This window comes from Chelonia mydas, chromosome 13, assembly GCF_015237465.2.
Source record: "Chelonia mydas isolate rCheMyd1 chromosome 13, rCheMyd1.pri.v2, whole genome shotgun sequence".
Classification (NCBI taxonomy): Eukaryota; Metazoa; Chordata; order Testudines; family Cheloniidae; genus Chelonia; species Chelonia mydas.
In genome coordinates this window covers 7,363,862-7,508,040 of record NC_051253.2, presented here as the reverse complement: position 1 = coordinate 7,508,040, position 144,179 = coordinate 7,363,862, and the positions used below count along the sequence as shown (strand labels likewise).

At 42.8% G+C, this 144,179-nt stretch overlaps 1 protein-coding gene across 1 annotated transcript; it reads left to right on the top strand.

Moving 5' to 3' along the window:
• Positions 1 to 33,471: 33,471 nt before the first annotated feature.
• Positions 33,472 to 133,681, top strand: NTSR1 (neurotensin receptor 1). Its single transcript, XM_007059870.3, has 4 exons — positions 33,472 to 34,460; positions 105,007 to 105,208; positions 125,577 to 125,667; positions 132,465 to 133,681. Exons 1-4 carry the CDS (start codon positions 33,783 to 33,785, stop codon positions 132,712 to 132,714), a joined length of 1,221 nt encoding a protein of 406 aa, XP_007059932.2. The 5' UTR covers positions 33,472 to 33,782; the 3' UTR covers positions 132,715 to 133,681.
• Positions 133,682 to 144,179: the final 10,498 nt, after the last annotated feature.

Genomic DNA, 144,179 nt, shown 5'->3' with positions numbered 1-144,179 from the left:
ATTGTGAAATAGCAATGGAAAAAAAAAACCTAACAGCACCTGATGAAGAATGCCCCTGCAACAAATTACCAGAGGCTTTGTGAAGTGCATCTTGATTTACTCCCTGTGTTTTTAAGAAGATTTTATTAATAATTTGCCACACTTCTTTGCACTTTCATTCTGCCTGTTTTTTTCCAAGCTAGTCAGACACAACAGGTGCTGCTATCCTTCGTGTCCTCAGACTGTCATTTCAAATGTTCTTTGATCATTGGATGGCCCCAGACTTCCCTACCCAGGATTACAAGCTGAGTAAAATGTGGGACCTTAATGAACATCCAGTTCTGAGGCTGAAGAACTTATTGAACACATCAGGTCATGCTCCAATATCAAACCACCTCACCTGGTGTTTACAGATTTTCTGCCTATATTAAGTGTATATTTATCTGAAACTATGGGGGCCGCAAACATTGTTACACAGAGTGGCGTGGAAGAAGAACATTTCATCCCCCTTCTCTCATGGATCCTGCTGCTAGCAGAAAAATTGTGACATGAGCATATGTGTTTCAAAGTGGATGGCAGTTGGAGAGACTGGATGGCTCAGGGAGTGTGAACACAATGCTAAGCTTTTCACCTCCAGGTCACTGGTTCAAATCTACCTCTGGTGACTAGCAATCAAGAGTGGCTACCATCTCATGTTTGTTGAATGCTGAATCCATTTAATATTCTCAGTGCAGTTCATAAATTACAATCATTAGCTGCGTTGACAGCCTCAGCAAAGAGGACAAACACTAAGGCCTCCTCAACACTTGAAAAGATTTGCCAGTAAAGCTATAGTACTGTAGATGCAGCTTATACCAGTTCTCTAAACAAAATAAACTCTCCCAACAGAAGCACTTCTTTGCCAGTACAACGACATCTACTTCTAGGGCTTTTGCCAGTCTAAAAAGGTTAAAAATCACGTCCCTAACCAATATTACTATGCCAGCAAATGTCCGAAGTACACTCCTGGAGTCTCTCTCTTCACAGGGTTTGGGGGAAGCTAGCTCTGCCCATGCCTGCTCTATGGATAAAAAGAGGGATCTCTGTTTCTAGGCTGACACTCCAGCATCTTTCATTAGCACAATCATCTTTATTTAGATTTATTTAGATTTGAAATAATTTTAAAAGATGCCTTTTCAAGACTCTGGGTATGCGAACATTGTTAATACAATAAAATCCCAGCAGCATTAAAGCAGGAATTCAGCTAGTCCTTCATCTCCTACAGAAACGTCTTTCTACCACTTAGTTGCTCTGGGAAGCACAGCCTCAGCCCCCTCCAAAAATCTGTTGAACAGGTATTTTTTCCAACATCCCTGGACAGCCATCAAATCTGGGCTACGTCACACCAAGGGGGGGAGCAAGATCCAGAGTCTTGGGGCTGTCGCAGAACATCCTGCCGGTGCCCTCGCTCTTTTTTTAATGAGAAGGCCCCATCTTAGGCATGCTGCTGGCCATAGCTGTGGCAATATGGCCTGGGGACAGAGCTGATCCCACAGATAGGCAGTCCTAGGCTATTTAGGGCTTGATAGGCCATAACGAACACCTTTAACTTCACCAGTGGGTAGCCAGTGCAGGTCCCAGAGACCTGGTGTCATATGCGCCCAGCAAGCTGCCCTATTCAGGAAGCAAGCTATGGCATTCTGCACCAGTTACAATACCTGAATGATTTTAAGCTATAGACCCCTGAAGAGTGCAGTGAAATAGTCTCATCTTGAGATAACGGTGGCAAGGTCCACATCCAACAGCGAGGGTCACAATCTCAGCTAATCCTGTATTTTATTTTATTTTAAAGAGATCTCTGGGAATTCATTGCGTGAGAATTACATATTCACGAAGGTCTGGATTTCCCATCTTTCTCCTTATAGCGTTTTGCTTTTCTGCGTTGTCTGCTCAAGTTTTCAGCCTCTTAACCATGTGGTTTCCTTGCCTGGGCAATATTATTATTGTGCTTAAGATTCAGCCCTTTGATTTCCCTGAATTTTTCTTTCAACCCACAGCAGCTGAGCCTGGGTGAATGCAAAGGGTGTTTTAAAATGAAATGATGATTTCTTATCATAGCTCAGATGCTGAATTCCCCAGTCTAAAGTTCATGGATAATTTGTTCTGTGATCATAGTAAAGTGGAGCATTGGGCTCTGCATGCTTGTCATTCGGTTGTGTCCTTTTTAATTCAAAATTAGAGGTAAATCTCAAGACACCAAAAGAGGATCTTGCAGCCAGGAGCTACAGAGGGAAGGGACCACATTAAAGTGTGGATGGAGAGGGTGGTCACTGCAGACCTATAGAGAGAATTTGCACAGGATTGGCAGAAAGGGGATCTTGACAAGGTTGATTGCACAGAGAGTAAAGTGATAAAGAATTTTGTGGGATCTCACAGAACCTACAAAGACCGGGGTCAGAAACTGAGTAGTTTACAACTGCCACAAAAATGAGACATCCTGAGTTAGCCTGAGCATCTTTTCATCTCCCATTGAATGCACAGCAGGTATTCAGAACCTTTGATGTCTTCAAATGGAGCTAACCTGAGTAAAAGACTGAGTCCTAAAAATGTCTTCTAACATCTTGTACAGTTAATGTGGATCAAAGCAGTAGCCTATTTCACTGGGAATGTCTGAGTCATCAGTGAATTGCAAGAGAAGCGTATATTGGTGAATGCATTTATTAGCTTGTGCCTGTTTGTTAACCTCATAGATGCCATACGCAATTTCTACAGTTTTCGTGATTCTTTAACTGAGTCTTCCATTCAGTTAAAGCTGGAGATTTTCTCTTTTAATTTGACTGATCTCCTGGGCAGACAGTAAAGCCAAATGCATTTTAATAACTCCTGATAATCTCTAGCATTTGTGCTTCTCATACCAGAAGCCCCAGGAATGAGCCTATTTCTTTTGTATCTTTTAAACGAGTCAATAAATTAATTATGCTTTGAATTCAGGGCTGGATAGCACTGGTTGGAGCAAGGTGTAGGGTGTAATGTGCATGCTGCTATCCCCACCCAGCCAGCTTTTCCAAAGCACCTTTCCAAAGTTTGACATTGAAACCCTGCCCCCGTGCACTCTTCAAACGCAGGGTCAATTCTGAACACAGCCTATCAGCTCCGTGAGATCATCGGGTAGTTTTGTGATAGAGAATAGCATGACAGCAAACTGCTTCCACTCGTGTGGCTTAAACCAGGGTATGAGGTCTGAAATGCTAATGCATTAACCTACTAGTGCCCCCAACCCCAGTAATAAGTATATAATTCCATATTCTGTTGGAATTGTGAGAGATTGGACTCAGACTGAGAGCAGAAAGCATTCACACAAGGCCATAGGAAACACTTAAGCTGCTAATGTAGGGCACCATCTTTGCATAAGGCTTTGCATGGGAATGAATTTCACACACTCAGAACAGAGCCATGCTCCTTAATGGGTAATGAATAAAAGTTAATAACTAAATCACCATTCTGCAGACAGTAAGCCATAAAATATACAGGCTGAGCCAAACCAAGAGGGTCTTATTTGTCTCCATGAACCAAGACCCAAGTTGCCTATATAACTAGCATTGGCAGAATTTGGGGTGCGGAGGAGGAGGGTAAATAATTCTGACGGATAATATCTGTTTATTTCTATTTATTTATTTATATCAGTTTAAATTTTCACAGGTGTGGGAAATTATGGGAGGGTCAGACTATAATTATTTTATGGCAGTAGATGTTGAGGTCCAAACAGCCAGCACTTTATAGCCCGTAAAACACAATGTCAACACCATGTTTCAAAATATGCAAAGTACATAGCCTTAATGTTCACTGACACTGACTGATAAAAATCTAGCCCTTCGATGCCCATATCAGCCGTACACAGAGGAATGTTCGAGGTCTCTGTGACGGTCTGGAAGTGGTGCCAGAATATTCTCACTGACTTGGCTCATCTTCATTCATCAACACAGAGCTCTTTGTAGGAGCCCATCTTGTGACTTCATTAGCTTGGCTATCTTCAACAGAAAGCCCCATTGTACTGGTGATCATCCACAGACAGCCTTCTGCTCAATTTTCTGCTAATTAACTGATAACACCTCTTTGCCAAGCACCCGGTATCGTTAGGAAAAAGGAAATAAACCCCAAAGTCTTGAACTCTACCACTTGGGATGGAATGTGACCAGCAACTTTTCCATGCATAGACCTCCCCATGGATAAATGCAGAAATTTGGAGACCCTGGGCTGAATGCAACTTGGTTTGGCATTCTGACATAGGGGGACCATTAGGTACCCAACTCCTGAGCTCATGATGACCTCTCTGCTCAGAAATAATTTGGCCAGGTCCTCAGGTGCTTACTCAAGGAAACTCCCATTGTGCCACGATCTTTATGAAGTTCATAAACTCTCTTTCCTAAAGTCTTTAGATGGGGGTGATGCCTGCCCAAGGACTTTCATCATTGCCTCAAATATTCTCACTTGTTTTACCAGCCATTAATAAGACAGAAGATGTCCTAAATCTAGGAGCTGATATGAACCGGGGCTGGGCATCTGCAGGCTCTCGCATCTTGGCAGGATTTGGGACTCTACACTTAGTCCCTGATCCAGCAAAGCACTCAAGCATAGTCCAATAGCCTTCAGTGAAATGAATGATGTGCTTACAGTTAAACATGTACTTTCCTGGGCTAGGGGCTTAGAATGTCCACACCCTACTGAGCAATCTGTGGCAATCTGTTATTGAATGAAAAAGTGATGAATGTCCATAAAACACGGAACAGAATGGAGAAATGTCACCATGTCTAATTTAATCATTTCATCCAGTTAATGCAAACTGAGTACACCACCACAACTCAATTAGAGGGCAGATTTTATGAATATTTGATCAAATCCTGGCTGATGTCAAACAAGAGAGATAATGAAGCTTAAAAATGTACTATGATGTGCTAGAGGCTATATAAAATGTGTTTTAAAAATCTGCTGGAAGACAGATTAACATGTAGTGCAGAAAGGAGAGAAGGAATTCTGAACAACAAATTGAGCCATCTGGCATGTTTCTCTGGTGGCATGTATCAGAAGACAAAGAAGAATCACCATATGGACCTAGCTACCAGATTCAATGAAAGATTATGGGTTGACCGTGATTTCACTCCCCCCCCCAGATTTACACTGGTGTAACTTCACTGACTTCATTTGGCTTAATCCTGATTTACACTGGAGAATATGAGATCACAGTCAGGTCTACTATATTCTGCATCCTGGAATGACAGAAAGTTACAGATACCCAAGTAGAACAATGGGATTGAGAAAATGTATACACACTGGAGAAATATCATAAAGATGAAACAGTTTTCCCATGGTTCCATTGTTTTTATACCACAACCCAAAGCCATGACAATATTATCAATATTATTCATCTTGTGTTCTTTGAAGATTACCTGCTTTTTCTGGAACACTGCATGGTCAACAATGGAGCCCACCAATTCCTTATGGGCCACAAGAACTTTATAATATTATGTGTAAAAGTGATCTTGCTACTTAATGCCCAATAAAACAATTCTTCTCCAATAAAGCAATTTATTCAGTGTCTAAAATGGTATTTTGTGAGTCTGTGCCAAATATTGAAGGTCATGAATCAGGAAGAATAAACCATAAAATAAGCACTTTCTTTTCCTCTATGAAAATGTTGATTATGAATTTGACTACACATAAACCATAGACAGTCCTTTACATAAAGAATTTATATGAAATCCTCTGACTTTGCTTTTGGGTGGCCAAAGAAGAGATGATTTGCTACAAACTAGACTCTTTCCACACCCTCTTCTTTTCCTTTTTGTCCAGCCTTCTGCAGTCAGTTGGATTTTATCGTGTTTATAAATATAGTTTTCAATATAATGTTCTTCCTCAGTGGCATCAACACTGAGCCTAAAACATGCTTTGTCTGATTAGTTCTTGACCCCAAATGAGTCTTGTCTGTTTTTTGTGCTTCTAAATACACATTTGCCATATGCTGCATCATATGTCACTTTCCTTTCTAATGCCCCTTGGGACTAAGTGTTATGAGGCTTTTATAATAATCTCATGGCCGTTAGAGTCAAATCTTGGAAACAAAGTTTCATCAAACTGGGAAAATCTTTTGCGAAACCCAAAATTTAACAACATCAAAAATGTCAGTGTTGTCATGAAACCCAAAGCACCATCATGTCCTCCTGCCCCTAGAACTTGTGGGTCATGTTCCAGTCCAGGCAGTAATGCATTCCCATTGAAGTCAGTAGGATATGATCCGATTTATATCAAAGCTGAATTTGGCCCTCGCTTCTAATAAAAATCATAATATATGTTTGTCACAGCTATGTAGCTCTACAACAGTGCAGCTCACCCTGCATGGGACCTTCTCAGGTTAGAGATCAGTCAGGGAGACACAGTGCAGAAAACAAAGGCCAGGGGTGACTGGGCTTTAAGGCACCCTTTTATTCTTCCTGAGTTAGTTTTCGCACAGAGCCTTCCATGTGGCCAGAACTTTGGGTAGTGGTGTCTAATGTTTCAGCTATCTTGCTCCATAGAGGAATTTAATTGCTTATTATTTAGCCAGAATGAAGGATGGCTAGCACACCAATCAGTTTCAACAGGGGCTGTGATTGCCCATCAATCAAGTCACACTTACTAGTAGCTACCAGCACCCTTCAGTATAACAATAACAATATTACAGCACCGTATGCAGTCACAGCAGCCATACCAACCCAGCACTGGATCTCTCTTGAATTTCAGTAATATCCATGCTGGTTGCTGCATGGAAAAGTTTCAAATTGCAACTATTACTGTATTAACCACTTCCATTTGAACCCTCTAATTCTCCAGTGGCTCACTGTCTCAGTTCAGTGACAAAGTGGCTTTTTAAGCTGGGAATGGTGGAGCGCTCCTTTTACTACTTTATCACACCTTCATCAGGGTATTGTTTCTTCCACCATGCACCCATGTAATTCTCATTAACTACCAGAGGAGTAATTATTTGCATCATGAGTAGAATATTTTCTTCCTTCCACTTCCAGCTGAGGAGGAATTGCTGCTGCAGTAGCTAAGAGTGGGGGACAGGGAAAAGTATTTATGATGAAACTGAAAAGCTATAAAAGCCAGAATGGAGGGAGAAGTGTGTCCAAAAGAAGCTGCATTCGCTTGGTTCTCGCTTTCAGAGCTGATTATCCAAGCTTCCTATATATTTCAAATAAGCATCAATCTTCAGACACAGCAGCGCAGCATAGAGATTTTGTGAGCCCAGGAGTACTTTTTATTTGTAATCCCAGCTCGGCCTTTGCCAGCTCCAGCACCAGACTGAGCTTCTAGGGGGCCCTTCCAAAAGGACTACAACTATGATGGCTGCCAGAGTCCTCTGACTCCATTTCCCAGCATGCTTTGAGTGAGGGGTGGGGATAGAAGGATCTAGAAAACTGTTCTGGAGCCAATAGGAAGGCTTCTACCTGGGACGAGCAGTTCATGGACTAATGACAAGACAGGGCTGCACCACCCTCAGTGAGGGGACTGGCTGACTTTAAAAGGTAAGGGTCCCTGGGCTGTAGTAGTAACTATAGCTCCTGTAAGGCTTTTGGATCCATGTAGTTCATAGACCTACGGCTATTCATGTGCCCCTCCTTCCCCCACCCATGTACCCCGCCCACATCCCTCCTTTGGCTCTGCAGGGAGAGTCAATGGGAGCTGTGCATGGGCTAACCACCCGCTATGCAAGCTAGTTGAATCCAGCGAGCACAGGGAACCATAGCACTTAAGACCCTGCCGTATGGGTGACAGTGTGAGTAGTACAAAGTGGGCATGGATTCTGGGTAAGTACTTGGCTCGCTAGCCCATGCTGCACTGTGACCACGGCTATTTTTACATGTGCTAGCTGGGTTCAGGCTTGCCCAGGAAAGTTAGCCTGTGCATAGCTTTTGCTGTGTGGACATACCCTAAGAATTCTTGAGTCCTGCACAGTCTCTGCAGTCTGGTTTCCTTGTGCTGTCTCTCCTGTGTTCAAGCCATCAGCCCCTGCTGGGGGGTGGAAGATGGCCCCTCAAGGAAAACAACTTCCCATGCCTCCCACCTTCTCTCTACAACCTCCACCACTGATCTGGTGTATATTAATCTGTCTCCTTGCTTTCCAAATCACTTTTAAAAATCCTCATGGAAGCTCATAAGCCCTAGTCAACATAGGATTGTGTAGATTCCTTTCTTTTTTATTGCTGAGTTGTTGGATTTTTTTTTTTTAAAGGAACAAAGCATGTGCCAATAATATGTCTGGTATCATATTTTGGTATTATTAGGAACTCGTGTTTTCAGACATTAAGCCTCATTTGCATGCTGAGCCTGGGATAGAAACATATTCATCACTTATTCATTAATTACCATTTTCTGTATTGCTTTAATGTCTCGAGGGCCCATTCACATTGTGCTAGGCACTGTACAAACATAGAACAAGAAGACAGTTTAACACCTCCCTCTTTACTGGTCTGAGTAGATGGCTGGCTGCCTTGCAGGGAGTTAGCTTGCTCCACTTTTATGATGCTGGAACTATTGGGTGAGGTTCCATGGCCTGTTATGTGGGTCAGATTAGATGACTGTGATAGTCTCCTCTGGCCTTGAGAAGCTATGAAACTAGGCCCATCTCCCTGCAGGTATTAGGTACCTAACTCCCATTGATTTTGATGGGAGATAGGTTCCTAAATATCTTCAAGGCTCAGGGCTTTACTCCCTACCTCGGAGCGAGAGAGAACAGGGGGAGATGTGATTCTTGTACAATCCACTCCCTGCTCGTGGGTCATGGCAGCTACACGCTGCCCTTTAGTCAGGGAAGACTGTAGAATTGCAGTCTAGACCGAAGGTTTTAGATCCTTTTTCTGCAGAATGGATACTTCAGTTGGCACAAATGGAGAGGGGAAAAAGAGGGTTATCTTCTGATGGGACTCAAATTCCAGCATGCCTGCCTCCGTATATTGTGCATGCCTTGTCTTCTATTTGCTCAGACAAGTCTCTGCTAAAATACCAGAAGTCTCCACTATACACTTTTTAAATAACAAAATAATATGCACGCAGCAAGTTCTGTGTTTGGTTTGGAGTCGGACGTAATTAGGAAGGTTGTAACTGAAGAATAGGACCAGAGACAGTTAATTATATTCTTTACTGCACTGATAAAGCTGAGCCTGACTCTAATCACAATGGCCTTGAACAGTAATAATAGGTTACATACATTTCTGTTACAATCTGCGCTGTTAGTTCATTCCCTTGCTGTGTGCCTCACAAGTGTAGGAATGCAAATGCAGATCGCTAAAACTTACTTCAGTTACCTTTCTTGGTAAGGCAACTAAATCCAAGCAGATATTACTGCCTGTTTCATGGCAATGTCTGTTTAAAAACATTAAGGCCTTCTTATCTATATATTTTATCTTTATCTGAATGCCACTCAATTCTATGTAACTTCTAAAAGGTGTAGAAGGCAGGTCATGGTAAGTGAGGTGAACTTTAGGGTTGCTTGCTAAATATGTAAAACTTCAAACCCAAAACAATACTGGGTTAGTATTAGCTGTTATTTTCTATGCCGATGAATGCACAGAATGAAACATGGGAATGGTACATGGGTAATTAACTTTATGGACAACATAGTCTGGAGCTCTCAAGTCTGCCTGCATTTTGGGATTTTAGTTTGGCCATTGCTCCACTAATTTTGATGTACAGGGTGTCACTGGAAAAGCAAAAAAAAATACAAGCTTGTATTTGTTTATTAACCCAACAGGTTAGCTGGTTACTTAGGGAGGGAATGCCCGCACAGCAACAATACTGTTATCTGTAGGGAAAATATCACAAACCCCATATCTGGTGACCTTTAAAACATAGGTGTCAATGATCAGGCAGGCAGTGTGGGTCCTGGTTCTAGTCCTGGCTCTGCCCCTGACCTGTTGCATAACCTAGGACAAGTCACTTAACCTTTTTGTGTTTCAGTTTCCCTATCTACAAAATGGAGCCAGTGATATTTACTGTCCCTTGTAAAGCCCTTTGAAATCTACAGCTGAAAAGTGCTAGATACGGGGCTAGAGGAGTTCTGCTCTGCCTGCCGCAGCCCTGGAGCTGGAGGAATTCGTTCTCCCCACCACAGCCCAGGGGAGAGGAGTGCTCTCACTGTCCCTGCCGCAGCCCAGGGGCAGGAGGAGTTCTGCGCCCCTCGCTCTCCCAGCTGCAGCCCCAGGGTGGGAGGAGTTCTGGGCCCCCCCGCCTGGGTCTGGACGAGCTCTTTGCCCCCCCCCCCTTCCTTTTTCTTCAATGGTATTTCGTCCTAACATGCAGTGCACAAACTCAGTGAGGCCATACACATATTCCCATAATGTGAGGTTATGGATGCACGTGGGCCTACTTGCTTTGCATGTGTCCCCCCCCCCCCATAAAGTTAAGGAACTTTCAAGGTGGTTCAAAGGTATAGTTCATTGAAATGGTGAATATACTGCTGTTTATTTCTTTGCATCTGATGTATGTGCGTGTGTTGATATGGTTTAATGTGTATATAATATGTGTGTGTTTAATGTGCCTTCCTCCTCAAAAGCAATAAAATTTAAATTCCTGCGAACGCCCCTAATTCTAGCTATTAAATAATGATGACTGACAAGTGGCTGTTTGGGCATGTGTGAGGGGTCGGGGAGACTTTGAGTTTGCAGGATTTCGTTTTTCCAGATGGCTTCATACAGAAGCACAAAGCCTGGCTTTGGGCTTTCTGTGTCTGTACCTCGCTGATGGGAGATCTCTCTCCTGCATTCATTAGCCTCATCTTCATAGGGCTTATCCTCTTTGCCTATTCATTTCCAGAGCAAAGCTTCCACTCCGGGCTGATCAGCTTTGTCTGTCTCTCCCTGGAAGTGGAACATCTGCTCAGCATTCATCCATTCGGGGTTTACGACTGCAGATGCAAATGCTCCCTTTGCAATTGCAGGCCCTGCTCCAATATGGAGCACCTTAGTTTCTAGGTGTCTTCTTCCACCTGTGTCATTTCTCAGCAAAGACCTTATTTTAGAGGGAATCCCATAAGACGGTGGGGGTGGAATGGCCAGGGTTCAATACAGTACACAACCCACATACTGTAATACTCCAGGGGCCCCCTGCCTGACTCTTCCAGGGAAGGCTCAGGCAGGTGGATCAATGCAGTCACACATCTACTACCTACAAATCACCCTCCGGGTTGTCAAGAAGTGAGGGTCACGAGGGGAGGGGAGTTCTCCTGGGCAGCCTGCCTGTGGGCTGTCATCCTCCACCCACTGGAACGGAGGCAATTCTGCAACACTTGACCTTCCATGAATGTGGGGGGCGGGCAAAGAAACAGCGTATCACCTTTGCAAAGCCAAATGTTCCATGTTAGCAAGGTCTCTTCTTTATATCCTCATCCTCATAGCCTTCTTGTACCATTCTATTATTTTGTGAAACGCATTACAAGAAAAGCATAACTCCTATTCTCTCTGCCCTTAGCACTGCTAAGAATAATTCTTACCATTCCTACAGAACTTTGTAAATGGCATATGAATATAAATCTCTTCTCCCACCAATGAAACGCAGCCACAGGTGGAATTAACATCACAGAGTGGTACAACACAATAGACTAGTATAGAAAGTGGACAAAAATAATGCTTTATCCAATTGAAACTCAGGTAGGTGGAATGTACACTTAACCAAATTAGACTTCAACCAAGACAGCATGGCCAAGATGTGCGCTTGTGAAGAGCATCGTGGGATATGTACTGCCCACAGAACCATCACTGGATGATTTAAATGGATAATGGATAATGTCTCACCTGAAAGTTCTGGGAAGTAAGCCCCAGACCCTCAAGGTATTTAGGAAATCAATGGAAGTTAGAAGCCTTAAGACCTTTGAGGATCTGGGGATGGGTGTTTAGAAATTATAGGAAGCTTTTCTGTTTGAAATTTGTCATTTCTTCAGCTTGTCAGCTTTTCCTCTCATCCGTGCCCCACCAGATGCATTGCTGTCCAGTGGCTGAGCTGAAAGAGAGTGAGGAAAATACAATACGGAGGAGGATATCTGTTGTACTGCCGTATACAGCAGTGCTAATATGAGGGAGGGAGACTTTACCACGGTCATCTCTCATGGCTGGGGGGAAATGGAACAAAGCAATCTCAGACCCTCCTATGATTGTTCTTTAGCACCAGCTACCAGATCAGAGGAATAAAGTATTGCAGCTCCACATCCTAAGGGGAATTATCAAATGAGAGTGTTACAGCTGAGACTGGTGGGAGGATGTGCAGGAGCTTGTCAAGGGAAAGTGATTCAACGGATAATTGTTTCACAGGAGAACTATCGGAACTAATAATCCATCTAATAGCTGAGAAGAGTTAAGTAAAGAGTGAAGGAATTTGCTTCTTGCTTTTTCCAGCTTGGATCAGTAATACCAGATGCCAGGTAGCAGTTCATCCAAATTAAGAGTTTATAGAAAATCTTTCCCTCCCCGCATTCTATTTAAATTTTACTTCATGTTAAATGAGTGCAACCCTTGAATATGTGAGCAATGCAGTACTCCATCTCCTCCAGTCCAGAGCACTACTTAGCCCTAAATCCCCTCTGAATACCCGAGAAGCGACAGAGTAAAGCAGGGTCCAGGCTAGCGCACAGACTTATTGCTTGGGCTCCCAGAATGGAACTACCTTCTGTTTTCTTTTCCTTTTCTTAATAATCTTTGAGGTTGTACGAAGCCCAAATGACGCAGTGGGGATGCTCACTGGTGTGTACGTAGCAGAGCTCTGTGTTGTTGCTTTTCTAAATTGAGACGAGCAACGTGTAGGCGTTGGACGAGAGAAAGGAACAACTGCAGTAGCATAAACGGAAGTGTTTGTGCCTTGGCTTTTGTCTAATGATTAAGGAATTAGTGGGATTTGGGCACCTAACTCCCCTAGGTGCTTTTTAAAATTTCACCATTGAGAATTCGGGCCGAATTAAATCTGATTTTCCTTGGTATGTGTCAAACTCATTCCTGGCAGAACTCCATTTAAATCATAAATGTGGCCCCAAATGTTTCTTTTTATTCCACTCAGCGAACAATATAGGATCTCTCATGTAGATTATTCGCTACCTGCAAATTCCTTTGTATACCAGTAAAAGGCTGGTGGAGCTGATATTGCAAAAGGACTTCTATTTAGTTCCTGTTAGGGTAGTCCTTTTGCAAAAATCTTCTCAAATCTCTTGTATATGGCAAATTATCCATTGCTTCTTACATTTCTGTAAGATTGTAGGATCATAGTCAACAACAGCCCCATACGAGATTTTTATAGGTTCCCTTAAGGGACTCGTAAGAAAGCAAAGAGCTCCATTAAGTTATAGATTCAAAGAGGGAAAAGTATATACTTTCAAAATGAATGAAAAAAGTCCCCATGGAGTCATTTTTATGAGCTTTTATGAGTTTAATCTACTATTATGCCAGTTATACTCAACTTTCTAAGGAACCAAAATGAATACAAAATGCACAGTTCATAAAGACCAAGTCATTGAATCATGATTTGGAAGAATATTAAGCTGATAAATAAGAGCAGGTAATTGCCGTTTTGTGACTTGTTCTTAGTGCTTGTCTTGTATGTTCCAGCAAACCAAACGTACAGGCAGATATTTCAAAAGTTTATGATTTATCCATCTATTTAGCCGTCCAGCTCATGCTCATCGCCAGGGTTTCTGAGTGCCATACTGATGCATGAAACCAGTTACATTTAGCTTTAAAGGTAAAGGGCCTGATTTGAGAAAAATTGCACCTGAAAGTTACAATGCTTCACTTTACAGACACAATTAACTATGGGCACAATTCATAGTTCTTTAGCATTTAACTACCCAATTGCACTTACCACCCAGGTAGTCTATGGGCTGTGAACTGCGTTCATAATTCATTGCAGGCACAATTGTTTGCAGCTGCAAAATTGCACCCCAAAATTGGAGGATGGGGTAATGCTCATGGACAAAGTATTAAATGCAGTGACGTCAAGGTTGTAAAGCAACAAGTGCGGGCCAAATCAGCCTTTCAGCATGTGCATTGCTCCTGTTGATTTCAGAGATTGGGAGCTGTCTATTCAGAATTCGCTCTAAGTATTTAGATTGCTATTGATTTTCCTTGTGATTGGCTCTTTCGTTCTGGCATCATTTTATCCAGGGTAGGTCAGCACACAGGCAGCATCCATTCTCTATTCCTTCCTTTGATCCAGTTGACTTACAGATTCACAACAAGCTCATGTGACTTACACAGAGGTCACGCAAAGAGTTTCCTCCAACCACCACTATCCATGCCCTTCACTCTAACCACCATAATAAGGCCTCCTAGAGTTTCACTGCTTCTTCCTGGAGATACCTATTTGTTTCTTGCTGTCAGGGACTTCAGATTACAGCATCTGTATGTGGAGATTGGAATCCTGTTTGTGATATTATAGTCATTCCCATAGCAACAGATGCTGATGTCACAGGGCACTGTATTGTGCCTTCCTCACTGGGATGCAAAGGACAAAGCTCTCATTTGTATTCAAACCATCTTCAATAATAACGCATTACTGAGATTTACTATCCAGTATAAGGCAACGGAAATCTGACTGATGCTTAAATAAAATAACTACCCTTTATCTACTCTGATTGTGATACTCTATCAAAGTGCCTCAAGTGCCTACTGCCTATCACTCCACCAAGACACTGTGCACTTTAGCCATGAATGAGACACCACCTGATAAACACTTGTTAGGCACAAGATAAAGCACTCATAAAATTATATATAAGTAACTGTTCCTAAGCGGTGACAATTTAAGATCACAAAAGTCAAATACAAGGCAATGTGAACACTGGAGAAGCAATTCTGACTCTGGGGATAATTTTAAAAATTAGACCACTTTGATGAAAAAGAGGTGGTGTGTGTGTACGTGCCTGGGCACCCGTGCATGTGTTTACATGCACTTAAAGTAATAATCCTGTACAAGCTAATCTGGGAGCACATTCTGCCGCTTAGCCTCACGTTGAGTTTTCTTTGTCTGAATTCCTTTTGTGTGTGTTCCTTGATGGCTCAGTTACACTCTGTCATACAGACATTTAAGTCTGTCTGAGTAACAGCAGGAAAAACAATGACCATAACTTTCACGAGATACTTCTGAACTACCCATCTTACCCAACACACTGTGCCTAGCAGACCGAGATCTGCAAAAGTTGCTGGACAATTGCCTGAAAAAATCAAAGCAGATGCCCAGAGAATCAAAGATTTCAAAGAAATCTTTTAGTTAATTGCATTCCATTTTGCCCTGTGCCAGTTGACCTCAGAGTCGTCTTCTTAGTATATGCACAGCGTGATTCAGGTGGCATGTGACCAGGATTCATCACCAAATTTGGTCCATTGGCTGGATCATTAGCTTCCCTGGCCCAAGCCGGGTACTGGTGGGGAGCACGACATGAACGCGGATCCATGCCCTCCCCCCGGCCCCAGCGATACCTTTGTGCCATTTATCTTCACTAATGCTTTTATATTTATCAGGCAGTAAAACATGTCTTTTTCTTGCTCTGTTGATATCATTATTTTGAAAGGGGGGTTGTATCTAGTTTTTCTAGCCTACTTTTCATCCCCTATCGTTAGTCAACTTTAGTTGACATTCAGCAATTATTTATATGAATGCATCCATCTAACCAAATCAGTTTCTAGACATTTTCCTCCAACGTTCAAGCTTGGGTGGCAGGCAGCATTTTCTATTCTGAGCACTTCAGTAACGTCATTTACTTCACTAAAGGAAAAGGATTTTGCTTTCCATACCAGTACCTGAGCTTTGTAAGCACACACCTCTATTTGCACATGGCCTCACATGAGCTAACTGGTTTGCATGGGCTCGGATATATACATGCAGTTGTGTGTGCCCATCTTTAAAAATCTATCATATTATTTACAGCACTTGGGGTACCCCTTCCTTTTCTCTTTCCCTGGAGATGTCTTGGTGCACGCTCCCATCACAGTAATTGTTTTCAGCACAGTATGGCTGGCTTGTTAAATATTTGAACATTGATTGTGGTATTTGATAGTTTATGAGACGAATACTCTTTAGAAGTGCCCAGCATGGAGGTCACTTAGCAATAGCCCAAGAATCATGTCTTAACAAAGAGACTGAAAATCATATAGAAAGATATAACATGGGCACCATTTGATTTAACAGGCCGGGTAAAGGAAAGAAATCGTGCTTCAGGCAACCATAAACCCAGAAATTAGTGCATTTGCTCAGTACAACTGTATTTTTTTGCCATATAGACAGCTAAATGAAGGGAGGATTGGATAACCCTCTAAGAGCTTTCAAGTGCCCAATAAGAAACCATATAGATTTGGCATGAGGGGAGGCTTCAGTTTTTATAAATCCATTTTCTACCCTAAAATTGCACATCCAGATTTTCATACTGTTCTACCACTCTCCCTTCTGGTCACTTCTGTTACTAAACTAGTGAGTGATGAACCTTCGAAGGCTTGGAGTCTGGGTGTAGTTCAGATGAACATCTAGACGTTTGGATGCTTCTCTGAAGCTTATTTGAACTATTGGAGCTTGCAAAACTAGGCAGGAAATTTCACATGTAGAAATCTTCCTTTTGAGGTTTCCGTTATTATCTGTCTTATGGTAGCACCCAGAATCCCCAGGCATGAACCAGAACCCCACTGTGCAGGATGGTGTACAGACACAGAAGAAAAAGACTGTCCCTGCATCAGAGTTTCCAGGACTTCTACTTTGGATTGCGGCTGGAAATACCATAATGACAACCTTTTATACAGCAGTTCTGGTTCGAGCCAGAATCTTGAAATGAAAAAAACTGTGTCCAGATGTTTCCAAAACCTCAAAACAGCATCCAATTCAAGCACTGAAATAAAGACGAGTGGAGGTCTCTCCTCTGTTGTAAACATGAAAAATTGGAGTAATATGACCTAGTGATTCAAGTAAGGGACCTGCCATCAGGACAATTGAATTCTCAATTCTGCCACAGGTTTGTGTGAATTTAGAAACGTCACTTGTGATCTGTGCCTGCTTCCACCGGAGTCAATGACAAACCTGAATTTGGTGGAAGATGAATTGGGTATTTAATTGCTTTCAGCGTTAGTTTCTCCGTTTAGAAACTGGAATACTAATACTTATGTACCTCAGGGGTGTGGCGAGGCTAAAGGCAGTTTTGCCAACCCCAGGCTTTCAAGAATCATGAGCCACCCCCCTCCCCACAAAAATCATGACATTGGTTTAAATTTTGAGAATTGGGAGGAAAAAAAAAAAAAAAAGCTGCGTTCTTTTCATCTCTTGATTGTTGGAGACTTTGGGGTTCATGTTTTCCAGCTCTTCTCTGAAACCACGAGGCCTGGAAACTCTTTTTAAAAAACAGAAGCTGAGATTCTCAAATAATAACATGATTCCACCAGTTGGGAGCTTTTAAGAAAATAACCTTTATCACAAGCGTGATGAAATCACCAGAGTCAGCAGCACAGTTCATATATTGTGCTAAAATCCCCCCCTGTGCAGAGGGCCAGCACAAGGGTCTGTACACCATGTAAGTCCCACTTAACCCCTGTTTGGAGGGATGTAAATGGTGTATGGGTCATACACTGGCTCTCTGAATGGGGTGAATTCCTTCCATCTTGGCTGAAAAGTGCTGTAAGCTTCTCAGGTGGCAGGTGCTACAGAAGCGCAGATTAGCGCTACTGCGCTTTGATCCTCCGTATCCTTATTTTGAAAGTAGCTCCTGAGTCCTGAGGTAGCTCTGTCAGCAGAAGTCCCGCATTTGCATTTTACTGGTCACTTGTGTCACAGTGACTCATCGTCACTGTGTCAGGTAAGAATAGTTTGTTAAACCACTTGGGATGCACCTCTCCCTCCTCATCCCCACTCCCAGAAAGAAGCCTCTATTATGAGTTAAATGTAACCCGTTGGCACCTGTGCGAGACATTACAATGACAGGAAAATCTTATAGATTCATAGATACTAAGGTCAGAAGGGACCATTATGATCATCTAGTCTGACCTCCTGCACAACGCAGGCCACAGAATTTCACCCACCCACTCCTGCGAAAAACCTCTCACCTCTGTCTGAGCTATTGAAGTCCTCAAATCGTGGTTTAAAGACTTCAAGGAGCAGAGAATCCTCCAGCAAGTGACCCGTGCCCCATGCCCTCTGATATATTTATAGAGAGCAATCATATCTCCCCTCAACCTTCTTTTTGTTAGGCTAAACAAGCCAAGCTCCTTGAGTCTCCTTTCATAAGACAAGTTTTCCATTCCTCGGATCATCCTAGTAGCCCTTCTCTGTACCTGTTCCAGTTTGAATTCATCCTTCTTAAACATGGGAGACCAGAACTGCACACAGTATTCCAGGTGAGGTCTCACCAGTGCCTTGTATAACGGTACTAAAACCTCCTTATCCCTACTGGAAATACCTCGCCTGATGCATCCCAAGACCACATTAGCTTTTTTCACGGCTATATCACATTGGCGGCTCATAGTCCTCCTATGATCAACCAATACTCCAAGGTCCTTCTCCTCCTCTGTTACTTCTAATTGATGTGTCCCCAGCTTATAACTAAAATTCTTGTTATTAATCCCTAAATGCATGACCTTACACTTCTCATTATTTATTAAATTTCATCCTATTACTATTACTCCAGGTCATCCAGATCCTCCTGTATGATATCCCTGTCCTTCTCTAAATTGGCAATACCTCCCAGCTTTGTATCATCCGCAAACTTTATTAGCACACTCCCACTTTTTGTGCCGAGGTCAGTAATAAAAAGATTAAATAAGATTGGTCCCAAAACCGATCCTTGAGGAACTGCACTGGTAACCTCCCTCCAGCCTGACAGTTCACCCTTCAGTAGGACCCGTTGTAGTCTCCCTGTTAACCAATTCCTTATCCACCTTTCAATTTTCATATTGATCCCCATCTTTTCCAATTTAATAATTCCCCATGTGGCACGTTATCAAACGCCTTACTGAAATCTAGGTAAATTAGATCCACTGCGTTTCCTTTTTCTAAAAAATCTGTTACTTTCTCAAAGAAGGAGATCAGGTTGGATTGGCACGATCTACCATGTTGTATTTTGTCCCATTTACCATTGACTTCAATGTCCTTAACTACTTTCTCCTTCAAAATTTTTTCCAAGACCTTGCATACTACAGATGTCAAACTAACAGGCCTTAATAAACTATTTCAGCTTTCCGATGGATACAGAATCAGACAAGGAAGTTTTTATAGACTTTACATTTTAAAGCCTGCAAACATTTCGACTTGGAAACCAATTGTTATTTTAAATGTTTTCTTAACCAGTAAAAGAATCGTGACTTTAACAAGCAAGGTAGATTTATGTTCCACCCCTCACCCGCCCCCAAACTCTCTTCAAAATAAAGTGAGAAAACCAAGAATAGAAAAATGTTAGAGAGAGAAAATTATTTGGGGCCCAAAATATAATTTGCAGGGCACTGGAAAAGCTAAAACGTTGCATTTCCCATGAGCCACCATTTTCTTTGTATTCTGTGTCAATATATGTTGGTTTCATTTGGCAGAGACATAGCATTCCTTCTTCTCACAGTAAGTTCCTTGTCTGCCTTGGGAATCAATAAGAAATTAAAATTTCTACCAACAGCATCATAAAAGAGCCATTGCTTTTGTGTTTAAATCTGCCAGGATGTTTACAATTTTGTATAAAACTACAGGCAAAAAAGAAACCCTCCTCGGAAAACAAATGGAAGAATGTATTAAAAGAAAAGACACTCTTTTCTACAGCATGAGAACAGATGTAAGATATAATTTTCTTTGCAATGGAACAGATGGAATTATTTGTCCTTCATAGTCAGGATAGCACCCTTGGTTTATTGTTATTTTTTCGCTTGAAAAAGTTTAAAAGGGAGAGACTGTTCTCTGAGATTCCCATCCTTAGTAAACAAGATCTTTCTACCAAATTAACCAAAGATTTGTTTAAGAGCCTGATTTTCCGAGTTATTCAGCACCCCTGCAGCTCCAAACCAGCTCAGCAGCCTGCACTCGATTTTTTCAAAAGCATTCAGCACATTGGAGGCACGTTGGGTGCTCAGCTCTTTTGGGAACCCAGACACAATTCTGGGTTCTGGGCTTGGAACTCGAGCCTTGAGCCCATTTGTAAATCAGGTCCCACTTGTCTAAAGTTCTGGCCCATAGCATTTAGGTGTCACAGTATGAAAGGAGATTTGACCAGATCTCTCTCTGATTCAGGCAGACATGAGTGTTATCATTTACCTTTTTGCAAATAAATAAATAAATTAAATTAGGAAACTAAAATGGAATACATATAAACCAGTCTGCACATTCCTCACCTATTTCTTTGAAATACTGAACCAGAGCCTGAGCTGCACCAGAACTCTGCTCAGCACAGCTGAGCAGGTGTATGTAGGGGAAGGAAAGAGTCATCTATTTGCTCTCCCAATCCCTGGCCCTTCCACCCTGCCCCAGTATACTTTAGAGCAGTGTCAGAGCTGCTCTAAATTAGAATTACCCGCATTGGCTCTCAAGAGGCCTTTCTGCACTGGGAATCACGGGAGTGTAGGAGCACTCCTGCAATGTCACTTTCCCCTTGGTATGCCCCCAACATCCCCACTGTGCTGTGACCTGAAGGATGGAGGCGTCCACCTTGGATTCCCCTAACCCTGGGAATTCCCATCTACTTAAGATGATTTTGGGCTATTTCACACCACTGGAGCAACACAAAGCAGCTTGTCTGGGGCCAAGATTTGGCCCAGTAGTTTCACAGAGTTGATTTTGCACTCAGATTATATTTGAATCTTCTGCTTGGAAGGTTTGTAACACTGGTGGAGTCTGCTCATGCTATTTTGCTGGAGATAAATTTTTTCTCCAACAATGGAATCTGTAGAACTGGCTTCATTAGACAGAGGTAGCTGCACTTAGTGGTATCAAGTGGTAGGATTATCATTTTGATAGGGCTCACTAGATTGTCCCCTATGCTAGAGAAAGCTGCTCAGGGGATAGGAAACTCTGATAGAACTCACTAGTGGAGTTTCTTCTGTATGGTTCCACTAGCCCTCCCTCACACCTGCCCTGGTAACTCAACGTATGTTGCTGCCATGGACCGAATGCTGGTAGCTCACCTCAAGTATGGGGGTTCTTAAAGGAAGTTGGGCAACCCATGTACGGCCATACTTCGTTATCCCCATGAGTTTCCAAGGGATGATAGATACCATGGAGAGCAGCTTTGCTTCTCCCATTTCCTTTTGGGCTCACAATTATGTAGACAGAAGGCTCTTGTGTAGGTATTATCTGACCAAATTTGCCTCTCCCAGAGCAGAGGGGAGCAATGTGGCTTTTACTCTGGGTCCTTTCAGGATGTGCAGCACTGTATCAAGCTAAGGAATTATTAAAAGGAACAGTAACAATACAATGCATGCCTTTTTCCTTGGTGATTGTAGCTAGCTAACCACCAGCCTGCTTTGGTGTGTCCTCTGTGTATCTGACTAATACAATCATTAACAAAAAGAAGAGGAGGACTTGTGGCACCTTAGAGACTAACCAGTTTATTTGAGCATAAGCTTTCGTGAGCTACAGAAGTTTTGATTAGTCTCTAAGGTGCCACAAGTCCTCCTTTTCTTTTTGCGAATAAAGACTAACACGGCTGTTACTCTGAAACAATCATTAACGTAAGTCATTTCAAGAACGGAACAATAAAAAGCCTCTAGGAGCCAACAGAGGCCGCCCCTTTATAATGTATCTTAATCCCGCTTCTCATCAGACCCCCTCCTTCCTCCAGAGACCGATCCGAGTGGTGCTACAACACACTGACATTTTCTGTGTCAGTCCCCTGCCCCGGAGACTCGCTGTGAATGTGGATTCCCCGTGGTCTCCCCAAGGGCTTGTGTTCACGGCGCAGCAATGTGCACCAGAAGGGTGGGATCTAAAGCTCACCAACTTGTTGTGCACTAACTGGCCTGTGTAGCCCCTGCCGGGCTGCATTACAAGTTTCCAAGGGTGTGTTAACGCAGAGTATTTCAAACAGTAGTGCACATTGCCAGGTTGTGTAGACAAGCCATTTCTTAATGGAATAGAATCATCATAGAATCATAGAATATCAGGGTTGGAAGGGACCCCAGAAGGTCATCTAGTCCAACCCCCTGCTCGAAGCAGGACCAATTCCCAGTTAAATCATCCCAGCCAGGGCTTTGTCAAGCCTGACCTTAAAAACCTCTAAGGAAGGAGATTCTACCACCTCCCTAGGTAACGCATTCCAGTGTTTCACCACCCTCTTAGTGAAAAAGTTTTTCCTAATATCCAATCTAAACCTCCCCCATTGCAACTTGAGACCATTACTCCTCGTTCTGTCATCTGCTACCATTGAGAACAGTCTAGAGCCATCCTCTTTGGAACCCCCTTTCAGGTAGTTGAAAGCAGCTATCAAATCCCCCCTCATTCTTCTCTTCTGCAGACTAAACATCCCCAGTTCCCTCAGCCTCTCATAAGTCATGTGCTCTAGACCCCTAATCATTTTTGTTGCCCTTCGCTGGACTCTCTCCAATTTATCCACATCCTTCTTGTAGTGTGGGGCCCAAAACTGGACACAGTACTCCAGATGAGGCCTCACCAGTGTCGAATAGAGGGGAACGATCACGTCCCTCGATCTGCTCGCTATGCCCCTACTTATACATCCCAAAATGCCATTGGCCTTCTTGGCAACAAGGGCACACTGCTGACTCATATCCAGCTTCTCGTCCACTGTCACCCCTAGGTCCTTTTCCGCAGAAAAGAATAGATTAGATCCAGTCTGACACAGTTTAGCTTCTTGAGTGCCCTGCAGTGCTTTACTATGGAAGGTTCCTCCCAACCCGCCAGTGTGACATATGACAGGCGTTCCACTCGTTATTATTGATCAGATCCTCTATTAAACTATTGATTGTATTTGCTGCTTCAAGACACCATTTGGAACCAAATTTAACAAACTTTCAATGCTTTCCATAGGAAAGTTACGTCATAATTATCCCAGCGTCTCCAACATATTGAGCACATGCTTTCTCCATGCCAACAGCAACATCAGCTTTATCTCTCTGTCAAGTCGATGGGATTTGTGCTCCTGAGTCACTAAGATGCTTTTGAAAATCCCACTCCATGTCCATACTGGAAGGATGAAGGGATATATAGACTGGGTTGAGATTTAGAGTGGGATTTTCAAAGCTGCTTAGTGACCAAAACCCATAAAGCATCTTTGGAAATCCCATCCATTTACCTTTTGGCCAATAGAACCACCACTTGTTCTCCCACCTGGATTTTCTGGATTTCAGAGGCTCACTGGCTGCACCGTTCTGTAATTTATCCACATTAGAACTTGGATTGCGCAGGTTGGAGGAAGACAAGATTTTTTTTTTAAATCACTCTCTGGGAATTTTACAGAATAATAAAAACTGAGAAATCACCAAATTAACTTAAAACAAAAGGGTAGGAAAAAAAATGCATTTTCATAATGAGTGAAGTGACCCTGATGCATCCCTTACAGGGATGTGCTGTGAACTGTGGGACCAGACTGTGAACCCTTTAATCACAGTGGTGAGCATTTACTAATCCAAGAGACTCACTGAAATGAATGTGTTACTCCTGGGAGTAAGTGCTCTTGAATAGGACTAAAATGTTGCACAATGTAGCCCATTAAATTCCGAGTTTCTAATAATTAACCTGCCTAAGGATATCTAAATAAACACATACTCTGCGTAAACACTACAGGCCAGATTATCAAAAAGAACTCATCTCCACTCCATTATTTACCCAATGGGAGACAACAAGAGCTGCTGGGAGCAGATCCCTTTGGAAAATCTGGCTCTACAAGTGTGAGGGTTTTCTTTGGTGACTGCTGTTGGGTGGAACTGGAACTCAGGCAAATTCAAGGTGACTGTGAGGTGACAAAGTGGGAGGATGTAGGCCCTTAAGTGAAAGAATACCAGGAATGAGCTGAGACGTATGCTATAAATAAGGCTAGTTTACGGCCGTTCAGACTGTGCTGTGAAAAACCAAATTCTCCATTCTGCAAACTTCACTTTAGCATTTAGCAGCACAAAGTGAATTGAAGCCGAATGGCAATTCCCTCAAATCCCTTCTGCATCTGGGGCGGAGGGGGGGATGTCCACCCAGTGTTAAGTTGGCAGAGTCAGCAAGCATAGCCACCAGCTTCCCCACCCCCTGGGCATAACTGGGAGGGAGCATGTTGCGGGCAGGAGGAGGTCTTGTGGAGCTGAGCTGCACTATACCTGATCTCCAGGTCCCCTGTACTCTAACTTCCACTGGAGCTGAGTGGCTGAGGGTCAGGGGATCATAGCTGTCTCATTGGCACAGCCACTGCATGCTGTGTCTGAACACAGCTTGGACGTAGTGGAGAACTGGGGGTCTGAGCAGGTTTCTGCAGGATTAGTGTCGAGGACACCATGTGGTACCATTAGGGTGAGGCACATGGGGAAAAAAGCTTTATTAGCCCATGACCTTTTCAGCACAGGATGTAAATTCACACAAGAAAACCATGTTAACTCTCGTGGTGTATAAACTTCCTCAAAACGGGACAATATTTCATAATGATTTCACTTAGGGACAGAGGAATCTACTGGGTCCTTGAATCCATGCCCCTGCTATCTCAGGCAGCCCTGTCATATAATTTCATTCATAAATTTATCAAGCGGCATCTTAAAACTAGAGTCATAGCGTTTAAGGCCAAAAGGGACCCCCAGATCATCTACTCTGACCTCCTGTATATCACAGGCCAACAACATCACCCAGCAATTCGGTGATGATGAAGAAACCTGTCATCTATCACACCCAGGGCCCTACCACTATTAAGAGCATTTCTTCTCCAATATATCCAGGAAGTTAAAGTCTCCCACTATGACACAATTCTCCAAAGTATTTATCTCCCTCATCATATTAGAGAGATCTCTATCCATATCCAAGTCAGACCCTGGGGGCAGGAGGTCTATAGAGACCTCACACCACCCTAATATAAATTCTTTTACAATCCTTCCCCAAAGTGAAGAACAACTAGTTAGGTTGTTTGCCCCCACTACTGCTATCGGAAGTCTGTGCTAATTGATGTACTTCATACACCTTAGAAAGTTATATGGGGCCAGATTTCAAGAGTATTCAGCACCCAGCCGCTCCCACGGTGACACTTATGGCCAGCTTCTCAAAAGAACTCCGCACATTGGGTGCTGAAATCTAACCACTTATTTTGGTGCTTAAATGGGAGCTGAGCGCTCTTGAAAATCAGGCCACAGTTGTGGGTCCTGAGCCCTGGTGAAAATTCTGGTTATACGAGAGAAAGTCACGCATGAGGAACCCAGTGCCTTCGAAATATGAATGTTTTCAGTAGATGGACCTTGATGTGTTTTGTGGAACAAGCCACTAAGTGGTGCTATTGACAGTCTTCAACAAAAACGCAGGCAGGGATCTCACAGGTAATCGCCCAAGACTGAGAATCGGAAAAGAAAAGGAAACAATTTGGAAAGGAAGGAAACACTTATGGGCATTTCCACTGAATGGCAACATGCAATAACACAATCATTAGCAGTCATACAAAACTACCACCTTAATCTCTAGCAGTGGACGCAGCCTATAGGATTGTAATCATGGGTGCAATTTGAATGCAATGAAACTCTCCCTGTCCTGTTGGAATTCTTCACTCCTCTTCATTACGTTTGTATCTATGGTAAAACTGATTATTCCAATTTTGCCAGACATAATGGTGAGCGGGGGGGTGCGCGCATGCGCACAACCATTTATATTGTGCCCTCAAGCTGCTTTGGCTGCCACAAGGAATCTGACTCTTGCCTGTTACTTGAACAATTTATGGGACCTGGAAGTCACTGTTCCGATGAAAACAAAGGCAGGTGAAACTGATGGTGTGTCCAACTTTTGAATTTGGGTGCCTACCTGTAAGTGTCTAAATCCACATTTCAGTAGCCACATGGAGATCTTGAGCCAAATACTGCAGCCTCTAGTTGACCAGTACTTCCATTCATTTTCAGAGGAGAATTGCCTGGTTGAGGTTTGGATAAGGACTAGCTGCAATTATCCTTAGGCACCTAGTCCCCCTTTCAGGTGTCGCAGTGACTAGTTTAGGTTCACACATGCATTTTACTGTGAAAGAAACCCAGCATCTCTGTGTCAGCCCGTAGTGTGACCTTCCATGTGCGTAATCACTACATATTAAGGGTTAAATCCTGTCCTTTGTACTGTGAGGGCGTGGGAGGTAGGGATGGCTGATCAGGGTTCAGGAGGAAGCTTTTAAAAATCCTTTAATATGTGAGGGAGGAAGAAACCTCACCACTCCTGAGGGAATGAAAGCTTTGCTTGAGGGTTCACTGGTCTGGTCCTTTGTGTCTGTGCAGCATCACTGCACATTCCTGCTCTCTGTTCGCTCCCAGTGTGGCTCAGGGTTTAAACGGGCAGCACTTTAGATTTTTTTTCTTGAAAATTATTCAGCTGTTCCCATCGGACCCACCCATCCACCCATGTGCAAAAATCCCAGCATGTCAGAAGACATAGGGGTGTTTTTTTAAGATGAAAATAATGGAATTCATACTCCTCCTCCCAGATCTGGGCAGGGTCCTCTCTTTGTTTCTGACCTCCCACCTTACAGCTGCAGGGGTTGGTCGCGTCCAGCCCGGAACTCCCGTGGAGCATGCGTGGAGCCAAAAAAATTTCCTGCTGCTCTTAGAGTCCCCTCGCAGTCTCAAGTGGAAGATAAAGCTGGTCCAGAGAGAGCCTTGAAGCCCACAGCAACTGAAAAGGAAGACACGTGCGTTCTAGTGTAACTGCTGCCAGCATCACTGTGTATGTTTCAGTTCTCTTTGCTTTGACTCGTTGCCTATTTTTATCAAAATCTGCATTGGCATCAGTCTAGAATCAAGTCCATATCTTCTGTCGTTTGACCGAACGCCTGGAAACATTAAATCAGCCAACCACATAACTAGTTTGACAGAAGGGGCCAAATTCATCCTTGCTGCAATGCCTCTGATTTCAACAGTGTTATACCACAGATGAATCTGGTCTAGCAAGTGCAATATTTACAAGCTTTCACCATGCATCTTACTTATCCTTCATTGAACAGCAGCATGAACATGTGGTTGCCACATGCAAATCAGGACCGAAGTTAATCATGAGCACAGAGGAGAGAAGCATTTCTCCAGAGGGAGTGTGTGTGTGTGTGTGTGTGTGTGTGTGTGTGTGTGTGTGTGTGTGTGTGTACTGGGGGATGTAGGCAGGTAGGGTATGTTTTCCTTTGAAGCATTCAGCATTGGTCACCCTGGGAGACAGGATACTGGTCAAAATGGACAGTTGTTCTGTTTTGAGATGGGAAATCCTCTTTGCTTCTTTATTCAGCAAAGTTTTGAAACTAAAAGGGTTCCAATCACACTGTTTGTCTGGTATGAAAGTCAAGTCCCATAAATATTGCCCCTGTCAGTGGTTTTCCTTTAAAATACTCTCCTTGAATCATTTCAGTCTATCTCTAGTAAATAATTTGATACAACACAACTGTACATCTTTATTCCCCATCCAGAGTGATAGATCTTATTTTATTTTTCAGTATGCTGGAGGAAGGGGCATTTTCAAGCACATACATAATGAAACATCCAATAACACCGTTAGCATTGGTCATTTCGATGTGCCAGTGTCCCCCACCCCTTCCTCTTTCACTGCCCACTCCACACATCTAGTATTCCAGCAACATACCCTGCGTGAATTCACAATCCAAGTTAGCTCACAAGCTCCTGCAATCAAGGAAGGGACGTTTGGAGAAGGGAGAGATGTCCCATTGTAAATTTATTTAAAAGCTGTAAATCAGTCCATCCTTATGAGTCAGAAATCTGCCAGGTATGTGTTTATGGCTTATAGGCTACTACTTTAATGGAAAATGATACTAGCCTTGTTCTCTTTGGGCCAATTCCCTGAACAGCTTTGCCTCTGCATCTTGTAGACTCCTTAGAGGGCACTCCTGGGGAAATCAGACTGCAGGAGGGTTAATCAGAATAAAAGTTCCTGATGGGTTCTGATATATTTTTTGTTATTGCTTCACATTAGATCAACATAAAAGGGAATTGGGAGGATTCTTTTGACAATCTGTGGGCTCTTCTCTCAGGCTCAGTGGGACCTCTGCTTAACGCCCACGTAGATTGATTAGACAAGGTCTTTGGGGTGACATTTTCTTGAATGATTTAAGTAAATGCCTTGCTGTAACATTTGAAGTTGGTCATCTATTGGTTTCATGATTCTTTTTCTTTTAAGCCCCAGACACACAGACACAAAATATACTAAAACGAGGCGAGCTTAGTGGAAAGGTCGCCTAGTTCAGAAACAAACAGTGGGGATTTAGGGTCGAGGTTTAGGTGTGCAAGGAGAGAACATTTCAAATCCTCTCAGCTTCCTTTCCATGGAGACTGCATGGTTAAAAGGACATGGGGAAAGAAGAACAGGAAAGAGCCCTTTTCCCCTTCATTTCAGAATCCCTTCACCTGAAAGAAACCTGATCAATGCCCTGCCCAGTGCATTTCTATGCCAAGTTCTTCATTTGGCTTCCTAGCAATGAAAGAACTCTGGTGCCTTTTAAGGTGTTTTCAATAGATGATATGCAGAGTGTTGCAGAGAAGGGGTTAACTTTCTTTCCCTCTGGTCAGAGAGAGGACCACAGCTGCTTGCACTGAGTGCAGGGATTTGCTGGGTCTCAGGTCTGCACCAGCTGTAGGGAATTAATTAATTCACTCAAGATGCTATAAGAGGGATGTGATGAGAGGCAGTGGAAGCTGGTGGTGAGGGTCAGGATTTCTGGGATGAGCACTCACATTCTCTATATAGTGAGGGCTTCCTGGCCTTCTTTAACTCTTGTTTTTAAATGAAGGGAGTCCACCTTAGACCTTTATTTTCATTTGGCTGAAGCAGGCCAAGTCTTATATCTTGAGTTTGGCTCAGAGAAGCTTTGTTGGGGTTTCTTGTCGGGCAGTGCAATCCTTACAAGTAGGCCTGTTTAACTATGTACTCCATCAAGGTGTCTCAACTCCATTTTGATGTTCAATATTCATTCCTACCATAGTTTGTATGGACGAATGCCTCCAGAATCGAGAGTGTCCCTTTAAAGTCTTTGTATAAACACTGGTTACAAAATGTGTTATAAAGTTCTGTTATAAAATATCAGCAAAGAAGAAAATAAATAGTAACCCCCCAAGTCAGTCTGTCAAGGGCTAATACTTCGAGCATCCATTCATCCTGGATCCCTCCTCTCTTGCTTTGGACGCCATAAGCTAAAGGCTGGGTCTGTTCCAGAGCTGCATTTGGAGCATTTTTTTAAAAAGGCAGGTATTTTTGGTATCTTAGCACAGGCTAAATCGAGGCCCCACTGCTGTACAAATACATTGTATTAAACAGTCCCTGCCCTGAAGTGCTTAGGTGGCAGGAGAATATAACTCCTTATAATTAACAAGGTCAGTTCCAGATTCCTTTCATATCAAATATTCGTTCTGATCTGTTGCCACCTACAAAGAAATCAAAAGGAAACTGTGCACTTCCATTCAAGACATTGAGGTTATTTCAAATTTCCTGACCTACTAGACAACCTCAGGACCACTCTTCCCCCTCCCCCCAACCCCAAAATAAATTGATGAGAGTTGCTGTATTTCACCCCAGCATCTGGGATAGCCCCAGCCTTGTGAAAGAGATGCAAGGGTCTGGTTGTAAAGCGGGAGCTTCTGTTTATACTAACAAAAATGCCTCAGCCATTTATGGCTGGAGCAGACTTGCTCAGTATTTAATAGTATATATTAAATCAATTAACTTAGAAACATCCTATGGAGGCATTTGCTGACTTTAAAAGAGAATGCTCTGAGTGCAACAGCTGTTAATTAAGAGACACCGATTCCTCTGATATACCTTTATGAACTGAAAGCTCTAGAAATTAAAATGAACTGTAATGGCCTGTAAGACTATTGACTTTAAATCAACAGCAATAGTGGTACCGTTGAGATGGTGCAACTGAACCACCTAGGTTGATATTTCCGTACGAGCAATTGGTTTCTGTAACCATCTCTTTCAGAATTGTCGTTGCAAGGCCGGGTGGTATTCAGAGTTGAGATAAAGCACAGGAACTGGTGCACTGAGTTCCCAGTGACAGCTGTGTGTGAGATCGATGGTATTCTTTTTGGTTGTAATCCAAAATATTTGCGATTGGCTGTGCACAGAAACTTAAAACACACTCCAAAACCGAGAATTTTATACACGCACGCAGATACTCTCAGAAATTTCAAACCATATATAGCCCAATGGATGTGTGAGTTGCAGTTGGGGGAGACACATCACTTTTTCATGGTTAACATGAAATTACAGGACTGCAAAGGAACAAAAATCCTCCACTGTGAGATGATCATAAAACAATCTGATTACTGCCTATCTGAACGAATGTGGATTAATTGGAAGATTTTGTTCTTTTGACATGGAACGCTTTTCACTGACTTTAGTGGGCTTTGAATCAGGCCCTATAATATTACACTGGTTGAAATGGTCACTTGTTAGATCATCTGAGCTGTCTGTCTGTTCTATGTCTTTAAATGCCTCAGACTGATTAGAATGACTATTTGATGTGGAGGAAGGTTGCAACTGATGAAACAAATTATAATTTGTTTCATGTTCTGCCTTCCTTAGTTCCTCTTAAACATTCCAAATGCAGCTTGAGAAGTCACCCAGGAGACTTCTCCTTGGAAGCCAGAAGAAAATGATCGGGGGCGGGGGGGGCGGGTGGTGGTTGTGGATGATGGATGCACCAGCCCATGACAGACTAACCCCAGGGAATAAAAGATATTTTCCTCTTCATGGAGATTTCATAAGAAAAGACTCCAAAATGTTAAAATTAAAGGGATATTGTCTACCCTTTTGGCCAATACGCTTCACTAGAGTTGAGTGCTACAAAACAGTTCCCACCAGTTTGCGTGAATGTTTATACACATTCAGCTGGTTCCTCCTTTTATTTTATCCTGTCAATTGACCTCAGTGGGAGGAAAGCTGGTGGAAACACTGAATTTCTAGTGAATGGTGGAGAATATCTGTGGAATGCTCCTTGGGAGTTTATGGAGGGAATTTATCCATGCTGATCCAGTCAGGTAACTGAAATGCCACCATGTGGCCTATGGGACAAGCCGATAATAGATGCAAATCAAATATTTAATATGGGCAACCAGGAGCAGCTTCCTGATGTACTGCAGCATTCTCCAATAATAACTTCCTGAAATTAGTCCAAAAAATTGTAAGCTGAGGCAAAGTTTGCTGAAAAAATGACTCGCTGCTCTTACAAAGATCAGTTTTATCATGGATCATACCCAACTTGCAAGGCCTTGGCCTTCTCCGGAATTTCTGAGTGGAAAAGGTAAGTCACCCCATTACAGAGCTATCCAGCTAGACCATTGGTCCCCAAACGTTTTGTATTGGTGACTCCTTTCATACAGCAAGCCCCTGAATGCACACCCCCCGCTTCTAAATTAAAAACGGGGGTGGGATAATTTAATTTTCATTTAACTGGGGCTCAGGACTGACATCCCCACTCCCCCCGCACATGGCCGGGCTTGGAGCTGTCAGCCCCTGACCCTCATGTAACCACCTCAGGGGGTCGTGACTCCCCAGTCTGAGAATCCCTGAGCTGGACTTTCGTACTGCTGAAATTGCTATACTAGCCCAAACTGTTGCCGACAGACATGTTTGCTGCATGAAGAAGATCATGAGAGGAGACTTTGCCTCTAGCACCTCATTCAGTCTAGTTTCTCCACAAGCCTGGAGCTGAAATGGAGCTGCTGGAGAGAGGTGGAGACTCACACTGTAAATCCTGAAACTTGGAGGATATAGAATAGGGAGAAACATGGGGAGGGGGAGAGAGAGAGAGAGAGAGTGTGTATGTGTGTAGGCTAGTTATGCTATGGCACTGGTGCTGAACTGTTACATCATAACCTTACACAACAGAGGCAACCATTTTTAGACCATATTTTTGGCTCCCTCTCCTCATAGAGTAGTTTTGCCAAACACGTGGGCAGCCTCAGACAGATTGGTTATTTACGTTCTTTCTGGGTGATGTTTGCACATACCCCAGGTACGTGAGTTGTGCTACAGTGTTTATTCCAATAAGACAAAAGCCACTGATTCTGTATCTATCTTCCCTTTTTTTCCCTCTCCCACTAGATACCGAGCAGCAGATGGTTCAGCCTTGTGTGGCCGGGAAAGTGTGGGCAGACACGCTGGCCACAAGATCCTTTGCCTGGCCCTGGCTGTTCTGTTAATAATTTTTCCATTGTAACAATGATTTTGGTTGCTGAATGTCCATCACACTGTGTGCTGTGGCCCTAGAGTCCAGGCTTCTGTTTCCAAAGGTGATCTACAGCATCAACAGTTTCTATTCCTTCTCCCCCACAATTCTCCCCCCCCCCCGCCCCCACAATTCCTTCCAGTTAATTAGCCAGCTAGGCTTTGCAATAGGTCCCAAGCCAGGATGCCTTGGGAAAAAGGCTGGCTGCAGGAACTGAACCCACATCTTTTCTCCGTGCTGGATTATTCACAGGTGGGCGAGTTTATCTAGAGAAATGTAAAAGCTGGATCGACGGGGTCCTGCTGATATTTAATTAATGAATTACCTTTTAAATTGCAGGGCTAGGGGCGGCAACACTTGATCTCTTTACCCAGTAGAATTAACAGACTTCTGGGCAAAAATGTGCCAGATCCAGGTGCCCTATAGGTGTATTTGTGTAGCTCTTGCACTAGGATGTGTTGGAGTTTGGATTTTTCTGGCCAAGTAGGAACACCAACAAGTGCCCAGTTTTGGAATCTGGGAGCAAAATAATTTTTTTTAAAAGGTAAGATCCTGCAGACCCCACTGGACTCATGTTTTTGTGGTGCTGCTCCAGTTTGCAACAGGAGCTGGGGTTTTGGGCTGCACTAGGACCCGAGATTCCCCCCTCTGTTTAGACAGTAGAATTTTGGGTTAAGATGAAAAATAGACAGGCTCCGGGTACCAACTACCGGAGCCAGGATGCACGGGGGGGGGGGGTCCAGATTTTTACAGCGAAGTTAACTGTGGCTACACATTTGCTCTTTAGATTGTAAGAGGTGGGGCTTGGGGCCAAAGATTGCAGTTAGATCCTGGGGCCGGGTCCAGGTTTTTACGGGCACTGGTGCACCCGACTGTTTAGGAATTAGCATTTGGTAGCTCGGGGTGCAAACGTGGCTGGATCCAGGAGCAATCCGCGCGCTGGGTCCGGGGTTTTTGCGGCACGTGTGCTCGGGGGGGTACATCGGGGTGTGGGTTGATAGTGGTCCAGCAAGAGTACCTAGCCCGGCTCTCCCTTGGTGCCTGTGAGCCCGGGGTGGGGGGAAAGGAGCAGGATCCGCCAGGCGCCAGCTCGATCCGGCTTTTACCTTTCCCCAGCTCGTTCACATCACCCACCACTAGCTCCCCGGCTTCGACGGGCATGTGTGCGAGAGCGATCATCGCCCAGCTGCCAGCCCATTGGTGCCGGTCGCCTCTGGGGAAGCAGACGCAGGCTGGGGGGAGAGAGAGCGGCTCGCCAGGGCCAGGCGCAGCCCCTGTGCCGCCGGAGGCTGCTCCCGCGGATTTTGTGAATCGAGCTGGGCGGGCGCTCGCTCCCCCTCCGGGCGCCGCCTTCCCCGACGCATTTAAACGAGCCAAGTTTCCACTCCGCTCCGGAGTGGCAGCGTTCCACCCTCGCAGCCGGGCGGAGCGTGGGCAGCGCCGGGTACCGCTCGGGCCGAGCATCCCTGGGCCGCGGAGCATGCACCTGAACGCAACGTCTTCGTGGCGACAGCAGGCGGGTCCGTCGCTCCCGCAGCCCATGGACTGGGCGGCGGGGAACGTCTCCAACAGCTCGGATCTGTACTCCCAAGGGCCGGACGAGGAAGATCTGGATGTGAACACCGACATCTACTCCAAAGTCATGGTCACGGTCATCTACCTGGGGCTCTTCCTGGTGGGCACCGTCGGCAACTCCATCACCGCCTACACGCTGGTGCGCAAGAAGTCCCTGCAGAACCTGCAGAGCACGGTGCACTACCACCTGGCCAGCCTGGCTTTCTCCGACCTGCTCATCTTCCTCCTGTGCATGCCCATCGAGCTGTACAACTTCATCTGGGTGCACCACCCCTGGGCCTTCGGGGGCGCCGTCTGCAAGGGCTACTACTTCCTGAGAGACGCCTGCACCTACGCCACCGCCCTCAACATCGCCAGCCTCAGCGTGGAGAGGTACATGGCCATCTGCCACCCCTTCAAAGCCAAGAGCATCATGTCCAGGAGCAGGACCAAGAAGTTCATCAGCTGCATCTGGGTTGCCTCTTTCCTGCTGGCCATCCCCATGATCTTCACCATGGGCGAGATCTACGGCAGGGACCAGCAGCCCGACTCTCTGATCTGTACCACCATTGTGGAAGCCTCTACGCTTAAGACTGTCATTCAGGTGAGTTTCCCTGCGTTCCTTTGTATTCATGCTAAGAGCTGACTGCATGTAGCCACACCAGAGATCCCATGAGGTGAGCTGGAGCTCACGAAAGCTTATGCTCAAATACATTGGTTAGTCTCTAAGGTGCCACAAGTCCTCCTTTTCTTTTTGCGAATACAGACGAACACAGCTGCTACTCTGAAACTAGAGATCAGTGATCAGTAAGGTGCTTTGATTGATTAATTAATTGATTGACTTTTTTTTTAACCTAGCAGCTGCTAGCTTTCATAGAGAACAACAGCTGACCGCTGTCACTCACTGATCTCCTGCAGACCTGGCTGTGTTGCAAGCCAGTGCTCAATCTAGCTGAGTGGTTCTCAGACTCTCCAGAATACTGTACCCCTTTCAGGAGTCTGATTTGTCTCGCCTCCCCCCAAGTTTCACCTCACTTAAAAACTACTTGCTTACAAAATCAGACCTAAAAATACAAAAGTGTCAGCGCACACTAGTACTGAACAATTGCTGACTTTCTCATTTTTACCATATAATTATAAAATAAATGGATTGGAATATAAATATTGTACTTGAGCCTGTTTTTTCACTTGTGAATCTTGTCCGAAGCATGTAACTTAGCTTCGCAGGGCCCCTTGTGGTGTGGGACCCCAGGCACTTGCCAGGCTTGACACGCCGTAATGCTGGCCCTGCACTTGTGATCCCCCTAAACCCATCCCGTGACCCCTCCGGGGGTTGCAACCCCCAGGCTGAGAAACACTGATCTAGATGAGTTGAGTACCCCCTGGAAGATCTCTGCATACCCCCAGGGGTACACATACCCTGGGCTGAGAACCACTGTTCTAGCTGACATCATAAGCCAGCAAAACTTCGTAGATGTGCTCTGTGCAAGCCTCAGCATTAGTCATCCTTTGCACTCGTATGACCGAGGGTAAGTCCCATGAAATAGTCTCTGGAGAGCAGAAGGTGGTGGTGTTCCAGGTGAACATGTGCTTACTTTTATTGCAGGCTGCCACCTGGCCAAAGAGGGGGGCAGGGTGGAAGGAGGAGAAGGATTAACATACTGATCCCTTTCCAGCTTCAACAATGTAATTTATTTAGAAGTCAGATTACTTCTGGGAACAAACACATCCATCCATCCTGTGCAATTTTTGTGCATAAAAGAAGCAAAGGTCTTTTCTGACCTGTCATGGGACTTGATTCTGATCTTGCACTGGTGTAAATGAGGAGTAACTCCACTGAAGCCGATGGAATTATACCCAGGCAAATCCAGGTGTTCGTGAGATCAGAATAAAGTCCAACATCTGCTTCAGCCAAACGAGCATCTCTCCACTGAACTTCAGCAAGTAGCAGAAACGGTTTCTAAAGTAGACACTGGTGACTTTGCTCTCTGTAAATTCAGGGGGAAACAAGGCCAGTTCCCCATTTTAATAATGTATCCAATGCTCGATGCTGTCATTTTAGTTGGGGCCAGACCCTCAGCTGGTGTAAACTGGCAAAACTCCATTGGATGAGGACTTGGACTCTTGTGTCCTGTATGTTACTGTTTTCACTTTACAGGAGCAGTTAACCACTGGAGTAAATACAATCCCACCCTTTTACTCTGACTTTTCTGCGTTCTGTATATTTCTCTTGCACCTGCTCTCAACTTGTCATGGTATCAAAGAAACATAGATTTCCTTTCTTCCAATCTTCAAATTACATTTCTCTGCTGATATCATTGTATTTCCTTCCTATGGCAACAGAATGTAATTTCACAAAGTTATGGCTCATGTCACAATACAAATAAAAATGAACGAACTTGCAAGGCAAAGAGCTGCTATTTAAGCATGAATCGTTGCTTGGAATAAATCAGAGTAGCTCCTTCAGCTACACAAACCGAAGCTCTAACACTATACAGCGGGTGGAACGGAATGCAGGATAACACCGTTTAGTCAGTGTTCTGTTTTCTTATGCACATTTTACTTTTACATTTTGATGGAATTTTTAACTTTTCAAGGATATTTATGTACTGGAGCAATAGGCTTGAAAATGTAAGAGAACTGGACAGGAACTGGAAGAAGGGAGAAATCAGCCTATGTAGTTTTTCCTGTTGATGCCAGTCTCAGATCTGAGAACTTTTCGGGGTCTTGTCTTCTCGACATGAGTTTTCAGAGGGGTGGGAGTTAATCTCTAGCCAATTAGAGTTTAAAAGAGTATATAACAGGGTGAACATGAAATCTTTTCTTCTTAAATACTCCTCAGAGTAGTTTGTAGAGAGGGAATTATATACAGTTAAACGGAAGCAAATCATCACCCTTTTTTCCGATGAAGAGGGCTGAGATATGTACGCTGAGAAGAAGATGGAGTATATTACCTAACTTTCAACTTCAGATCAAGCAGCCCCCCCCCCCTTTTTTTTGTTAGGAATCTTGTGAAATTCTGACATCAGTTACTGCCCAGTGTATTTATCCAAACTTTTCTCATCTCTGAGGAGATGCAAGCTATCCCTAATGGGAGACCAGTGCAATTGAGGTCCAGGTATCTTGTATTTCAAATCATCTTCTGTTTAGGATTAAAATGACATCCAGTGGCTGGCTGTGGGGCTAAAGAGGTGGGTTTATCTCCTAATATGCATCTTCAGAGATTACAGATGACACCAATTTCTAAGCATCTTTAATCATCATTGTTTAATATATATCTCAGTGCTGTGGAATATCAGTGTTGTATTATTCCAAACATGAAAGTGCAGGGGCATTAATTTATTACACAATAGGAAATGCATCACCTTGTGTGCTCTGACTGACCAGTGTAGAAAAACGTATATTTTGTCTCGTGGTTTTCTAATTTCACTTGTGCACTAATTGAAAAAACTCAGAGGACATAATGGTAACTTGTAATGTAAAACAGCAGCGGGTTTGGTATTCATTTATGTAGCACAGCGGCTTTTCCTAACTGGAGACCTCGACTTAAATGCTGATTTGCTCATGCGACAAGCTGGTTTAATGGCTGTTTAGTTCCTTTTAAACACACGATAAAGCAGCAGCAGTTCTTCACTATATGAAGCTAGTACAGAAAAAAACAACAATCCAGGACTGAACAAGTAGGATACTGCAAGTCAGGCTTGAAGTGCCTTAATCAAGTTGAGTGGCACAGAATGTGACAACGAATTCTCTCACAGCATACAAGTCTGTTGCCTTGGGCAAGTCAATTAACCTGTCTGTGAATCAGTTTTCCACACATACAATGGAAATAATGATATTGCATTTATCAGAGCTGGGTAAATACTTTTAAATAAATCACTTTTCCTGTTTGCAGGTTGTCTGCAAGCAGGTTATGATTTTCTTGAATTTGTTCATGATTCAATTAATTATCAAATATTAGTTGTAAATAGTTTTTTGTTCTGCATCTGGTTTGCAAGTAGTTAATTGAAACTATTCCAGAGTCAGAAACCAGTTTAAGCTGTGTTGAATATCTTTGATTGGACACCTAGGTACACGGTATTGCTTCTGTTCCCCGATTGGATGAACATACCTCCTAGAATCAATTTCTGGAGTGAATATTGGTATGTATTTAAAATCTGCTGTCTGCAAATATTTGTCAGTATTTGCTTAAAATTTGCAGTTTTTGGCAAACATTCCCACAATTAAATATTCATATTAATGAACATAATGAAACAGCTGGAGACGGGACACTAGGGCTCTGAGTTACTGCAGAGAATTCTTTCCCATGTATCTGCCTGGTGGGTCTTGCTCACACGCTCAGAGTCTTACTGATCGCCATATTTGGGGTAGGGAAGGAATTTCCCCCGACCTCAGATTGGCAGAGACCCTGGGCCTTTTTTCGTCTTCCTCTGCAGCATGGAGCATGGATCATTTGCAGGTTTAAACTGGTGTAAATGGTGAATTCTATGTAACTTGAAGTTTTTAAACCATGATTTGAGGACTTCAGTAATGCGGCCAGAGGTTAGGTGTCTATTACAGGAGTGGGTGGGGAATGTTCTATGGTTTGCAAGGTGCAGGAGATCACACTAGATGATTACGGTGGTCTCTTCAGACCTTAAAGTATGAGTCTATAAATTGAACCAATATTCATGGCAGGTCTTTAGCATATGCCCTGTGCTTTAATGCTTCTTAATTAAGAAGGCTTTACTGAAGGTTAATTAGTTAATCTTTTAATAGTAATTCAAAAATTCTCTTTAAGTTCTAAGGAATAGTAAATGCAGTAAAAACAATACCTTAGATAAACTGTTTGGTATAACTGTGGGCAGGGGGTTGAATTAGCAGTAATGCAGGACTTTAAACTCATTACTGCATCATGCCTTGAAGGGGTAAACTCTGGACAGCCTTTGATGTTTAATTTTACAGAATAGTGATGTTTCCCAGTTTTGTATATCACCATCTTTGCAACTGCTTATGCTTATAATCTATCTTGTATCTTCATTGACCAGCCTTCAGTCTAGTTGTCAATCCAATGCATCTGGCTTGTATTTTGGCCTCAGTCTTGAATTTGGCAACAGACATTAAGGACATTGGAGCTACATTATTTAACTCTGTTTAATACTTTAACTGAAAGTCATCCTCTAACTGAAACTGCAGCCAATTGTTCACATAAACTAAAGCACCTCTCAAAGCCATTTCCACACAGGCAAATTAATGTTTGGATGCCACGTCAGCTGGAGTAGGTTTTTAAAGTTACTCACCGTGGTCCTAACAGGCAGAAGAGTTTTTGAGTGGGATGTTTGTTCTGCTCTTTTTGCATGTTAATACCCAGAATGCTTTTGGCTATTTCCTGGCACTGCTATTGTTTGTGGGTCTGACTTTCAAAAAAGGGAGACATGTAACTGCATAAGGAAAAAGTAAGTGAAACTGTGTGCCAAATGCAGGCATGGCCGGTGTGGCTGCATGCAAACTTGTAGTCACACTCGATGAGCAATTGCATGATTTATACATTAAACATTAACTCCAAGTGCAAATTAGACACAGTGACGCAAACATTTTTACACATACAGTTGTGCATCTAACTAGTAATCAGGCCTTGTGCTGCAATAGTTTCAAAACCACTTTGCCTTCAGTTTTTATAAAAGAAGGCTCCATTTCTCCTCACAATAGGACAGCTCTCCCATGATACTGTGCACGCGTATTGAGCTGGCTGTGAGAGCCGTTATTTCAGCTAGCGCAGACCCTTCCCCTGCCCTCCCCAGGCCTCCACCACATAGGTACGTGCTGCCCGGGATCATCTCTCGTCTTGGACCCGGGCTGTTCCCTCCCTTCCATCTCCCCAGTTATTGTCAGGGAAATACCCCCACTTTCAGTTCTTCACATTTAGGAGGGCAGCAGTATTATGCTGTTTGCACAGCAATAGGAATATGAAGAAACCACACAGGCACAGCTGAATTCCAAATAACTGTGTTTACTCACTGTACACAAACATACCAAGCCTGGCTTTGTATAATATATCCTGCTGCTCGGGATGATTTCTAGCTGATTCTAAAACATAGAACATGGAGGGCATTGCTATAGGGCTCAGAAACAATGTCAAGGGATACTACCCTATTCCTATACACAACAAGGGGGAGACCCCTAAAAACTAAATTGAAAAGTCTTTGGCCAAAGGAGGACATGAGGCTGCAACACCTATCGCAATGGTAAAGTCAGCAGTGCAATATCTAAACCCACAGCACTGCCCCAGAGTCCAGCTCCTTCCTAGCTGACAAGGGAGATGGTGGGGCACATATGGTAGAGAGAGGACAGATGGCTCTCTCTCTCTCTGCTTCCCTCATATATATCTTGGTCAATGAATGCACACTTCGGGGATAGCAGCACGTAGAGCTGCTCTCATGGTATAACCGAAGTTATAATCGCTTTGATTAAAAAAAAATCCCCGAATTGTTCCAATGCAGGAGAAATCAATGGGGTTTTAGGGCAAATGTAGCATTGCAGGTCCTGAGTGATGGGAACCTCTTCTCAGCCTCGGTACTGACTTCAGCCTGCTTCTTCGTTTCGGGATGACTGTAATTCACTGTGGCCAGATATATATAGTACCTGACACATGTGGATATGCCATTTATTTGCAGAGCAGCTGGCACAAGTCCCCTTGTTAAAATACATGGCTGCAGTAAAATGCTGTCGCTCCATCGACTTCAAAGATCTGGCCTATGCTTGGCAGTGTCATAGAATCATAGAATATCAGGGTTGGAAGGGACCTCAGGAGGTCATCTAGTCCAACCCCCTGCTCAAAGCAGGACCAATCCCCAACTAAATCATCCCAGCCAGGGCTTTGTCAAGCCTGATCTTAAAAACCTCTAAGGAAGGAGATTCCACCACCTCCCTAAGTAACCCATTCCAGTGCTTCACCACCCTCCTAGTGAAAAAGTTTTTCCTAATATCCAACCTAAACCTCCCCCACTGCAAGTTGAGACCATTACTCCTTGTTCTGTCGTCTGGTACCACTGAGAACAGTCTAGATCCATCCTCTTTGGAACCCCCTTTCAGGTAGTTGAAAACAGCTATCAAATCCCCCCTCATTCTTCTCTTCCACAGACTAAACAATCCCAGGTCCCTCAGCCTCTCTTCATAAGTCATGTGCTCCAGCCCCCTAATAATTTCTGTGGCCCTCCACTGGACTCTTTCCAGTTTTGCCACATCCCTCTTGTAGTGTCGAAAGGGCTCAGCATGTGTGAGAAGGTGTCAGGCAAAGTGGCTGTGTTCCAAGTGCACAGCTCTGTGCAACGGGGGGCAAAAAGCTGAATTTCGAAATGCTCGTCTGCTCTGAGACAGAAGCGGTGGGACTCTACCTCTCAGAACGCACGCGTGTTTCTTACCACCTGTTTCTAATACAGGGAGCTGTTCTGTGACTCCTCAAAGGTTTTGGCGGGCCGTTATAGTAATGCCGTTCTCAGTCCCACGATCCTTGTATGGAAGTCGTTTTCCTATCTCTCCAAATCCCTTGTTTATTATGTGTCACAGTGTCTGCAGATTGTTAAGGTTCTTGGTACAGTACATAATCCTTCGTATGAAAGAACAGGCTTCATAACTAACCATTCTGTTTTATTTCCACCTGCTCTCAACGTCAGGCCCGTTCCAGAGTGCCCTCAGGAGAACTTAACGCGTGGAACTGGAAAAAGTGAGTTAGGTTTCATGCTGGAATCATAGGGTTAGAAGGGACCACGAGGGACTAACCCCCTGCCAAGATGCAGGATTTGTTGTGTCTAAACCATCCAAGACAGATGGCTACCCAGCTGCCTTTTGAAAACCTCCTGTGAAGAAGATTCCACAACCTCCAGAGGCGTCTGTTCCATTGTCCTACTGTTCTTACAGCTAGGAAGTTTTTCCTGTGATTTAATCTAAATGTGCTCTGCTGTAGTTTGGACCCACTGCCTCTTCTCCTGCCCTCTGTGGCAAAAGAGAACAACTTTTCTCCATCTTTTTTTATGGCAGCCTTTCAAGGATCTGAAGACCGCTATCATATCCTCCCTTAATCTCCTCTTTTCCAAACTAAACCTACCCAGTTCCTCTAGCCTTTGCTCACATGCTTGGCATTCCATCCCTTTGATCATCTTTGTCGCTCGCCTCTGGATCCTTTCCAGTTTCTCTACATCTAGATGGGTGAAAGACTAGAGAATCAGAAATACAAGACTGGGCCAGTGGACTCTCAGTGTTTTCATCAAAGTTATGATGTCTGCAGCTCTGCCCACCTGCTGCATCCCTTATTGCTAATAAAACTCGCTGCTTCCCGAAGCCTACTGCCTAGCCCAAATGCTACCGCGCCTCCATCCTTCAAGTCTCACTTTTATAAATGTATTTCTTCTGTGAGGTCTACAAATAAACCTCAGTCCTCCCATATTACGAGCACTGCAGTTGACCTCAGTGCAGCCCTTATGTTGTATTCTTTCCTAGGGAAGGGTACTGGCCAAGATCTTGAGCTGACACAGGAATGTTCAGCAGAGATCATGAGTGTGTGCATGCAAAAGTGGTGATTTTGGCAATTGACGCCCACTGCCCTCAGCCCAGAGGGGCCATTCCAGCAGCCAGAACTCACCGGGGTACAAGGGAGTCCCAATCATTCCTCCTTTTTCCCTTGTCATGTCCCACAGGAGAGGGTGTCTTGAAGACCAGCTGTGGTCACTTTTTCCCCATCCCATAAGAATTATTGCAATTTAAATAACTAAACAAATCTTATTCTGCATCAGGATAAAGCTGAGACCTTTGGAAATTTTTCAGTGAAAAACCGGAGAGGCAAAGAGACACTCTCCCCAAAATAGCCAATAGCATGTGGCTTGTACACTCTCCTAGATATGGGAGACCCAGGTTCAAGCCCCTGGTAAGAATCAGGCAGGGGTGTATTTCTCCTATCTCCTTCCTGCCACTGCTCCCTGACAATTCATCCTGGACCCGAGAAACCTCCTCTGACAAAGTTTCATCACAACCAGTAAATTCCCATGAAAAGTTTCATTTTTCACGAATGGCATTTTCCATCAAAAAACCTTGTTAAATTCCCAATGAGCTCCACTCTACACCACCTGAATAGCTCTTCTAGAAGAGGAATCCTTCAGAGGCTGGGTGAGGCAGGTTCACTCTGGTGGAACAGCAGGAAGCTCCCCTCACAGAGGGCAGGTTCCTGGCCATTTTCTTCTGTTTGTTGGCAAAGGGACAGGTAAATCTCTGGCACTGTATAAATAACAATCAATTGGTGACGGAAGCTCTCTGCAGACCACTAAAACAAAATGGTCAGTTTCTACTTGTGTTTATACCTGTGTCAAACCAGAGTGACTCTATAACTTCAGTACAGGCATTCTGGATTTACACCAGTGTAACTGAGGTGAATGCACCCACTGTCTTGTCCTTGGATTAGCATAACTTTTAGTTTTAAAACTTTAGTGCTATTAAAAGTAAATTACTTACCACTCTTACATGCAGCACTGGGAAACTAAACCTGTTTTAGAAAAGTTTTCTATTCCTAGAGTGGATGCAGTTATACTGGTATAAAGCTATCTTTATACTGGTATAGTTTCCCATATGGGAAGAGCTATATAAAGCACCATTATATATACAACATGTCCAAACTAAAGGGGTTGCACACTTGAACTAGTCTGCTGCAGGTGAAGTGGTACAACTTCTTTGTGTATACAAGCCAGGGAGCTTGATTCTCTACTGTCTTGCATCTTATGTGGTCATGTAGACTCCAGCACGGCGATTAAGCACCTGTTTAACTTTAAGCACATGCTTAAGTCTCATTGAATTCTGTGAGACTTATGTAAATGCTCAATTGCCGTGCTGAATAGGGATGGAGCCCTGAACTGGGGCATTCCACCTGTATGCAGCGAGTGCAGAATGGGGGTAAAATGCTATCACTGATACAAACAAAGAGAGAATTCTGATATGTTAGCATTTTGCACTCTCTCTTGCAGGTGTAAGCCATTCTGCAAGGTGCAGGACAGTGAAGAATCAGGCTCAGTGATTTGAATTCTTCCTTTTGATAATGAAACTTTTGTTAAGCAGAGAATTAAACATGCGAGATGTCAGCTCCTCAAAGCAACCGCATCAACAAAGGCAGCTGATCTTGGTTGCCATGTGCTGCATTAGCCAAGAATGACTAATCCTAGCCCCTCTGCGCTGCAGCCGTCCTTATAGCTGGATCTAAATTAAATAAGCTCATGCTTTCGTTGCATTACATAACCACTTGGTTTGCTGTGTTGTGGCAGTTCTTCCACAATATTTTTATACTGATTTTAATGCATTTGATTTCTCTTTTCTGAGATGTCGGCTGTAGGGAATAAAAGAACAAGGAAATGTTGTGGGAGATCAATTTAGTTCTTAATCTTTTCCACTTTTTTGCAAACAGTCAGTAAGGAGAAAACCTAAATTAATCAACTGGCTCCTCTACACAGAGGAAAGAAAACCTTGTAGTTGGCTTTAATCTTCTTCTGGATAATTTAAAACAGCTATTTAATTGTCTTTCCCCCACCCCTCCCTGAAAGGATTTTACTATGGTCTCTATACAGCATCTGCTTGAGCCAAACAGATGGCACTTTCACTTACTGACATTTAGAAATATTTCTCTGTTTCCTCTGCCCTGGGCATGTTCTGATGCCTATCAAAGGGGTAACGTTCCTGACATGCACCAGGTTTGATCTGTACAGATACGATATGGTGCTGGATTCACTTCCATCCGGCAGTCGCGATGATGGAGAACGCTGGTGTCATGTCTGGCAGGGAAAAGCTTTTTGGGATCTTTGATATTTAATTGCCCTTTAATTTTTACATTTTACATTTGCATCCCAGTACTGCCATCTTTCCACTTCTTCCTGTTAAACATCACTCTAGCATTGCTTTGAACATCATATTGAAACCTTTCATATTCTGTTTCTTTTCTGGGTCAGGAAGAAGGGGCTGCCCATTCTCCATGTTCAGCTTGAGAGGCTTCTAACTTTCATCCGTTTCTCCACACAGCAGGGTCTATCCCAGCAGAGAACATAGACATCTTGGGGTCTGCAGTGGACGAGAAAGGGGCCTTTTGAACCTCAAGTGTTTGTGGCAGTTTTCATGTAATTTTACTGCCTTAGCGAAGCCGTGGAGTCAGTCACGCCAGGTGTACCCTGGGGCGGTGATTATTCAGATGATATTGGTGATGGGCTACAGTTTCTGCATCTGGAAGCATTTTGTTCAGCCACCTTCCTGAGTGTCTTGAATGCCCAATGTTGCATGAGCAGGTGTCACACTTAATCCCCTTCCGTGCCCTCTAAAGGAATGCTGCTGCCTGGCAGCTTACCGCTATCCGTCCAGTATGGTGACTTCACAATAACGTGCTGCCGTCTATGTGTCCTTTGACGCTTCCCCCTTGCCAAGGGCATAATCCACCTCCCAGTGCACTCCATGGGAGTCTTTCCAGTGATTTCAGCAGGAGGCGGACCAGAGGATGGCTCCCCATGCCTCTGTTTTCATTGATGTTTCTCACAGCTTCCTAGTGGTCTGCTAGTGCTCACAATGTGCTAGGCCCCATTCAAATACAAAAGAAGACACAGTCCCTGCCCCAAGGAGCTTTCACTTCTTGCTCTGGCCAAACTCTCATTGAGTTTTCCTTGTACTTAGGCATCTGGAAAGATGTTCATCTGGGGGCAAAATTTAACACGACATTCTAGGACATTAAACATCAAAGATTCTGTATGCTTTTGGGTGTCTTTGATATTTTTCTTGTGTGGAATGTAATTTTTACATTTGTATCCTAGTACCCTTTCAGACCCATCAGGCAACTTGCTGAAGTCAGTGTCTGCAGTGTGGGATTAGGCTCGGTCTGCACTAGTAGCCCAAAAAGTTACCATTTTCTAGACTTTAAATAATAGTATAAGAATATGGATAGTGTAAGGGAGACTTCCCCCCCCCCCCTTTCGTGTGGCCACATCTGCATGTGGTATCCCTTTGTGTGCATAAAACTTCTTCTTATGGCCTGTCTGCATGCACAGTTGCAGGTTTATTGCATGGGAAGTGCACATTTTACAGCTGCGTTTTCAGAGGATATGTTGACCACTGAATCCAGATTGTAAGGTTTTCATGGATTCAAACGTGACGATTTTTTTTAAAAAGTCAAATAATATCAGGGTTTTAAATATAAAAATAACCAATTGGTCAGATTTCTGAGAGCCTCTGGGCTTGATTCTTCTCTGCCCTGCTCTTTGTATCACCACTTATGCCCCTCCAAAGTGAGTGTAAAACTCGGTCTGATCTGGTACGATTTTTCTGTCCACTTTGTAAATGGCAACACAAAGTGCAAGGCAGTGGAGAATCCATCCCTGTTTGTGCAGCTGCACATGCATAATTTACATATTCAAACAGCCAGTTAGGCATGTAACTGGTCATTTACATGTGCAATTACACATGCAATTTTACATGACCATGTGAAAAATCCAGCCCATGTGTGAATTATCATTTATCTTAGAACTTCATACAGACTGAAAAGGAACCCTTCTAGATCCATTTTTTCTGTGTGTGGCTCTCTTCTCTTCAGGTTCCCATACCACCCTCACCACCTTAAAACTAATGGAGAGAGACAGGCACATAAAAAGGTGGATTTATTGGAACTCCTCACACGTGCTCTGCTGAACCTCACAAAATTGGACAGAGGCAAAAGGAGCTCCCCCATAGCCCCTTTATTTCAACACACAATTTCCAATCGATTGTGTTAATATTTTTGAAGGCATATGTAGAAACTAAATCCAGACTTACCTTGCACGGAGGAAAGAGTTAACAGCTCACTTCCCTCCACTGTCTTAAGCCACTTCTGCGGCATTGTATTCAGTACATAGAGTCTTGCAAATAAAGTCCGTTGATTTTCATTCATTCGATGGAGCACAAGTCAACACAAGTTTATTTTTTCACAGCTGATGGCCACTTAGTGAGGTAAGTGAATTACATGCCACTTTCTCTTTACTCCGGGAATACTCCATGTCCGACTTCAAGAAGCTAATCTCTTGTGTTCTGTGCTGGCTGGTTCCTAGCTGCAGCTCTCCTTTACCATGCTTGCCATCCACTTTTCTCAGAGTCTGAAGTAGACACTTTTCCATTGCCTTCATTGTTTGACAGATCCAGAAGTAAGGTTCTGGCTTGCAGTTAGCTGAAAGCTCTCTGCAGCTCAACAAATCCAACAGCGCTCCAAACCATTTATTCATGTAGCTTTAAGAGTAGCATGAAAATCACAGTGATGGTGAAGGCAGTTCATATTTGATCGTTAAAGTAATAGTCTACATATATAACAGATGCATTTGGTAAATTTTGTGTTGCCAGAATTTTAACAAGGTGCTATCCTCAAACATTTTCCACCTCCATGGTGGGTGGTGTGACATCTGCTGCCCAAAATCCTCTGCTCCCTTCCAATCAAAATATTCTTCAGTTAGATACACATCCTTTTTACACTTCATTCTTAACCAGTTTCTGCCCTCACCACTGTGCATGGAGCCATCCTAAAGGGTTGGGAAAGTTAGAAAGATGATTCTTTGGGATATATAGTGATGTGACGGGTATAAAAGCTAGGGATTACTGCTCTATCTTGTATCACTCTGAAAGAGAGACATTTGGTGGTGGAGCGTACTAAGATTGAATTGCTCATACAATAATCCTCTGCAAGTTGCATAAATACTCTAGGCCTGCTTCTTTTCTCCTGCTGATAGTTCACCAGTGTAATTCCATTAATTTCAGTGCTGATAAAGTGAGCAAAGCTGGTTGGGGAGGAAAAGTTTCCCCTGGGGAAAAAAAAGATTTGTTTTAACGATTGTCAAGTTTCTTTGAATTTTTGTTTCCAGTTTTCTGAACCTGAAGCTTTTTTGTTTCATTGAAAAATGTCAGGTTTGGGGTTTTCCAGGGAAAACTCTGGAAATTTTCACGAGATTTCTCATTTCCTAGACAGGCTATTATCTGTCAAGTGTTTGGATGGAAATGTTTAAAGCCGATCTTGGTGTAAAACATAGTGTTGAACATAAAACCAGTGGGACACATGCTCAGCTGGTGTAAATCAAAGCTCCGTGGGCGCTTGTAGGGCTACAGGGAGGATTTGTCTCATTGACTTCAGTGATGTTCCTCATAATTTACATGGTTGTAGCTGACAAGAGAGACAGGCCCTGTGCTGTTGAATAACTGTTATAAGAGAGAAACCATTTCCACTGGAAGCATCATTGCCTGCATTCTCCCCACTTCCAGCCAGTGGATTTACATTTCTCCACGACTGCATCTTCTGCAGTAAATTTCTTTCATAAAGAGCTTCCAGCTGTCACATTGCCAAGTCCATTTCTATAAGTATACAAAATCGAAGAACGGGCATCCTAGACCAGACTGGGAGGGATCTGCAGCATTTTCTGTCCTCTCTCTACAATACCCTCCCGTGCACTCCACTTATGATTACTCCCCTTGGATAACACAGGCTGAATCTAGGGCCACTGCTGTTAGGGCCAGCACATAATCTAGTGGGAAATGATTCTACCTTGCTTTAGAAGATTTTCCTCCTCCTACAGGTCGCCCTTTGAGTCTAACTATCGCTTTGAAACGAATGCTGTGGCTTAGTGTATGCTGATCACAACTCACTAAACCTTCAAAGCAATTTGTGGGGGCTTTCTCTGGCACGGATTCTGGACATATGTGGACTCAATTCTTCCCAAGCCTTGCACCTTGTGTAGTCATTTACACCATTCAATGACACTGAAAGGCAACCCATTCAAAAGTCATAAAAGGAAATGCTTTTCCATGCAACATAATCCACATTTTCTGCCACAAGGTGTAATAGAGACCAGGAAGGTTAAAAAAAAAAAAGAAGATTGGCAATTTCAGGCTAATCAGTCAGTTAATTAGATGGGATAAGAGTAATTAGGTTGGATAATAAATATACATGATTGAGGGCATAAACCAATGAATCTTTGACTGAGATCAGGAAGAAGCTTCCCTTATGAGCAAGTTACTCCAGGATTGTCCACTCTGGGATATCTTGCACCTTTCTGAAAGCACCTGTGCCAGAGAGGGGTTAGAGGACTGAATACACCACTAGTCTATCCCAGTCGGGCAATTCCTATTCCAAGATAGAATTTCACTCTTTTGCATTTTTGAGAATATTGTGCAAGGTTAGAAGGTTGCCATTTCAGTCATTTTCTCTAGGCAAGTCATGTTTTCAAATTCTCTGTCTATTCTTTAGGAAGAGCCATCCACTGGATGCGTTGCTTAGACAAGTGGAGAGCTGGGAATTCTGCTTTTCTGCTGCAGTGTGTTTTATTACTTCATCTTCTCAAGCCATATGTCTGGTTATGACATCAGTTGCATCCTGACTGATGTGACTGATCTGTGGGGATGGTCTAGTGCAGCGATATTCAGACTCAGGCTCTCGAGCCGCGAGTGGCTCTTTACTGTGTCTTCTGCAGCTCTTTGCAGCACATGACATAAAAACAGTACTGGTATTATAGTAAATGAAACAATTAATTCACACGACTGTCTCTCTTTTGGGTAATGTTGATCACTAATTTTGTTCCTGAATCAGTGTGGTCTGAGTATCATTGGTGTAGTGGTTAGGACAGTCATTTAGGACTTGGGAGAGCTGGGTTCAAGTATCTGCTCTGCCATAGACTTCTTGTGTGACCTTGGTAAAGTCACTTAACCTCTATATGCCTCATTTCCCCCCGTGTAAAATGAAGGGAAGAGAGATTATCCCCTTCACATTTGTGTTGTCAGGTTAGATACATTAAACACTGTGATGCGGTCAGACACTATGGTTATGTGGACCATATAAGTGCTATCACCCCTTTGGCACAAGCAGTTAGCCAATATTTTGGCCTTGCAAGATTGTTTCCATTACGAAGAGACGTGGATGATATGAGTCAGGTATAGTCTTTGATACAATGCTATTTATTTACAGAGAATGTACAAAAAGTCTTGTTTCCCTGAACACAGTGTGAGTCAAATAGAAGGAGGCAGTTTCTTTGCTCTCAGCTTCCAAGTTTGTGCCCCATGGAGGTCTCAGTTCTCTCTGAGGTCCTCATTCACAGTTGCTTCTCTTGCTGTCTGCTTGCTTTTCTTCCCTAGCCCCAACATTTGCAATCAGGGAACACATCAGCCCACATGGCTCAGCTTCTGATCAGGCCATGTATGGTGGCCCATTGACTTGGGCAGGGGCTTCTACCATTTCCAGCTATCTCACTCCCTAAAGAGGCTTAATTGCTCATACCATTTAGGCTGAAAGAAAGGTACTTTGCCTGCTTAACTGCTTTAAACAGGTCTATGATTGATCTATAGGTCAAAGACCTGCTTGATGGCAGCCATTAACCTCTCCCAGCATAACAGGACTTTGTCTACTTAGCACTTAGCAATGGGAGTTGGTCCTTGATTGGGATTCCAAGGTGCTACTATAATATAAAGAAGAATACAGACGTATGATGCTGAATAAATAACTAAATGAAGTCTCATCTCATATCAGATATATCCTTTCAGGGAAAATATCCTGCCCATGCTAAGTATGAATTTAATCAGCCTATAACTACATTAATATGAGTGTGTGATGCCAACAATACTAATATGATTTTGTTTTGTCTGCTGCTTTAAGCGTTTTGGGAAACTGTCTTATGAAATGCAACTCACGTTGACTCTGAAAGAGCATTGACTCTGAAAGAGCATAATTTAGTGCTAATGTTCCTTTAATGATTCTTCCTGGAGGTATCATTTCACCGTCCGAAGATAGTTTGACCATTATCATTTACTCATTTCATTCTGAGGAGAAAAGCTGATTGGAAAAGTCTCACCCCGGGTTTCATTTTATAGCCACTCCATCCTGTTCCTGTGATACCATTTGTCACAGATGTTTGTCCTGACACTGAAAATTCTGAAACTGAGTTACCCTTTGAGACCTGGCATTGATCTTTTGTGATGTGCATGGAATATGATAAGGCCCTCTCTATCCTTGGAAAGAAAGAGAAATAAAGCTCAGCTGTCTCAAGGTGGAAGGAATGGGTGGTGTGTAATGCATGCATTGCATGTATAGTCTGCAAGTAACAGACGACGGTAGCGTGAAATTCTGGCACGTGCATCCACCTTTTTGCACCACAGCAGGGCTGTGAAGCTGCCTTCATTAGAACAGCTAAGGTTTTCCCAGCATGGAGAATTCCTGGCTAGCATGGAGGCACAATAGCTTGCTCTACACCACCACTTCCTGTGGTGGGGTGTAGGAGAGAAGACACATGCACGACAGGTACATGATGCTCAGAAGCAAGGCTAAGATTTTATCACAGTTATTTTTAGTAAAGTCACAGACAGGTCACGGGCAATAACCAAAAATTCACAGAGCCTTTGACTTGTCCGTGACTTTACTAAAAATAATAGGGGCAGGGCTAGGTATGGGGGGAATGGAGTCCCATGGGGCAGGGGACTGACAGGCTAAGCCCTCCCCCCCCCCCATCATGGCAAGGAGTACTGCTGCAGCAGGGGGCACACAGTCCCTAATCTGGAGCGGGGCACAGCTGTGGGCGAGGGGTATGCGGCCCTGGCTGAAGCTGCCGCCAAGTCCTGGCCACAGCTGGGGCACTCGGCCCTGGGAAGCCGTAAGGCAGGCGCACAGCCCCCACTGCAGCCACTGGTGCATGGCCCCGGCTGCAGCCCACGCCAAGCCTGGGATGCCAGGGAGCAGAAGCCGCAGGGCTGGGCCTGCAGGGTCCTGGTTCCAGCCAGCCCCAGTTGCAAAGCAAGGGCACACAGTCCTGCCTCCACCTCCTGAAGCCCTAGAAGTCACAGAGGTCTGGTAAAGTATGGGAATCTATGACCTCTGTGACTAAATTGTAACCTTACTCAGAAGCAATCTTCTAGTAGCAAACAGTGCTGAGACTGCTCTGAATTATGCTGAGGGAAAAACAGGCCCCCCGCTGTCTCAGGCAGATGAGAGGGAAGAGAATCAGGGAAAAAGAAGAGAGAGCCACTCACAGTAACAGGACTAGTGTGTGTAAATAGGGTAGTTAATAAAGACTCTGACCCCTTTCAAAGGTGGTTTGTTTTTTGCATTGTTTATCCTCTTGGAGTTTATTTTATTGACAACAGAAGCCATGCAACTTGACTGATATACCTGAGAGTGTGGGGAAATTCCACATAGTGGGGATAAAAAAAGGAAGCTTTTTCCCCTGACAGGCTGGGTCAAAACAAACCAGCAGCTTCTGAAAGCTGCTCAGGGATTTAGAGGTGGATTAGTGGACTGAGCACAGTGAGATGGTCAGTAGGGCACTGACATGCATTGTTATGGGAGAAATCCCAGTGATCACCCACCTTCAGCCAAAGGCTTGTGCTGACATACTGGCATGAGTGGGGAGACAGAGTGAGCACACCTCTACTCTGACCCCTAGTCCAGTATTTCTGGGGCTACCTGTAAGATCCCATGGCTCTCACTGCTGCTGTTTTTTCAAATCAGCCTGACACAAATGGTTTCCTTTATTCACCCAAATGTGAAATCCTTCCTCTGCTCTCCTACTTTTCACCCCCACCCCAAACTTTTACTAGTCTGACATCCCAGATAAGCTACTACTTATCCTGGACTAGTGACAGATTGAAGGACTGATATCTCAAGAACCATTAGGGCTAAAAACCAGAGGCCTTATTCTACTGGAGAGCACGGACACTCCTTTTCACTGAGATATAGCAATCATCCCATCATGCTAATTCACCAGATATCAGGGCCCTAAATCATGACAATGTAGATTAGATGAAAGGGTTAATATTGGGGAGGGGTAGCTTTCCTACCCCCTCTCAAGCACCACGTTCCCCCTGCCTTTGATAGGAATTGGGGAGGGGGGCTCAGCACCTCAGGATTGAGTCCCAAAATGGAGACTACAGGCTGAATTCCTCTCTTGCTTATTCTAGTGCAACCTCATTGATTTCCGAGGAGTTAAGTGGAAGCGTAAGGGAGTAGTATTTGGCCCTGAATGAATCCAGTCACAGCTCTTGTTCCAGCAAAAGCCACTCCTTCAGGTAGTTCTTCATCTAAACCTCAACCTCCATGAGGGCACCAGAAAGCCTGAGGAAGGCTCAGTCACCCCGCACCCACCCCAGCTCTAAAGGATTTTTTTGTGTCTTGTTCTAGGAAGATCAGCTTCCTGGTGCAGGAATACCCAGCCTTTTTTCCCCACCCCAACATTAATCAATGCCTCAGCTTTTATTTGACTTTTAACCACTCACCAAAGCTATTTGTTGCTTCATATACTCAGGGGCCAAAAGCATTTTCCCTTACTTACCTAACATAGCCAATAAATTCATATGAATGCAGTTTGTTTGTTTTTTAAACTGCATCAATGGATTGCTCTTAGCAACATGGAATGACTCGGTACAGCTCTGTATAAATAGATATTTAGATTTAATATGTAAAACACAAGTTTTTTCCTGCTGTTTACAATACATCAACAGCTGTGTCTGGAATTCAGAGGAACATACATATTACAGCAGCTTCTAATTTACAATCAATTGCATGTACGCAGAAGTGATGGGACTTATGCATCTGATGACCCAACTCCCCAGCAATTGGGGTAAACAACTAAGCCCTGCTGTTTACATCCCACATTACTAGTGCTCACATGAGAGCCCTGCAATCAAAGCAGGAACAAAATCAGAGGTTTTAAAACTGTGGTTCATAGTTTATTAATAAACCTGCACATCCATCTGTTATCATTTAATGTGAACATGCAGGTGAAAAGTCACTGCTGAAAAATACTTTACAGAGATTATAAAAATAAGACTTATAGCCTTGCTATTATAGTGCTATTTATATGCATGCTGCTTTAGATTAGTGTTTCTCAAATGCGGCCATTGTGGCCACATGGAGCTACCAGAGGCTTTTCTTGTGGCTGCAGCTTCCTGGGCAGAGATTGGTGGGAGGAGAGAGAAGCAGTGGCCCCTCCCCCAGGGCTGCCAGCAGGAGCTGGCCCACAAATGCCAGAGGAGCAGGCAGCTGGTGTGAGTTCCCCACCTTCCCAGAGGTGGTGGGGCTCAGGCTTCCAGCTTCAGCCCTGGGACGGCAGGCGCCAGCCACAGGGCTTCAGGCTTCATACCCCCCCCCCCATCCTCACAGCCAGGGGGCTTCAGGCTCCAGCCCTGGGCTCGCCCCCCCATCGCCCCTGGCCCCCCACTGCTTCCCTACCCACCTCTCCATCCATGGCTTGCCAGGGCTGCATAAGTCTGCTCTGAAAAGCGATATTTATATATTTATCACTTTTCACTGCCTCCCAGCTAGCAAGTAAGTCTGTGTGAAAAGTGATACATACAAATATACATATCAGTTTTTAACAGCTAGCAAGTTTAAAAAAAAAAAAAAAAGCCAAAAAAGCAAAAGAAACAAATAGACAAGAATGTGCAAAGCATCTTAGTTATGTTTCTATTCTGTTTAGGTCCAGTAAAAAAGACAACTGTAGGTTATTTTTATCATCAAGTCTGCAAACAAAACAAAAAACCAACCAACCAACCACTCTACATAAATAAATTACAATCATTTGGACATGGATATGTGTATTTAGTTAACTTTAGGAAAAACAAATAAGTATTTTAGGAAAAATGGTCAGAGCGGCCACACTCTAAGGCCCCAAAATGTCTTGTGAGAATCCCTGCTTTAGACAGATACAAAAACTGATTCCCACCTTGAAGAATCCTAGATCTTAGACCAATGTTTTCCAAATGTAGGTGCTGGAAATCATGCTCCTAATTCCCCATTGAGGCATCTAAATGAAAGGGCCAACTGCAGCTTCCATGAGATTTACTGGGACTCCAACACTGTGAAGAGTTGCCCTAACAGAGCAAGTGAGGATTCTTCTAAGAGTGCAAGGCTAGCGTGACCCACTCTTCCCTCACCCCTCCCAGCCATAGGGTGCATCTCCCTGTTTGGCTGGGGATATGGCTAGAGCACAGTGTGTCTGGTGATCCCCACCCAGTGGAGTGCTCCTTAATGGAAGGTTCTGGTCACACTGGAATTCAGAGCAGCGCATAAGTGGTTAGCACCAGCACCGGATAAGCAGAAAAGTGCCTTAGTGCAGCTCAGCCAGGCCTGCATGAGATGTTTTAAAGAGCTAGTGCTCTTGCAGTGTCTCATATAGAGTCAGCCAGCTATGACCTAGCAAAGCTAGCCAGTAAACTGAAGTACTAGAATTTTTCCCCTTGCCCTTCCCCACGGGAGATTTAAATGGGAAACAAAGTAAAATATGCCGATCACTGAATATGCCATCGCTGTAGGTTTTATCTCTAAGTATATAGCCCATTTTCATTTTATACAAGCTGTCAGGAGAATTAATCTGAGATGATGCTGAACAAATTCTTGTGCCCTGCAATTATCTGGAGCAATTTTATACTTTGGCACATACATGTGATGAGTTCGTCAGGTAGAATGCTAGGGGTTCTCAGCACCTCATTCTAGTTTCATTAACAGCTTTTGCATTTGACCTCCTATCTGCTCCCCCCTCGCTAAATCTGCGCATCAGGGCTTTGCGGTATACAAGTAATTCCTTCTTCCAAGTAAGCGTGGAGGGTCTGATTCACCACTGCCTGTCATTTACACCAGCGCAAAGCACTAGAAGTCTGATGTGGTATTTTACACCCACTTTCTATGGGCATAAGTCACAATATAGGTCTCTTAATAGTCCCCATGAATGCTTGTAATTAAAGCTGTACTTCCTCCTTTAAAATTTCTCTCCCAGCTGGGGAGGGTCCACGCTCACACTTCTCCTAACTCATTTAGTTGGATGTGCCAGCATTTTGCCCTTCAAAGTCAAGCTTTATAGAGCTTGGGCAATATTAGTAAGTAGTTTACAAAAGGAATTAGACAGCCATACAACATGGAGGCATTAAGTTATGGGGGGCATATTAACAGCCAGACTGTATGTGGGTAGTTACTTTATGGGGCTGTCAGTACCTGTTGTGTGGCTTTCAACTAAAGAAAGCCAGGACACCATGCTGGGCTATATCATGTTTCGTGAGTACTCCGTGATAAACAGCATGCCACTATAGCAAGGGAGATGGATGCAGAAGCTTCCCAGCCTGGGCCCAATCCTGTGAGGTTCTGGGTTATCTCAATTGCCACTGACTGAGCAGAGGGTTCTCAGTACCTTACAGTATCAGGTCCTCTTTACAGGTGCTTGCATTCACCCTCCCTCCTGCCTTTGCTTTCAGTCACCTGCTACACAGCCTGCTTCTCTTGTACTGTTATATTATCACCCTCAGCGAGCACAACATTTCTGGAACAGTTTGAAATGCAATTGCTGGACTGTGCTATGCAAGACGAAGCTTTACTAAACATTGCAAACAATGTAGGCTTCCCCATTTGACCAGTTAATCCTTTTTATTCCTCAGTGCCATGAGTGCTGCAAAATAGCCCTGCTGAAGCTGGTCACAGTAATGGGTTGTGTGGGAGGAACACATCTAAATCCATTACTAGTCCACAGAAGGAGTTTTTACATGGCCTTACCATATGCCTCTCTCTTCCCTGTGCTGTACTGTTCTCCAGCCCAGCCCACAGAGTCTGCCTTGGGCCCCTACTGGGCTGAATGAGAGAAGGGGGCTTTTTAGGATGTTGGCATCGGTGCTTACTTGGATACTTGCCTCAGCATCAGCCACTGATCTTTGCCCATCAAAATACAGCCCTGAAATAAAGACCCACACAGCCCAACACACAGTGTCAGTAGTTTAAACGTAACCAGTTTCTTTAACCAAAACACATATTACTCTATAAAACAATTATTTGTGTTGCAGCAGCACTTAGAAACCCCAGTCATGGACCAGGGCCCCATCATGCGAAGTGCTGTCCAAACACAGAACAAAGACGGTTCTTTTTCCAAAGAACTTACAGTCAAAATGATCAGAACAGCAACTCCACTCATTCCCTAAGATATGCAGATACCATTTCTGTCATTAATGCCGAGCATTCTTACAGTGCTTCTCAACCATAGATCTAAACATGCTTCACAAAGATGGTCAAACATTATTTCCATGGGGAAACTGAAGCTCAGCAAAGAGAAATGAGTTGGCCTAGGTAACAGAGTCGACGTCAGAGCTGTCTTCGCTACAGGAGCTTCCACTGAGTATCAGCCCATGGATTAGAGCTGGGTCCCAGTGAGAAATACAGCCAAATTCACGCTGCAAAAGTTCCCTTCTGTTCTGGATAGGACGGGGCTATCTACAGCCTCCCCAGAGGGTTACTGCAGATGGGTATGGCCACCAGTAGCCTCCCCTTCTCCTCAGGGTGGAAGGCAGGCCACTGCTGGCTCTTTTCAAGGGCCTTGACTGCTCCAGAGCTTGGGTGGGGTATTAGGCTGTTAGAAACCCCTCCCCTTCCACTCTAAAATAGAAAGATAGAGCTCTGACAATCACTGAGATCTCTGTCCCAATCAGACACTCAAAGTGGACTTGGTGTCCTAGATTGCACTGTGCTGTGGAATTGAAGTTACCTGTGTAACAGTTGGCAAGTATCAGAAAAGCTTCCTGGTCTGCTAGATGCTGTTTGAGGTCATCTTGCAACAAAGGAGAACTCTCTTCCTATGTTATCTTAACAGCATGACCAATAGATACTTTCTTACAAGGCAACAAAAAAGCATTAGACAACTCTAGGGGCCATTATCCTAGCATTATGGAACTTAGGTCATCACCTAACAAGTCCTTGTTGGGTGCAGTACAAAGCACACAAATGTTTTTAACTAGTATAATATTACAAGCTTAGTGTCTCCGAGTTTAACAGAGGAACTTACCACTTAAGCCCAGTGTGAAAAATTCAAACACAAACAAACTATTTTAAGACAGCTGTTTCAATTGAAACACATAAAGCAACTTTGTTAGCAGAATAGCTATATTTAGATAGTCATCCCCTAGCTTTAGCACTGTCTAATCTCTCCAGCAGTCAGAGCAAGACTGAAAACAGGTGTGAAAACCCTTTCTTTTTATAGAGCTGCTTTCCCAGAATTTTCTGAGTCCTAGTGCCTCTTTCCTCTTTCCTTCAGCTTGCCCCAATCAGTTAGAAGTGCACTCTTTAAATGAAGCCTCTCGAAGGGGGCAGCTCCTTTTAACAGGAAGGAAATGTCTGTTACAGGAATTCCTGTGAATAGACTTTTTAACTAAGCCTGAAGTTACTGTGCTAACACCCCATCCTCTCTCACAAACAATATATAAAACAATATACATTAATAGTGCTTTTAAACATGCTTCTAGAGAAGTGTTCACAGAGGAGATTATTCATTTGTATAGGGAAATGGAACAGGTTTTTGGTTCACTCTCTAATCTGGTGACATTAATCCCTTCCAAGAGAAAAGTGGCCAGGAAGCCCTCAAGAAAAGAAATGGAAAAGGACATGCTAGAAACTTTATTCAGGGCATAGAGATATTTAATGAAGGGGCAGAGAGTTCAGCTGCATTCTTAAGTTCCAGCTAGGGGTAGGCTTGGCAAATGACCTTGCCTCCCGCTCATTCCACGAGTGGCCCCTTCTCAGCTTCTCCATAATGCAGTAGAGAGGTGAAAGCCCACCACTCCATGCACGCTCCCTGGAGAAGGTCCCTCTCACAGTGAGAATAAGCATGAGAAATTTCAGCCCAGTGAATGATTTTTTCCACCATTACATGTGCTTAAAAATAGGGGCTTTTTCAGCTACTACTAGTGCACTGAAGATGTGGTTACAATAGGAAGAGAAAGCCCATCTGTATCTAGATTATGTTAATTCAGAAGATTTTGGTTTTTAATCAAGGCAGACTTCAGAGTCTTGCTAATTCATGTTCAATCTAGCATCACCTTCTGTTGTAGCAAATGCCATATATTAATTACTGACTGTGAAGCAGTTGCTTGACCCTTACTTAATGTAGTTCATATTTCATTGTTCTTGTCCTAGAGGCTATCTCAGCTACCATTTTGTGATTCCTGAGCCTCAGAGCTTTCCCTATGCAGTAATCGGAAACTTTCTGTTACACTCTCTGGACTACTTAGGGCGGGGGAAAGTGATGAGTCAGCAAAGTACACTGCAAATTGAAATTAAGGAAAAAAGATTTAAAAAATTAATAATTTGTTAAAAGGAGAAGCAGGTAAATAAGGACTAAGGTGTGGAGGAAATGATAATTTCATGGCCACATGCTGGGTAATAACATGAGGACTGCATGCTTGTAAAACTAAATGGTCTCTTTATTAAATCAGCTGCAGTTTAGCATTCAAGCCATGTGCTCACAGACTGAGTTCCTGGTGCCTCCTCCTGATTCTTCCCTCCTGCAGCCTGTGCTCCTCCCTCCAAGCTGCATACAGATTGCTACAATGATAATGATCTGCCAGTACATGAAGGTGTTGACACCCAGGAGGCAGAGAAATCATTCCGGGGAGAGGGTGTCGTTAGGAGCAATGGAATGAAACTGAGTGTGATGCTCCCCCGAGGTACCCAGGCTTATGAGACAGACACTTTACTACTACCTGCCCTGAGTGTAAAGCTCTCTTGTCTGAAACTGCTGTGGATCTGCTCCCTGAAACCACCAACCTCTGGCTGCCTAAGCATTGCCTTCCAGGGCCTCGCAGGCCTTGTTCTCACTGTGCAGGTAGCAAAAGGCACACGCCAACCCCAGATCCTCCAAGTGTTCCCTGCAGTGTTCAGCCCCTGAACACTCTCAGAAATACCAGGCCTGCTGTTCCAAAGGAACAGGGTACACCAGCTCGTAAGATTCAGCTCAGGGCCAGCACTGGGCTTAACGCTTACACACATTCATAATGAGAACAAGAATATGCTTATTATCAACAAACAGAGAGATTCAAGTGATAATGAGTCAGAATATTGGGAATAAACAGTTACATATAAAACAAAATCATAACACGCTTTCTAGGGACTAAACTTAACTCACAGATTAACCTCCTGTCTAAAGAAGTTGATCTCACCAAAAGTTTATGTCGGAGGCTGAGACGTCTATTTCATGAAGCAAAGCCTCTGTCCTTTACCTTCCTCAGTGAAGGCTGCCCGGGAGTCTTCTCTGCCCCCAGATATAGTCCAGCAAGTACAGGCTTCCCTCCTTCACTGCTGTTTTTCTTTTTCAGTTAGATTCTTTCTGAAGTCCCCATAATCCTTCATTTGCATTCAGCTCAGACTGGTGATGGGAGACCTATTGTGAACGAGACAATACTGAACTTATAGGTAAACAGGCAGATGCATATACATCTCTTGTCTGACAGGAAACCTGTTTTTCACCTTTGCTAGTGACCAATCCCTCCTTCCCCCCCAGGAACAGACTGTAAGTACATATTTTCAGTGTGTACATGTATATAATCTCCTTACATGGTATCTGTACATACATTTCACAGTGACATTGATGATCACAGGGACACTGGCTTTCATTTGAGACTTCACATGGCCCAAAGGTCATGACCTCTAGATTTAGCCTTTTATCCTGTAGAAGACACCTCACCACCCCCATTCACCCCCTCCAAGGCCTTGCTGAGGCTCCTGCCAACCAGTGGTTAAAATTTCTCTCTCTCACTTCCAGTGTACAATCATCATGGTCTTAGAGAGTCGCTCTCTTCTAGCAAGACATACTTTGATCTGGCTTGGATTTTACATTGATTCATGTGTTGTCCATGAAATTGTTACAGGATTTGAGACGCACATACCTCTTAGCAGTTTTCAAACTAGAACATTTCCTCAGTCTCAATGTTATTTTTGCAGTGGGTTTTCTGCCACTTTCCTTGGGAGATTATTCCACAGCCCAGTACATCTCATTAGCAGGCAACTGACCCTGATATTTAGTGTAAAATTTCCCTTTCTTAATTTTTCCCTACAACAGTTCCTCTTGGTGTTTATTTGTAGGTTGTGACCCTTAGCCACCACTCTAAGATATTGATCCTGCAATGAACTATTCATAGGGCCAGGGATCCAGCCACAAAGCTCACTCCAGGATTAGAGTCTGCTCAACTACAATGGAATCCATGGGAAGACACCCATTAACTTCAGTGAGCTTTGGACCAAGCCTGTACTCATGACTGTCAGTCATTATTCAGTCATCCTCTATATATATTCATATTATTGCCCATCTGACACCAGTGTCCCATTCTGACATCAGCCTCGCCCCTGTGTCAGGAAGTAAGAGATGTCTGGGGCCTTGCATGTCGGCTTCCCAGTGGAGAAGAAATCAGTGATATGGAATATGGGTATATTCTGGAAGTAACTTGCTTTATTTACACCTATACACCAGTCCTGAAATTAGGTGGTCAAACAGCATGCAGGGCAATCCCTTCTTCCAGGAATCTCAGCCCAGTACCAATGCCCAGTTCCCAGGGAGCAACTCTGTCTCAAGAACTGACTCTAACCAGAGCTCAAAGGAGAGTGCGAACTCTTACACAGTTCTCTCTCTTTTGATGCGGCCTCTCTATATAATTTTGTCTAACGCAAAACTGACAGTAACACAGCGTGTCTTGCCAAGAGTCAAAACTTGCTCCCATACTAAGAAGGAGGCTTTGGAATACCATGTGTAACAGATCATTTTTCCTCCAGTGTCTGTTCATTTTATGAAGATTCTGGTGAAATATTAGGAAAAACTTTCTAACTATTAGGATAGTTAAGCACTGGAACGGGTTACCTAAGAAGATTGTGGAACCCCTGTCATTGGAGATTTTGAAGAACAGGTTAAAAAAACACCTCTCAGGGATGAACTGTACTAAATTCTGCCTTATTATTTATACTACACTAAATTCTGCCGTAGCATGAGGGGATGGATTAGGAGACCTTGAGACAGTCCATGATCCAAACAGCTTTATGTTGTTAAAATACTAGTAGTTTGTAACAATCATAAAATATCCATCCTCTTGTGGACACTTCATCTCCTGGCAGGCTTGCCAAAGTAATAAGTTCTGCATTATTGTAAAGGTAGCTGTAATACAGACAACTAGAAGATTAATCTGAATTGTCTTTACTTTGTACTGCAATGCAATCATTGATGCTCAGGGATGCAGCTGGAGAGAAAGCTCAGAGTTTTAGTATTAGTATTGTAATTTGTCATTAGTATTGACAAATACCAATGAATAAGCTTTTCAAAATTAATTTCCACACAGGGATAGTGCTTATTTTTTATTGTGTTTTCATACAACTGTTTGTTATTCTGTGAAGGTTACATGAAGATAAGTAATCTCAATGAAAGCTGCTTTTTATGTATTGAATCACAAAGAATGCATTTCAGGGGCTTCTGGGAAAAAGCATAGCTATTATCCTGAGAGACCAGAGATATGGTTGAAAATGAGAATCGCTTTTGCCTTGCATTCATAATTCTAACTGTGACTTGTCAAAAATCTGGCTGTAGTGGAGTTGATTGGGCTGCAAAAGAAAAAATACAGCTTGGGAAATATTACAAAGTACATTGATTGCCATTTAAAAAGTGAGCATTTGCCAGGAATTATCCTCACTGTGATCACAGCTTTCCCTCTGTACTTAGAGCAGGATATACCTGTGGCAACTCACAGTTAGAAATTGATACGTTGCCACTTTGTACGTGATTGCTGCACTAAGACTCTGCCAAACCACGATACAAATAAGAAGTTATGGAAGCAGTTCATTCCAGCTTTCCGGTCTCACGCAGCTGCCAGTTATTTAAAGCTACACATTTATACTGTTTCAAGGTGAATAAAACAAGATTGTCTGGAGACATATTATCAATTCCAGAGTGAAAACTCACTGATAAAATAAACAGAGATCACATCAGGCTGTGTGTTATTAGTGCTGTTTAGACATAGTTGAAATGCTTAGTATTCAAACTAATGATGTGACCTTTTTTTCCCCTTTTGGCTGAAGAGAGAAAGTCAATGAACTTCTCTTTTGTGAGCAGAACATTTGCGATTTTTACCAAGATTCAGAGTAGGTTTTCATATTTTTACATTAAATGCAGTGGCAATGGGTCCTACCTACCAAGTCTGGATACTGTATATATCCAGATACGAGCTTCTTTACAATTCTGCAGTGTTTGCGTAATGACCCCTGACATGAATAGTCAGCAGAGATTGAACCCTGGACCCTGTGCATCAAAACCCACAAACATCTGCCACGTAGCTAAAGGAGTCACTCTTAGCTGATGCTTGTTGGCTTTTATCTTCTAAGTGGACTAGCCATTAGATGGACACCCAGTGTGTCAAACTAGATCCAGGGTGTTGGTTCAGTCCATTATAAAGAAAGAGGCTGACTATGAAGTTCAGATTTGGTCCTTGACCCAAATTTCCCCGCATATCCAGCGAAGGGGATCCACTTTTGTGAATTTGGTTCAGCTCTAATTTTCATCCAGTCAGGAAGTATCTAGGAGGCGTTTCTGCACCCGGGGTTTGTGCCGGGTTCTGCCAACACTAATTTTATAACACAACTGGAACTTGCTATGCTTTTTGAACATGGACAGATAGCCCCAAACAATACAATAAAGATGGGGCCAGGGGCTGATTCTGAGCTCAAGTAGGCCGGTTTAACAGTGGTGGCATGCTGTTTGCTTCAAAAGTTAGACACTCCTGCTTCACACCAATGTGCGTGAGTGAAGGAGACAAAATGGTGTTGGGGAAGCAGTGATGCTTGACCGTTCCCTTTGTGCATTATCTATCAATGTAATTACATGGGCCTGGATAACCTCCAACTGCAGCTAAACATCATCACTCTTGAGTAGACCTTTCATTTCCATTTAATTAAAAGATTATTGTTGAATACATTTTAGTTGGGATTTTAAAGCAAGAGAGAGAAGTTGAAGTCCTTAGTTTCTTTGAGGACTAAGAATAGCATCAGATTGGTAATTTACAGTATCAACCGAGAATAAACAATAATCAGACTGTCACATCAGTGCTGTGTTTTCTTTAGCTTGACGCATCTTGGATATTAAATTGCAAAATAAGGGGGAGAAAGAGAGCTGGGTCTTGATCACATTTTAATCATTCATTTCGTTCATTTCTGCTGGAAAAAAGGCAGAACAACCTTGCTTGTTGCTGAAGCACTTGCTAGCTGCACTCAAGCTGTTTTTAGGAAGAGAGGAATCTAATCGTCAAAACAAATCCAGAGTGAACTGAGTTTTGTTGGGTTCGTTTTCATTTCAGAGGTGCGAGAATAACATCAATTAACTTTTTCTTTTCATTATTTCTCTGTTTTCATTGCCGAGGGCCAGTAAATTCTGTCCATAGAAAAAAGGCGATAGCAGGACTGTTTTCAAACATCCATATAAAAAACAAAAAAGAGTAAGATCCATAAATAAGGATGGGCGGTCGGCAATCTTGGCTCCTTGGTAAATCAGAGAGTGACACACGCCAAAACCCCTCCTCCCCAACAGTGCATTTCAGAGAGAGCCTGCCACTTGTCTATATGCAGAGTGGCACAGGGAATTCTCAGCCTTTCTTCTTGCAGTTCTTTCCTGATGGTATTGACTGTTCGGAGGTGATGTAAGCTAGCAATGCACATGGTAACAGACTGCATCCTTCAAGCTTGCTGAGCAACTGCCACCATTTTTAATGGATACCCACTGCAGGGTGCTTCAACTATCTTGACCTTCGAGGTATCATCTGTGGTGAGATTTGCCATTCTCGACACTAGCAGCTTCCAGCTAATGGATTAAGCTTTTGCTGGGCACAAAATATTAGGATGTGGTCTTGTGAGATTTATTAAAATTGCTTGACATTGTCTGTGCACTCAACCTCCTCAGCTCCTTGAAGTTGACTCTGTTTGCAGGAAAGAATATTAACTGTCAACTGCCAGGCTTCTGTGAGATTTCCTTCCCCCCCCCCCCCCCCCACAAACTTTCTCCCTCATTAGAACGAGAGGTGAAGGTTGGCTGGAAACATTAATGTGGCACTGGCACTCAAATGTGTGCCCTGGTTGTGGCAGACCAGTCCTCAACTATGGATCCCTGAGGCTTTGTGGTCGGACTGATGATCTTAATGCCATTTTAAATGACTTCCTTTCTGTCCTTTTGGCATGATAAGTGACTGATGTGCATTGGCTTAAATAATGCAATAGGCTGACTCTGAAAGCAGTGGGGGGTGGGGGCAGGGGGGAATGGTCTGAGAATGATTCTTGTCTCGCAGAGCCTTAGTTTCTGAGTTTTAATTATTGGTGACAATGCCAATTATTTCCCTACATCCGGCAAGTGTTAAAAGAGAGGGTGACAGACACAAAAAGAAGGAAGTTGGCTTCGCTCATGAATAAGTCAATACGTTATTCCTGCTACACTGGAAGTGGAATGACTTCTTCCAGATGCTGATGCTTTGCTTCCCTTTCACCTTCTGTAAACTTAAGCTTGCTAAAAATACCCTATAAAAAGCACACCTGCTTCAGGGCTACAGAAACACCTGGAAGAGCAGCAAGGAGAAATTCAAATGAGCTGATACTAGCTACCCACCTCAAGAATGGCAGCGTTCACACTGCACCTTATTCAGCTGCCTCTGCTGTCATTTTAGGTGACTGGTTCTTTATTCACCACCTCCACGCTAGTGCTCAGTACCGGCTCTTCTGTGTCACCTCAGGCTGCTTTGCATGGCACTCTGGGAGATGGAAAGGGCAATGGAGCCCATCTGCAAGGGCAGTCTGTGCACACGTCTCTTTTAAGCCTGCTTCTTTTGGCATAGACCACGGCATAGATAGCCAGTGATGGAGTGCAGAGTCCTGTCCTGCCCTCCTATTACATGACAGGATGCTTTCCTAATCTGCCTCTTTCTGTATCCTCTGCTGCTGTGAGGGGCCATCTGAGTCCTAATGTTGTTCCCTCCGGATGCCTATTTCAGTGCCTGAATTTGAGTCTAGTTCTGCATACTTTTGAAGGATATGCGTCTGAAATGTAGAAACTACACTGATGAGGGCTAAAGAACCTAGAGAGATAGATAGAGAACTGGAGGGGGGCAAACTTTGGATGGCCAGATCTGCTTTTGGTTTGCACACTGACTGTGCATTGCAGATGAATGGCAGGCTCAGATCTTTGGAACCAAACCAGCAGTTCATGCATGGTCTTGAATTGCACTCTCACAAGCAGAGATTAGATAAGGAGTCTCCGTTTGGCTGAAAATTCATCCCTTAAATCCTCCCCACTGGGCCCTCTCATGATTAGAAGGAGCTTTTTCCTTATTGCGGATTCACCCTGGCCTTCTTGGAGCCCCAAAGATCCTCATATTTCCCACCTGCCGTCCTTGAAGTCTGACGAGTTTTGATCTTCATTTTTCTGCTAAAGGAAAGGAGAAGACTCTGCTTCAAAACCTATCATCTTCACGCGTTAATCAGCCAGAGGAGGCTGCTCTTGGGTGACACAAATCAGTGCCATGTTTCTTTCTTCTTTCTTTATCCTTCCGCACCCTCAGGTGCACAGAGCATCCACCAGTTTCCTCCATTTATTCCAGTCTTGTGTTGCTCTGTTCAGGTTTCTGAGTGCCAGGTTCATGGATTTGGCTTTTTCCTTTGTTCTTCTGTGTCATGTTTCTCTAGGTGGCCCTCTTTTTCGTCTTTCCAGGTGGTGTCCTTATTATCACTTCCTGTGGAAATTGTGTGGGTGGCATCCTAAAAGCATGTCCTCAATGTATCCATCATCATCTTCTTACCATATCTGATGCTTTAAATTGGTTTGTTCTACTTAGTATTTCTGGTTTTGCAAGAAACTTTTTCCAATGGACTCTGAAGATCTTACACAAGCATTTATTTTGGAATGAGTTGATCTTCTTATAAATGTCTATAGTAGAGTCCCATGTCTCTACTCCATAAAGAATAACCGATACTATGGGGGCGTTAAAAATTTAAATTTCAGAGTCACTGCCAATCATGCTACTTTTCCAAATAGTTTCAAGTTTATGAAAGTTGTTTGCTGCTTTTGATATTTGTTACTTGGCATCTAGCACGGTGTCACCGTCACAGAACATCTTACTCCCTACGTAGTTAAAATGACTTACTTCTTCAACAGTTACTTCTGGGACATTGACAGCCATATATTTTGTCTTCCCTGTGTTGATGAACAAACAAACTTGCTTTGCTGTATCTACCAAAAGCTGGGTCTTTTCTTCCATTAAGCAATGGGTTGAACTAAGCAGGCGATATCATCATCCTGGTGTGCTTTATCATCATGTCCCTGTGATGCTTCTTCAGCGAAACTTATCTTCAATCAGCCCAAATGAGGAGAGAAGACTGGGACATTCAAAGTTCCTTAGGGGATGTGCACCACAATATGGCGATGAGCACTATAGAAAAGCTAATCAATAAACAGTCATTTTTATATGCAATTACTGCAGCTGTGCATATAGTCATGGTAAATGCAGGAGCAACCTATGCAGTCAGATGTTCATGTCACTGTCTGAACATGTAGGCCGTAAGCCAAGGGCTGGAGTAAGGAGAAGACCTTTCTTTGTTGCAAGTCTGTTTCTAAGAGCCCCAATAATATTGTAATGAGCTACCCCACCCCTGTTGGCATGGGTGTGATGTGAGAGAGTGGCTGGGGGGAAGGGAACTGGATTCTTTTGGTAGGTGGTGTTGTCTGTCGCCAGCTCCAAGGCAGGTGCTGCTGTGTGAGGGTTCTGGCTGCCTCTACTGCTGAGATTGCAATATTTAGCATATATACAACGCTCTATGGGCCACGTCTTCAGCTCGTGTAAATTGGCATGGCTCCGTGGGAGTCCTCTAACATTTCCATAAATGTCACCAGTTTACGCCAGTTGAGGATTTGGCCCCTCATGTTGAGATTTACAAGCACTGTGTCTGTTGAATCCTCACAGCGCCCCTCAGAGACATTTCAATCCTATCCATCCCCACTTTATAAGCAGGGAACCTGTGGCACAGAGAGGTTGAGTGACTTGCTCAGGGCCACACAGGGAGTCAGTGGCAGGACTTGGTAGTTCCTCAATACCAGAACTTGGCTTGGTTTATAAGACTGTGCCGCCTCTTTCCTTCATTCTCTGACTAAGGGACCATAATGACGTTCTCTTATTCTCTGCAATAGGTTCTGGTTTCATTTGGAGCCCTTCATTGTGTAATTACTTTTTGATAATACAGGCTATTTCCTGTCCTTGGGGAGCCAACATCAGGACTGTCACATGCCAGAAATAATCAGTGCTTTCTCTTTTCCCATCAGCCTGCAGTGAATAAAACCCATTTCCAGACCAGTCTTTCAGCCCCCCTTTGTCATTTTTGGTTTGTTGCAGTAACTCAGCAATGAACAAATGCTTAAATGAAGATCTGCCTGGCTGCTGATTGACATGAAGATGAGATGAAAATTCCTTGCTGTTTGATTAGTTTATTGGGTCTCCAGTTAGATACCCATGTCCTTTATTTTACAGGCCACTTTCCCCGCTTTTTAAAAAGATGCTGGATTTGGAAGTTTTTGCCATTAACTACTATTTTAAAATGATTATTTTTAATTTGGTACTAGGCAAAGAGTGGGAAGAGACAATGCACTGGGAATGCACAGACAAAACAAAGTTGCAACCAGCTTTATGGAAGTTGTGAGCTTTGAGTTAGCTTATTCAGTCATGCAATCTGTATTATTTCACAGATAGAGGATTTCAACCTATCTCCACTGGATATCTGTCAGTGTAAGCTTTAAAAAAAACCTTTTGATCATTTGGCACAGTGGATGGTCTCAGATCAGGAGAGGCTATGGACTGGGGGAGTGGGGCTGCTTGAGGGTTGTAAATCAGTGGGGCTAGGCTTTCCCCCAGGTTCTGAAGTCAGCAGAAGCTTTGTCATTGATTTCATAGGGCCAGGATTTTCATCCCTGTGCACTGGCAGAGTTTACATGGTTCCTTCCAATGCTGCTATTATTGCTTGTCCGTGGTTAATTATACAGCAGCAGAAGTTTGCTAGGTGGGCTTTGCTTGCATCTGCGTTGGGAAATTATGGGCATCTCTACCAAGGGAGCTGTGCAGGAGGCTGAGTGTGGACAAAGGCTCAAGTGTTCTTTCACCACCATATAGGGCTATGATTTTTGTATAATCGTTATTTAAATTTCTGTGAACACTTCTAGGAGTGGAGGACCAGGTTTATAAACCACCTAGAAGAACAGTGCTGTTCCTTGGGGAAAGAGAACCCTTTCCCTCCTTCTTAGCCTTTAAGGATGGACATGAAGGAGAGGGAGGAGCTATAGACTCAGGGAAAGGGATTGGAGTCTGCATGGAGATGAAAATAGGACAAGGCTATAGAAGGGGGTAGTAATTCAGTGGCTGGGGTGGAGCCATGGGGACTAATGATGGAGCAAAAGGAAACAAGATAAGAACAGAGAGGCTGCAGCTAAATTGTCATGGGAGGTGAAGGTGAAGCTAAGGAGCTTATATCAGATGCGGTAGTTGCCATGCAATCAGCCTCTCATTTTCATGTGTACTAAACTCAGTCAAATTTGATTAAGTTCCCCAGATAAGTTATAAAATTATAAAGGGACTTTTATATAGTTGGTAAGAGGAGTTGTCACAAATGCCAGGAGCTGCACAGATGCTATAGTAACATAATATAATTGCTCTCAGAATAGCAGGCAGATCACATGGAAAAGTAAGTATCCCTGGCTTTAGCCAGTGCTTAGAATCCTTCTCAGTGTCATGACTAATGAGCCCTATAATGTCTATAAACTACAGAGTTTCAAATGGACCTGCCTTCTCAGAACCCCTCACAAGGACAAGTCAAATTTCTTTTTCTTCTCATTTACTTCAGACACAATTTCTTTCTTCTAACATTATTTTTCATTAATTCCTCTTTATGGCCAAAATGTTCAGAAATCACTATTGATTTACCACTGAAAATCAAGTCTCCTTAACGTGTCTCAACATAGGCACCCAAAAATTGAGGCACCTAAAATCTCCAGTAATTGTCAAAAAATCTTGGCCCTTCATTTTTAATTGGTTTTAGCAGCTGTGAAAAGTGCCACATTGATAGACCGCAGATAAAGATCAATGTAAATTGTTGGCTTCCGATCCCTGTGCCTCCTCGAAAGAATACCTCTAAAGCTGCAGAGGTAGTTGAATGCATAGATCCATGAAATCTTAGCCTCTCATCTGCAACACCAGATGACACTGTGAATCGTGAAGGTGGGTTTTATGGCTTGGACTGTGGGCGTTTGGATTATGATTATTTTGATTTGCGTGCTGTTTCTGTTAGGAACTAAACTGATAGATCACCCATTTATGTCATATATATCATAGGTTTTAAATTAAATCAAACAAAACAAAGCTTGACATGAATATTTTAGCATAAGTCAGTGCTACTTTGTGAGAGGCGTGCAGTTGGGGTTGCCATCAAAGAGGGCTTATGACTGAGATCCTGGAGGCTTGCCTCTGGAAGGGTCTAGCTGCAGAAGTTATACCTTTAAAATGACCTAATGCTTCATCAGTAAAATTCATCGAATGAAATGTGCCACTTCTTTTTTATTAAACAATTGGTTGTCGGGATTGTCTGTAAGGCTATCATTACTCGGGAGTGAGCTGTCATCTGCCTGCATTATGCTTCTATAGAGGTGTCTGCTTAATTTTAATTCAGACCATTGTATTTCTGTTATAGAGTAGAGCAGAAACTGGGGCACAGAATCCTTCCCCTCCTCTGAACTTTTAGTATACTTTGTTGCTAGTTGCCAATGTTCTCTTTCCTGGCCCTTGTATTCAAATAAATTCATCCTGGCTTTTGTTTTAATACTTTCCTAGTGGTACTCACAGTAGAGAGGAGCAGCGATGTCTGTTTACTCTTTATTTCTCCAGGAGTCTAGACAGCCTAAGAGCCAAAATCAATATCTGGCTTAGACCTTTTGCCATTTAAAGAGTAATTCTAAATGTAAAGAGAACTGTAAGTCTTCCCAAATCTAAGCCCTTCTTACAACAGTCACCTACCAAAAGATAATGAAGGACGAGATCCTGAAAACAACACTGCAATAGGAAAATCTGCAAAAAGGCTTGGTTATGAAATGCCCTTATGTGTCCGTGAAAATCGTTGGGTTCCTAACACTCCAGCACACCTATTTAATGCTAAGTCAGCATTTTCTCCCCTCTTCCCAAAGTATTTCCACGTACCTAGAGGTGGGCAGAATACTGAGTTTTCAGTCTATCAGGTAACCATTAGTAGATCCTGTTGTTGATGGCTGTCATCTTGGCTTACACACCAGGGATTGAACCAGGAACCTCCAGAGCTGGTGCCTGGAACAAACTCTCATCCTCTCTGGCCATAGTATGACCGGTGGGTTAAAAGGCATAACAAGTATGTCAATACAATTCAGGATCTAGGTGACACAAGATTTCCTCTTCCGATTAATCATGCCAGTTAGGGCCACTCCATTTCTTATAATATATGGGTGTATGTCAGGTCTTGTTGTATTTTTATGCCTGCAGTGCAGTATATAAACAAACCCATTTGTACTTCATATTACAGTAGGACAGGATGTAATTTTCTCCTTATAAATTTCCTAATACAGATAGGTCTAAAGACTTGGGCAGGTCTATTTCACACCCATCTCTTGCTGGATCACAGAGCTCAGGTGAGGACTGCGTCATTAAGATCAACATAAGATGGAAGGGAGTCAAGTTCTTTTTTTAACAATGTATTTTTGCCAAAAGAGTAACTAAGTGGCAACAGGTACAAAATGTACTTTAAAAGTTAGTGGCAATCTACTCTGCGTTTGCTGTCATTTAATTTTTGTTTAAAATACCAGTCTTAGTATGTCGCTCTCTCTGCTCATATTTCTCCACTGCTGACAACCAAACACTTTCGCTTGTCTCCACTATATACATAAGCTAGAGAGATTTATTAGTATGAACAGTTCTCCGGTTCTTCCTTGCAGAAACCCCATTTTTCATAGCAAAAAAACCCAAACCAACCCCACAACCCCAAACAAACCACCGCACAAGTGTTATAATCCAGGTACGCAGCCGTAGAGCAGCTTGATCCATAGCCCACTGAAATCAGTGGGAGTCCTTCCGTTTACCTCAATGGGTTTTGGATCAGGCCCTTATTTTTATTCTTAAATTGTAGGGGGATAAAGCCGCCTCTATTGTTACGTTAGTCATCATTCCCCTTTTTTTCCTGTATGTTCCCTGGTTTCCAGATAGTGGAGAGGTGTAGGGCAGGACTTGTGAATGTCTTTTTGATGGGCCAAAAATAGGTCTCCTGCCTTTGAAAGGTTTCAATGCATTTTGATTTAGCTTTTAATTCCAACTTCAGGATCACGGCGATGGCTTGCATTATGTGCACGTGCAAACACTAAATAAAAAGGCATTTCTTCATGCAGGAGGAGAAAAGCTCTGAGTATGAGTTTTCAGATCACATACGAAAGGCTACTACAGAGCCTGCTGCCTTTGCTTCCAGTGGGTACCAATGGGCAGGCATTTGCATGAATTGTAGAAGGCATGCAGGGAAAGGGGTTATTGTGACACTAGCCACCAACATGCATCTTTCAATATAAGAAAATACAACACATCTTTCATACAAAGTGTGGATCAGATCCTCAGCTGGTGTAAATGGACATAGCTCCAGTGTCCTATATGCTTTTCCAGAGTTAAACAATGCCTTGCATGGGGGAAAGCACATCAGAGCTATAGGCCAGGGTGAAGAGAGAAGTTTTCAAATGAGATTGGATTCAGTGGACATGGTGAGGTACAAGGAGGCTTTTTGGGGTGGCAGTTTTGCTGCAGAGGAGCAGGATCTTGCCTCAGCAGTGTAAAGGGACAGTGATGAGGCTGGAGGTGGATAAGGAGAAAGGGAAGTGGAGACAAAGTCCATGAGACCATCAAGGACATGGAGGAAAGTGGTTAGAGAGAAAGAGGACATGTCTGAAGTGGCTCTTGAAGTGACGTTGTCTGTACTGGGGTGATTCTGCTGCACTTCTTTGTATGTGTAAGCAGGGAGACAGTAGAATGACTAGAAAAGCACCTAAAAGACATAGGCTGTCAGAAGCAGTAAAACTGATGCACAGAAAATTCCCATGGGTTGGCACAAATTTGCCTTTGCTTTGGTGTCTTTCCTCTTCTCTGACAATATCACTCACAGGCTGATTAGCAACAAAGGGGCCAGCAGGGAGCTGAGTCTCAAAAACATTTAATTCCTGTCTCAAACAAAATAAAGTGATGGCTCCCTGAGCCTGTAATTCCATAGAAGTTAAATAGAGGGAATGACTCATGTCAATACTTGCCATTCCCCCTAGTCTTACCTTAGACACACACCGGTCCCGTGTAGGCGCATCTATGGGACAAGCAATTCCATGCTTATTTACCTCTGTTTTTGATCTGGCAAACACCTTCAAAATGATATTAAATGAAAGGGTGGAATTGTGGGGGGGAGAATGGAGCGCTGCTCTCCCACGCTCTGCCCCAGAAAACAAGCCACACCCACAAACCCAGCCCTGCCATCTTGAGATGTCAAACCACTGCTACTTACAGTAGACGGTACAAGTCTTCACAATACAAATTTCCCTCTTCTTCCTTACGCCCTGTGCATACAGTGATATCAGCTGATCAGCGGCCCTCTTCTTTCTTGAACACAATAACAGTGAAATAATTTATAATGCTGATATTTAAATTCCCATCATTAGGCTTCATAATTAACATCATGTTGAGAATAACAGAACTTATTCACACATCTCTGAGCTATTCACACATCTCTGTATGCATCCAATGAAGTGAGCTGTAGCTCACGAAAGCTTATGCTCAAATAAATTTGTTAGTCTCTAAGGTGCCACAAGTCCTCCTTTTCTTTTTGTGGATACAGACTAATACGGCTGCTACTCTGAAATCTGAGCTATTGCTTATTCATTTAAAAAACATGTAAATTGAGATTGGGCCAGATTCTAGCCACCCCTTAAGAAATGGTAGTTACCTTCTACATATACTCATCTGCATCTTATACGGATTTGTGGCTAATCTGCATTATCAACTTTTGTTATCTGTATGTCCAGCTTGCCTGTGTTATAATTTTTCTACACTGTTAGCTTTATCTTTGCTCTTAGGGAGTACTGTGTTACCTAGATATTGAGCAAGACACTGGAACTCAGGGCTCATCTATTTAAAACCATTTTGAAAATGTTCTTTCCAATGAAATTTTGACAAAAACTGGATCAAATATTTGTGAAATCTTTTGCACAAAAATGTTTTTGACCAGATCGAGTTCTGTTCTGTTAGCTCAATTAGCTTCTCTGTACCTCGTGGGATAATAACATTTATCTCATTCCCAGGAAGTGGTGAGGCTTGCTTAATGAATGGTTGGAAATCCAGGTCCAAAAGGTGCTGAATAAATTCAGCCTGTATCTCCATTCTCTACATATCCTCCATGCAAATTCATTAGTCTCTGAATACATGAGCTAATGAGAATTCTCCACACTTGAAGGTTGAAATTAAAATGCTGCAATTACCAAAATATCTTCCATTAGGTGGAATTATTTATGAGAACTTGTCACTTGAAAGGCTCTCCATATGTTTTACTGATTCAGAAATTAAAGGGTCTTGTGATGTTCTGCTAGGAGAATTGGATCCGGGGTCTGTTTTCCTTCCATACCCATAGGACAAGTTGACTAGAAAAACAGGTGGAATCAAAACCTGAAAGTTCTGAATTAGCGTTTTTATTATTCCAAGTAAAACTTGGGGTTCAGACACAATCCATGCAAACCAATTCTTGTCATGGTATCTGAAAGGTCAACATTTCACTATGGTTCCTCAAATCATAGAGGAGCATTAAGTTCTGCGGTTAAAAGATAATCAAAAGCAGCCTGAACCACAGTTGTCAAATTAATTTGATCACTGTAAGTCTGCTTTGGCATATAAAAACCCTGATCCAGCAAAGTCCTTAAGTGCATGCCTTGATTCATAGATGTCAAAGCCAGAAGGGACCATTGTGATCATCTAGCCTGACCTCCCGTATAACACCGGCCATAGAAGTTCCCCAAAGTAATTATGTTTTAACTAGATCATATCTCTAAAAAAGGAAAAATCCAATCTTGATTTTAAAAATAGCCAGTGATGGAGAATCCACCAGGACTCTCGTAAATTGTTCCAATGGTTAATACCTTTACTGTTCAAAATTTACAATTTATTTCCAGTCTGAATTTGTCTAGCTCAGGGGTGGGCAAACTTTTTTGGCCCGAGTGCTGTGCCTCCCCAAAGAGTCTGGCCCCCACCCCCTCCCACTTCCCCCCCCTTAGAACTCCTGACCCATCCAACACCCCTGCTCCTTGACCCCAGACCACCCCCTCCCAGGACCTCCCGCCACTTACCGCCACCCAGGACCCCACCCCCTATCCAACTCCCCCTGCTCCCCGTCCCCTGACTGCCCCCCCCGCAGAACCTCCGCCCCATCCAACCACCGCCTGCTCCCTGTCCCCTGACTGCCCCTTATTCAATCCCCCCACTCCCCGCCCCCTTACCATGTTGGAGCCAGCCACCCCGCTGCGCTGCCCGACAGAAGTGGCGGGCCAGAGCGCTGCCTGCACGATGGCGTGGCTGAGGGGGAAGGGGGCCAGGGGGGGAGGGGCCGGGGGCTAGCCTCCCCAACCGGGAGCTCAGGGGCCGGGCACTACGGTCCCATGGGCCAGATGTGCCCCACAGGCCATAGTTTGCCCACCTCTGCTCTAGCTTCAACTTCCAGCTGTTAGATTTTTGTCCTTTGTCTGTTAGATTGAAGAACCTATTATTAAGCATATTTTCCAATCCTCTAAGCATTCTCATAGCTTTTCAATGACTAGCTGTGAACAGATTTCTCCTGTATTCATCTGCTCTATTCCTAACATTTTAAATCTCTGCTCATACAGAAATTTTTTGACTAAGCCTCTAATTGCTTTTGTTGCCCTTCTCGGGACCTTTTCTATTTCTGCTACATTGTTTTGTGTGTGTATATAATGGGCCAGATCCTCAGCTTGTGTAAATCAGCAGAGCTCAATTGACATCCTTTATTTTTTGTTTTGAAGAGTGTGGCACTCTCACTTTCTGTATCTTGCTTTGAGCTTGAGGTTCAAATGACTCCAAATGCCCAATGTGAAATTCTGATCAAATCACCAAATTTTGTCTGTTTTTCACCCAAAATCAGAAAGTCACCTGAAACTCTTCCCTGATTCATAAAAGGTTCTCAGACATCAGCCAGCCAGCCTCTTCCAGGGTGAAATTTTGGCTCCATTGAAATCAATGAGAGCTTTTCCATTGACGTCAGTGGGCCCAAGATTTCACCCCCAGGTGAATTTGTCCTGGTTTTGGGTAGAGGGAGGCCTGAACCCAAAAGCCCAGGTCAGTAGATGCCCAGAAGTTTGGAAGTTTCGGTATCCAAAGCCAAACCTGGATCCAATTTGGATGGCTGGTGTCTATTACTAGTGTTGTGGTTCATTATTGATTTCCCCTCTTGTGACAGGAGGGGTAAATGGTGAGTCTGCAGTGTTTTTATGATACATTGGCGTTAGATTACATGTCTCTTGTGTTAGTTAAAGCACTGACAGTTCCTAGTACCATCAATATCTTCTTAGGCTTAGAAATCATTGCTCAGTTTAAGGGCAGAAGGGGCCACTCTGAGTGTTGTTTCTTTTTGCAACTTATTAGCCTTTTTAAAAAGAGGTACATTTTAGATAAATGGAAAAAGAAAACAGTCAGTTTTTCATTCCGGTCTTGTTCTTGAGAAGAAAAACAGTGAAATTAATTACATTTTGATATTTTTACAGAGAGAGTGAAGTTTGATGAAATGATCAGGCAGGAAAATGAGAAGAAGAAAGGTTCACTGGAAAACCAATTTGCACTTTATTGAGACAGATGTGTACAAAGGTATTTGCCTGGCCGGTTCACTTGGATTGCCTTTGATAGAGTTTAAACAAATATCTCACTAATCTCAGCTGTTCAGTCTGAATTCTTTTCCTCTTCATGTTCAGAAAAGTGACTCCAGTTCTCTAAAAACCCAGCGTACAATGAACTCTTCTTAAAAATGCTCTGATAAGAAATGTCACTCATTTCTGGTCATTGAAATGGTGCGGAAGATACCAGACGCATGAGATAGTCAAAGTACAGATACAGAAATGCAGCTCTGAATTATTCATGGGATTACAGCAGTCGCTATTTAGTTACTTAGGCTTGGTCTACACTACAGAGTTAGGTCAACACAAGGCAGCTAATGTCATCCTAACTCTGTTAGCATCTCCACTAAAATGTGGCTCCCACTGATATAACTCACCCACTATGCAGTCTTAATTACTCCACCTCCATGAGAAATGTAGCACTTTGTGTCAGTGCAGATGCTAAGTTACTTATGTCGACCTTAGAGGCCTCCAGGAGATGTCCCACAATGCCCTACTGTGACTGCTCTGGTCACAGTTTTGAATTCCGCTGCCCAGTGGCCAGGTACACAGCTACACGCCCATCCCCTTTTAAATTCCATATCCTGTTTGCTCAGTGTAGAGAGCTCACCGAGCAACTGCCCAGCTGACCACGCCAGCTCCACGCTGCAAACGCGCTCCTGCCTGGAGTACGCAGGAGAGGCATTAAAGTCCCTGCATGCATAGACACTAGTACCATTCAGTGGATGTGTAGTATCTCCTGGCATTCCTGTGCCCTCATGTCATGGGGGATGAATTCATAGATTCATGGAGTTTAAAGCCGGAAGAGATCTTTACATCATCTAGTCTCACCTCCAGTGTGTCACAGGCCATTAGATTTCACGCAGTTACCTCTGTATTAAGTCCAACAACTTGTTTTTGGCTAACAGATATCTTCCAGAAAGTTATCCAGTCTTGATCTGAAGACATCAAGATATTATCAAGGTTTGGGAAATTAGCCCTCGTGATGCACCAAGTATATATATTACAAGTTAGGACTGTCCCATGTTTCTTCGTATTGAATCAGGTCATGATCACGATTCCCTAGGCAACCACCAACTTCTAGTATAGTGATTAATTCATCTTTATGTCATAGTGACGTCCAAAATAGAATTACCTCGTTTTTGTTTAATACCTTTTGTGTTAGAAAATCATCATGTATAAGTTTTAGAAACTAATGACTTTTTACTACTGGCTGCCTGGGGCCTCCAGCCTATGTTGCTCAAATGGAGATCCCCATAACAACATAATTTTTCTTTCCACATTCTACAGACAGGTGCTTAGGGAGTAAATCTTCCTGGTTTTGGTTTTGATTTGGTGGTCTGTAACAGATCTCTCCCAGTACACTCTCCTGGGCTTTGTTAACTAGCTCATTGATTCATATGCATTAAAGATCTCATGGTTCTGAGTTATCAATAACTAAAGCAGGTAAAGGTGTCTTTAATGTAAAATGCCCTCCTCCCCACCACTTTTACTCACCCTGTCTTTCTATGTAGGTTATAACTTGGTATTTTAACATTCCAGTCATTCAGTGATGCCAGTTATATCAAATTTCTTCTCATCAATGACAATTTCAAATTCATCTTGCTTGTTGCACAGTCTGCTAGCATTGGAATAGAAGCAAATGGAAACTTTCTTCTCTTCACATTCTTTTCCGCATTGGTTCAATTTGTTTGTGACTCACTGCATTGAAGGTTGTACTGCATTTGCCTCTTGAGGGTCCTCCCCTTGCGTTGTTAGTTTAATGCCCTTCTGGCTTCTCTAGCTAGTCTCCAATTGAGAAAATTAGTGCCCCTCCCCTTGTGAGATGTAAACAGTCCCATTCATAAGCCCCATCTTCCATTGGAATATGGGTCCATGTTCCACAAAACCAATCCTTTCAGCTTCACATCAGTTGTGCAGGCAATGGTTCACCTCCAGTATTTTCTGCCTTCTCTTCCTCATGGAACTAGAAGGGGAAGAAGACCCATTTGGACTTTCCTCTTCTTCAGCTCCCTTCCAAGATCCCTGATGTCTTCTGTAGTCTGTGTAGTTCCACATGATGCCATTAATTGGTTCTAATGTGTATCATCTCCAGTAGAGACTTGTCAGATGACTTCACAGTCCCACCCAATCTTACTATTATCTTTTATTTTTGTTCCAGAAAGACAGCACCTCTTTGTGTCCCTTACTAAATTGTCTGTCCATTCTTCTTGGTGTAGAGTGATTGCTTACCTTCTAAGATAGTTGAAGAACCTCTTTTGGTAGCTACTTGCTTTGCACCATAATGACACCTATGACACCCTGTAGCTTTCAGTTCCATTCCTCCAAAACCAGTTGTAGTTGACTTGCTGGATATCTGATAATGATTTGATTAAATGATTTGGGTTTAATGCCTCCTGGCTCTCTTTCCCCTCTTGGTCACAAATCACCATTCTGCTGTTCAGTTTCTACTTTCTCTAGTTCCTGTATCACTGATCCTTCCTCTTGTGGCATCTGTGGCAATAGTTTCTGAATCTGGTTGTCCAAGACCTCTTCATTTTCTCAGATGCTATACAGTGATGAAACTTGGGTTTCCATGCCCCGTACTCTCTCCAATATGGCCACCAGCTTGCATTTCATACACCAGAAGTCTCTTCTGTCTTCCAGCAGAAAGGAAAACTTGGCACATCCATGATAGTTCACAGCAGGTTTTCTCTCATTGTCCGTATCTGCTGCCTGGTGTGCAGCCATACCTAAATGGAAGGAATCACACCCCTTCTTGGAAACACCCTCCATTTGGTGCTTCTGTTCCCCTCTTAAAGGGTTCACCTGACAACTGGTTTATTTACTTAGTCTCACTGTTTAGCTCCACCCTGTCACTGACAGGGAGGTATTCACCACTCGGGGACTTCAAATGTTGGGTCTGATCTGAAACCCAAGTATCCTAGCCATGTGGAGACATGAACAAACAGTCCTCTCTCACCTGGCCTGTTCAGGGGTCCAAAACCCCAGCCAACCAGTCCTCCTGAAGACAAACAGCCCAAACCCACCGCTCACTGAGGCCCCAGCCTCCAAGTATGGCACCTGCAGCTATACCCTCTAAAACTCCCTTGAGTGACACTCCGGTATACCTGAAGAACCTGAGGAGCCGGATAGCAGCAGATCCTATTGCCACACTCCCACTCCTTCTCCAGCCACCCAGCCAAGCCGTGTTTCACAGAACTAGACTATGGCATGTGGAGAATGCAGACCCTCTCCAGAGATGACTGTATTTCAGAGGTACTGTGTCAGTAATGGGCTAATCCTGCAATCCCTATCTAGGCAATAGTCCTGCTGATGTCAACAGGAGTTTTGCCTGAGAAGTTCAGGTTTGGGCCCATAGTTTGTAAAGCGCTTTGGAAGATGAGGAGAAGTCCTGATCTCAGGCAGTGCTTTGCAACTGCATCTCCATCGACTTTAATGGGAGATGCAAAGGTTCATCACCATTCAGCATCAAGCCTACGCTGACAGAGGTTTTAAGGACACTTTTGCAAGTTCTTTTGTAACCGTAGCTACGGCACAATTCCTAATTTTCCAAAATATTGTTGGTCATCTTTGCCAAGCTGCATTTGGTGCCCACGGAGGCTGTGTTGTCAAATCCAAACCCTCCTCTTTATGTAAATGAGGAAGCTAACATGCTATCACTGGCCAATAGTAAAAAATAGAATGGGCAATCCACAGTATAGCCTGCAGCTGTGGTTCTCTCATTGGCTATTATCAGCTCTGTGTTGATTTGCATCTGTAGTTTGCAGAAATTGGCACTGAATGTCTCTCATTTCCCTCAATAATGGATCTGACAAACACTAAAATTACAGTGAAGCCATCCAGCAACATACAAATAGGACAAGCTTTTTACAAATGGTCTTAATGAAGGGGGATCAGGGAAATGGTCACCATCAATTGTTTGGCATGCAGTCTGATACACAATAACAAAAACCGTAAATATCGTTTGTGAGCTAGTTGTTGTGGGGCAACAAAGACAACAAACAAAGGCATTTCCATTTTGTGTTTGCATGCCCTGAAACTAGTTGTTAGTTGGAGAAAATAAATTAATTAAAAAAAGCCTAAATAGACAATTTTGGGCTATGAATATTTATGACAATATTGGACTTGCAAATCTGAAGTAATTTAAATGTCATAAATAGTGTAAAGTCTTCCTTTAGAAGATAAATCAGAGAAATGATTCTTGATTACCCATCATAAAACTGGGAAATTAACATCTTTGGTCTTCAGAAAGTTCCCCAGAACAATAACACTTTTGTCTTATCACCCTTTAAGCCAAATATTTTAAGAAGATGACAATTAGTTTTAATTAAAAAAATAAACTGGTTGCTTATTTATTAGCTAAGTAATTAGCTGGGAAAGCCTGGCTGCATATTTGATAGTGCTAGGTCACCTCTTCTCCACAAGGGTTCTGTCTCCAAAATTTTCCTGTTTTGGGGAAGCCATTGTTTTAGTTAGAGATGAGCCCTTGTATTAAAGCTTGTATTTAAAAAGTATGTTATTTTTATTTATATATTATATAACACAGCAACAAGGGCCTTCTGTAAACTGCAGCCATCTGCAGTCTGTGCAGAATCTCATGTAACGACTTGGACCCCCCTTTCGGGGTGCCACTGAATGTGCTGGGGTCCCCCTGAACGCACATCTCCCAGAAGCCTGAGTTTCCCTTACTCTGTGTTGCTATGACAAGCTCTCAAGCCCCTTTCCAGCGCGCGCACACAGAGACACACCCAGCTGTAGAATCACACAGAGCCTGCGATCAGCTCCCTGTGGGAGGACTGAGCTGGGGGATTGCCCAGCACTCACGTACTCACCTCCTTTGGGGGGGTGTAAACCCAAAAATAATGTTGTATTGTGCTGTAGAGAGAGATCTGCACATCACAAGCTCATAAAAATCTCCCCCTCCCTCATTGTGGAGGGAGATATGCACAGCGCTTTGCCCCACTTCACAGATGTGAATTGCACAAACTGGGTTTTGAAATAAACAAAAAATAGGGTTATTAACTACAAAAGGTAAATTTTAAGTGGTTATAAGGGATAGCAAACAGAACAAAGCAGATTACTGAGCAAATAAAACAAAACATGCAACCTAAGCTTAATTCACTAAAGAAACAGGTCACAAATCATACACACTCTCCTTACAGTGTGTATGATAACACCCATTTTTTCATGTTCTGTGTGTATATAAATCTCCTCACTATATTTTCCACTGAATGCATCCGATGAAGTGAGCTGTAGCTCACGAAGCTTATGCTCAAATAAATTGGTTAGTCTCTAAGGTGCCACAAGTACTCCTTTTCTTTTTGCAAATACAGACGAACGTGGCTGCTACTCTCAAACCAAAGGTTACAAATAGTAATTTCTCACCCTGAATGTTGTTTTAGTCAGGTTGCAGAGTTTCTGCAGCTTAGAGTTCCAGTTATTTCTCTTCGCAGGCTAGACCTCTGTCTCAGCCTGGACTCAGCCCTTGCCATTCCCCAGCTTAGTTCTTTTGTCTCTTCAGGTGCTTTCAGCAGTCTTCCTTCTTGGGCGGGGAGGCAATGGAGAAGAGCCGTGTTTGACTCATTTCCCAGCCTTAATTAGGACTTACATAAGGCGGGAATCCTTTGTTTCCAGTGGAAAAATACCAGCAGTGTCCAAGGTGGTACTCCGTACCAGGTTGACATCATCACATTACCCTGCAGCGTCAAAGCAACATCCCAGGAAGCTTCTCAGGAAGGTGGGAGATTAGTATCTTCAAAGTTCTATTGTCCTTCTTAAATGCCCCATTCAGGCTGATTGCTTACTGTCTGGTGGGTGTTCCACCAAGTATACACCCACTTGTAATTGTTACATAGTCAATATTCCTAACTTCAGATACAGAAATGATACAGGTATACAAATAGGATAATCATATTCAGTAAATCATAACCTTTCCAATGATACCTTACATGACCCATCTTGCATAAAATATATTTTAGTTATGCCATATTCATGTCATAACAATATTTCTATGAAGAATATGCAGTGTAGTGTCACACCTCACTTTGCTAAATAGAGGATGATTTATGTTCTCTACAGCTGCTTCCCAGGCCCTTACACAGCACTGATAGCTATTCCACACAAGCATGAGCTGCAGTGTTTGGCTTCTGATTCTAAAGTTGCCTAAATTGTGGCGTGTTTGGCATCAGAGGATGAGTTCTGCTCCATCTCTAGTTTAAACAGATTAAAAATTAAAATTAATTTAGGAAAAACAAGTTACCTTTTCTCTCACAAGAGCCCATTTCTACACCATTGAAGTCTGTTGAGCTTTTGTCATTGAATTCAGTGGAGTATTGGACCATAGGAAGTGCCAGATTGTATCAGACCGGTGGTCCATCCAGTCTAGTACCCCATCTCAAACAATGGCTACGATTAGAGTAAGGTGCAAAAAGTCTTCAGAGTAAGATGCAAATTCTGTAGTGAAAAATTAACCTGCCTAAAGGAGAAGTTTCTTCCTAATGCCAGGGAGTTAATAGCTGGATTATGCCCTTCAGCAAGAGGGCTTATATCTCATATAAATGTTTTATCCTATAATGTGGATACAAATGTCTGATCTTTTTTTAAATCCTACCCGTCAGCCTCCATGATATCTTGTGGCAGTGAGTTCCATGGGTTAATTATGCATTATGTTTTTTTTAAAAAAGCATTTCCTTTTGGAAAATGAGAGCAGGATCATGACTGCAGAATAAAACCTATTTTATTATTGTTTATTATTATTTTATATTTATTATTATTATTTGCAGTTAATTGATGATACCTTGTACAGCTACTGGTTTATGTTTTGCATTGGATTTATTTTCCTAACTTAAAGCATGATGAATCTCCTTCAGACCTCAGAAGGATTCCAGTGTTGTTGTTTCCCTCTCCCACTCTTTCTACCTACCTGTTAAGCCATCATATCTGTAGCTCTGATTCCCACTGGATCGGATCTGTTCAGTGCAGGAGGTTTTTAACCAGTTAACGCTGCCTCATCATCATCATGATGAGAAGCAGAAATATTTTCCAGTGCCCTGGGTTGGCTGTCTAGTTTATATTCTTCTCAGTTTGGGCCAAGTTTAAGACTGCTGAGTCTGAAACACACACGCACGCATGTGCACACTCCGATTGCTCCCCCAGTTCAGTCAGCAAGTTCTTCCAATCATAGGGCCATATTATTCTGTACCATTTGTGGGCTTTCCTGCAGGGTGACTTGTGGAATTTCTTGTTCATTATTTCAATAAGAGGACAGGCTCCGGAATGAGGAAGGGGCTCAGGGCCCTGAATTCAGTAGGTAATCCAAGATCTACGGAGATCCTAAGCCTCTACACAACCAACCTGTCTCCCATCTCTAGGGCAGCACAGCTTCTTCAGGAGTTTTCCTGCCATTGGCTGACACCTTCTGGGGTCTGCAGGAGCAGCTGCGGAGAGTGCATTGACATTACTATAAAATACCAACGGGGCACATTTTCAAAAGAGCAGGCCTAAGGTCTGTGCACATTTGCATGAGTAATTATCTCAGTTGCATATGCAGATCGGGCTATTTCACATGCAAACGATACATAGACACTTAAGTGTCTATTTGCATGTGCAGCCACCTGTTTTACACCCTCAATCACAGTAATCACTCACTTAACTATAAGTGCACAATTGTACCTGGACCTTGTGCATTCACCAACACTTGTGCATTCACCCTTTCCTTCCTGCTTTTTGTCAGAGCCATTTGCACTTTACTCCTATAACACGGGAGATAAAATGGGAGAAGAATGCAGATTCAACAACGCTGAAACATTTCACAAAATTGTGTTGATTTTGCCAAATTGTTTTAGTTGGAAATAAAACTAAAAAAAAAGAAAAAAAAGAATTCATTTCAAAATTTTTGAAACAAAATGTGATTTTTTTTTACTCAAAATGGTTTTCCATTTCATAATTTACTTTAATTTAATTTTTAATTTAAAACATTAATAAATGCTTGAATTACAAATGAAATGTTTTGTTTCAGGTCAAACAAAATGTTTCATGCAACACAAAACTAATTCTTTTTAAAATAATTTTTGATTCACTGAAGATTTTGAAAAATTTCAGTTTCTTTTCAACCCAAAACAAGATTTATTCTTTTATTTTGTGGAATTGCCAGGGAACCAAAAAAAAAAAAATCTGTAATTCACCCATTTCTACCAGAAATGATCAGTCTAGCCTGACCTCCTGCATCACACAGGCCATTGAATTTCACCCTGTAATTTCTGCATTGAGCCCAGTAACCTGTGGCTAAACTAGAACGATCTTTGAGAAGGACTTCAAGTGGTGGAGAACCTACCACATCCATTGGTAAGATTGTGGTTGCACATTCTGCGCCTTTGTGCATCACTAGCAACAATAACATTTAAATTACATCCCCAGTCTCTAATATCCAAGATACCTTCAGTTCCTCACTCATCCGTTTCTCAATATATCCAGCATCAGATGTATATTGTACATGCTGTATTCTATGTTGCATGAATTTAGATGGAATATATGAGCCAAAGGTGTTACCATAATCCAGTTACTGTCCAACATTAAATAGTTTTAAACGAAGTTAGGGGTTTGGCATACAGAGACCCCAGTCTGCTTTGTACCATGGCACACCATTAAACACATCAACTATTAAAATCCTGATAACCTTTTGTTAAAGAACAGAAGGTGAAACAGTTTAAAGTATTTAAAATGTAAAGTATTAAATAAGGCTTTCATTTCAATAACATCCCTTGTTCCCTTTTCCTTTTGCTGTAGTGAGTCGTTAGAAGGAAATAGCCCTTTGTTTGATAGTCTCTTAGATGGTATTAGAGATGGTAATAACTGTCCTTTTGGAGAAAAGAAGAAGTTAGTAGAGATGAGCTGGAGATGTCATCGCTGTTTTTGTTAACGTGCAGTCCCATTTCCTAGAAGACAAAGCAGGACAAACACTCTCAAAAAGGGAGAGAAAAGAGCATCAAAGATAGAAAATGCAGCATCAGTCTCAGATGTTGACTTTCACTTGCAGCCTCACTGCTGGGAAAAACACAGGGCCAGTAACAGTCTTATCAGCCGTCCAGAGACTTGGCAAAGTTGTTCAAGCATCAGGCTGATTAGGGCAAACCATTTAGCTGCCTCTCGGGTCGCAGGCTTACGTCAGTGTTTCAAAATATGCAGTCTTGGCTGTCTAAGGCAGACTCTAATTAGAGAGAAGGCAAAAGGATAGGAAAGAGAAGAAATAAGGTAGGGAAGGAAAAGGACACATGGATGGAGGGGGCAAAGCTTATCTACCAGGTGGTGGTTGGGATTTAGCTGGAGCTGGTGGAGGTGGTGATGTCATTTGGGTCCCTCTCTCTGGCGCAGTCTGGTCAGGACATTTCCCAGGATTAAGATAAAGAAGGTCTGCAGTCCTAGGGGACAGAGGGAGTGGCAGACACCATGGTGAAGCTCACTCCTTACTCTTCTTTGAATCAGCCAGTGAGCGTCATGGTCTGTTAGCTTTTTACCCAAAGTTTCTTTTTTGAGGACCCCAGAAGGGAGTGATGGATGGAATAACCCATCCCATCGTTAGTTTGCGTACCAAGTAGGCCTAATTTCCAACACACCAGTTTTGGTTCACTGGTTTCTGATCCCACACTTCTCTTGTTTACCAGGCACACTCATAACACAGTCCTTGAGACAGATCACTGGGCCATTTTGTTTGGACTAATTCAGCCTCTCTGCCTCTTTTTTGCACCTTTTCCCATCAACATGTGTTATTATAGGTTACTGTGACATTTTAGGAATTTTTACTCACTTTTTCCAATTGCGCTCCCAATTAGGGTAAATTTGTAGGCCCAGTTATCACAAGAACTATTTGCCGGAGGCTGACTCCTGTCAGCTGGACAGGCCCCGGTGGTATGTTCTGTACTAACAGAACATTCTTTGCATTAAATGCGCTACTGCGCTATCTGGAATACTGGAAGTTACAATGTAAACTTGATTCTCTTAAGTTGCAGAGAAACCTGAACGAAGTCTGTTTGTCAAAGTGCAAGCTCGGGTGACAAAGCATCTAAAATAATGCAAAACAAATGTTGCTCCAGAGAGAAAAGATCAGCTACAAACTATGCTGCAGTTATGGAGTCTGGCCAACTTGCTCATCCATGCATAGCAGGGTGTAGCGCAAGAGATATGGGGACTGCTGCAGTCCTGAGGATGCAGGATCAGCTGCAGAGCATCTCTGATATTATTGCAAGGTCTGTGATGGGTGGGGGGGACGATTGTTTTTGACCTCAGTGGTTTCCACATGTGAACAATCCCATGACTAAGCACAGGAACTAGGATGTGCCCCTAAGAACTTCCCTGCTGTTCTGTTTATTAAATAGCTGCTATTAGAAATGTGTTGGATCAAGAAGGGCCCAATCCAGTTGCCCCTAAAGTCAGCAGGAACAGGAAGAGGAATGAAAACATGTAGTGTACTCTAATAGAACAATGCAGCAATGCACTTGCCAATAACAATCAGCTAGCTGGGACCAGTAAAGAACAAACTGTTTCACAATTCATGCCATTCCTATGCTCGTCCTTCCGGCATTCCTCTTTATAAGCGTGATGGAGGGAATGTAATTAACTGAAGACAGACAGTTAGCAATTAGCACACAATATACCAGGAGGATCACACCCTGTTTTGTGTTACTCCCCACACTCACTCCTTGACTGCAGCAGTATTTCTTGTATGGCTAAGGCATGCAGGATTTGGTCTGAATAGGAGAGGCACTCATTTAAGTACCCCACTGGACAATCCTCCTTCAAAAATATCACTCTGCAGAAGCAGGTGCAGTGTTCTTATGTTCCATAAGAGCATAACAAGCCCCAGAGACCCCTTGTTGAGGGATAGTTCCATGCTCATAAATCAATTAAGTAAACCAAGCTGTCTCAGGCCTATAAGCAAAAAAGCACCTCTTGATTTGTCTTTGACAACACTGTTCAAGTATAACAGAGGCAGGTCAATTTCTGCCTCTTTCTCAAGCAATAATCTGAAAGATTTCTTCCTGGTAGCTCATCCAGTCACCGCAGTTATGAGATGCATAGTCAGGACTTGCAGAGCTGTGGGAAAGTAATTCAGGTGGGATACAATCAGTGAATGCTACTTGCACTTATTTGTTTTCGAGAGGCTGGTTACGTTTTCAAAGCTATGGAACAGCTCTACGAAGAGACAGGTCTCTCTTAAATAGTGCTGAGACCTGACAGGAAAAGTTACCTGAATATCCTCCTGGGAAGGACTATCATGGAAACATTGACTTAAGAGAGTTTTAAAATGCTAACTTATCCTAAAGTACACACAGATTTCCCTGGCATAGTGATTAGTACCATAGTCCAGGCTATAACTAATCACCAAATACTGTAGCAAAATCTATCTGCCTTAGGTATTTATAGGGGGCCAATCACCACAGTATCTAGGCACTGAGAGTTATATTGAGATAAGAATAAAATTATTTGAAATTGACTCTGCTCTTCCATTCTAGGGCTTAGATAATCACGTATAGATTTCTTGTGGGCAGGCTTCTATGGGAAGGTGAGTTTTGCACTGGGCTCTCAACACAGTCACGAGACCTACTCTACATTAGAAAAGGTTTATACATATAGCTATACCAGCAAACCTGCTTCATGTAGACACAGCTTATACCCACAAAAGACTGCTATTGTCAGTATAGCTTATACCAGTTCTCCGAATGAAATAAGCTACACTGGCAAAAGCACTTTTATGCTGGTATAACTGCATCTACAGTAGGAGTTTTGCCAGTATAGAAATATTTAAAAAATCACCCCCCTTTACATTACTGTAGCAACAAAAGATTCCAGTGTAGGCCTGGCCTCAGAGTAGAGCAGGTACCTATCTTGGCCCATGGCTTTGCACCGTCTAAAAACCAATTGTCAAAGCCACGAGCAATTTTCTTGTAAAAAAACAAAGAGGTTCAGTTTGGCTATGGCAGGGCCTGGCAACACAAACCAGTCAAGAACTGGTGGAACTTCTGAGGTCAGTCGAGCAAAACTCTAAATATCTGTTGCCACAGATAGCCCCACAGAGGCTGAGTATTAATAGCTGCTTTTAATCAAACTTTATTAGTGTTAACCAAAGACCCTGGTGGTTTCAAAATTCAAACTATTTGTCAACTGCTAATTATTTTAAGCTAATGTGATGGTATTTTACCAGCTGTATTAATGTAACTTTGAATCATCTGTGAACCATTTCAAGTAGCTTCAAAATGTTTCATCCTGGAGGCAAACCAACAGATAAATCATCCCTGGCATTGTTGGTGTTGATCTCACCTTTTTCTTATTTTCCTATCTCATTTATACCTGTTTGACACTGGTGCAACTCCACTGATCTCACTGGGGTAACCTCTTCACTGCAGCAGGGTCTGGGAGATCAGAATCGGGCCCAATGTCAATTTTTATGTTTCCTGTTCTTTGTTAACTCTCCCCCAGGACCTCCCTTTGATTGGATTTCTCTTTAGCATCTCTGCATCCAGCTTCATGCAGAAGGATTTAGGCACAAGCTTGATTTACTATACCAGTGCAGACTGACCAGAGCCAAATTAAAGCAATCAAGGGCTCTAGGCACATCTCTTATGCACTCCACCACAATACACACACACACACAGGGGACACTTCACCCTTTGGGGAAGCAGCAAGTTTCAGAGTTAGGACAAATGGGGCAGTGCATACCTCTTGAAACGATTGTTTCATGTCACGTGCACACTCAGGCAGGCACTGGCTACCCTTCAGTTCATGTTTTCAAGCTTTTCTTTGCTGCTCTGAGAGCTAGAAACATTTTTTTTAATGAATCCTGAAATTCTGATCTCATCAAGTGACTCCCCAAATTGAGGGCCTAGGCTTGGTCTTATAATACCTTATTCTGGCCCTGAGGCTGACAAGGGAGTGAAACCAGTAATTAAGTTTATGTGGTTAGGGCTAGATTGTGGTTTTACTGTACAACTAGTGTAAGGAAATAACCCACAGCAGCAGCAAATTACTACTTACTAATTACTTGTGGTTTTACTGTATGCCCAAGGAAATGATCTATTTCAACAGCAGATTACTACCCACCATCCCCTGACCTCGAACCAGTTCAGCCGCAGAGCTGGCATGTGAAGGGCAAAGCCAAAGCTTCCCCCACTCCCTGACCTGCTCTCCTCCTTGTGAGGAGTAGCAGGTGTATAGTGCCAATTTGCTCCTAAATGCCTGGACACAGGTCTTACTCCTCCTAATATTTCCACATGGCCACAATGCAGTCCATATTTATTTTTGCCTTTTATACAGTGCATCTATCATAGATCTCTAAAAAAGTGAGGGAAATGACAGAAATCCACTGAATGCAGCCGATGAAGTGAGCTGTAGCTCACAGAAGCTTATGCTCAAATAAATTTGTTAGTCTCTAAGGTGCCACAAGTCCTCCTTTTCTTTTTGCGAATACAGACTAACACGGCTGCTACTCTGAAAGAAATCTACCATCACCTCCAGTTTAACGGTTCCCTGGCTCTTAATGTTCAGGGATCTACACAGCATCTGCTTGAACACACAAACTCCGTCCCTTCGCTTCGCAGCACAAACATTGACTTATAATTGTAGCACATGTGTGGGGCCTTTAAATATTCTAACACGCATGCATACAAGTGCCAGGGCTGCAGTCACCAGGACTTGAAGGGATTTGATAGTCCCAGATGATGAGAGAGAAAAAATAAGGATAATTGACTGTCACTGCATCCTGGTCATTCAGTCTTGCTCTGTGAGAAAATATTCAAGCATAATAGATTCACATTCACTACAATGAATATACTGAGCATGAATCGAAGAACCATGGAATACCAAGCAGAAGTTAAAGAAGCAGAGATCCCTGCTTTGGCCTCAGGAAACATCTGCTATGATTTATTTACACAAATGCACACCATTAAGACATGTAACAAGTCTGCACTGTTCTCATTAAGACGAGAATGGCTGCACCTTCTTAACCAATCTCAGTTTACAAAGTCCACACTAGAAAAACGTGTGTCAGCTGCACTGAAAGCTTACAGTCATGTCTAACGGCATAGGAAGTGTGATGATTTTCTTCTCAGTTTTGACAAGGGCATCACTAGTTGCTATCTGCAAAGCAGAATCAGTCAGAACTGCGGGGAGCGTGATAACCAGGCTAACTCTTTCTTTGACAAGTGGCCACCATCTGATATGCCTCGGGTTTTCTCCACCTATTTCAAAGGGAAGAACGAAGAAAGGAAAGATGTAAAATAGCCCTGTGACTCCACCGCCCATAGGGAGCTGGAGTAAGACTAGATTATTTAAATGCCATGAGCATTGGCCATCAAAGGAGGAACGTTTATTAAAATATATAGATGGCAAGCAAAGAGCAGCGTTAGGATAGAAAATTAAATGAATTGTGACGGGTGATGAGTAACAGCCACTTTACAACAGCGAGCACAGACCAAAATCCCAGCAGATTTTGAAAAGTGAAAGCCAACTGCACTGATATATTATTTAAAACATAATTTCAACTTGTCATTTGAAGTTTCATGTTTATTTCCCTCCTCCTCCCCACCGCAGACTAGAGTGTGGCTGTTTGTAAAAAAAAAAAAAAAAAGCTGTAGCGATAAAGGGTTTCATTGTCCAAGGGGAAATGTTCAAGTAAGTTTCAGTTCAGCCAAAAATGATGCAACAAATGGAAGGAGATCAACAACAAGACCTTGAGAAGCAAAGTCAGGGCTAATGACCGGATTGGCAATGTCCTATAGTTTTCGCTCCTATTTGCAAGCAAAATAGGGTCAATTTAATTAATCACCCATGTAGCTCAGATATTACCATCATTTATGATTAATAATAATAATTAGCATAATATTGCCACTACCTGTGATTAGCGTGGAAATACTTCAGACCTCAAGATCTTAGCTATGCAAGGAAATGATGTCAGCAGGTATGCAGTCAAGCCCAGGAATGCTACCACCTTTCAGTGCCGTGATGGCTTTGCAAATCTCTTTGCAAATCTCTTGCTTAGCACGAGGTACATTGAAGTTGTTTTGCACCAGCTGCTGTTTCATCTGGGCAAGTGATTTCTCTGTGAAGGGAGACTTACAATTGGGAAGGCTGGCAGAATGTGTGCATCATCGACACATGCTGGATCCTTTGTGGGAGAGCAGTTCATTTCTATCTGCTCTGTATATGATTAACTCCTGATGTGTGGGTGATTAATTTTCCACCTCCAGATCGTTAACTGTTTTGCATTCTCATCAAGTCGGATGCATATGGGCTTAAAAATGCTCCACATTGTGTATTCGTAAACAGTATCCCATCTGGAACCAGCCAGTCACTCCGTCTTTGGTGGCTCATGGGTATAAAGAGATAAGCTACAGTAACCAATAAAGCAACACTATATTGCAACAAAGAAGCCATACTGATGAAAATGCAGTTTACGTGGACCCATCATATCTCACCAGTGGATCAGACGCAGACCCCAAAGCAATTAATATGTGTGGAACAAACAAGTGGAAAACAGACACCAAATAGGTTGTTTGCAAACTCTTTGTAGCCAGCATTCAGTTTCTGATGCTGTGAATTGAATTTCAGCTTCCATGGGAGCAGGATTGGGCCCTAATTCTGTTATGGTGTCTTCCATTTTTGTCATGAAAAATGCTTCTCAGGAGAGCTGTTGTGCCCATGAGATAGAGTGTACAGCAGACTCCACGCATGTGCACAGTAGCAGTGTCTGTAGCATTTAACAGTAAGTAGCCCTTATATCGCGGTTTTTACCTCACCGCGCTTTACAAAGCCAGCTCGATAGCCTTTATCCCCATTTTATAGAAAGCTCAGAGAGGCTCAAAGTGCCTCTTCCAAGGTCACAGACTGCAGATGCTCAGAAGCACCCCTGGGGAGGGAATCCAGTTCACCCTACACCCAATCCTGTGCTCTATCCACTGGACCCTGTTGTTCTCCCCTAACCCTTTAATATTTGGATACTCTGGCCAAACACTTACAGAGCTGACCTATGTGGGAACCATAGGCGGAGCTGTTGCCTAGGGTCAGCAATTGGAAGACAATAGAGTAGATGTCTGAATGGCAGATTAGGGAGTCTTTAACTATCCAGGGTAGAGTGACTAGATAGCAACTGTGAAAAAATGGGACAGGGGGTGGGGGGTAATAGGCCCCCTTATAAGAAAAAGTCCCCAAAAACTGCCCCCATCGGCTGCATCCGATGAAGTGAGCTGTAGCTCACGAAAGTTTATGCTCAAATAAATTGGTTAGTCTCTAGGGTGCCACAAGTCCTCCTTTTCTTTTTTAGTGAATATACAGTATATCTTCAGTCTCATAAAACCGCAATTACTTCAGATATTTTAAGCAGGATCAACAAATCCTCTCAAATAAAACCCGGTTCCATCTTTAATGCAAATGAGACTTGTTAATGTGGTAGAAACCATGTTTCAGAGTAACAGCCGTGTTAGTCTGTATTCGCAAAAAGAAAAGGAGGACTTGTGGCACCTTAGAGACTAACCAATTTATTTGAGCATAAGCTTTCGTGAGCTACAGCTCACTTCCTCGGATGAAACCATGTAAATTCAGATGGAAAAGATGTTAACAATCCATCAGTGCCTGCATCATCATTGAAGTACTGGCTCCTTGTGAGCAGAATGAGCTTGGCAAATGGAGTTACCTATTGCGAAGCTTCACCTACATTTGCATGACAATGGATCAAATCCTGGGCTCTTTGATATCAGTGAGAGTCATTCCATTAAAATCCCTGGGACTAGGATGTGACTCAGTGACTTCAGATTGCAGGTTGTCTTCAGGCTTTTGTCCACTCCTTCGTCTAAGCCACTGTGCTGCCCCTCCCCTGTGCAAATACAAATTACAATCAGTTTGCTTCCTCCATGGCTGAGACTGTCCAGAAGCCTCTAATGAGCCTGTGATGCCATTCCCAAACTGGTCACGAGGGTGTGCTGAAGTGCAACACGTGTTGCATCTTACTAAAAACTTTCTTTCAACCAGCTGTGACTTTGTTTAGTTATTCTATAGAAGTGGCTGGGATGTGACTGTCAATATCGATTGCTGTGTCAAGACAAACTCTCCTCGTTGGAGTATAAGGAAGTATGTCTAGTGTTAAAATCCTAGCTAACGGCCTGTAAATGTCAATTTGAAAAAAGATGGAACCACTGTTGAAATATGAGATGTACAACTATTCATACTCATCCTGGTGCTCCTTTAATTTACATCAGTTTAAATCAGTGAAGCTATGGAGTTGTTCAAATAGAGGTGGATCTGAATCAGCACACAAATGTGCAGTTCTTTCTGAGCTTCCCCACCCCTACAGTTTTGAGGATGCATCTAGCTAGGGAAAAGGAGCACTCGTATTTTTTGCTTGGTTTCCTTTGCTTGAGGTGTAGACATCTGAGGCCTGATTCTTTTCTCACTTAAATCAGTTTTACACTAGTGTAATTTCACTGACTTCAAGGGAATTAATTACTCCTGATTTACATTGGTGTAAGTGATAAGAGAATAAGGCCCTTAGTTTACTCTAACATTTTCTGAAGTTTGCTGCATAATTATGTGAAGATTCCTTAACTAATTCCTACTGATAAAATAAGAAAAAACAAACAAAACTAGTGCTGATTTCCCCCTCCTGCCTCTTTCAGATATGTAGCCTGATGCTATCATATATCCCCTGTGGTCACTGCTGTGTCGTGTGCTAACTTCAAAGGTTACATCTGTAATTCATAGCAGACCGTAACATTTTGACATCAGATAGCTGTGCATGTGAACAATGTTTCACATCATTATAACCTTTATTTTAAATGTCTCCAGATGATATTTAACACTCTGTTGAAAAGGTTTTGCTTGGGTGGAATTAAGTTGCTCCTGAACCCTCTTGGTCTATGCATATCATTCCCAGAGCAAAACAGTTAGGCCACGTCTACACTACCCGCCGGATCGGTGGGTAGTGATCGATCTATCGGGGATTGATTTATCGCATCTAGTGTAGACATGATAAAAAGATCCCCAATCGCTCTGCTGTCGACTCCGGAACTCCACCAGGGCGAGAGGCGGAAGCGGAGTCGACGGGGGAGCGGCGGCCATTGATCCCGTGCTATGAGGACGCGAAGTAAGTGATTCTAAGTCAATCTAAGATACGTCGACTTCAGCTATGCTATTCTCGTAGCTGAAGTTGCGTATCCTAGATCGATCCCCCCACCAGTGTAGACCAGGCCTTAGAGTAGAGCTTTTGGACTATGCAAGATCCCTCTAGAGAACTTCAAGCTCTCCGAAGAGTCTTGTGGAGGATGCAAAATATGCACACTACTGATGTGGTTTTTTTAGTTATCGCATCTTAGTACCTATCGGATTGTATTAACAATAATATTTTGCAGCTCTACCTCTAAGCGCTTTAGAAAGATGGGAAAGTATTATTGCCACTGGTTTACACGTGGGGAAACTGAGGCACAAAGCTGTGGGATGTTTTTTCCTAGATCACACAACAAAATAGTGGCAGAATTATGTGCCTGTTCCAAAAGGGAGGATAGAATCATAGAAATGGCCAATTAACACCTACACAATCAGGGCACAAAAAAAAGGGTGGGGGGAGAGTGGGTTATAGATTGTTGTAAAAACCCATAAATCCAATGTCTTTATTAAGTCCATGATTTTTAGTATCTAGCAGACATGAGCGGCGGGTGAACCGCCAGCTGGAGGAGGCTAGCCCCCGGCTGGCCCACCCTCCCTTCCCTCACTGGAGCCTTCCCCCAGCCCCCGACCACAAGGCAAGTGGGCAGAGCACAGGCCCCCACAGCCTCCAAGCACAGGGCAGGCAGGCAGTGCATGGCCCGAGGCCCCCCAAGCAAAGGGTAGGTAGCCCCCGTGCCTCCAGACCCCCACCTCTCCCCACAGCAGCATGGCCCCAGCACCTAGGGCCCCCTAGCAGAGGGCAGCCCCAGCCACCCCAAGTCTCGGCCGCCCTAGCCCCAGCCCCAGCACACTGCTTTCCTGAAGAGGAGCAGCCTGCTGGGCTGGGGCCAAGGGGGAAGGGCAAGCAGAGCTTCGGGGAGAAGCATGGGCAGGGCCATGCCACGCTGTTTAGGGGGGCACAGCTTTCCACAGCCTATGCAATGCGCTGCCCAGGCTAGCAGAGTTATGAATTTAAGCTCCCAGGCTTGTTGTTTGAAGGGTTGTGCAGGTTTCCTTTGAGGATGAGGACTGAGAGATCAGACAAGGAGTAATCACTTTCTGAAAAGTGTTCACCCATCGGTGATAGGGTGTTTTTGTCTTTTTATCGTTTTTCTGTGTGAGTTCCTTTGATGATCAGTATGCCCCACAACACACCTTTCAAGATCCATGGGTCCTACACATGCCTATCACAATATGTGGTGTACCTCATCCAGTGCAATAAATGCCCCACTAACAATTATGTGGGTGAAATGAGACAATCACTACACTTTCAAATGAATTTTCCTTTGTAATTCCTGTGTAATTTTCCTTTTTCTGAAGCTTGTCATACTCTGATTGTCAGAGCATGAAATATTGCAATTTGCTAGGGGTGTTTTAATTATTAAGGGCTAAAAATAATCACCACCAGTTCAAAAAAAAAAGATAATTATGACCAATGAGTGAGAACTGGAAATTTTGTAAAATTCATTTAGTTAAATTATCAAGATTCTTAGCAGTCAAATTTAGCAGATCTAGCAGAATGTGCTCTTCTGATTGACATATACTAACAATAAATGTCTCCACTATCAGAAGGAGAATAATTTACTTCTAATTTCCACTGGAAATTAGGTGAGCCAGAATGTGATAGATTGTTAGATCTCAGATATAGGGTTTAATTGGTTTGCTAAGAAACAAAATATGAATGATTGTTTGGATTATTGGAAGTTTCTAGCATCACATTCCAGGAAGTCCCTAAACACAGAGTCTCTAATGACCATTTCTCAAATGGTGCTCTTGGAATTCAAGAGGGCCTATCTATCTTAGATATTTATATGGCCCCATCTCCGTAGTATCAGAGCATCTCGCAATCTTTAATGCATTTACCCTCACAACACCCTTGTGAGGTAGGGAAGCACTTATTATCCTCATCTTACAGAAGGGAAACTGAGGTACAGGAGAGGCCGTAAGAGATTTGTCCAGAGTCACACCAGATTGGAGCAGGAACTGAACCCCGGTCTCCTACAGCCCTGTGCTCTAACCACTGTACCATCCTCCCTTATGTATTGGTAGAGAATCTCTGTGTTAAAACTTTCTCACCAGCAGAAAATCAAGAGCTTCAAAGCCAGTGTCATTCTCACACCTCAAGACGTGTGCTTCAGCTCAAAGCTGAAGGCTTCCTGAAGGGATAGTTGATGTGAGGAAATATGAGCATCGAAAAAGCCGTCTGTCCAGGTCAGTTCCTAGCAGCTCACTGTTTTCCACATGCCTCTGCAGCATATTCTGGATTTCAATCATCAGACTTCCCACATCCAGAGAGGGAAGAAAGAAAATTGGCTTTCTCCCGGTCTCAGAACTCACTGCTGTAAATTATCCCTCATTTTGGCCACTTCCCACTTCTAGTCCCTCTTTTATTTTCAGCCAGTTGACATGGCAGACAGCTGTGTCCTTGTCTTAGAAGGCATAGCTTTGGCAGCTCTGAAAAATGAAATATTTGCCTCTGCTGTGACCTCCATGTTTCATCATGTAACAAGGGGTCGGAGGGGGAGGGAAATCTTTCTTTTGAGTCACACTTGAACTTTGTACTGTGACTTGATAGGAGCCTCTGTCTCTGCCAGAATAAAGTTATCATAACTTGAGGCTCCAATTAGCCATCTATCTTGGTCCATTTTGACAATTGTTTATTTTCAACTCTCCCTCAGTTATGCTTCTGCTCAAGCCAACTTGCTTCTATGCTCATGGTTCTTGGTTTTTCTCACCCATACTTCGAATGCCTCAGCTTTCCATATCCAAATGACACCAGGATGGTTTGAACTGTAAATAAGCAGGGTCCTCGGGCAAACAGTATTTGCAAAGAACTGCAGATCCGTTCTGAAGGTTTTGTTTAAAAATACGATTGGTTTTATGTGGTCTGTTGACTTATGAGATCCATTTTGTGGGGAAGGAAATTGTAAATCAAAACCAATGGAACTGCTGAAGACTGTATATCGCTACTAAGAGATTCTGGAATGTGTCACTTAAATGCAATTCAAGCGACTTGGGTTGTCACATTGGTATGAAGTTTCCATTACGAGAATGTGACTTATCTCAATTAGATCACAATCTTTCTTCCAGGTCTTCTACATATCCTGAAACAGCTGCAGGACAATGAGGTTCTTCTTTAAAAATAATAACAACAGTCTCCAAATGTCACAAAAATAAAGAGGAGGATGGCTTAAGGTGAAAGCCAAGAACTCCACTGACTGCTAATGCCTCTCACTTTGAATATCAGCTTTGAACTTCCATTTGATGCATCAGTGGAAAAAGTGCTTAATGTTCAGGATTGTCAGTTCAGAGGCTTTGTGGCTGCAGGCTGTTAAAAGGGAAAATGAAGTGCAGTTGAAAATATATGATAGCTGGACAGGTTTATCTGGAGATATGATTCTTTAGGTCCAGATTCTGAGCACATAGGAAGGAACACACAATATCTTGCAAAACAAATCCACCGCATAATCCATTGGTGCCTTTACCGATTGCCTTGACAGAGTGACTATGTGAATTACCGTCTTCCATTCCGACCTCTTCCGTGGTTTTGACTAATCCTCAATGCTGACAGTAATGTGTCTCTTTTGGCTGCAACCACTAGAGCCTGAAAATTACCCTCCTTGACTTTTCCCTCATGCAGAGGCATTCTCTTCCTTTGGCACATACATGTGTCAAGAGGAGAAGTCACCTGTGAGGCCAATGCTTAAGTGTTGTCATGGGGGATAAACATTCTGTGTCATAGCTTGTCCTGGTAGTGTTGTTCAGAGCGCACTTGGGAGCACATCATTGCTTGGTTCCAATGCTGCTTAGGGCAGTCAGCCAAACAACTTGTGAATGAGCTGTCACCCATGTGGCTGGTTTAGAGACAATGGTCTTGCAAGTTCTTTTGCAAGGTTGTTCCATTCCAGTGTAAGTTAAACGTGGCTGTGAGTCAGGCTATGCACTAGGAGTAGTATTTGGACTGAACAGCTGAAACTCAAACCCTCTGTGTGCTTCTCTCTTACTCCTTAAAAAAAAGGGTGGGGCCTGGGCAGATGACTAAGGACAGATGCTCAGCTGCACACTCCCGTTGTAGGTTTTAGTCCTGCCTCCAGATAGGAGTATGTAATTCATGGTAACCACACCAAAGCGTTTCCACTAATGCGGGATCAGGTTCCCATCTGCTTTTTACCTTGATGTAGAAATGCAACCCACTGCACCCTCCGTCATGTGTATGCATGCAAAATATGTCCAAGCGAAGGGATTTCTTTAGCCCCTCCTTCAAAAATAGAAAAACCCAACAAGAGTTCCTGTGAGGAGCTCACCAAAGTAAATGAAGAATCCTTCCAAGGTGGCCCTGTTATTACAGTGTGTTGCTCCTGGGACTGGGGCGGGAGGGTGGTGTCACATAATAAACCTTTCAGGGCTTCTAATTTACAAAATCCATTTCAGCCCTCCCCTGAGTTGCTAAGTGAAGTGATATGTCTATCTTGATGTTGCAAATAAATTCAAGTCCGCCTCAATGGTATCCCAGGGAAACCACATGAGCAGAACAGTTCAGGGGAAGACTATGCAAAGGCACAATGCTTCAGAATAAACCTCAGCAGGGACTGGTGGAGCTTCTGTTTTGAATACAGAAGAGTGAGAGTTACACTAACAATCACAGGAAAAATCCCCACAAGATGGATGTGGCTCTGATTTAGTTTTTCTGTGGTTTTGCGAGTCTCTTGTTAGCATTACTGCGTGACTTCTATGAAACCCACAGTCACAGCTGCATGGACAGAGTTCAGAGAAACTTCAGAGAAGCCTGATTTTATTGAGGTGATTGTGCGGGGCTGATGAATTATTTTTAATTTAATTTTTATACATTTCCATCTGTTTTATTTCTCCTAAGCATATGAAGCCCCAACCCAGTCCATCCATCTTCTGTGTCGATCCGCTGGTAGGTGTTAAATGTGTTGATGTTTATGTGGAAGTTAAGAACTCGCTTGGCAACAGGGGAGTTAAAAGGAAATCAGCTATCAAAAAAGTCAATTTCAAGTGCACCTAAAGGTCAGGGAGCAAAGGGTTGACTAAACAAATCACTTCATTGCCATTTGAACTGCAGTAAAGCCCAGTCAGATTGGGGCACCATGTGTTAGGCTCTGTACAAACAGGAAGAAAAGGGGCCAGATTTTCAAAGATATTTAGGTGCCTAAAAATACAAATTGGCACTGGGATTTTTAAAAGCTCCTAAACAGGTTAAGTGCCTAATTCCCATTGAAATCATAAGCCATAAATGCAACTTTGGGAGGGAAAACAATTCAATAGAATAATTTGTTGTACCCTAGATCAGTGGTTCTCAAAGCCGGTCCACCGCTTGTTCAGGAAAAGTCCCTGGCAGGCCGGGCCGGTTGGTTTACCTGCCGCATCCGCAGGTTCGGCCGATCACGGCTCCCACTGGCTGTGGTTCACTGCTCCAGGCCAATGGGGCTGCAGGAAGGGCAGCCAGCACATCCCTCAGCCCGCACCGCTTTGCGATTGGCCGAACTTGCTTTGTGCTTGTGCAAAACTTTCTAGCCAAGATGTCACTAGGAGAGTGGTACTGAGTAAGGACATTGGATATGATTCTGATCTCGCATGGGCACAAATCCATTGGTTTCAGTAGAGTTACTCCTGATTTACACCAATGTAAGCAAGAGCAGGATCTGATCAGAACACTGCTGGTGATAGTAGGCATAGGCCGTGAACCTAAACTCTAGATCCAAACAAACCTGAATGTTGAGGGAGTTCAGATTGAGGACCATACATTTCCATCAGGAGCCAAAACAAGGCTAAGACTGAAGCTGGGAGTAAATTTGAATCAAGATTCAATTTAGATCCAAACTTGGTAGGCCAGGCTTGTTTTATTTGCTCCTGTTCTGATGAGAGACTTTTGCGTGAGCTCAGATAAAAGGGTGCTTATGTTTAGCAGACCAAGTTGCAGAGGTGGGGAAGTATGGAAGTTCAGTTGTTGGTATGTTTACAGAGCTTCGAGGAATGGTGGTACAAATGCTGCTGATGCATATGAGAGTTAGTCTGAGCTGTGCGTGCGTTCATCGGTATCATGGATTGGGGCTGATCCTACCTCTGTCGGAGTCAATGAGAACTTTGCAGTTGGCATCATGCCCCTAAAGATGATGTCTGCTTGGAGAAATATTTAAATCACTTATAGCCAAATGTTCAAAGGGTTCTTTCCTTGTGTGTCAGCACCAACATGCATGCCCAAAGCATGATTTGGATGCATAGACCCCAACATGCATGCACACGAGCTAGCCAGATACATACAGATTTGCATCTCTGACAATGGCAGGTTTCCCATTGTTTTCAATGAGAGTTGGATCGGGCATTATGAGCACCATCATTCTTTCTCCTGAAAATGAGGTGGCGCTGGGCCACCACTCAGCTCAGTTTTGGGGCTGAGCTCACAGAATTTGATTAAAAAGAAACCCGATTAGAATAAAACCACAGAATACTTGGGGCTAGGAGGAAGGAGATGGGCTTTTAGCAGCATTCATTGCTTTCAGGGGGATGTGCTTGTATATAATTTTGGACAGCAATGAAAACCTTCTGCCTCTGGGGGAAGCATTGATTCTGTCTATAATTTTTTTTTATCATCAGAGCCTGGGTATAAATTGAGAAAGGAAAAAAAAAAGTCTTTCAAGGTAACTGCCTTCCGCCATGATCTGCTTCTCATGTTTTGTCACTATTCATTCTTGAAAGGGAAAGTCAATAAGTTTGCAGGTAGTCTCTCAGGATTTCTGAAGAGCGTATAATAGCAATGAGGTGTAAGCAAAGAAACAGGGCTTTAAAGAGCTCAATAAGGATACTGCATGATTCCTGTGTGACTGCTGGGCGTGCGGCCAATTTACAGGTGGGGCAAAAGTTTCTAGCTGAAAGTTAGTTAACGCTGAAACACAGGGGAGCAGGTAAAGCATTTAACATTTCCCTTTATTGAGTGCAGTAGTTATGCATCAGGTAAGGAAGAAGTGTATCCAGCAGTTAGAGAAACGGAAATGGGAGTCAGGACCCCTGGGTTCTTCTCTTAGTTCTGTCATTAGCTTGCTGTGTGAATTTGGGCAAGTCATTTTACCTTTCTATGTCACAAGTTTATCCCTACCTCAGAGGTGTATTGTGAAGCTTATCTAGGTAGATCCAGATGCTCAGTGGGTGTTACTCTGCACAGCTCCGTGTATTTCCATGGAACTGTGTCAGTTTGGACCAGATGAGAATCTGACCCTTAATATTTACAAAGCACTTTGAGGTTTTGGGGTGGATTTCAAAAGATGAGGCAGTTTTAAGGCCCAGCAGCGTATAATGTACCAACAAGGTAAGATGTCTTTTTTGTAGAACATACAGGAGTCTTGCTTAGAAAATGTTCAGAACAAAAGCGATTAGCAGATAGTCTTAATGAAGTGTATCCAGGAGTTTCCTCAAGAAATTGACCATAGAGGAACTCCATTATTATTTATGCATCCAATGAAGTGAGCTGTAGCTCACGAAAGTTTATGCTCAAATAAATTGGTTAGTCTCAAAGGTGCCACAGCTCCTCCTTTTCTTTTTTCCATTATTATTGCTAGCAGTAGCCAAAAAAGACCTATTCATCATATGGATAGCGAGAGATGGAACACAGCTGGTTATTTTGTTAAAGTACATCAGGCTCTGGAGCAAACTGCTATGCATTACATACTAATTTTTGGTCTAGCTAAAGAAAAGTGGGTAACAACAATTCTTTCTCTCTTCTCCAAAACTAGACTTGCATCTTTCTTAGATTTATGAACCAAAAAGGTAAATACCTGTAACTGCAGTGTGCCTGTTATCCAAATGTTTGTGTAGTACTTATTTTTTGCAATACTCCTGGTATAAATAATTCATAAAACTAATTGGTGTGTATCTATCTATCCATTCCTTCATGACATTTATAATGCACTCATCATCCAAGTGGATAGTCACCATGTCTGAATTAGATTGAGACACAGCTGGTGGAAATAACAGCATACGAAACCATTCTTTTAATAAGTTATCATCTGTTTATTTGACTTTCAAACGATGGATTTTGATTTATTGTTTTAGACCATTCAGATGTGATGGAGACCTGGCCATTTTGGGAAATGAAGTTAGAATGATCTCTGTTAAAATGCTAATTTTGACTCTGGCAAAAATCCCTATAATTTTTAGTCTTAACAAAATTGTTTTAATCGTTTCAAACACTTGTAGTAAATGGTTTAACTATTGTAAATGTTTTGAAATTTTAAAACTGTTGCATCCATTAATTTTTTTTTAAGGCTTATGGCTTGTGGTGCTTCATGGACGACTAAGATGGAAACAATTCCATGTGGCTATCATAAACTACTCAGACACTGCTCTTGTAGTTTATGATGTCCACAGAATCCGCTAGTTAAATGATTTCCTTGCAATCACTGTAGCTCATTTTCTACTCTAGAAATTTGAGCTTTCTGGACAAAGGTTTCAAAAGATCCAAGGGTGATAGACACTTAACTACACATTTCTCTTGCAATACTGCCAGTGATATTGGGTTAAATATAAATGCTAACTACCTACAGCTAGACCTATAACACTTTCAGTTCCTACAAATGTACAGGTTTCAGAGTGGTAGCCGTGTTAGTCTGTATCAGCAAAAAGAACGAGGAGTACTTGTGGCACCTTAAGAGACTAACAAATTTATTTGAGCATAAGCTTTCATGGGCTAAAACCCACTTCATTGGATGCATGCAGTGGAAAGTACAGTAGGAAGATATATATACACAGAGAACATGAAAAAATGGGTGTTGCCATACCAACTCTAATGAGAGTGATCAGTTAAGGTGGGCTGTTATCAGCAGGAGAAACACCCACGTTAACTGATTACTCTCATTATAGTTAGTATGGGAACACTCATTTTCTCATGTTCTTTGTATGTATATATATCTATAATATGTATGTGTGTGTGTGTATATATATATATATATATAATATGTGTGTATATATATATATATATATACACACATACTCCTACTGTATTTTCCACTGCATGCATCCAATGAAGTTAGCTGCAGCTCACAAAAGCTTATGCTCAAATAAATTTGTTAGTCTCTAGGGTGCCACAAGTACTCCTCGTTCTTTTTACAAATGTACAGTCGCCAGAGTCTAGGAGTATAAAGACTCCCATTGACCTCAATGGGCTTTGAATCAGGCCATAATAATCATGGTGGGAAATACATAATAAGCTTTCCAATTCAAATGTATAGGAGGAAGAGACTTGTTAGTCTGATATATGCTCATCAGGTTTCAGCTCAGAGTTTCATGCCACTGTACATTCTCTCTCCTAACTCTCTCTTGCTCTCTCTCACTGTGCTGTGCAGATGAACCAGAGTTTTATGACACTGGAGTGGCAATATAAAGTGGCTGCGACCTTATCACACTGAGTCTTGGCATGGATTAAAAGTGCATCCTCAAGATGTAGATGCCTCTAATTTTCTTGAAGCTGTTGCTTGTTAAACTCACTTCCTGGCTGAGTTTGTAGATACTACAGTGAGAATGCACAAATGTTTCTGTTTGATGTTAACAATGTCTTCCACTTGAGGCAATCACTGGTTAATTTGATCTTCCATTTAATTTTATCAAAACCCCAGGAACCAAATAATTTCTATTAAAAACAATACAACTTCCACTTTTTATTCCGATCAGTTTTCATTCTTAGAGCACAAGGGTTATTGGATAATTTGATCACCAGCTAACAAAAAACTGTCATTCAATCTACAAGGAAAGGCCAGTATTCTGAATGCAACAGAAGAAAACTAAGCCCAAGAATTGTCCATGGTAAGAAAAGAATACAATAAGAAACTGTTATTCAGAAAACATTGATAAGAGCTACCGTATACTATGAAAGCTGAGAAGTATCCTGCTGGTCATGTGGATAAAAACATCGATGGTTTATTTCAATCAACATATTGCATTGATATAGGGACAAGGCACTATAACTGAAGAAAAGTTGATTTAGCCACTTGCATCCAATTTTCTGCCACCTGAGTGAACTTATTTCACCTTGGTTTAAGTTTCCCCTCTGTGCAATAAGCCCTGCATTCCAAAAGCTAAAGGTGTAACCTGTAGGTCTCCGTTGCATGCTGTTTATCTGATATCATGTGAAATAAAATATGATCTCCTGATTGAAATCCTATGTGGGTTTGCCATTTGTATCTCCTGCAGGTCAACACGTTCATCTCCTTTGTGTTTCCAATGGTCGTCATTTCTGTTCTGAATAGTATCATCGCCAACCAGCTCATCATCATGTTCAAGCAAGCAGCACAAGAAAACCAGGTCTGCATTATTGGAGGGCAGCAGACGATGCTCAGCATGTCCATGGAGCCCAGCCGTGTGCAAGCTCTGAAGCACGGAGTGAGAGTCCTGCGTATGTACCTGTGATGTTAAGCATTGAATGAGTTAGCAACATGTTCTGGGACATACCTGGTAGAATTACAGACACCAGCAGTAGATCTGGTTGCAGTTTTTCTCCAAATCTTTTTTTCCCAATGAAAAATGGCCTCTTTTGAAGGCCAAAACTTCCACAAGAAAGTTTTTGGTTTACAAAATTTTCCAGTTTTTCCTCAGACCCCCAAATTTTCATTTTTTTGTTTTGTTTTTCTCCCTTTTTCTTTTTTCCTTTCCCCTTTTTTCCCCATGTTTGCCAAGGAATGCAGTAAAATGAATGCTATCTAGGGTTTGGGGAGTTTTTCATTCTTTTTCTTTTTTTCATTTTCCGTTTGCCACACTCTAACTTTTCCAAATCCTCAGCCTTGGAAAAGTTGAAGAGTGACAAACAGAAAAATGAAACTCTGACTGCTACTCAGAAGCTATTCAAAAGTTAGAGTAGTTTGGAAAAGTTGGAATAACATAAGTAAACCCAACCTCCTGGATATCACTTATTTTATTGTCCTCGGGGGGGAAATCAAAATTATTATTATTGTAATCAATAATTATTATACTTATAATTATAATTATTATAATCAAAAAATTATTCAAACTCTAAAGTGGAAACAACTTCTGAATTTCCTGCAGAATTGTTTTTTTCCATTTTTAACTGACTCTAGCCGAACATGTTACTGGTCTTGTGTCTCATCACTAGTGAAAGGATGACAAATTTAAGGCTTTACAGTTGCAAGATAATTTGTGGGAGCACTTAAGTCCATCTTTAAGTCCATCCTTATTTAGAAAAACACTGAAGTATGTGCTTAAAATTAAGTATGTGCTAAAGTGCCATCCCAAATAGGTGAGCTTTCTTGAGTCAGGACCCAAATACTGAAGCCATTTTAATTATAACTTGTGGTTTTACCAACAGCTCAAGAGCTAAGCAGCAAGATGCTAAGGATAACTTGTACAGTCAAAGATTTGGATCTGTACTTTGACTACCTTATGCACACAACAGTGAATAGAAAACATGTGCACAATGATCTCAACTGCCTGTGCAATTAATGCTGTTTGTGTGTGCAGTCACAGTAATTATGCATGCAAATGCACTTCAGTTTTTGCACGGAGACTCTTCTCAAAATCCATCCCTTGGTATTTTCTAGTCCAATTTATTTTCCTTACCACATAGTAAAGTCAATACCTGCTGTGAAAATATTTTTTACTTTATTGGAGCTGTGCAGAAGACTCGTTTTTTCACTTAAAATGTATCTGTGTGTGAAAAGAGACTTTGGCAGATATTGTATGTAGTGTTGTTGCAGCCGTCTCGGTCCCAGGATACTATAGAGACAAGGTGGGTGAGGTGATATCTTTTATTGGACCAACTTCTGATGGTGAGAATTAAAGAATATCACCTCACTCGCTTCGTCTTTGACAGATATTCACAGCTTTGATCCAGGGTTCAACTTTGCCATTTCACCATTTCTGTTGGTGACAATGGCAGAATCCTAAACTTCAGACAAAAATCATGAATTTCCATCCCTTCAAACTTCTGATGAAATATTTTTCCCCCTGCAAAAACTGACATTTTCACAGCACATTTGAAACAATAACGTTAAAATGTCACAACCAGCCCCACTGATTTCACCAAGAACACACGTAGCCCATTTTTTCCACAGGTTTCTACTTTTATGACTTGAGGTTTCAAAGGAGACAGTTTAAGTCCCTGAGGACAGTTTGTTTGTGTTTTTCATTACCTGGGAGGGTTTGGACAGTGTTATCATTTCTCTCTGAGGGACAGGGTTATTTTCTTTTCCGTTTACTGCTCACTGGCAGTGGTGAAGAGCTGCTGAGGTTTTGCTCCGGAGGCCATGTTAATGGGTTCTGTGGCTGGACCGAGTTCCAGCATTCACTCGATGTCAGCAAGGAGAAGGAGGAACTGCATTGTGGAGCAGTAGGAATGGTTCCATCTGCACATTTACACTAACACCACTCAGGGTTCAGTTGTGCCATATAAGTACAGTCCTGCACTGAAGGTTTTCCTGAGTCGTGCTGTCCAAGAGGGCACCCAGCTTAGTACATCTTCCAGAACTGCCCAGGACACGTGGAATTTACCTTTTCAGTGCAATGGACCACACCTCCTACCCATCCTCTTCCACTCCCTTTGGAGCGGCGAGCACTCCATGTGCTCAGGCAAGCACGAAGATTGCATTTGTGGCTGCGCAGAGGCTGCATTTTGCATCTTTCCCCCAGCCCACATTGTGCACCCATTCACAGGAATAAACTGTGGGCTTCAATGAACTACAGCCAACCCAATCTTCTGAATAATTTAAATATGGTTCAGAGAGACATCCAGGCCCAGCTTTTGCAAACATGCCCAGGCAAATAATGGATTCACATTTGCACACACAGTTATTGCAGTTGCACAGACCATTGCCATAACTAGGAGTTGTGACAAAGCTCTGTCCTTGCCTCCGTGGGTCCTGCGTTTCCTGGTGGATTTCACTAGCCTCAGAGGCTCACTGTGACCTTCCACGTAACCCTGCTCTCTCTAGAGACAAGGGTCACAGTCTACTGAGCCATTTTCATCATAAGCCAGCAAGGGAGGTGAGTAGAAGTTATCCTTCCTTGCACAGTCTCTGTTGTCTCCCAGTCTCAGTGATTAATCAGGGGGCAAAGGGGGAGGGGGGAGCCCGGCCCCACCTTCTACTCCAGGCTCCAGCCCAGGGACTCTAATAGTATCAGCTATGGTAGCTGACCTTTTAGAAACATGACATGTACAATTCCCTGGGCTACTTCCCCCACAGCAGCCCTCACTTCCTCAAGCTCCACTTCACCCTTGCCTCAGGGCCTCCTTCCTTGTGCCTGATATGGTGTGTACTACTCAGCCTCTCCAACAGTGCAACTTCCTCCCACAGCTCCTGACATGCACACCCACCTGACTGACTGGGAGGCTTTTAACTAGTTTCAGCCAGCCCCTGATTGGCTTCAGGTGTCCCAATCAACCTAGCATTCTCCCTGCCTTCTGGAAAGTTCTTAATTGGCCCCAGGAGTCTTAATTGACCCGGAGCAGCTGCCATTTCACTTATCCTGGTACCAGGGATTTGTTTAGCTTGGAGCTAATATATCTATCTCCCACTACTTTTCTATAGCCATCTTGCCTTGCCCCGTCACAGAATGCATATGTTGTCTAACCAACCATTTGCATGGGCGTTCAGGATAATTACCTGGAGAAATTAGGCTTTTGTGGGTGCCTATTGAAGTGACACTGAGAGTTTCTGGTTGCCCATTGTTGTGGGTAACACGATTTATCTTCTTGCTTTCTATACACAGAGTCCATAAATCTATTCAGCACATATGCTCGTATGTACACACTCTTGGTGGTAGAGTTTATAAATGAAGCCAAGAGCAAAACTGCTGACAGAATTTTAATCAAAAACGGTTTAGTCAATAACATTTGAGGCAATGCAGAGATTGCTTTGTTCCCTTTATTTCTGTGCAGAGCTGTGGTTCAGACACAGGTCAAATCAAAGATCTCGAACCTGGAAATAGAGCTGACCTATGGCAAACTTGATGTCTTAACTTAATGGGACAAGGGAAAAGCAAAGGAATCTGGAGAATAAACTGGGAGGTGATAGAACAGAATCAGTTCAAAAAAGGCACAGAAAACATTCTAATAAAAGACGCTTCTCTTCTGTTTTATATGGTGATAGTCGCAGGTATAAAGTACAGTGTGACAGTTTTTCTGGTGGTTTTCCATACAGCCACCGTCATCATTACCTTGGTTGAATCTGAAATGCTTTCACTGCTATGATGTCTGTTCGACCTGGTCTACCCAGGAGTGAAATCTTAGCCCTATTGATGGCAAAACTCCTATTGACGTCCATGGCGCCAGGATGTCACCCTAGGATTTTTCAGGTCCATTATTCCCAATGACTGCAGCACCACGGCTCTGATGGAGGCTGTGATAGACGAGGCTGAGGCATTCTGAACACTATCTTGTCTAGCACTTAGTGAGAGAAAGGATCGTCCTGTGGCTAAGCAACTCACTGAGGACCCAGGAGGCATTGTTCAGTTCCCAGCTTCATTGCAGTCTTCTTGTCTGACCATGGGTAAGTCATGTAATCTCTCTACGCCTTCCTTAACCATCTCGAAAATGGGGATAATAATACCTCACAGGGCTAGTATGAAGATAAATGTATTAATGCTTGGGAGGCATTTAGATATTACAAGGATGGAAGCCATATCAGCACCTCAATGGATTAATATTTTATTCTATTTTTAATACTTCTGCCTATTTCTATTTATCAGGTGTCAGTCTTTTCTCGCTCAGCCCCAACACCTTTGTCCTGACATTGAGTTGTATCCTTTAGATGAAGGAAGATAGATTTCTTCATGAATAACAATGCAAAAAACTAAATTTATACCTCTCATTCCCCAAGAGTGACTCCCTTATAAAAGAATTTATTCACAAATAGGTGTCTCTTTAAGGCACTGTAAGACATGGGTCTTTTCTCCAAGTAAAGAAGCTTTTGTTAATTATTATATTATTATTTTTTCCAGGCAAATTTTCACCTTGAAGATTTAGTGCCAATGCTCAGGAAAGCTGTTGCACATTAGACATTTGCCAGAACAAGAAGCAATGGTCTCAAGTCACAGTGGAGGAGGGTTAGGTTGGATATTAGGAAAAACTTTTTCACTAGGAGGGTGGTGAAGCACTGGAATGCGTTACCTAGGGAGGTGGTGGAATCTCCTTCCTTAGAAGTTTTTAAGATCAGGCTTGACAAAGCCCTGGCTGGGATGATTTAGTTGGAGATTGGTCCTGCTTTGAGCAGGGGGTTGGACTAGATGACCTCCTGAGGTCCCTTCCACCCCTGATATTCTATGATTCTATGATTAGGGCTTCAGTACAAATTACGTTGGTTTAGACTCCCCAAGTCAGGATCAGAGTGTGGCCGTGAAGCAAAGCGCTTCAGTATTGCTTCGGCAGCAACACCAGGGGGCAGTGTGCACAAGAGTTCATATAAATACCTGCTCCACCACCCCATAGGAGTGTGCAGCATCCATTCCTCATTGGTACAGTAACTCCATATCATGTAATTACCCAAGCTTGTCAAGGGACGCAACCCCATACGCTAGGTGTCCCTAAACCTCTGACTGCCAGAACCTGGGACTGGACAACAGGGGATGGATCACTTGATAATTGCCCTGTTCTGTTCACTCCCTCTGATGCATCTGGCACTGGCCACTGTCGGAAGACAGGATACTAGGCTAGATGGACCATTGATCTGACCTAGTAGGACCATTCTTATGTTCTAATTTCACTGCTTTGAGATTCCTAACCGCTCTCAGAAAATATGTTTTCATCCAACCATCGGAATATCATAGGCTAGACTTGGCAGCTCTGAATTCACTCAGCACAATAAATTAGAGCAGTATGTTACCAAAAGAGGCTAATGGCACTCAGAATCAATAGCTCATGAATTAACACATTATTTGCTAGCATTTACATCCTTTCTTGGCTACATTTACTTTTAGTTGTGTCCTAAATAATGAGGAAGTTCAGAGCCAAAGAAGGTATGAGTTGGGCTGCTATGTAGACCAGACTGGCAATTCATTAAATTCTGATCTTAGTCCTACCCAGATGTCAGTGTGGGCGTGAGAATCAAAATTCAAAGAGCTCAAAGAGCTGGCTTCTTGCCAGTATCTTATGAGGACAGTTCTGGGTAATTGCCTCTGTGTGTCAGCATGTTCACTCTGAATCTCCATGAATGCATACAGTTTTGCCTTCCCCTGCCCCAAATTTTCCTTCCAGTTCTCTGATTATTAATTATGATTAATGTTAATTATTAAATAGTGCTGAGCTTAACCTCTTTACTACTGAATGATGTCCCAAGAAGTGTGAAACTTCTGTGCAGCTGTGGTTCCTGGTGTTCTGCTCATTTGACTTTGTTCTGTAGTAAGTAACCTTTTGCCTAAACAAATCCACTATCTGCCAACAGTGAAGTGGTTCATGAATCCAGGGCTTACGGTCTTCTAAGACTTGAGTCTTTTATGCATATATGTACATAACATCTCCTAATATATAGCCTGCAGTGTGTAAAAACTTGCCATCTGTTATCTGCTGATTATTTGCTCTTCTCATACAGAAACCATTAAAAGAGACAATATAGGTGAGGGAATATCTTTATTGGACCAACTTCTCTTGGTGAAAGGTACAAGCAGGGGTGAAAGTACGTCTAGGGACTTACCGGTATGGGGCTGGGCTGGGATCGGCTCTGGCCCCCGGAAGGGGTGGGGCTGGGGAAGATCAGAGCCAGTCCTGGCCCACCCAGTACTGGCAAGTGCCTCCTTCCCCTTCCCCTGGGTAACAGCGGCAGCCGGGGGCTCTGGCAGTGGTTTAAAGGGCCCTGGGCGATAGCGGCGGGCGGAGCCCTGGGCCCTTTAAATCGTCCCTGGAGCCCCACCACCACTTCCCGATGGCTCCAGGGACGGGGCTCCGGCCGCCACTACCACCCTGGGCCCTTTAAATCATCCCCGGAGCCTGCCGGAGCCCTGGGGAAGCGGCGGCGGGGCTACGGGGACGATTTAAAGGGCCCAGGGCTCGGCCGCAGCTACCGCCCCGGGCCCTTTAAATCACCGCCCCAGCCCCACCACCACTACGCCAGGGCTCCGGCAGCAATTTAAAGGGCTGGGGGCTCCAGCTGCTGCTGGGAGCTGCAGGCCCTTTAAATTGCGCCTGGGGAAGCCGATCCACCCCGGTACGGTGCACCGGCTCTTGACAGTACCCCGTACCGGGGCGCACCGGCTCACTTTCACCTCTGGGTAAAAGATTTCAAGCTACACAGAGCTCTTCTTCAGGGCTTGGGAAGGAAATCAGAGTGGCTGAGCTAAAGACAAGTTGGGACAGATTGTTAAGCATAAGGGGTAACACAAGTTGTAGAGGCCACTTGAAATGGAGTGGGCAATAAAGGTTAGACAGTGACACAAAAGGAGTTTGAAGTGGGTTATTAGGAGTTAGCAGGCAGGTGTTGTTACAAATTGTTAGAATGAGCCATGGAACCAGTGTCGCTGTTGAGTCCATGAGGTTTGGTGTCTAGTAGCGTTATGAGTTTAAGTTCGCAGGCTTGTCTTTTGAAGGTATTGTGCAGGTTTCCTTTGAGTGCAAGCATTTAAAGAAAAATTAACATCAATTGTTTCCAAATACATTTAGCCAATTTAGTCAGGCAACAAGCCAAATAATTCTCACATTTCACCATTCAGTACCTGCTTTTTGAATTCATTCATGAGTATTTTAAAATGTTTTCAATATTTGAAAAGTACTTACATACCGACTGATGCACACGGTAATATGTGCTTTAAAAAACAAGAACAACTGGTATTTTAATACCTAATGTTTAAAACATGCCAGTGAACACAGATAAAATCTTGCTCTACGTTGGATACTAGACATGCAGGTTGGGAGCAGCCAAATTAGGGCTGGGTGGGAAATGCAGCAAATGCTCCTGTCCCTTTAAAACAAACCAGGGGCACCGTCAGACCTCCTAACATTATCAATGCCACAATAACCAGGTAGCAGGTAGACATGTGACACAATAAAAAATTATCATATTTCAGTTCCAAGTCTCAGAGTGGATGGTTACAAACGAGAAAATATTTTCAAACGTGGGATGAAGTGCCCCTGGAGAGAGTTTGTTTGAGCCTTTAGGGCTTGATCCTTCACGCAGTGAAGTCAGTGGTAAAATGGCACGATCAGGTAATTACTCACCAGCATGCCACAAAAGGGCAAACACACAGCCCAGTGTCCAGGGTGTAGAATTCATAGTCAGAGTGGGCTTGGAAGGGTAACCTTAGTATCCAGCATGCTAAGGGACAGCATGCAGTTATGTTGCTCCAGGAGCAGGGCAGAATCCAGATGGCGACCCTGAGGGTCACAACCTGGTTCCTGTTCAGAGCCGAAGTAAAGAGCTGCTGGGGTGTAGACACCATGCTGTCTTCCCAAAATTCATAGACCCTGCTTCAAAAGGCAGGAAGGCTTCCTCGGAATGCAGTCTCCATCCCCTTGCTGATTTGTATGTAAATAGAGTGTCCTTTGTTTTGGTTCCACTCTGCTTCATTTACACTGGAGACAGGTAGTTAGCTGCCTTCCCCCTTGCTTTTCCCTGTGTTTGGTCACCGATGTTAAAGCATAATGTCAATGAGAAGCCATAATTCCTCATATAGAGTTAAAGCAGATATTTCACAATGATTTTAATCACCAGTGTGTCACAGGCTTTCATAAAGGACCTTACCTGATACGCTTTATAATATTGTATACAAGCAGTTGATTCAATTGCTTATCATTAGGTTCAGTCCCCTATCTATGAAGATAGGGCTATTCTCCCATACTGCTAGTTCAATGACTTTGTTTACCTTTTATATAAATGTACCTTAATTGTCTCTGCCTGATGACCAGGCTGGTCAGACAAGCAAATACACACTCCTTTGTCTAAGACAAACTGTGCTTATGCTTTGCTTGCCAAACACATTATAAGGATATAATTCTAGCACCTATCCACAATTCTTTGTACAAACCTTGTATATACATCACACAAGAATATTAATGATCAGTGAGTTATTAGTATTCCAGTGATATATTACATGCCACCTTTTGGGTATATATCATGACAACAGAGTGTTAGATGTACTGAGTATGTTAGGTCTGACAAAAGTTGCTGACACAGAGTAGTGAACCACCAATGGGCCTCTGTGTCACAATGAGTGGTGGTTATTAATTATTATTATTATGACTTATTATTTCTTTTATAAGCTGAATATGTATAGGGATCATTTCCCCCACTGAAATGCAGCTACCTCTGCGGTGATGGGCCACAGCCACACAGATCATTGATACAGGGCCTGATGCCAAGCCCACTGATGTCAGAAGGAGTCTTTCTATTGACGTCATCAGGGTTTGGATCAGGCCCATAGTGCACAACAGTGAAGAGATGAGATACTGAGTTTAAGGATGCCAGGGAGAACAGGTGGTCCTTTGGTGTGACACAATCCCACACGGCAACTTGGAGCCCAATCCCAGCATCCCAGCAGTCCCAGTGAAATCAGTGGCACTCCTTGGTTGAGGAGGGTTGGGCCCTTGAATTCTAAGGTCTTCTCTAAAAGACACCAAAACAATTATCTCAGTTTATCTACTTTGGAAGGAGGCAGGAATGAGCCGACCCTGCTGGAATTGAAATCAGCAGCTCCAGAGTACTTAGAGGTTTCAAACCTGATGCTTACTCCAGTGAGCCATCCTCTGTAGCAGCTTCAGAAGGTTGTCTCTTGTAAAATGCCATGTGTCTTCAATTCCAGCTGACTTCAAAGGGAGCTGAGGGCTCTTGACACCTGCTGCTAGTCTCAGCTCCTCCTGGCATCATGCCCATATAGACATGAATTTAATTGTGTAAATATTACGCAAAGCATGTAATGTACTGCACAAAGTTAGCATGACCTGTTCTCCAAGAATTATTGCGGTATTCAGTGACCTCCTAGTGACCGCTGCTGGCACTAACACTTTCAACTGTCTTTTATCTCAAATAACATGGTAACATTTGTTGTTCTTTGTGTGATATCTTCTCTTGTCATGGCGTGGTGGCCACCGTCTTGGCTGACACACTGGGGACCTCCAGAACTAAAAGCATGCATTGCTACAGCTTGAGTTAACGAGCCCCGGCTCTGTAGCTGGGGGCTGTAACAACTCATATCCCATGTGGATCGGCACAGTGGGGGACCTGTAACACACACTTTCCATAGGCATCAGCTAAGTGAGCATATAAAACGGGTATACATAAAAGCCGCCTCTCCAGAAATCAGCATTGAAGCAAATCCCTAATGTAAGCCCCATTACACAGTCTGAGATGTCATTGCATAGCAGAGTACACATTCCTTGAGAGGTGTTGGAGATGGATGGCTACGGATGGACTAACCCTCCAGAGGCTGAGATGTTTAGTTCAGATAAGGCTGGGAAAAATGGCTGTATAGCCAAAGTGCTTCTGCCTTTGCTCAACTGTCCACCAGCCACATTCATTTCAGCGCTGCTCAAAAAGATCGGGAGGAAATACTCAGGGTTTGCCAACATCAGCTGAACAGAATCAGTAAAGAAAACTAGCACTGAGCTCCTGCAACGGTATTAGCAGCAATGGAGAGTAATAAACAAAATTCTAGGGGCAGGATCTCTAGTCCATTAAGGCCTCTCTATACCACTGTGGTGGCACAAAGGGCCAGTCAAAGCACAGAAACAAGCCCTGGGGCATACCCCTGGCACAAGCAGGTTGTAGAGTTGTGGCCCCCAGTGCAGAAAGTTTGGGGGCAAACTGAGCTGAGAGTGGCAGGGTGAGTTATGGAGGAGCTCCAGCCAAACACACTCCTCTCCAACAACTCTCTGCTTCCCAGGGCCCAGAGTGAACCTTTTAGGTTCAGAGGATCAGTTAGAGCACCCCCAAGACTGCTTTAACAAGTGCTGGGAGCCACACAAGCTCCCAAATGTCCCCAGAATACGTGGAGCACAAAGGTGGTTTAAAGGGCCTCCTGTAATTCCTGCCCTCAGCACACGGACTGAGAATGGAGGCCATTGCATGTCGGTCAGTGCCTTTCTAGAGACCATTCATTTTCCCAGGTTTATACTAACAGACTGTGAGTACTCATAGAAGTTAGACATGGAAAAACCCTGCTAGGTCATTAGACCATCTCCCTGTCACTGCAGGATAAACACAGGCTAAGATAAAATACTGTGTGTAAGCGAATACAATTATCTCCCTAAATTAACTTCATATCTAGTTTAGCATGTTATTGAGAAAATCAAGACTGGCATCTTTTAAATCTTCTTTTACAAAATAAAAAAAAAATCCATCAAAATTCATAGCTTCCTCTGCAGGGCTTCCTGCACACTAAACAACCTATGCTTTCTTTTGTTTGTCTGCCGCTTTCTTCCTCTAAACATTTCTTTTGTCTTTGCACTACCTAGTAGGATATGTTTCAATAGAACAACTGATACGGAGTTAGTACTGTATATATTTGCCTTTTATTTTGTTGGGCATCCCTACTACAAAGTTAAAATTCTAATGAGGAATAGAATGTATAACTGTGTCTTAAAACAGTTTAGATTTCACAACGCAGAACAAAGGTTTGCTACATTCTGTATACATTCATTCACTGAATATTTATCAGACAATACTCTACTAGACCTTCAGTCTGTCTGTCAAATGCAGATTTGTATGGATGCTTTATGTGTTCATCTCATAGTTTGCTTAAAGGGTTTAATAAACTTCTAGACTGTGATTTTTAAAACTGCCTAAGGGATTGGGGTGTAATTAATGTTAATAGGAATTGGCCATCTAAATCCCCCTGAGGTCGTTTTCAAAATTGCAGATTTAATTTTAAAAAATCAGCCAAAGTATTAGAGGCAAAATATGGCTAAAAGCTAATATTGCAGCAGCCGTAGCGCTGAACTCTTGTAATTCATTTTAAACAGATGGAAAAATAAAGCTGTAATTAGTTTAAGAAAGAACAGAAAACCCCGGATGCAATCATTTAAGGACTGAACTGATTTTCAATAATAAGTTAGATGTAGAAATGGGGTAGAAAGAAAATAAAAAGCCAAAGCCAGGCATTCTCAGTTCCAAGGGGATTGTGTCTGGCTTCTCCCCGCTCTGGTTCACCGTGGCTCTGCTTACAGATGTTGAAGCATATTGTCTTCATATGTGGAAATAGCCGCATTTTATGGGCCCGATCCTGCCCCTATCAAACTCAATTTCAAAGCAGCCCTTGAGTTCACTAGGAACAAGAGTGGTGCTTGTTTCGATGTGATAAACGGTCATTCGCTGTGCCGGTGTGACTCAGCTGGGAGCACCTTTGCTTCAGGGGCAGAGATAATGGGCCCGGTCTCTTTCAATAAGGAAATAGCAATTTGGGGAATAAAGGACAGACCGTCTTTAAAAACATAAAAATGACAGAGAGAGAAAATCCATTTCCAGGCCCGTGAACACCATTCCTGCGGGTCACCCACAGGCTGATTCAATGTTGTTGTAATCCACCTTTCCCACAAGACTGTGAAACCTGCCCACCTTTTATTCCTGAGTGTACCCTATGCAGGCACCCAGGGGGTCCGATCCAAAGCCCACAGAAGTTGGTGGAAGGGTGCCCAATAACTTTAATGGGCTTCAGATCAACACCATGGTGCAGAAGGTAATGTTTCCTGTTGAGTCAGTCCCCAGGGCACTGTCATCCCGTGTGCTCTGCTTTAGCGCTTGTTACTCTGCTGTGATATTAAATGAACTCTCTCAACCTCATCTATTTCTCTTGGAGAACACAACACGTTGGGGGCTCACCCAAGCTGAACTGCGACATGTAATCAACAGTCTCTGCCTCCTCTAGAAGAAATCCCTGAATGAATCAAAATGATTGTCTTTGATCCAACAGAAATTGTTTAAATATCTACTTTATCCAGCATTCCTTTTACAACCCATCTCTTTTCCCTGGTAAGCACCTAGCTCAACAAGGTGTGAGAAAAGAGAAGGGGCATTAGGTTTCTGAAAGAGAGGGGGATAAAAGGGGAGGTTTTTTACTCAATGTTTTTTAGATGAAAACTGACATGTGCCCCTGTTTGGAATTGGACCCCAGGGAGTGGCTGGAGATGGGCTGGCTTGCCACCCTATGTATTCTTGATCCAGTTCATAATAAAGTTGAAACATAAGTATTAAGGGTGACAAATACAGGGCAGGGCCTTCTCAGCTGAGATGCACAATGCCACACATCATAAATAGCACAGTAGAAAAACATTTTTTTTTTTGAGATGCTGCATATCTGGGATTTAAAATCAAACCATAAGAATATCTTAATAAGGCTAAAACCAGTGTGGGCACAAGTGTTAAACCTTGCTCCAAAAGCGTCTATTGGGGACCATTTTTAAAGCACTTGTTAGCACAGGGGTGGGCAAACATTTTGGCCCAAGAGCCACATCGGGGTGCGAAACTGTATGGAGGGCCAGGTAGGGAAGGCTGTGCCTCCCCAAACAGCCTGGCCCCCGCCCACTTCCCACCCCCTGACTGCCCCCCTCAGAACCGCCCACCCATCCAAACCCCCCCTGCTCCCTGTCATCTGACTGCCCTGCCCCCTATCCATCCCTCCCCCACCCCCAGGTAGGCCCCCCGGGACTCCCAAGCCCCATCCAACTGCTCCCTGTCCCCTGACTGCCCCCCGGGACCGCCTACCCAACTTGTTCACTGCCGCCAGCCCCTTACCATGCCTCTCAGAGCAGCAGGAGCTCGCAGCCCCGCTGCCCACGCGGCGGCATAACTACAGGGGAGGGGGGACAGCAAGGGAGGAGCCGGAGGTGAGCCTCCTGGGCCAGGAGCTCAGGGGCCGGGCAGGACGGTCCCGCGGACCAGATGCAGCCTGCGGGCCGTAGTTTGCCCACCCCTGTGTTAGCACCTGAAAACTGTGTGTGTATGTAAAAACATGCATACATACAAGTAACACCTTTTGGAGGCCCTTTACAAAACTTCTGTTTTCTTCCTGACAGCTTCTACAATGGTGTTATATAGTGTTAGTATACATGGGGGCAACATAAATACATTAGATTTAATATCAAAATGAATCGCACAGATGATACATAAATGAGCAAATCATTTATTTTCAAATGCAGTAAAAATGCTCCATTTTTTTAATTCAGAGGAGCTGTCACAAAACGTCCAGTCTGCTACACTAGAGTGTTGTAGAATCCAGACACTTTGCTACAGAATTTCGGTCCATCTTGTTATGAGCCTTTAGGACACCTGTTGTCTAATTCTCTCTCTGCTCTGTGAAGGGCAGACCACAATACAGCTGGTCCTGGACAGCTGCTGCTGGCTGAATGCTACCATACAGAATAACTGGGAAACTTGAAGGAGCATAGCAGTAACTGTGATTCATGCTTTAGTGAATTTTGCTAAGTAAAGGAAAAGGCACAGCTGAGGGAAATAGCCCCAGCTCTACAGGAGAAAGCAAGTCTGGCTGATGTGTGTTGCTTTTCACTCACAGAAATATCTGCAAAAAGAAAAGGAGTACTTGTGGCACCTTAGAGATGAACAAATTTATTTGAGCATAAGCTTTCGTGAGCTACATCCAATGAAGTGAGCGGTAGCTCACAAAAGCTTATGCTCAAATAAATTTGTTAGTCTCTAAGGTGCCACAAGTACTCCTTTTCTTTTTGCGAAAACAGACTAACACGGCTACTACTCTGAAACCAGAAATATCTGTGTTTACTGGATTTTTTTTTTAACTCTTACCACAGCAGGAGTTGAAGATGGGGTCTCAGTCCGCCTATGAATTCCCTGGGAGTTATCAGTGTCACTCTGAACTTTGCAACTATTCAAACGTCCTTTTCTTGTGTGTGCTGCAGGATGGCTGAGAGGAACTGACACCTGTTGCCTCCCACTGTGAAGAAATGACTTCACACCCTCTTCAAGATTTTGAAGATGGTTTTAAAAAGACGCTAGAGTGCCCCACTTCTCCCTCACCTTGTCTCATTTGAGGTCTGCGCCTGCAGCAACCAAAGTAAATGGCAAAGCTCCTATGGTCAGGATCCAGTAAGGCAGGATCAGGCCCTCATTGGATTTATTAATTTTGTTATTTCTTTAGATTTAAATCACAAAGCTCTAGGTGCCCTAAGAGTTCATTAGAGCTACAATTGCAAACAGTGACCACACAGCAGCCAAAAAATAATCACATCAAAATAATGAATTCATTCAGCCGAAAGAGCAATAACAGATCCTCTAGCTTTCTCTCAGGAACATACACCCTACCTTTCTCAAAAACCTTATCAAAATTAATGGCTTTTGCAGCATCCGTGAAAGGTCTTCAGATGCCCCAGGGGAATACAGCTAGCCTCTGCAAATGTACCCCTCTTCCAGCCTCAGTGCATCGTGTAGCTGTACTTTTAATTAAGAAAATCACATGCCTCCAACCAACGCACATCATCTCCTCTGAGCCTTGATGCCAGCTCATAGTCAAGAGTGGGAGTGGGGTGGGGGTGGGAGGCGATCGGCATTCACGTCATTCTCCCCGTCAGTACCTGTCCTGGGCTGGGGAAGCGAATGATCAAAATTCGGTGATGAATCCTGGTCATGTGCCACCTGAGGCCCGTTGCGCATACACTGAGAAGATACTTGAGGGCCAACTTATCACCAGCTCAAGCCATAGGCATCGACTCCATGGGTGCTCCAGGGCTCAGCCCGCGCCACTTCCCGCAGCCCCCATTGGCCTAGAACAGTGAACCACGACCACTGGGAGCTGCGATCGGCCAAACCTGTGGACGCGGCAGGTAAGCAAACCGGCCCGGCCCGCCAGGGGCTTTCTCTGAGCAAGCAGCGCCCCTACTTTGGGAACCACTGCTCTAGGAGGAACATGGCTGCTGCTGTGCCCCCTCATAAGGCACATCATATTCCCCTCTGTGCACCAGCCCTGTTGGTGAAGAGGAAAGTGTTGGGGACAAGTCCCCACTCTTTGGGGGCACTGTTCACACCCAGGGAAAAGGGGTGCCTCCCTGAATACAGAGGCTGCAGACTGCAGTTGGCTGTTATATAGGCCTCAAAGGAATCTTTCCTGTCTACCATCCCCATAGGAGCCCACATAAAGGCCAGGAACAATTTGGCCCTTACCATCTGTAAAGCACATTTGGGATGAAAAGCAATATGATGGCTATATTTAGCTCTGATTTTTCTCCATGGCTGTTATTTTATGCTGTTTTGACTGAGGTTTCCTGCTGGGATTCTGCCAGACACCTATCATTTCTTACAGCGCTGGAAATATGCATTGTAAGAAAAGAATCTTTCCCTTGATTTCCTGATTTTAAAATAATCTAGATTAACAAAGGCACCCACCAACTGGGCTTTATCGTCCACGATTCGTTAATGTTGCATGTTATTTTCCATTGTGTCTTGGCTAAAACCTCGAAAGGAAAAGAAGCTCTTTCCCTGCTCACTTTTTAAAATTATTAATCATGTTTATTATGCTAGTGACTAGAGCATAACCAACATTGGGGTCCCATTGTGACAGGCACTGCCCCGACACAGAGTAGGAATCAGTCCCTGCCCTGAAGAGCTTACAATCTAAATAGGCAGGACAGACACTGGGGGGGAGAGGGGGAAGAACACACAAGCAGAGTGAACTGAGGGATGATGGGAAATGTCATGTACCATGGTTCGGGAGGCTGGGGATTAGTAGATGGAAAGACAAAGGAAGGGAGGGAAGCATTGAAGAGAGGGAGGTGGCAGGGCCAAGGCAGGAAGAAAGGATAAGAGAGGCAGGTGTGGAATGAGGCTGAGGTGAGGAGACTGGGAAGGAGGAGGGTTGGAACGCACAGCAGAGGGGAGACAATTTCCAGTCAATCATCAGCATCCATCAGTCCCTGCTACAGCTGCTTCTGCAGCTGCTCTACCAGCTTCCGCCTCTGACTTTTGGGTCTCATCTGATGAGGTTCCTCAAAAAGGTGTATGGAGGGCACCCAGCACGTGACAGGATCAGGCCCTCTGAATTATCCCTCAGCAGTTGGTGGGGAAAGATTATCATTGGTCATTACAGAGGTTATCTCCTAGGTGTGGATTGCAATGTGATTCTTATTCCACTCCAAAGCCGTCTGAGGATTTGAGGCTGGGAGGAGTACTGGAGAGAATTGCTGGCACCAGGGAGGGGAGGAGAAGCTACTGTGAAAGTCTCAATGCCTGGAGAGGGTGATGTTTGGAAGTGGTTAAATTGTGTTGAATCAATTGCTCAGAACATTTAAAGGTAGGTGCCTCCATCACCGCCATGTCATGACTGCAGAGCCTAATGATTCACATTTAGCCTGAGTTTAAAATGAATGAGAGTTGAGCATTTAAATCCATAAGGTATCTTCGAAAAAAACCTCAGACATAAGCTGTATTTCTGACAGAACTGTAGATAGCCCAGATACAACTGCAACAACATCTGAGCCATAGCTCTTGTGGGCCTGATGCTACTCTGGATGAGTCAATGGGTTTCCCCATTGGCTTCCATTGGAGCCATCTCAGCTCCTACAGGAGAGAATGTTGGTTCAATGAGGAAATACCCTCAAGAACTCCAGCAGTCCCAACCACTTTGGTTTCCTGGTCCCTCCTGCAGCTTTATCTATTCACTCTGTGAGAGCCTATTGTTCAATATATAAAAGTTGCTCAGTTAACAGCTACACTTATCAGAGTGGTAGCCGTGTTAGTCTGTATCAGCAAAAAAACCCGAGGAGTACTTGTGGCACCTTAGAGACTAACAAATTTATTTAGGCATAAGCTTTCGGGTGTCACAAGCTACACTTATGTTAGCCTTGTTTATAGGTTAGACTCACTAGAATGATCATGGTTCTCTGACTACAACCAAATGAATCAAAACTGAGCCGGTTAACCTTAGAACTTTATTAGAGCAGCTGCAGCATCTTGCAGACAAACCAACTCCACTTTGGAAGACTCTTCAAAGCAGCAGGAGAACTAACTGTGCTAGACCAAAGGAATTAGTCACTGCTGCATCCTCCTGGCATGAAGGAGTTTCTCTGTTTATTTTTCCTGTCATATGCTTGAAACAAGTTTTAGGAACAAAGAACGTTTTTGGGGACTGATAGGAAACGTGTCATTTTCAGCACTTGTGCAGTCAACACGGACTGACTGACTAACAGCCATAACTCTGAGCCTCATAAAACAAAATACCAAGCTACCAAGGTCCTGGGTTGATGTCAAGAAATAATTTCAGACATGTGATAAAGGGCTTGATCCAAACCCCATCAAAGTCAATTGAAAGACTCCCATTGATTTCAGTGGGATTTGGATCAGGTCTAAATGGAAGCATTTTTAACTGACTTGGGGAACACAGTCAGGGCTACTGGTGGAATCTGAATTGCAATTTTCATGAATTTCAGGAAGGTCTGATTGCTTTATTTTGGAAAACTTCCAAGGACATGATTCTAGTCCCACTTACCAGTGTAAATCAGGAGTAATTCAGTTAAAGTGAGGGGACACCTAGGCCCTAAAATGCTATTAAACTTGTTTTTAAAGTACTTTGTAGCCTTAATTGTGTCTCTTGATGGAAATTTTTTTGGTTTGTCTGGGAATTGTCCCTAGATCACCGTATAATGAAATGCATTCTGATTGTAGAGAGCCCCCGGCTTTTCACACATACTTTCTTTCTCATCAGTAGAGATGTTGCTAGAGAGATTCTAAACTCCACGTTAGGATTTCCCTTTTAGCTAGAGGCATTTTCTTGAATATCAGACAAATGTAATATACTGTTGTCGCATTCTGGGTGCGATCCAGACCAGTGAGGGGTTGTGTCACTGCCTGCCCCGTGACTCTGGGTGCCTTAAATGTTCTGCTGCTGTGGCTCACAGCCTGGATGCTGACAGCCAGAAAATAAGTGAGCACTGAGTGCTTGTGTGTTTAGCAGCTCTGACTCAGTGCTCTTATTCCTGCAGCCTGCTTGTTACACCCCAGCCCCACTCTGGTATCTACCAGCAATGGTTACTACTAGCCAAGTGACTCCAATAAAACCCCAAACCCAGAGTTCCCCCAAACTGTGTGCTCTGCAATGTCCAGCCCATTCTTGAGCCATTCAGAGGAATAATAAGGTTTGTTTGCTTTTTAAAGAGTCAGTACCCAGCAGCTTGCCTCATTAACTGGATTAATAATCGCTTCAATTCAAATACAGCACTGGATTAGTTTCAATTAAAACAAAGCAAGTTTATTAACAACAGGACATAGGTTAAGTGATGCCAAGTAAAAGAAATAAAGGTTGAGGTGGTTACAAGCAAATAAAAGTGAAGAACATGCATCAAAATCTAAAACTTAATCTAGCAAGGTACAGCCTTTATTTACGATGGTTTCTCTCACCAATCACTCTTTGTCCAGCCTGGCTGACTGTGTCTCAATTAGGACCTTCCACAGAAGTACAGGGTGCTGGTTCCCCTTGTCTTCCAAGGTGAAGGATAACTTGGGGTTCTTTGTCTCTCTCTTGTATAGTTCAGTGAACCTTTGAAATAAATTCTTCTGAAGGTTCCCACCCAAAATAAACGTCATTCCAGCTATGAGGAAGGAGACATGGAGTCTGATGGGGAAGGAAGTTCTGTGCTGGTTTCTTTCCATGCTGGTGTTTGCTAAAATGTAAATTGATCTGTTCCTGCCCTCTAGATGCAAATAAATGGCCACTTGCCATGTGATTGCTAATTGACTCTGATGACACCTGGCTGGAGGCATAGGCTTGTCCTTTGTCTAGGAGAAACCTGTTTCCCCACTCCCCAGACTTGTCTGATAAACATGTTTTAGTTCCACATTTCCTTCCTTCCTTCCTTTGTATGGTCCCTTGGGCATTTACTGTACATACACCATGCAAGAATATTAATGATCAGTGTGATTAGTTTTCCAATGATCCAATACCAATGAGCCTCAGGATGCTGTTAGGGTTACACCCATAGAATTCCCTCAGTCAATCAGTGGATCTGGAATAAAAATTTTATTCCTGCTACAATAACATATTGAAAGATCACATCTTAAAATGGACTTCTGTGCTCATCAGAAAGAGACTCTACCTATGCCACTGCATTCATGTCACAAGGTTTCCAGCAGAACTGTCACCGTTTCTACTTTGACAAATCTAATCGAGTGTGTGGTGACTGGTGTATTGCAAACTCCTGCTGAAAAGGTGTCCCTCAGGAATAAAACATTACCATTGATAGATACACCTGATTATTGATTTTATCAGTAGTATTATTATGCATTATTTGGATTGTGGTCATGCACCAGGACCCCTAGGTGCTGTCCAACCAGAACAAAAAGATGGGTCCTGCCCCAAAGAGCTAAATCATCCTTAGAAATCATTTGATGATCAGTAACACAATGGGACTCCTGATAATTCAATGGCTTTATACACGTGGAACACAGGTATGTGCTATGAACTACTGAGGTCGTGGTATTCCTTATTCTATGTGCCACTGGATGAAAAAAGTGCTATGGTTATTTCTGTTAGATAAAATATAAATACAGTCAACATGGAGACAGATTTTGCTTGATGTAGAGTCTGAACTAGACAATGTGAGGCGTCCGTTACTGCCTTCTCATGCATTAGACCTCTTTTCTTCTATTTATACCCCACTCCTCCCCCATGGGTTGTAACCAATTTCCGTTATTTCCATTACCCTTGTTCTACCATAAAAGATAAAAGCCACGGTTATCCCTCTGGGGCTGTTAATAGCACAATGGCACATAGGATCATTCTGGTGCTTTTAAACGAAAACAGTGTTAAACGTGCACAAAAACTGATCGCTTTTTTATTTCCAGTAAAAAAATAATGGAAATGTTTGTACCTTGCAGGTGCTGTTGTGATTGCCTTCGTGGTCTGCTGGCTTCCTTATCACGTTCGGCGTCTCATGTTTTGCTATGTTCCAGCAGATCACTGGACAGAGTGAGTCATTATTTTGAAGTAGAATGCAATTGTACCATGCCACTGCAGAGGTCTAGGGGCCAGACTGTGCTCCCCTTACTTCACCTGAGTACCATGTTATTCAACTACTAGCACCTTTGGGGTCAGTAGTGGGTATGGTGATATTTAATAAGGAGATCCGAATCTGGCCCTGAAGTTTTACAGGGAAAATAAGAACTTAAGAAGGTCTCAAAATTGTCTTCAGCTTGATTTTTTTATTACAGGTTTTAACAGCTGGATCCCAAAGATGTATGTGCTGGGAAATGTTAGCTTGCATTCAAATAGCATCCGATTATCTCATGTTGGCAATCACAAAATTACCACCTGTTACTAGTACAGTGACCAGTTTTCACCTCTGCCAGTCCCTAAGAAATCCGTGGTTGGATCATTTTTTAACCATCCTAAGTGGATTGTTGGTATGCATCTAAGACCCAGAGACATTAGGTGTAAGGTGGAGCAGCTCATGTCGAAACAAAATTTAGTTCTAAAAAGCTACATTTTCCAGGTGATAGGAGAGAATCCACAGACAGAAAAATAGCTGCATCATTTCAACATACAAATGCATCTTGGTTTTAGAAAAGGTACCAACCTGATCTCTTTCTTTGAGAAGATAACCAATTTTCTAAATAAAGGAAATGCAGTAGATCTAATCTACCTGGATTTCAGTAAAGCATGACACAGTTCCACATGGAAATTATTAGTTAAATTGGAGAAGATGGGGATTAATATGACAATTGAAAGGTGAGTAAGGAACTGGTTAAAGGGGAGACTACAATGGGTCATGCTGAAAGGTAAAATGTTGGGCTGGAGGGAGGTTACTGGTGGAATTCCTCAAGGAATCGTCTTGGGACCAATCTTATTTAATATTTCCATTAATGAGGTTGGTGCAAAAAAGTGGGAGTATGCGAATAAAATTTGCAGATAACACAAAATTGCAAGGTATTGCAATACGGAGGAGGACTGGAATATCATACAAGTAAATTTGGATGACCTTGGAAACTGAAGTAATAGAAGTGGGCTGAAATTTAACAGTGCAAAATTCAAGGTCATGTACTTAGGGACTAACAACAAGAATTTGGAAGCCACAGAGGAGAGGAAAGACCTGAGTGTATTGGTCAATCACAGCATAACTATGAGCTGACAATGCAATGCAGCTGCGAAAAAGGCTAATGCTATCTTAGGATGCATCACGTAAGGTAGTTCCAGTAGAGATAAGGAAGCGTTATTACCATTATACAAGGAGAAACCTCATCTGGAATACTTCGTGCAATTCTGGTTTTCCATGTTTAAGAAAGATGAACTGAAACTGCAGTAGGTGCAGAGAAGGACTACTAAAGATGATTAGAGGAATAGAAAACTTACCTTATGAGAGGAGACTCAATGAGCTTGGCTTGTTAGGCCTAACAAAATGAAGGCTATGGGAAGATAGGATAGCTCTCTATAAATACCTCAGAGGGATAAACACCCAGAAGGGAGAATAGTTATTTAAGGGCCAATGTTGGCACAAGAACAAATGGATATAATTAGCCATCAATAAATTTAGGCTTGACATTAGACAAAGGCTTCTAACCATCAGAGGAGTAAAATTCTGTAACAGCCTTCCAAGAGAAGTAAAGGGCGCAAAAAACATTACTTGTTTTAAGACTAAGCTTGATAAGTTTATGGAGGGAATATTTTGATGAGATGGGTCACAGGCCATTGTAGGCAATCTGTGACTGCTATTAGCAAATATTAGCAAATAGCTGGAGATGGGACACTAGAGGGGAGGGTTCTGAGTTACTATAGAGAATTATTTCCCAGGTGTTCGGCTGCTGGGTCTTGCCCACATGCTCAGGGTCTAACTTATTGCCATATTTGGTGTTGGGAAGGTAATTTCCCCCAGGTCAGATTGGAAGAAATCGTAGGGGTGTTTCACCTTCCTCTGCAGCGTGGGGCATGAATCATTTGCTGGTTTTAATGAGTGTAAGCGGTGGATTCTCTGTAACTTGAAGTCTTTAAATCATTATTTGAGGACTTTGGTAACTTAGCGAAAGGTTATAGGCCTACTCCAGGAGTGGGTGGGTGAGGTTCTGTGGCCTGCAGTGTGCAGGAGGTCAGACTAGATGATCAAGATGGTCCCCGCTAGCCTTAAAGTCTATGAGAAGAGTGGAGTAGGTTAATTGCTAAGTTTAGCAGTGAAAGGCCAGAATTAACATATAGGAATCATCATCCATTTGCAGGGGCCAATGGCCTGATTTTCAGACAGTTTAGGTGGGCAATTATGCTTGTAATTGCACACCTAGTTTATATGCACATGTATTGACATTGCTCACATAAAAGATGACAATAGCACATGCAAATACATCCTATTAGCTATATGCTCATGCAGTTATCCAATTTTTTCCATAGTCATGGCAACTGCATGTACAGAACAGGTACATAATAGAGCATACGTTTTGCACATGCAATTGTGCAGCTAAACTTTTTGAAAATCTAGCCCCAGATTCCTTGAGGTGAAGATGACAGGAGATGTGTTCAGCGAAGGATCTTAACCATTACTCAGGTAGTTCTTTTACAATATTACATCCTCCTTCTCTGAAAAGAGTTTTGTTTCCCGCAGTGAATAGAAGAGGAGGGGAGCGGAGGACACTTCTGCAATGCTAAAATGCAGCTAAACTAAGAGATTATTAAAATTTCATAAATTCCAAGCACAAGAAACAGTGATTTCCAGTAGAGCAGTCCACCAAAACAAATTGTATATCCTGCCATGGTAACAACCGGATTTTAGATTTAATAGAGAAAACAGACTCGTAGGCATGCTTTGGAGCAAACTGTTATTTCTTGTTTACTTTACTATAAGAAAAGCACTTAAAGCAGCAAGCAGTTATGTAACAATAACATTTGCTCCGAGCAAAAGGCATAGACAACTTTGTCTGCAGTTAACATAGATTGATGTGTTCCATTTGCAGTTTAATATTTTTTAAAAGAGATGATTAATTTTAAGGAGTCCTGCAATTACAGATATATTATGAATGGTGAGCTACCAATATTGCTGATTAATTAATTGCTTATGGTGGTTTGACATAAGTTCATTCACAAATATGCCCATGTCTGAACAAGAGAAATCTTGTTCTTTTGAATTAATACCTCATAGCTACAGACCAACGATGTATTTGTAATGATTGGAACAGGCCACCAATTCTTACCACACAGGGTTTAAGGTCTGTGTTTTGGGGTTGCTAAAACATCACAGGTCTATCTGTGGTCAGGCAGAAGAGCACAAGGTCTGATTTTCAAGGATGCCGAGCATCTGTACCGTCCATTAAGATCAGTGGAGCTCTCTGTACCTCTGCAAATGAATACCCTACTACCTAGACTACACCTACACTATGAGCTAGGGGTTTGGTTCCCCTGCTCATGCTACCTCGCTGAGAGCTAGCATGAGTATAAATAGCAGCACAGCTGCGGTGGCCCTGGTTGTGACAGCAGAGGCTCGACTGAGCTGTGCTGAGTACAAACCCTTCTGAACCTGGGAGGTATGTGCTCGCTCCGCTGAGCTACACAGCTATTTACACCCACCCTAGATCTCACTGAGCTTGTGCAAACGTGTACATGAGCAAGGGGCTCACCCCCCTCGCTCGTAGTGTGACGTAGCCATTTATGCCTATGAATTCTACCTGCTCACACCTAGTAATCCGGGGATTTTAGTCCAGTGGCTGGAGCCTTCCTACTGAAAATGCTGTCTCTCATCAGCTTATTCCCCTGCTCCACAAGAATCACTCCACTCTGTCAGAACACACCACCCAGCATTCTTCTAACCTGGCTTGCACCCTGGTGGCATCCTCCCAGCACGATAATTGTGCCTTTAATTCAGATGATCTTGCTATTCAGTTTATTGTGGGAATGATCAAATGGTGCTTGTCTAAATACATCCATCCTTTTTCCTGTAGCAGCCTGAAACCAGCTCTAAAGAGGAACCTATCTGAGATGAACCAGGGTCCTTTTTCAGTTAATGTTTATGGAAACAAAAACAAAGCAGAGACTCTCACTTCATATTAAATTGCTGTTTATAACTGGTTAATAAATGATAAATGATAAGCAAATTATAGACATGAGTAGTATTTGTTATAGAGGGTTATAAGCAACGTATTGTCCTGCTGGACTCTATGGCAATCTATAACCATTGATTATCCATTTGTTAAAACATCTATTCATCATTTATTAATCTCTTTATAAAGGGAATCAATATGAAGTATGATCCTGGACAGGATTCATGATTTTAGAGACCAAGATTTCCCCAGAAGAGACTTGGTTGTGGGTACCTGCCTTGAGACAGTCCTTTTACGATGTCTCAGGTTGGGCAGTCAAAAATTAAGGCACCTAAAATCACTAGTCACTTGAAAATTGTGGCCTTAGTGAAGAGGAACCTGTGAAGATTTTCTGTGTGCATGAGTCAGAAATCTTGTATATTTCTGTAGGAATAAACCACAGTAAAGAAACTATTAAAGTGTGTTAAGAGGACTGAATAGACCAAAGTTAACATTTGTTGATCTTTAGAAAGGAACTGCTTGAAAGGATACTTACTTTCACAGTACTTCCTGTGGCCAGAACAAAGGGCACCAGCATTGCAAGCTACTCGAATTTCACATTTTCTTTATAATTATTAACACCATCAGGAACTAAGTGACAAGCTCTTTCAGTCTGGAAGATGTGCACGTTCCCAAACAAGTGCACCTCTGGCTGCCTTCAGCTGCCACCATATCCTAGCACTTTGTAGCCATTAAATCAGAGACACTGACGTGGGTTCTGCAATAGACTGTGGTTTTCTCTGGAGGTCTGTGTGTCGTAACCCTTAAAAACCTTTTGCACAGAGCAAAACCCTATAATCAGGATTCATGCTATCATGTTGACAGCCTTAGAATGGTGCACAACCTCTCATGCCACTAAAAATAACTGTCCTGATTTTACAAAGTTTGGCATATACCTATGACAACTCTCATAAGTAATTAGAGAAGGCAGTTGCAGTATCTTATACACAGTTCTTCAGTCTGTAGACATTCCCGTGCCTTCTAGCCTTGCAGTGTTTGCATATCACACTAAAACCACCTGTTTATTATCAAGCTGATGAGTTCCTGGCCATAGTCTGGTTCCTACATACCTATAAGCAATGGAAGTTTTGCAGTTGACTAAAATGGGAACAGGATGGAACTCCTGTATGGGTTATAGTTAGACCTGGTTGAAAAACAGGTCGACAATTTCACTAAGAAGTTTGCTGAGGTAATCTCTTTTAACATACCGTCTGTTGGTGAAAGTGACAAGCTTTCAAGCTGCACAGAGCTCATCTTCAGGTCTGTGCAGCTGGAAAGCTTGTCTCTTCCACCAACAGAAGTTACTCCCTCAAAAGATATTACCTTGTCTTTCCTACTCAGGGACTGAAAAGTGGGGGTTTGGTCAATGAAATTTTTCAAGAATGATTTTGAAAATAATTTGTTAAAAAAAGTCTGTGAGGATATTGACGAGAAATGCTGAGGAAAAATTTTTAAAAAATTCAATGTCAATTTTTCAGCAAAAAGTTTCATTTTCAGAAAAAGGCCATAAAAAAAATGAAAAACAAATTGTGCAAAAAATATTGACCAACACTAGATATGTTATCACAGTGATACAAGCTCCTCATCAGATAGCAAAGTTGTTCCCAAGAACCACATCCAAAGTCCATTGAAGTCAATAGGAATAATTCTGTTGACGTCAATGAGCTTTGAATCAGGCCCCTTATGTAGAACTTTGTTTTAACAGAGGTGGAGAGAAAACACTAAATATTTTCCGCAAACATTTTTTGAAAGAAACAAAACTCTCCCCTCCTCCTCCCGTCCCACCCCCAAAAAAACACTCATGGAAATTTTCTAGCTTTTCAGTGAAAAACTAAAAATGTTCTGGTTTTCAAAATCTGAAAACAACCAAAAACTGAATATTTTCCAGTAGTTGAAAACTGAAAACAAGCAAAAAGCAAACATTTCTTCAGTTTTGAAAGCTGAAAGATTTGGAGCCTTTCACTGAAAATCTGGAAATCTTCTAATGACACACAAAAATGTTTGTTTCCAAAAAAGGCCATTTTTCATTGAAAAAACACTTGGGACTGAAAAATTTCAACCAGCTCTATTTTGTAACCCTCAAACTCTATTTTGTATCTTTCATGTCCAGAATTCACTGAAAAATCCTGTTATTGTCAACCATAAAATGGATATCTCCTCAAAATATATATTCATTCTACCACAGAGACTGATTCAATGCATCGATGCAGTTCTCACTGGCTTGAGAGAGGAGGTGACAGCATATATTATGATGTCTCAGCTCTGCCATAGATACTGCAGTGTAGACAACCCCACTTAAGCAGCCTTTGTAGTAAACATGCATATATTTGTGCATCATGTAGGGCAACGTTTCAGTCTAGCCTTTTTAATTTCAGGTGTGTCTATAGACAAGGCAAATCGTGGTGGGATATAAAAATCACATGCTTCAAGGTTTAAAACAATTTCTAAGTATTAGGGGATTAGGTTGAGATGTTTGTGAGGGGGTGATTATCCCACATCTATCTACTGTTAGGGTTTTTGAGGGGTTTTAACGTTCCTCTGAAGTATTTGGTGCTGGCCACTCTTGGACTAGATGGCCCACAGGTGATATCCAGTATGGTAATCCCCATCCGCTGAAAATCTGGCTTCCATTTTCTCCAACCCTGCAATTGTAAGTTATTCATACTCTCCTCCCCCACTCAAATTTCCTCTCTTCTTGTTCTGTTCCATCAGGTTCCTTTATAACTTCTACCACTATTTCTACATGTTGACAAATGTCCTCTTCTACGTCAGTTCTGCCATCAATCCCATCCTCTACAACCTGGTGTCTGCAAACTTCCGCCAGATCTTCCTCTCCACGCTCATATTCCTGTGCCTGCCGTGGAGGAAGAAGAAAAAGAGACCCAGCTTCACCAGGAAGTCCAACAGCATTTCTAGCAACCATACGTTTTCCAGCCAAGTCACTAGGGAAACAACATACTGAGACCCGAATGAAGTCAAAGGAAGGGAGAATGTGTTTCACCATGGATTTAGGACATGAGAGAGACCTCTGTGACCTTAACGCATGGTCTCTAAATTCACCGTAACACGAATGTGTTTAGCAGTCTCATTTTTGTTGGAACAAATAGGCTTCATTCTGCCAGTAACTTTGGGGTTATTTTAAAGCATCAGCCTTGCCTCTTGTGAATAATGTCTACGCGTTCTGTAACTTCGGTACGGCATAGATTCAGAAGCAGTGTTACCTGGGAAGCCATAGCACTTCTTCAGCCTATAAATGTCAAGCTTAGGCAACTCATATTGTGCTTCATCCTTTTCTCCGTGCAGAGATGCCATGCTAAAGTTGAAGAGCTCAACATCATTTCTCTTGGTGGCACTGAGCTGAGACGTTAATGAGGAGCAAGGCAGTTTTGAGTGAAAAGGGATATTTTTTGAGGGGGGGAGTAGTAATCCAAGAGGTGATAAAAGAAAGAGGAATGAAAATAATGGAATCAGTAGGGAATATAGCACTCAGGGAGCAAGGTGGCTATTTATAGAACTCATTCTGAATTCTGATTAATTAGACCAGGGTGTCCAGGAGACCCAATTTAGTGTCCCTATATTAAATAACAAAATAACAATAATGCCTTACCTAGATTAGGATGGCACCTTGGAAAACACCGTTCAGTGCTCTTAGGGGACAAGGATCATCTTTTTGTTAGGTGTGTGTATAATGCCCAGCACAATGGGGCCTCGATACCTATTGAGTCCTTTCAGCAAGGTCATCACACAAATACGTAAAATAATAAATAGTAATAATAATAATAATGACAAAGGCTAGAATGCTAAAATCGAGGAAAATCTTATTGTTAAAAACAAATAAGAGGGCAATCTTACATTTGCTTCATAGCCAAATCCCATTTTTACCACTGAAAAAAGGTAAAAAGTTAGTTGAGCCATATCAAGAGGTGAGCAAATGCCTGGACCATGATGAGTGAGGGCTGCTAATGGATGAAGGAGAGGCATAGAGCAACCTGCATGAATTCTGCAGGCCACAGATAATTGATTGATTTCTTAGCCACTGTTATTCCAGTTTTTCCTCAATTTGCAGCTGTTTTATTAGAGAGGTTGCTGATATCCCAAAGGGCAAGCTCAAGTCCAAGGTACAAGGGCCACAAAAGACTCTAGTGCAATTTGCTTATTCTGTGACTGAATGATCTGTATTTCCTGTCATTTTTTAACTGGTGTCTTTACCAATCTCTAGCCGCAGATAACACAACTGAAGAATTAACAGAAAACAAGATGATTTAAATTCAGGATTCCCATTTCCAAAACCAGACTAGAGGGGCAGAAGAGAGAATGGTTGGGTCTGAAAAGGCCAGTGTAATAGGATGGTTTGCCTCTTAAGGGCTGGAGCTAGCCAACCCAGATTACAGAATGAGCCACTCCTGGGAGAGATTAGGGTGACTGCCCTATAAAGAGCAGCAAGAGGGCAAAATGAAGTAGAAAGAGGAGTAGGAGTGGAGGGAATGGCAGTGAGTAAAAGGTTTCTGCAAGGAAGACTCTGAATCTAAGGGAGCTGTGACAGAGAGGAGAAGCAGTAATCCGGAGGCTCCTAATAAGGGCCCTGATTGAGAGAAGGGTTTGGACCTGGAAGCCAGAACCAGAGGGCTGAGGTTCAGTCAGGTAAAGCCTGGGAGTATGAGGCGTAACTCCTACTAGAGACCCTGACTAGCAGAGTGTGACTGAATTAATGTTGGGACCAGAAGGTCCAATATGTAAGAACTCAATAAATGGGACCCCAGAAGGGGAATGTTGTAATTACCTGTTGATGGTGAGTTATTAACGGGCCTGAATAGGGGAGAAGTTGGTAGCCGGACACCAGAGAGTGACCTCTGGCCACAAAGAGGTGCTCAGGAGGTGACTGGCTCTGTTAGTCGGTCATGTTCTGACAGGAGGTGCGTACATACAAACCAATTTGTGACATAAATCCTCTTTGTTAAATGAGTGCTTAATACAGGCGTTCAGCCCAGCTGTGAGGGGCTAATCTGTATTCAACCATGGCTGCATGCAGGCAGCAAACCAAAGCTAGGGTCAGAGGAAAAGTGGGACTTGGATCAGATCTAACCCTAGATTTGGATTTGCGAACCTTTTATCCGAATGGGCTGTGTAGCTTTAGGGTTTGAATTAATGCTCCCCTCTCTACCAGCCAACCATCTAATGCAACAAAATACACCAAAAACACAGGCCCCACATAATAAGCTAAAGAAGTAACTCTGCTATTAGCCGGGTGAGCTGAGTGAAACGGAACCAGCACAAGGGTTTGGGCAACTTGTGGCAAGCTCTTGTGATCAGCCACATCATATTCTAGTATATACCTATGCACAAGTTAACACAATACTGTCCAGGCCCACCTGCACATAGCCAAATTCACTTACATTACCAGGTGTGGCTATCATGTCTCCTGGGCAAATGGTTATATCAGAAACCTGACAAGCAGACCAATAATTCCAGTCAGACAAAGTTAAATCTTAGGAAAATCAGTGCAATTTGCTAAAGTTTTGATCGTCACTAAGTGATGCTTAGATTAATTGTGTTGGGTTGAATGGGCTATAAGAAGGAAGTAAATTGCAGATTTGTTCTTAAAAATGAGAGGGTCACATCATATTAGAAAAAGAAAGGCTGACTGTCTGGTATTCCAAGCAAAGTTAATTCTTGAACTAGTCCAGTGTCACTTAGAAACTATTATTTCTTGGTGGTAACAGGTGCTGCTATGCTGGCACACCATGGCCACTCAGAATTTCCTGTGGCAGTGAGGACAGAACTTATGTCCTTCTGCTTCAAAAGCAGAATCCCCTATCCTGTGAAATACAATAGAATCTCCAATAGCTCATAGCAGTGTAGGGGCTATGACACACAGCTGAACAGCCCTGACTCCACTGGGTAAATGGCAGAGGTACTCCCATAGATATATTAGCCAGTTGATTACAATATTAATTGTTACATGAAAGAGGCTTACCATTTTAACTTTACAGAACCAAAAGGTTTCCTGAAAATTAGTCTCCTTTTCCCAATTAAACTTCCCACCTGATTGATAAAGGTCAGTTGCCAATACTCTGACCACCACTGAATTTTTCTAGTACAGGACTAGTGTCCTGTGGATTAGGTCCCATATGATTTAGGTGACAGAGTTAATGCGTGCACAGCTTCAAGTCATAGCTATCAAAAGGCTATTAAATTATAGCTATACAAATCCACTTGAAAATCAAGGGTTCTAAGTTTAGAATGGAAATTTTTCTGGGTTTAGTTTCATTTGACTTTGCCAAAATGTGAGCGCTGCTCTGTTTTGTGTTCTTTTTTTATTCGATTCCCATGGTAATCCCAGAAGCCGTGCAAAAATTACTTTTAAATGAGCATCTTTATTGTACATACAGTGGGCTTCCATCTAGTTAGAAGCACTACTTATTAAATTTACCTAGAAAAACCAAAAGGTAGGGTGGTTTCACTTTACATGAAGGTTTCATTTATAAATGGTTTATGAATAATCAACAGATATTATAAGCATGTTACAAACATGAGCAGTATGTGTTAGACATCAGTAGAAAGTGTTATGGATGGTTATAAGCCAAAGTGATAAGCAACCTATTGCCCTGTTGGATTTTGTAACAGTATTTAACAATTGATCAGTCATTTATTGAAATATCCATTCATCGTTCATTAACCCGTTATTAACTATTTATAAAGGTAACCTTAATATAAAGTGTGACCATTATAGGTAAGAAAATATTTTATGAAAGTTTAAAAAAAAGTATTGGAAGACTTGAAGAAACTTTCTATAACAATGCTTTATAGTTTCAAAATGATGTACAAACATTAGGGGAGAGATTTTTAAAAGCAGCTAAGAGCGATCAGGCCCAATTCAAAAAAAGAAAAGAAAAGCAAATCCCCATTAGCCAATAGAAATATAAGGACTTTCAATGGGTAGCCGAGTGCTGAACTCTGGAAGGTGCTTTTGAAAACCCTGAATAATTAATCTTCATAGCTTTTCCGTGAGCTCTGTAATACATATAGCTTCAAAGAAGTTTGCATTTAAATCATTATTTTCAAGTCACACAGTAATGGATACCTGTCTGGTTTAGATCAGAAATGAGCCTAAGGAACCAAATTTTCAGCCTAACTGGGCCTTCGAGTTGCAAATAGTTCTGGCTGCATGAACAATTTAAATCATTTATGCTACCAAAGCAGGTAATTTAATGTCTAAAGGACCTAAATTGCGCCCAGAAATAACTGACAGTAAGATATTATTTGCTCTCACAAAAGAGACCTGTTTAAGTCCAGACTGCAGAAGTTGCAGGTCAGGATCCAAGCAGGATACCTGCTGTTTGTCTGTCTGTATCGTTTCATGGACGAGAACTCTATTCCTGTAGTTGATCAGTCTTTTCGCCTCGAATGCTTAGGAAAAAAATGAATACAGACAAAAATAATTCTGTAATTTTAGCAATCAGCGCAGAACATGGAAATTTAGCTACCATGGAAGTCCCATTGACGTTAACAAACAGTGTTGGTAGACAGAATGTCACCAGGCGTGCAGCTGGGCCTTACCCCAGGGATAGGCAGAGATAATACAGTAGCAGGATGTGTCGCAGCCATGCCAGCATCGTTAGAAGCTGCTTCCAGCTGATTAAGAGCCCTGCAAAAATAACCTGAATGGCAGCAAGTAATGTGCACGCTGGCTGCGGCCATATTCCCTGAAGAATCTCACCAAACTCAGCCTGCAGATCTAAAAACTGCCCTCCCTATTACATTGTTTGAGTAGAGGGAAGATGAGTCACAACCTCATAGACTGAACTCTGGACCTAGTGGACAAGAGCCCATATTTCTGATCCTGGGAGTGGCCTCAGGATTGTTTTAGCCACACCTCTAACAGGAGCTGCACAGTTTAAGGGTGGGGTTTCGAAAGTGCCTAGGGAAGTTAGAACAAGTCCAGTCGACTTTCAGTGGGACTTATCAATCTAACTCAGGTGCATTTGAAACACCGATTCTACACCAAATCATTCTTGAGATGTTAAACGTCATTAGTATTCCTGGTAAATACCAATCCGCCAAAACAGGCTTGATTATCCATTCTTCAATCGGTAGAGAGAATAAAAGCCCGGCATGAAAATCAGTCTTGCCTGAGGTGCTTGTCCTAGATTTTCTCTTGTGGGTTACAGCAGCACTGAGAATATTGTTATAGCATCATAGAGTTTAAGGCCAGGTGGGACCACCAGGTGTTCTTGTCTGACCTCCTATATACTACAGGCCACCAACACCAGTTAGCACCTGCACACTAACCCCAACAGCTGAAATTAGACCAAAATATTACAGCCCACAGAAGGCTAGATGATTATGTGCCACATGCAGAGAATAGGAGGGACCGAGGTGCACCTGTGCCCGAGAGAGGAAAATGATTAAGTGAGATATACCCAGATATCCTTGTAATTCTGAGCGGCTGATATGTTTATCTTTGATTTGGCACAAAAATGGGAAAGAGCTCAACTTGGGACAAACCTTGATGGATTCTTAGTAGGGACAGACTAACCTTGAGGAGATAAAAGATTTTGTGAACGTGCCCAATCGTTTTTCTGGTTCACAAACCTTTGTTCCTGCATTCTAAAACAGAGACAGGCCCAAATCAAAAGCCCTGATTTGCAATTGCAGGCCAAATCTTTTTCAACTGGCCAAATCTGGATGTCTGGAAACGGGGAAGTTCCAGTTTGGAACATAATTTCAGACCCCAAAGTTCTGGCATATTCAGAAACTCATGGGAGTGAGCATGCGGTTTCAAGACTCAATTTAAAACAAGCACTCATCTTTTTCTAGCTAAAGAGAAGCCCGCACTGTGTATTATAGAGAAAAGAACACTGGTTGCTGCAAGAAAATGGTACAGATTGCATGGTACATTCAAATGATCTTTATTAGAATTTTTCTCTGTTTCCTTTTCTGCTCCTTTTTAACCACAGTCTCTACTAACCTAAGGTTTGGGGATGAACTGAACTCTAAAACTGATAAAGTTGGAGTGGGCTTGACACTGGGCATAATTAATTCACTCATCCTTATTTTTGTTTCATATACTTGTTTACTTCTAAATTATATATAGGGACAGAGGAGAGAGCGCGTCTGTGAGACGCTGGATCTATGTGCATTTCCTACTAGTGATGTGCAATGCTCATTTCCATTCAAAGAAGCCTTGGAACCCACAGATGTGAAATGCTCGCATGGATTCTAAGTGACTTTGCCAGGCAACCTCTTTAAATGTAATTTTAAGCTTTCATTTACCTTTGCAGTGTTCTGGACAGTGTCATCCATTTTGTCAGTGTGTGAAATCAGATTTCTAGTGTCATTAAACTAGTCAGGAATATCCCCTCGACAAGACTTTATCACCAAAAGTCCAGCGCTCATTAGTGTTTTAATGCTCTGCTGATCTTGTCTTTTTGTAAAGTGCATGAGATTTTGCTTCAATGACTTTGCCCTTTAAAAATTGAGCTAAACAGAAGGATCATCTGGGAGGGGTTAGCAAACAGGATCTCTTCATTTATAGCAGCAAATGTATAACAAAACACAAAAGAAAGGTGTGTTACAACTGCACACAATTTGTGTTACAGATTTAAACAGAAGATTCTTTAGCCTGTCTGATCACCAGAGCATACGCCCTTCATGAAGAGGAGACACATTTACACAGCATGACAGCATAGCGTTTGTGGGTGCAATATACGTTTGAGTATTATTTTGATATTTTGGTGATTATGGAATTGTATGGTAATTCTGTTAGGGAAAAAACGGTATTGCTTAAAATTATTTCCCGTTACGAAACGACAGTTGAACAAGTTTGTCTGTTTTAGTCTGGATTTTTTTTTTAGCAGCTAAATAGCCAATCCAAAAATCTCATTCCGATGTCCTGGCTTTGTGCTCAAGAATCCCTTAAGCTGTGCAACTTGACATGTTGTACTTGTGGTGAAAATACAAAAAGTGCACATTTAAAAAAAAAATACAGAATTTGTATGTGCTTTATTTTATGTGGCCTGTTGTGTGTCAGAAATAATGAATGTTAAGAGTGTCTCAGAGTCTAATTTGTAATAGTTACTCTGGCAAAGGGAAGGGAGTGGGATGTGAAATCCCCCCGTGTAGCAATCTAAAATGTTGTTTTAATGTAAGATGCTATGATTTATACTGTATTTTATGACCAAACTATAATGAAAAGGCTACTTTCTGATATTAACCTTTGTATTGTACGGTGATTTTTTGTTTTCTTTTGTTTTTTTAATTCATTGATCTTAAGAAATAAATAACCAACTTTAAGATTTTGAAGGCTCATGTTTAAGTGGCAGATCTGAGTTAATGACAAAGCTTACTTCCTAGTGTTAGAGAGCCATTCAGCTCTGGTCTAGGCATGTGAAATTCAATTGGCTTTTAACCCGATGTTGCAAACTCTGCCAAACTTCAATCCCAGGCAAAAGAATGGAACTGCTGGTATGGGCCTCTGTTCATAAAGAATTAAAGGAGGGTAATATAATTAATGTCCATCAATATGGGTTTATGGAAAATAGATCTCATCAAGCTAACTTGATATCTTATTTTGATGAGATTATAAATTTGGTTGATGAAGGTAATAGGGTTGATATAATATACTTAGGCTTCTTTAAGGAGTTTGACTTAGTACCACACAACAGTTTGATTAAAAGCTAGAACCGTACAGGCACATATTAAGAGGATTTAAAAACTGACTAAATGTCAGGACTCAGAATGTAATTGTAAATGGGGAATCATCACTGAGCAGGCATGTTTCTAGTCCCACGTGGCTTGGTTCTTAGCCCTATGCTGTTAACATTTTTATCAATGAACTAGAAAAAAACATAAAAGAATCACTGATACAGTTTGCAGACGACAAAAAGACTGGGGTGAGGGGAGTGGTAATAATGAAGAAAAGTCACTAAACGAGCTCCCAGTGTGGTGCTGAGGCCCAAAGAGCTAATGTAATCCTTGGCTGTATAAATAGGAGTGAGGAGGTTATATTATCTCTGTGCTTGGCACCGGTGCGACAGCTGCTGGAATCCTGTGTCCCGTTCTGGTGCCCACAATTCAGGAAGGAACTTGATCAATTGGAGAGGGTTCAGAGAAGAGCCACGAGAATGACTCAAGGACTGGAAAACATGCCTTATAGCAATAGACTCAAGCAGCTCAGTCTATTTAGTTGATCGGAGAGAAGGTTAAGGGCTGACTCAATTACTATGTATAAGTACCCACATGAAGAACAATATTCGATAATGGACTTGATTCCAATCTAGCGGACAAAGGGATTACAAGATCAAATGACTGGAAATGGAAATTAGACAAATTCAGACTAGAAATAGCAGGCAGATTTTTAACAGTGAAGGTAATTTACCACTGGAACAATCTACCAAAGGCTGGGGTGGATTCTCCATCACTGGCAATTTTTAAATCAAGACTGAATGTTTTTCTAAAAGATCTGCTTTAGTTCAAACAGAAATTAATTCAGGGCAGTTCTCTGGCCTATGCTATGCAGGAGGTCAGACTAGATGATCGAAGTGCTCCCCTCTGGCTTTAGAATCTATGAATTTATTAACTCCTTTATAGAAGAAGGAGTGACTTATTTAGGAAAGGTGAGTCTGAATGCCCCACTCCCAAGCCTGCAAGTGCTGCAATTTAAGCCCATTGCTTTTTGTCCTATCCTCAGAGGTTAAGAAAAAAAATTTTCTTCTTCCCCCTTGTAACAACCTTTTACACACTTGGAAACTGTTATCATGTGCCCTCTGAGTCTTCTCTTTTCCAGACTAAACAAGCCCAATTTTTTCAATCTTCCCTCACAGGTCATGTTTTCTAGACCTTTAATCATTTTTGTAGCTCTTCTCTGGACTCTTTCCAATTTGTGCACATCCTTCCTGAAATCTGGCACCCAGAACTGGACACAATACTCCAGTTGAGGCTTAATCAGCGTGGAGTACAGCGGAAGAACTACTTCTCGTATCTTGCTTACAACACTCCTGCTAGTCCAGCCCAGAATGATGTTCACTTTTTTTGCAACTGCGTTACACTGTTGACTCATATTTTACTTGTGATCCACTATGATCCCCAGATCCCTTTCCACAGTACTCCTTCCTAGGCAGTCATTTCCCATTTTGTATTTGTGCAACTGATTGTTCCTTCCTAAATGGAGTACTTTGCATTTGTCCTTATTGAATTTCATCCTATTTACTTCAGACCATTTCTCCAGTTTGTCCAGATTATTTTGAATTTTAATCCCATCCTCCAAAGCATCTGCAACCCTTCCCAGTTTGGTATAATCCGCAAACTTTATAGTCACTTTATTCTATTAAATGCAAAAATACACGGAAGTTACAGAACTGCTCAAAATATGCAAACCTCTCCCCTACTGATGCACTGCCAAAAATCGCGCAATCAAGAAACAGGCTAATCAATGTGAAGGAAACCAGAAGGCCAATCAAAATTGCTATTTCTTTTCGTAGCAACAGAAAAAAAAAATTCTACATCAAGAAGCAAGGAATATTTTGAATCAGGCAGTATGTCTCATTTCTACTATCAAAGTAATGTGTGTGCTTTAAAAGAGGCAACTTTCCTTGTCCTTTTGAAACAAATGCTGTCGTGTTTAAATGGCTCCATAAAATGTTATAAACATTCATCAAGAAGTTAATTCATTTACAATGCTTTTAAATCCCCCTCTGCCTTATTGAATTTGTATTTGAGCTGCAGATCAGGTTGGAATAAATTTATGAGGGTATTTAAGCAATAAGGCCGTGCCAGGCTGCATATCTTGGAGAAGTTGTTATTGCAGGCTTTGGGTGGGCTGTGAAACAGAGCATGAAGTGAATTTGTGCACTCGAGTGTACAACTCCTATAGAAATGCACTACCCAGAGTGCTGCTATCCAACTGAATTGTAGAAAATGCCACCGGTGTGCTAACTAAGATACGCGGCACCAATGGGTGTAACTTCAATGTTCAGCCAGTCCCAGGGCGGGAGCACATCTGGTAGTATGAGCAAGGGACTGCTAGGCAGGAGACATCTTAGTCTTCTGTCTTCTATTCCCTTCCCTGCTTTTAACATGCTCTGAGGCCTTGGACAAGTCTTTGAACTACTCTGTGGCTGGGTTTGCCCATCTGTAAAATGGGCACAATAATATTTACCTCTTGGTTATGAGTCTGAATCCATTCAGATTTTAAAATGCCTGATTTATTCTTTCTGATACAGGGATATACAGATTGCATGCACACACACCCCTGCATGTGACTGGCCTGCTGCATCCTGGGGAGGATTGACCCTGCAGGATTGTTTTGCCTGCAGCCTCCCCAGTGAAAAGCAGCTTTAATTCCACCAGGAACTTAAGTTCCAAAGGAGCTTTATGATTAAAGTTCCTTAGGAGCTCTACTCACAGAAGGTGCAGGGGGTAGAGCTGTTCTCATTCCACTCCTCCGCCAGCCAGCACGACTCACTCTTGGAGCTGTGCTGGTCCACTTCAGTTTCCTGGAAGAGGAGAGCTTGCTTCTGCCTTGCCAACTTTCCACCACTGGGGAACCCCAAGTGAATCTCACCTACTAGATATCAGTATAAATTATTCTACTGCCACCCTGGTGGTCCCAACACACTTGAGCCAAACTCTGTCCTGGCATGTGCCTTGTGAAACCCCACCTGAAGTCAATGCTACGTCCCATTGTCTTCAGTGGGGCTATGCAATGTGTTGGGTGCAAATCTCCACCCACTTCTTGTTTGTCGTTACTGTATTAGTGGTGTCAGCTTCCCATAATGCTTTAAGCCAGGAATTTTCAAAGTGGCCTCAGGGAGTTAAGTGTCTAACTCTCTTTGAAAGTCAGATAAGGATAGTGGTTGATATACAGCATGGCAAGTCAGTGAGAGCTCCCGTTCGGTTGGATGTAACACAAATACTTCTACCTAGTAATATACTTACTATAATATTTCAGTCCCTCAAGTGGGTACTTCTTCCTCTCGCTTGAAAAAACTGGCTGGTTCAGCTATTTTATATTTACAGATATATCAAGTTTAATTACACTTGGCTGCTTGTCAGTGAAAACTTTAAAGTCTGACGGACGGGAAAGCAGTGCCCCCTTTTTCACTATAAAAATGTTAAGGCGTGTTGTCAAGCATGAACACTCCACTCTGTTTGCTCTCGTGTTGTGGCTCCTGGCTGTATATCATCGACTTGAGTATCTGAGAACTAGCCGAGTGGTTGCAAACCAAAGCTGTAAAAAAACCAGATTGCACTGCATGTATTTTACATAAATATTAAACAAGTGTTCTCTCACGGGGAGAGAGAACATTTCTGATGTCCTCTTTCCTCACTCAGACGGGTAAAATACAACGTGAAATTTACGTCCACACTTACATTGGCAAAGCACAATATGAAAATGGGTGGACGGAAAAGTACTTTATTTTGCCCTTT

Coding starts and splice junctions, on each gene's coding strand:
- NTSR1 (XM_007059870.3), top strand. CDS start 33,783: ATGCACCTGAACGCAACGTCTTCGTGGCGACAGCAGGCGGGTCCGTCG. Junction 34,461..105,006: donor CGCTTAAGACTGTCATTCAG/GTGAGTTTCCCT, acceptor TATCTCCTGCAG/GTCAACACGTTCATCTCCTT. Junction 125,668..132,464: donor CCAGCAGATCACTGGACAGA/GTGAGTCATTAT, acceptor CTGTTCCATCAG/GTTCCTTTATAACTTCTACC.